The 107468-nt window shown below is 45.5% G+C and overlaps 6 protein-coding genes across 7 annotated transcripts; 3 read left to right on the top strand and 3 right to left on the bottom strand.

Annotated features, from left to right (window-relative positions):
* Nucleotides 1-28427: 28427 nt before the first annotated feature.
* On the bottom strand, nt 28428-33705 carry otud6b (OTU deubiquitinase 6B). Of its 2 annotated transcripts, XM_018727089.1 has the most exons (8): nt 33484-33555; nt 33028-33145; nt 32581-32732; nt 30532-30636; nt 29882-30194; nt 29508-29569; nt 29128-29234; nt 28655-28846 (listed from the first exon to the last, which is right to left on the bottom strand). In XM_018727089.1, the coding sequence occupies exons 3-8, from the start codon at nt 32668-32670 to the stop codon at nt 28762-28764; spliced, it is 762 nt and encodes a 253-aa protein (XP_018582605.1). In that variant the 5' UTR covers nt 32671-32732; nt 33028-33145; nt 33484-33555; the 3' UTR covers nt 28655-28761. The 2 variants fall into 2 exon arrangements, with proteins under 2 accessions (XP_018582604.1, XP_018582605.1); XM_018727088.1 differs by lacking the exon at nt 33028-33145 and having other exon boundaries at nt 28428-28846; nt 33484-33705.
* A 2827-nt stretch (nt 33706-36532) lies between these two features.
* On the top strand, nt 36533-51915 carry pip4p2 (phosphatidylinositol-4,5-bisphosphate 4-phosphatase 2). The gene is made up of 7 exons (XM_018727065.2): nt 36533-36793; nt 45407-45555; nt 47055-47161; nt 48058-48181; nt 48546-48598; nt 50647-50737; nt 51181-51915. Exons 1-7 carry the CDS (start codon nt 36688-36690, stop codon nt 51322-51324), a joined length of 774 nt encoding a protein of 257 aa, XP_018582581.1. The 5' UTR covers nt 36533-36687; the 3' UTR covers nt 51325-51915.
* A 3117-nt stretch (nt 51916-55032) lies between these two features.
* Nucleotides 55033-85837, bottom strand: necab1 (N-terminal EF-hand calcium binding protein 1). The gene is made up of 13 exons (XM_018727131.2): nt 85599-85837; nt 82807-82831; nt 80548-80656; nt 74752-74777; nt 74438-74535; nt 68089-68225; nt 62754-62875; nt 61786-61862; nt 61448-61501; nt 59762-59874; nt 57589-57666; nt 57376-57467; nt 55033-56157 (listed from the first exon to the last, which is right to left on the bottom strand). The coding sequence occupies exons 1-13, from the start codon at nt 85665-85667 to the stop codon at nt 56129-56131; spliced, it is 1029 nt and encodes a 342-aa protein (XP_018582647.1). The 5' UTR covers nt 85668-85837; the 3' UTR covers nt 55033-56128.
* Nucleotides 85838-89867: 4030 nt separating this feature from the next.
* Nucleotides 89868-97674, top strand: tmem64 (transmembrane protein 64). Its single transcript, XM_029248078.1, has 3 exons — nt 89868-90826; nt 94429-94584; nt 95197-97674. Exons 1-3 carry the CDS (start codon nt 90107-90109, stop codon nt 95380-95382), a joined length of 1062 nt encoding a protein of 353 aa, XP_029103911.1. The 5' UTR covers nt 89868-90106; the 3' UTR covers nt 95383-97674.
* A 1410-nt stretch (nt 97675-99084) lies between these two features.
* tdp2b (tyrosyl-DNA phosphodiesterase 2b) lies at nt 99085-104016 on the bottom strand. The gene is made up of 7 exons (XM_018727139.2): nt 103788-104016; nt 102180-102298; nt 101585-101770; nt 101410-101501; nt 101204-101322; nt 100882-101052; nt 99085-99917 (listed from the first exon to the last, which is right to left on the bottom strand). The coding sequence occupies exons 1-7, from the start codon at nt 103920-103922 to the stop codon at nt 99636-99638; spliced, it is 1104 nt and encodes a 367-aa protein (XP_018582655.1). The 5' UTR covers nt 103923-104016; the 3' UTR covers nt 99085-99635.
* A 237-nt stretch (nt 104017-104253) lies between these two features.
* Nucleotides 104254-106583, top strand: acot13 (acyl-CoA thioesterase 13). The gene is made up of 3 exons (XM_018727141.2): nt 104254-104680; nt 104923-105107; nt 105229-106583. Exons 1-3 carry the CDS (start codon nt 104597-104599, stop codon nt 105383-105385), a joined length of 426 nt encoding a protein of 141 aa, XP_018582657.1. The 5' UTR covers nt 104254-104596; the 3' UTR covers nt 105386-106583.
* Nucleotides 106584-107468: the final 885 nt, after the last annotated feature.

Below are 107468 nucleotides of genomic sequence, written 5' to 3'. Positions count from 1 at the left end.
CGCCCGGTTATAGAGAAAAATTTATGAGTTTTTTGTTCTTGTGTTTTTTTTGAAGAGAATTGGAAAACCTGCACCTCCAGGACCAGGAGTATATGAATACTTAGTATAGCAGTACAGTACTTTATTCTTACCTTAAGCCTCACAGGTGAGTTGCTATCATGTATAGATCCGTACCCTACTATATACAATATAAATGGGAAATTTAAATTAAAGGCTTATGTTTTCTCAGATGATTTTATGTTTTAATACATTTATTCATTTACCTGACGCTTTTCTCCAAAGCAACTTACAATGTTAGTCTACCTACAATAAAACCTGCAACCTTATGGTCAAAAGGCAACAGCTCTAACGCCTACATTACCAGCTGTAAATATTTAGGGATTTCATACTTTATTTAAATCTGTATGTTTTATCAACAAAAAATTGATTCATACAGTATCATAATATATTAATATCACATTTATTCATTCAGCTGACACTTATCTCCAAAGCAATTTCCAGTAAAGCTTCTTACAATTATTAATTTATTTTCATGTCCAGTTCTCCTTCCAAGAGATGGCATCAAGAAAAGCCCCATAATGTTGATTAAAAGACAGGTAAACAAAGGGGGTGGGAGGCATGGGGGCATGGGGACACTGGGGCACAGTGGCACAGTGGGTTGGACCGGGACCTGCTCTCCGGTGGGCTTGGGGTTCAAGTCCCGCTTGGGGTGCCTTGTGACAGATTGGCGTTCTGTCCTGGTTGTGTTCCCCTCTCCCCTGTGTTGCTGGGTTAGACTCTGGCTCCCTGTGACCCTGTAGGGGACAAGTGGCTTCAGATATGTGTGTGTCTGTAAACAAAGGGGGTAATAGCAGCTGTCACACATACACATCAATCAATAATTCAGGGCCATGTTCAAACATGCAGTTGGGTAATTTTTTTACTGCTTCAATTCACGGTAAGTAGGCATCTCAAACTGCTATGCTACTGTTCTCTGTTTGCTGGAACTACAGCGGCTTTTCACAACTGAGTGATAAAATGTGAACTTTAAAGTGCATAGGTGAATTTAAATTACAAAGGAATAACCAACTAGCAAGTGCCTATAGTAAATACAGGTAGGTTGTCATCAGTTGTTATATTGATATTGTACAATTAATAGATACAGCATTAATAAACAAATGGAGAGTGGAAATTCAGCAAATGGAGCTGTAATTGTGAAGGATCCACTAGCTCATATTCTCACACTGAGTGAAGGTCAGGAGTCACATGGCAACTGTCTCAATGAACCAGCTGAAAAATGTGCTTTACAACACGGTTTGCTCCAGGGGCTTCAAAGCATTTCAAATGAGCGAACACATCTAGCGTCAATCCAGAGCCATTGATGTCAGCTCCCTTGAATAGCGTGGTATTGCTTTTAAATAGACACAAGGAAGAATCAAGCACTTAACTTTCCAGAAAATTAGTTTGCTTTCACCTTCAGCCTGTTTTACATCAGAAAGCCTTTGGAGCTCCTGTGTAACCAGACAGGGGAGGCCACAGCAATTGCTGGGCCCAATTGGGACCATTTTGGTGGGGACCCTTGGATTAGAGATCATTTCACTTTATGAGTAATGAACACTAATATGATACATAAAGCAATATCTATTTTTAAATTTTAGCTATATGAAGATGCAGAGGAAAGAACAACCAAGGTCCATAAAGATTAATTCCAATAAATATACATTTTAATTTTTCAGACTTAATGAGTCAGGTTCATGTAAAAACGTTATTCCAAAACTCTAGAAACAGGTGTCAGACTATCCTGTAGCAGTTCTTACAATTTAATCCTCTTCATCCGTAGTATTGGTGTCTTTTAGCTTTGGCTTGGTAGTCGATCAAAACAGTCCATCTTTGCTAGAATTTTCAGATTTAAATTCTTTCTAAGATGAAAGTAATCGACTAATTGCAACAAAACCATGAGCTGTACTGAAAACATCAATAAATTGATCAGTCTGTTCTTACCCTATGATCATTCTTTTGCCTGCCGGCTAAATACATGGACATTGATCATTTTTCCACTAGTGTTAGTCTAGTGTTAATACAGTATGCGCTTCAGTCTCATTAACTAGGTGGTACCGATTTCAAAATTTCTTTAAAAGGTTGACATTGATTGTTCTTGCCTCTGCATCGTCATATTTATAAAAAGAAAATAATATTTCTGCACTCCACCCTACCGCTAGCCTCCTCTGTAGGGCCTTTCTTATTTTTCAAAAAGCTTGATGGCAGTTCTAAAGTGGGGTCCACTCTGGGCGCGGGGGTCCCAGATAGGTTCAATTGGCCTATGGCTGATTCTGCAACCAAGCAGACATTATTTTGCAAGGCGCCATCAAAATTTAAGGCCATGATGTGAACATGGCCCTCAGTTATTGATCTACGTGTAGGTGTGACAGATGCACTTACCCCCTTTCTATACCTGTCTTTTAATCAACATTATGGGGCTTTTCTTGATGCCGTCTCTTGGAACGAGAACTGGACATGAACAAATTTCAGTCCTATTGCCATCAGTGTGAAGTTTATGTTGCTTTGTGCTCGGGGAATTCTATGTAAAATCAATGTCTTTCTTATTTCTTTCTTACTCTTACTTCTCCAAGCACCACACTCACAACCCTGGAGGGGCAAAAGCAGCACAAATCTCCATCAACGTGCGTTCTGTGAGCCACCTGCGTATTTCCACTCTACAGGCTGCAGGTTTCATGGGGGGACCTAACAAACGTGGGGAAGAGAACTAGTTACCCAATTCAACCTGGCTGGCTGTAGGTGCCACCGTGAGGAAAAAAGAGGGTATAAACCCCAGCAACCTTACTTACCCCAGGTAAACTTGTGTCCCCTAGGGCTCTTCACCATAAACTCTGTGGTATTGTGGGGATTCAAAACTCAGATTTAAATATAATCCTACATCTGATGCCCCACAGGGTAAGACCTTATTTTCCATAACCTTAACCACTTTGTGCCAGTTGTTTTGGTTCTACATTTCAGATCATTTTTTGAATATATGGACTATGTGGATTGTACAGTATGGATTTTCATCCCTTTATGATATTCCATTTCGGTGAAATAGCAAAATATCTTTTCTTGAGGCAAGGAGAAGCAAATTTTTGATACCTTTGAGAAATGGCTGGTAATGAGCAGTTCAGAGACACGCTGAGATCACAGTAGCGGACGTGTTACTTTTTTATAATAGTATTTTTCTGTAACATGAAGACATTTATATTTATTGATTTAGCTGACATTTTTCTCCAAAGTAACTTGCAATGTCAAGCTACCTATAATTATTTACCCATTTATACAGCTGGGTATTATTTCTGGAGCAAATCAGGGTACGTTGTTCAACTGGCTGAACAACTTTGATATAACAGGAATGGACTTGGATTTTGTTCAGTCTGGACAGCATTAAACTGTGTAATTTGCCAAAGACTGTATAATTCATTTCTACACAGCCTGCATTAGGGCTTAATTTGGCACTGATGGTCCATGGAGGGCTTGCAAGTTTAATACTTGATTGTTTTGAAATCGCCGAGGGACCATATGCGTTGTTATATTTAGTATTGTTTTCTTATCGGGAATCAGGAAGCAGACGGCAGCTGACTGCCACCTCCACCCCTGACATGTCCCGTGAACTCTAGCCTCGGGTCTCCAAATGTTGCCTTTCCTTTTAGAGAGACGAAGGTTAACGCAAACTCCCATGGAAAAAATCTGGTGATTTTTGTTGTTTTTTTTTTTTATTTAATAACAAATGGTTATTTTTATTGGCAGCTCCCGGTTCCTTAAGTCACGATGCGAGGTTATCTGGGCACTCTGGGTAGTAACAGGGAGCGCTCATGGCGGACCTGGATATCATGAAGGCCTTCAGCTAACACCACAAATTAATGTCTCTAGTGTCCGGAACAATCTTCGAGAAAATTAGATCAAGATAATCTTCATTAAATCAGAATTTGAGCGTAAATTTAATTTAAACATTGGCACACACTGTGGATGAGCTTTATATATGACCACAAATTTTATCAGAAGGGTTTGACTTTCTTATATATTGGGAGCTACATGTCATCTCCAATGAGTCTTCCCACTCATCTCTGTTCCTACTGGTTATCCCTCCGTAACCAACACCACAGCTGCCAAATCACACCTCTACTTTACTATTTTTTGCTTGTTTTCATTAGTTGCAGAAATGCTCAGAGATTTTACTCCAGGTCGAGCATCACTGAAAGAACACCGAAGTTCCTCCACAGCTTTGTAGTCAGATGAACACATCAGTCCTTAAAACGTGCCCAAAATGTGCAAAGCCACATCTGATGAGAAGCCACTGTGGTCATCATGCCGAAAACAAGCGAGCGGAGCGCCGAAGAAACGAACGTGTCCCTCCAGCTCGCATCATTTTTCAACATCAGACACTACTTTTTGGATAATGTGCTTGTTGCTGTATTACTGATCTTCAGATGGTAAAAGCTTCTAAGGCTCTGTCACCCATTAAGCAATTTCAACACTGAGAGCAGAATCTACAGTAAATATCTGAAAGGGGCATCAAGCCCATCGTGTGTCTCACCAGTACAGAAGGGCACAGCAGTTATACTGTTGGGTGACAGCATATTATTTGATCTGTTATGAGTAACAACATTTTCAGAGGTCAGGGAGGGGGATTTTCATTGTAGAGATGTCTGATATGAAGAACCCGAACACCTACGTGGGACCATAATTATAGCTTTATAACTAAATGTTCTTTAGATATTGTGTAAATTATGCTGCTGATGATACATTATTAAAACCCTAGGAAATTCAAAGCGCTGTGCTTACGTATCTCCAGTTCCCATACCCTAGTTGGGGTAGGGAAGGGCCCGGTGTAGAAGAACGTTCAACGTGGTTCGGATTCCTCGCAGAGCCCACCGGTGAATCGATGTTGCCGTCGGTCCTCATAAACACTCATCTGAAAAAAGAGTCACGTCTCCGCCGTTTCTCACTGTGTTCCACATCATGAGTGGACTCCTTCATCTGCATGAGAAGATGCCAGAATATAACCGGCAGGCTTTCTGTGTATACAGTTCCGAAGGTTGCGAAACGTTTCTCAAGACACGCCAGGTCACCGCAGCGTCCTCTTAAGCGTGAAAGTGTGACGTAAACATTTAGTCATAACTCCTCTCGAGGCCTGATTTCGCTACGACTTTTTGGCGATCGCTTTTTCACAGCTGCAAATGCTCTGTCGTGCAAAAAAAAAAAAAACAACATCAATTACCTCTCGCTGGCAAGTAGGCCAAACGGGTCTTGCTGAGATGCAGGGAGTAGGAAACGGGTTGTGTCGGGCAACCAGGTGCGGCTATTACAGTAGTCTGGGTCCTTTGAAATGTATTCCACACAACGTATGATTGGAGGCAGCGAGTGTAACCCTCATTAAGCAGCAGTTTATAGCAATTAACGTCGTCTCGAAGCCCACCCCCATCCGTTCATTCATCTAACCAACATCACCGGCCTGGGATGCACTGTGCTGTGTCACCTTTCATAACATGGTTCTGTTATTTATGGTCACCCCAGCTTATTACTGGCTTTTGCATCTTGTGTGAACCAGACTTGTGAAGCGCTGCTGTGCTCTCAACCCACCGCAGTGTTGTGGGCTCAAGCTCATCCCAGGAGCCGCTGCCTCTCTGGGCCCCTCGAGCGTCCGCGTGGCCTCCGTCGCCGCAGCTGCGGCCCGAACGCAGCCCTTTGGATTTATGACTCTCCATTACCGCTCCATGAAGCGCGAGTCCAGCCGGCCCCCGGCCTCGTGTGAACACACCAGTCATGTTCGCAGCCCTTGAGCCCACAGAGGCTCCCACCCCGCAAAGGTTCCCTCAACACCCTCCAAAGGAACAAACCGGCACATAAATGTATGCTATATTGCATCACCGTGTTGTATTTTCCTGACATAAGACAATTAGTCATTTCTCATTCCGTGTTTTGGTTCGTCCTGATTGCTCAGCGCCTGCAATGCTTGGCACTCCGGTGATTCATGTTTGAGGGCTCCGGGGTCATTAAAAATGACAATTTGTGCACAATAAAGAAAAAAAAGGGCAAAAAAAAAAAAAAGACCAGCTGAGCTCTGAGGTTGGGAATTGTGTTCGGTTCAGCTGCCAGCATACGGCTCATTTTCCGTGAAGCATCCGAGATCTGGCTACAGCTGTGCGTTTGAGGTAGACAGAGCTTCATGAGCTTACTGGACATCGTGAAATAGCAAGGTGCAGGCTATACATTACAATAAGATCAGATCATTAATAGCCTACAAATAAGGAACTAGGCTGCGCATTGTGTAATTTGGGGAAGTGGAGGCAATATTACGGCTATTAAAGGGCAATAAAAATGTCAGATAAAAACATTGATGTAGTAACTATGATGAAGGTCCCGTGTATTGTAAGCATTTGTCATTACGGTGGTCATTTGCTTTGTGTTTCTTCGTAAGACGGCCCCCTTCTATTTAACGTTAGTTGAATCTTATCATTGGCGATATTACAGCGCATCCTCACACTGACGCTGCACATCTGGGGATGAACCCTGTTTTACGGCCATATATTAAACACCTTTATGCACAGCACAAAACCTCAACGGGATCTGAAAAGACTTTGCGCGACGAAACGGACGCTAGCAGACTGCGTTCACGGTGCAATTTACAAACACTGACACGACCCATCAGTGTTGTTGTTCTCCCCAACAGAAAACCCACATGTGTGCCGACTGATAAATCATTTCCGAAGAGAAGATCCTCTGCAGCCTGTGCCCCCAGCACCTTCTCACACCTGCTGCTCTGCACCATGCGCAGAGTGCCAGCCAGCTGCACCACTTAGGCCAAAAATTCTATTTTTTCCATTTTTGGTTACCATGGAAATGTTTATAAAAATTATGTGTGTTAGTGAAAGAAACCTCAGTTACATGTCGCTGAAATAGCCTGATTCACTGGGGGAACTCGGTTGAGCTAAGACATGTATTCTGTTATGTTTCTGGACATTCTCGACAATGAGATTTTCGGTATCCAGTTCCACATGAATATTTCCCATCGAAGACATTGTGTTAAAAAATGTTTTTTAGTCTAGGCCTGGTTAGTGCCCAACAAGGCTTTTGTATGTGGAATTAGCGCTCATCACTTCATCATGGTTTTTAATGTAGCCTCTCCTTGTCGTTGGGGCTCCGGGCTGGACCTGGGTTTGAATCCGGCTCTGTCTGTGCGGAATTTTCATGTTCTCTCCATGTTTGTAGCTGTGTCCCCTGGATGAGCAAGTTTCCTCTTATAGTCAAGTTCATGTGAATTGGTAGCTTGGGTCACCTCCTGTGCCTCCAGGATAGAGTCTGGCCCACCGCAAAACCTGTATTGATTGGTGAACTCATACTGATAAATATGTTATAATGATAAAAGTGATGCGCTAAAGTCAGGTCCGATTGCAAGTAGTCCAGGAATCATTTAGTAGCTGCAGTATCCAGTTACACAAGGGCAAAAAATGTGTCATAGACCCGACTACAATAAATAAAGAAAAGTTCCGAAAGCACGACAGGTAATCCAAAAAATAGTTACCTAAAATGTATGTTTGCTTCCCTCTCCACTTATCCTGCCATCTTCAGTTGAAGCAAAAAATAACAAGAGGCAGTTCCCAGAGGATTTTTAGCTGTTTCCATGTCACTGTAGTTTTATGTTGGCTGTGCAGTTCCATACCAACCTGTTCTTGAAGAAATAGCTAATAAGAAGAAATATGACAAACTGAGATTTTCAGCATGCACTATGTAGCACTTCAGGTAAGTCCATGTCACACACTGCGATAAATTGTTTTACTGAAGTACTGCAAATAAACACTCACTCCTTTAAGTTATTTTAGTTATTAAAAAAGAACAGTTATAGCACTGATCAGCATTAAAAGTGTCTTAGGCTGATGGTAGTAAATAAATTCTATATACAAGGCTACATAGGCCATAGCAACTGATGTGCTTTACATGGTCCACTTGAAAGAAGTTAAGCGATTCATGGAGAATTACATTTTTAAAATAACTCGGCAGCCAGTTCAATTATGACACGTCGCGCTGTTTCCTTTCAGCCTGCAGACGTGACGAGTCCAACGAGTTCCTCATTCACGGGCAACTTTTGCGGCCCTCTCTCAATACCCTTTACATGAAAGGGAGGCCATTAAGAGGCAGATTTCTGCACAGATGAGATGTGCCGACATTTCGACAGCCATTTAAATAAACCTTTCAAGGCTTTCCATTGACTTCAGAAATATGAAAAAATAAATCTGACATTGCCTCGCTCGCCATGTTAATAGCAATAGTAAAAACATTCCAAATGGACCTTGAGAGAGAAAAAGAAAGCCCCCCCCCCCATCCCCCACAGGTGGCTTTCGCTCTGAGAAACATTAGAAAAAAAAAAAAAATCTCTGCTGTGGACGAGCCATTAAAAGAGACGCCATATATTTAAAGTGTCATTTAATCCTCCTGTGCTCTCCATTTTAGATTTTACCTAATACTTGAAATGTTAATGCGTTTCCCTCCGAGCTGGCTCTAGCTGGTGAGCGTGCGGCCGGCCGTGAACGCGCCCCACCCTGCTGCTCGCGCCCCGACTGGAGTGGTTGGCAGGTGTGGCGTGGATGCAACGTCTCATTCAGGTGCCCCAGAACACAACGTCATTAACACCAGATTATTTCGCACTTGAACCCCCGTCGAAAAATACAGATCTTCATCTTCAGAACACCTGACAAAGGCCCCGATCGCAACCTTGAGAGCCCTGTTCCAGCAGTACCCATTGTCCGGCACTTGTCCGCCTTATCTGCGCGTATTACCGCCACCGACCTGATAAACCGCGGATGAGTCGGGGAGCTCTGATATTCTCTGCCATTCTCCTTCGAAGTTCATTGTCATTTTTTTTCTTTTCCTCTCTTTTTTTTTTTTTTTTTATCAGCCAGCAGAAATAGACAGGGGCTGAATTAAACAGGGTCCGGGGAGCTGCACTACGGCGATAACAATACAAATGGATTTCCTCAAACAGAGAAAAAACAGCTGTCTCCATTATTTGAATGCTTCACCTTTCCCCGCTCCATTAATTGGCTCTTTGATCACAGGCAGAGGTGGAGAGCGCCTGATAAGGGACGGGTTATTAGTAAAGTAGCCCCGAGGACCGGGACCGCGGGCCGCCGCTCGCTGCGCGAGATGAGATAAACCCGTAATGCCCGGGCGCGCGCAACTGCGGGTGAGTGATAGGGCCCCGCGCTTCCCCTCTGGATGGCTCGCGACAAGGCGCACAGTAATACGCCAATGCTATGATAGCTTATGCGGGATATAAATTCACCTTGCAGGGACAGAGAGTGGGATAAAACTGCATAAAGAGTTCTCTTTAAATGGTTTACATATTTTTCCTCCCTCTCTCCGTTCCATTCCCGCCAAATCAAAACCGTGTCACCGAATTTCCCCGCGCTTTTCAGCAAGGCCAACGCGCGGCTAGCTAGCATCACTGCGGGCGCTCGGGAAACCGGGAGCTGTAACGCATTCCCTCCGAGATATTAATGAGAACATCCCTTTGATGTGCCATAAAGCTGCGTCTGAGGAATTAAATCAGATCGAATCTAAGCCTGTTTATTTTCTGTGTCCGTGGACGAGGCGTTGAGTGATTTGTAATAGCTCGCTGGAAATCTTGAGGAACCTGCTATCTTGTAATCCGTTTTGCGCTGAGGAAAAGGACCAGAGGGGACAAGGCCGTATTGGTGTGTTGTTAATGTAGTAGAAAGAGGTACTATGGAGAAAACAGTTAATATTAAATTAGGAACACAAGGTTATCTTTCCCCAGCACATGCTTCTGTGCCCCGGGCTTGGGTAATCTGTTAATAGCATTCAGCTAAAATGACATTATTAAGGAACTGGGGCTCGGCGCCTTTCACGAGCCGAGCGGTACGGAAAGCCGGTTCGTCGTCACCCTCGCGGTGCCGCTCAGAATACGCACGGAGACAAAGCGGGGATGCGCTTCTTTCGCGGTCAGGGATCGAGCGCGTGGGGCGAAGGCCTCGGCTGCTTGTTAGCAACCGGTCGCCGCGGCTCGCAGTAAAGCGTGCCGAGACTAGCGCCCCGGTTCGACAGGCCCCGTAGACAGCCGCGTGTTCCTTGGGCTTTGCTGGGGAGAAACGTGTAATCGAGCGCAGCTGTTCGGAGCAGCAGAATTACCGCTTGTGCTCAAGTAGGCCATGACCGAGTACAGCTAAGCCTATTGTAAACTGCAGCGAAAATCGTACGCTGCCTCGTCATGCTTCCGTTTAATACAGAACATGTGTATTATCAGAAAGATATTTCTGTTTTTCACGGAGAGACTGAGAGTGACTAAATGAAGTTCACAGGACTCCCTGATTATTTATGCTTCTTTTCTGATCCACGCGGTTAGCGGCTTGCAAACGCATCTTGCGGCTTTTGTTTGCACTCCTGGCCATTTTGAAAATAATACTTTGAATCAAAACATTTCAACTGCTTCCCCTTCTGCGGGTATTAATTTAACTTACGATACGACATAAAAGGCTTAGGTGGTCAGGTGTTACGTGTCACGAGGGTCCATTTAAAAAGGTGTACTTGCCCTGCAGTTTTCCAAGGCTCATGTTAAAAATTAGAAGACAAAATCCACATCAGTGCACTGATTTGCAGATATACTGTATGCATATATATATATATTTCTTTCTCCATCATTCTAGAGCTTAATGTCATATCCTGGATTTTTGGAAACCAGGTTTAGCAGAACATAATCTTAAATTCTACTTAATGTATCTTAGTGATACACATCTTGCCCTAAAGTGTGTTATCGCCCTTTTCAGTTGTCACCTTCTTCTGAATTTTGCTTTTTCACTTTCCCAGTGGAATCCTGCACAGTAAGCAGCAAACTTGTGGTGTTTAAGCTATTAACACTAAACTGTAAGGAAAAAGAACAAGCTGAGAAGAGTAATTTTCTTTAAATGGCTCAAGATGAATGATTTTTAATCCTTATTTATCGTCGATGCCGTACAAGCTGCCATACAGCATGATTTTGTTTTATGGCAACATTTGATACTTTCCTGCATGGTACCTGTTAAAGTTAAAGACTGAAAGAGTATAAGCCTAAAAACTACAAAGGAAGTCCTGAATGTCATCTTAGCTCCGCCATGAAATGTCTGAGAGAAGGTTGCAGCTTTACAGTAAGAGCTGTAAGAGGATGTATGACGCAGGCTTAAGCAAGCACCTCTACTGAAGTCATCCTGTCGAACGTGAGCCCTCCCATGTGACGGGCTTCTGGAACGTTGAGCTGGAAGGGAGCATCCCAAGCTGGAAGAGAGCATCCCAAGCCAGGATGATTGATGGATCACCAAGGCTAAGGACTGAGAGGGGCTCCCAACACCCGCTGCGTGTTTAGGCGATGATTGATGCATTTCGGGGCTTTCCTCCAGCATCCCTCCCACCAGCATGGACCCTCGGCCCTGCTGACTCATGTGGAAAGGTACACAGAGGCTCCTCGGCCTTTCGTTTCCCGCACCCGGCGGTCTTGGCCTCAGGCGCCTATTTCTTCTCAAAGTGAATCATGAAATGATCCACAGGACTCACACGTTGTGTATATGCAGATGCTGCCCAGTTCTCCTAATTTATATTCTTATGTGTTTGTCTCGCTGGTTATTTTGTTTTAATAAAAACATGGCACGTACACTTTTGCCTTCTTTGTAAATACAGCTTAATGAAGAAATTCAAACCAGATACTACTTAGCCACCCCTGGTCCAGAGGACAGGGCTTTTGAATACGTTCTGCTGCATGGTCTCTGAAAGTGTTACCTCTTAGGGTTTCATTGGCTTCAAAGATCTTTGCCTCTACTCTTCGGGTTACTAGATGATGGTAACCTTTGTTCCTGGAAACTCTTTGGTGTTAAATCCTTATTAAACACCATTTAGCTGAACCTCGTCACATTACTTGTTTGTCATCATTTGTGTGATCACATGCTACAGTTACCCTGTGAGACGCTAGATGAGAAGGACAACGATGGAGTACAGCTATTAGAGTAAGTGGTTGCATAGTGGTTAGAGCTGCTGCCTTTGGACCCGAAGGTTGCAGGTTCCATTCTAAACCAGCTGTAGTACCTTTGAGGAAGATCTTCTTCTTATGCCAGCTGTATAAAGGGGTAAAATAATTGTAAGTACCTTAACATTGTAAGTCGCTATGAGAACAGCATCAGCTAAATGAACAAATGTAAACGTTCATTTACTGTCATACTACAGTGGTTTGGTAGTAAAGAAGTGTTGAAAACAGTGTGTTTCCCCAGACCAGCTGCCTGCCGTTGCGCTCTGGTGCATTTAGTGTGGAAAGTGCTTCCGCCCACCAGGAGACCATGACTCACCCCAGAGGAGCACAAGCTCTCCGTCATGCGGTGACACACGGCTTCGCGGTCTGACCGCAGGTGGACTGATGACTGCCGTGACTCTGGCACACATAGAGGAGCCTATTTCCCTGCAGCACGCCATCAAAGCAAGCGCCTGCGGCCGCCGTTCCGTTCCCCGAGCATTCAGTCCCAGTGCAACAGAAACGAAAGTCAAGCTGCGAGGTCCTTTCTTCGCCACTGACACACATGGTCCATTTTCCCGATCCCGCTCTCTTGCACACATGCTGACTTACTTCAGAGCACGTGCAGCACTTTGCAGCATCTGAGTTCTCAGATGTGCACCGGGAGATGCGTGCAAACCAGCCTCTGCTTGAGAGGAAGTGTGTGAGAAATGCGGCATTCAGGCACTGTGATGCGCCTTTCATTCTATCAAACAAATAATCCGGTGCGGGTATATATCAGCAGGGGCTCTTCTTGGACTTGGCACAGCGAGGAGTGGGGGATGTGCTGGGGAACGGGATGGAGGGATGGGACAGGGGATGGGGGAGGAGCAGGGGTCTGGGAGCAGAGGAGCCCAGGAGGTGAATAAGTGTAGCTGATGGAGAAAGGAGTGACGGGACACACCTGAGCCACTGTGTGTGATTAATGCGGGAGGCAGGACGCGCTGATGTTAAGTACCCAGAGTTCCTGCGCAATTTATAGCTCCTGGCACGCGCCTCCCCGGTCTTCCCCAGCTGTTCCGCACCTGGACGCCCGCCCAGGAGAGAGGCGTGCCATCCATCTCATGGAAGGGGCGTCTTGCCGGGAGTGCGGGGGGTGCACTTGAGAGGGGAGGGGTTCGGCCTGGCAGGTGTTGCTTGGCAGCGAGGAGATGGCCCCGAAAGCGCAGTCCCGCGGGGATCCGAAGTAGGTCCGGAGCCTTTCACCTCAAACAGAGATGATGTGCATACGTGCTCACCTCCATTTGATTCCTCTTCATCTCCATTCAGCTGCATCTTGGTCCATGGCTGATTTGCAGGGTACCAATTAAGTTAGACCAAACCAAAACGTGCTGCGGCTCGCCGCCGAAGTTCTTTCACTTTGAAAAAGAAATGTTTCATTATGCTTGACAGTATCATTTTTAAGGCGGTTACCAATACTTTGCGATACTGAAGTTTTACTTCTCACCATATGTACAGATTATTAATTTTTCTGTGTTTTTTTCTAAACACCAGAAGTGAGGTTTAAAGGAGGGAAATGGATTAGCAGAGGTAGAAAGGGTATCGCACCCAACAGAGCTGGGTTACAGTTAGCGACAGGTACATCTAATGTTGACCCAAAGGGATCCAGGGAATCACTCTTAGTTATCATTAGGGTTGCGGCTAACGGCCACTAACCGTGTAGTCGGGGTAAATGGGTGGTAAAGGAGTGCAGTTCACCGTGGACTGAAAAACAGGGCAAAGACAGGATGAAAGACAATTAATACTCAACTTTAATGAGCCATTATGATGCAAAATTGTACATCGTACAGTACGTACAGTATGTACAGCCTATTATTATTATTATTATTATTATTATCATTATTATTATTACTGTTGTTGTTGTGAATCATTTGCAGGAGATCGACCGCTGTTTCCAGACCCATGCTTCATAAAACTGTATTATTTTTTCAATCACAGTTATTCATTCTATTTATTACGTGTTGAAGTCAGAGAGTAGAACAGCTTCACATTCCGAGTCTCACTGAGAGGAGCAGGCAGTTTGTCAGACGTGAGCTTTTTTCAGCAAGAAAAATTCTGTGCGCAGGCTACTGCTCAGAATGTCTTATTTTTGCTCCGGAAGTTTAATTTCACTTTTGTCGATTTTTTTCCCCGTATCTTAATGAAATATGGCTGCGCTGCGGGCCGTCCCTGGGCTTATTAAGCGAGCCCAGCCCACTTGAGAAGCACTGAGGCGTGGCAAGATGGACGAGGCCTGTCAAAGCGTGAGCGAGAGGCAGCCGGCCGGGGCGGCAGGATAATCCACTCCTTTGGAAGCGTGTGAGGGGGCTCCGTGGATTACGCACCTTGCGCTGAGGGACTCCCCGGAGGCTCCGGTCCTCATGTAACACCTCCATCGAAAAATATTCAATTTCGACACCTGCACATAATTTTGCCCCATTAAGTCAATGCAATCAAATCGTGGAGCAGAGTTGCAAGTGGGTTGCATTGCACACGGAACACGCTGTCAGTGTGAACCCCGCATCCTACACACTCTCTCACACACACACACACACACACCAGTATGTTTACCTTGATTACCTGGGGCTTAGTGGAAGCCCTCTGAAATCAGTTCAGCGGCACTTTTTTACCCCAGAAAAACTCTTTGACTATCCATCTGGTCTCTAACAAAACCGTAATGTACACGTTTCATTTAATGCTTTTCATTTAATTATTTTTCAGGAAAAAACAATAAAAATGGTCTTACGCGTTCCTTGTATGTGTTTCTTACACGTGTTCCTTCTGCAACGAGGCTACAGTGACCAAGCCGTCAGTTTGCATTGAGGCACTTGGTTTTTAAATATATGAAGAGTAAAAGAGTTTTTTTTTTCTTGCATTGCATTGCAGGATTTTAGTTTTTCCTGCGATACTGAAGGTGAGTGCAGCGAGGTGTCGGAAGCAGGCTCTTGGAAGGAACCGGGCCGAGGGTGGTTCTGGGCGCCCTGCTGGCCGACTCTGAGGGAGGATACCGCGGGGCAACGGAGGAAGGGGTTTCCCTGCAATGATTCGTCCTCCGCCGCGCAACACGGCTAATAAACTCACGACCAACGCTTTGCTTCCACCCTCGAGCCCAGCTGGACGTGGAGAACAGTGAACTCCAGCTTTCATGGGACAGGCCAGGGCGTTTTTCCCTCGGTGTCTCTCCGAAGCCTCGCTTTGATTTGCCACCGATGCGAGCAGAAGTGCCTCCTCAAACAGACTTGCTCCTCCGAGCAATAAGAACAATGCATGAGAAGAGAGCAATTTTTAGCTTTTAAATGAAAAATCAGTTTAGCGGGTCATTTTAGCGGTCTCCTTAAGGGTGACGCTTTTTGCCATTGTTTAGCAACAGAACATCTGGTGCATTCACTGGAGGATGCTGGCGGTTCACTATTATCTGGTGAATTTGTCTGTTTGGTTATAAAAAATATTTTGAACTAATCCTCTTAGGTTTTTATTTCCCGAAGGCTGCGTGCGCTGCGATTGCGAGAGGGAGCTGAGAGCTGGACTTCGTTAAGACGTAGGCTGACGGCTCGAGACATTTCCAGGGCAGCAGGCACCCACGTCCAGCCTATCTGCCTCTTACATACACGCCTCCTCCATTTAAAACAAATGTTTGACCAAGAGGCGCTCCTGGTATCGTCCAGCTCCGCGAAGGACCTGACACATTCGATATGATGGATGGGCCAGTTGCGTCATATTAACGCTGACTAAATATGAATTACAGATGAGCGCCGTCTCAGCGTGCTACAGTAACGATGATTTATATCCTGTCCACCATGGAAAGGAGATGCCAGTGCGGTTGCTGGTGCGTGCAGGGATGGCCTACCAATGGCTGGAACACGGGACAGAATATGGGGCTCACCTCTGCGGGAGGCGGGGTACGGAACACCGCGCTGAGCTCGAACCCGCGCACAGGGGCAGCAGCCCTCGTGGGAGCAACGCCAAAGCCATTCCGCGTGGAAGAGCCGAGAATCATTTCTGCTTCCATCCCCACAATCGATAACCTTCTCCGTGCTTTCTCCATGCTGAGAGTGACGCAAGTGCACTTTCCGATTTATTTTGTGCATAGGCAAATATACGTACAAAATGTCGTTTCACCATAGCTGTGTGCGCAAGGGAAAATTCACAAATAGCTTTCAATAAGAGGGAAAATAATCTATTTATTTACTATAACGAATGTATCATTTCATGGTCACTGGTGTAATGATTTAGTCATATTTTGATCATATGCATCACGAGCAGCTTTATGAAATCTGAAAAGCTGTGATGGGAACTGCTCAGTTGTTAGAACCGACACACACACACACACACACCGACACACACACACACACAAACACGAACAATAGATAAGGGCGGCGGCACTCTCTCCCGCTCTCTCTCGTTCTGCCCGTTCTGGTAAACAGGTGGACAGGATGTCCGCAGCCCCACCGGCTTTTCCGACATCTGGTCAGCACGGCTTCTCGGGAAATCTTTCCAGGCGGCTCACCTGGGTCACTTTGGGTCCTCCTGCAATATGCCTTCTACTATCAATTATAGAACATTATTCACTTGAGGTGGGTTTGTTTATTTCCTTGGCAGGGAGGACACCTGGAACATGTTTGTCACCTTTTTTGTTTGCCCCTGTGATCGCCTTGCATTCTGGGAACGGCCATCTGGTGTCAACTAATCTCGCTCGGAAGGACAGTATACATTATGCATTATGTAAATGCGAGCTACCTGGTTTCCAAACGCTTGTTTTCCTGCCACACACAAAGTACGGCGAATGGCCTCCCCGTTCCAGCCGACAGGACTGAATAATGGCGAACACGGGACAGCCGTCCCACGTGTTGGCGAACGCACCGCCATCCTTCCCCTTTTAATAAGGTTTATTAAGCCAGACAGGGCCAACTTAAGTTTATCTGAAAGCACTGTGCAAAAAATGTGAGCTTTTTTATAGCAACAGGTGAGGAAAGCTCGTCGCATAGTTCATCCCCAGCTTTTCCCACTCACGCAAGAGAGAAGTGGTGTTTCGGTACCGCGGTATCTCTGCCGGATCTTCAGGCCGTGCAGTTCTTGCTCAGGCGCTAAGTTATTCGATTCAATTCAACTTACTTTCATAGAGCACTCTTCGCACACAAAGCGGGGGGTTTGGCCTGTAGCTACTCTCCGCCGCGTCTGGGGTTCGAGTCCCACTTGAGGTGCCTTGTGGCGGACTGGCGTCCTGTCCCGGGTGTGTCCCCTCCAGCCTCGTACCCTGTGTTGCCGGGTTAGGCTCTGCTTCGCCGTGAACCCGCTGGCCACAGAGCGCTGATTAGGAGACGGAACACAAATAAAAGGTTGGCTGTACATTAAACTACTACAGTAACTATGCAGCTATTAAAGCCAAATAAATACATTTTTAAAAAAATAAAGAAGTGACTCATTTCCACAGTAAAATTCTCTCATGGGATTTTATGACTGCTCGACCTTCGTTACATTTACTTCCAAAAGTGTGTGAATTCCCCAGTCTGCAGACTCGCTGTCCTTCTCATGGGCTGAGATGCAACAGCACACCTTCCTCTTCATTTTCAGCCACCCCAAGAGGCTGAGGCTGCTGAGATGGCCCAAAAGTATGAACAACCCAAGAGGGCACTATAGCTCACCAGTGAAGATGACCAGTTTGGATGATGAGTGGCGATGCCCACCCTGGCCTGCCGTGCTTCACTGACATTTACGCCATACACATCGCGACTGCTATTGATCATCGACTTCATGTGAACCGATACCAAAAGTAACTGAGTCTTAAACGAGCATTTTTCCCCATTTAGCTGATGTTTTCCTCCAAAGCAAGTGACCGTAATCTACGGATGAGCTGAGAAATTTCTACTAGAGCAGTTCTGGGTAAGTAACTTTGGACTCACCGGTTGGGAATTAAACCTGCACCCTCTGAGTTCTACGTGACCCCCTTTAATCCGCAAACAAGCCGCTTAGTCCTTCTTCAAGTGTTTCTTCAAATGACTCAAAGGAAAGGAAAGGAAAGGAAAGGAAAGGAAAGGAAAGGAAAGGTCATTCCGTTTGACTTTCTTCTTTTCCCCCTTACCTCGCAGTACATGAAGACTTCCACCGCACTACTTCAGTCTCCCGCAAGACAAATAGTGCTCTTCACGTTGGACGCTTTTACAAGCCGCATTAATATTGATGGCCTTCGACTTAAAACCGGTCCCCCGTCTCCTGTCCCGTAATGTCTCATTAGCGCTACTGGCTGGCTGGCCGTCTGCGGACTCATTCCTGCAGAAACATCAGCCAGAAGGTGGGCAAATGCGGCGAGTAAAGAGAGCGAAGCACCTTTCATGTCATCAACGCGGTACCTTTTCAGACGACTCACCTTTGTTTTCATAACTGAACTGTGCGCTGGTCATTGGGACAAGAATCAATGGCATCATCCCAGGGGTACAAGGGAGCACTTCCAAACACACCGTTCAGATCAATTCAATTACAGCCCCTGTATTTACAGCGCAGGACTCAGGAGAAACGTTGTAGAGGTAATGAAAGTGCCGAGGAACTCCAACACCTCGGTACAAAGTGTGGTAATGAGCTCCAAACACTGTCGCGTGCAGAGACTCGCAGCTCACGAGGCTCGAGGATTTCATTAAGCTTTGTGCCGATGCCTGTAAATGTGTTACCGTTAAATGGACTTGTTCTCACACCGGGTAAGTTACCGCGTGCCGGGCAGCGGCTCGACTGTCAATTAGCCATCAGCTGCTGTTTCCTTTGAAAGTCAGAAAATACCGTGGTTTGCAGGCGTCACTTTTTGGATCCGCTGTTGCAGCTTAAACAGTTTTCGGGTAAATTAAGCTCCGGCGGCTCTTTGCGATCGCGATTTTGATGTCCTTTTTTTGGGGGCATCCAGTCGTTTGTAGCGTTAGTGTGGATCTCCCTGTGACAGGGAGCCAGCTTTTGAAAAATTATTTTCCTCCCTTTTGAAAGACCAGCCAGATCATAACACCTTTCATTCTGCGAGGTCAAAATTTGTAAAGTAATATGCTGCAGCGACATCGCAAACGACACAGCGCCTCTTAGTTCCTTTATTTCTTCTCAGGTGAGATCAGTAAGAGAGGAAAACATGAAGAATGGGGCAAAAATCCTGCAACTGCCAGATGAAGAAAAGGCTAAGACTGCCATTCATTTTATCATTGGTCCTTTCATCAATTTAAGATGAATTTAAGATTACAGGAAGCATTTCTGAAGCCCTTTCGCCGTTTGTTTTTAATTCAAGCTGCAGCTACGTCGCCAGTTCCGTGGTGTTCTTCACGGCCCTGAGAGGAAAGCACACAAGGGCAGAAGAGCTGGCGGAAGTGGCCGGTTCCCAAATATTGACCTTGTGCATTAAGACGATGGCAGCGGACGGATTCGCACAGCTTGTGAGCATCGGTGCATCGGTGCGGAGGGGCCGGACGCCACGCCGGTATGGAACGCCCCCGGAGGGTCACCATAAGGCCCTCGCCGGTCCTGAGCGGGTGCTGTGGGTACGAGGTGTGGGGATGGCCGGTGACAATAACGTGATCATTCTTCAAGGACGTCCCCCGCACCGCAGGACAGATGTTGGGCCAACGGGGGCAGGTCGCTGCAGGCACTCCCTGCCCCAGAAAAGCCTCTGTCCAGATGCTGCTACCTGGAAGGCGCGGCACAACAGCTGTCTCCCAATCCCAGCATCCTCTGCTGAGTGTTCCCTGCTTAAGTATAGAAACTCCGAAGCATCACGGCGACCGCTAAGTCCGGCACGTACATCTTCTATCACGTGTTCCTTACAGCGTGCGCCATGCGTATGATATCCTTGAGGTTGCAAATAGGGGCATTATAATTATGCGAATAATTCGCTAATCATGCAAAGAATAGGAATGAGAAACAGGATCCAAAAAAGTTGGAATCTATTAAAAAATGATTAAGAGGGATACCCATTTTCTAGAATGATACTACTCACTGGCTGCTTCAGCAATAAAAAAAAAATTGTAAAACACTATAGCTGCTTTACAGCAGCTATTTTGCAATAAACTGACAACTTGTTTCAAACACGTCATTTTGAGCAGGTTTTCTGGTTTTGCCGCATCTATGTGCCTTCATTATATTTCCGGCTCACACCTCTGCAGTTCTGCTGCTGACATTTAGGGAGCACGACTTTGTTTCGTGTGGTAATAATTATCTTCTTTAATCCCCCCATTAACATGGAAAAGCATGTTTCCGAAGATGCTCCGTCCCCCTCGCCTTGCGCTCACTCCTTTGCGTCGGTTTCTCACGCTGCCGTATGTTGCGGTGCAGGGGATTCTGGGAGTTACATCTCTAACCCCCCGTATTGTTTAAACGCGTCGATCAGCTACCCTCAAACCTGAGATACTCTGGACAGCCTGGATTCACTAAACACCGTAGATGAACCCTGTGTTTGAAAATCTTATGCTTTTGCTCATTAACTTTTCGAGTGTCTCAGCTCCACACACAAAACACCTTTGTGTCACCGGCCGCCCGTGCCGGTCGATCACCACGCGGGGCCGTGGATGGAGCGCTGCTCCTGGGCCAGGGTGGCCGCTTAAAGACCATTTCGGTCAAAGAGCCAAACTTGCGTCGCAGAAGCTAACCTCCTCCGGTTGCCGCTCCGGTGCAGATCGCTGTTCAACATTTCACCCCCGGACTATTCCAAGAACACGCCGGGCGAACCATAAATTACTTCTTGCGGCGGGGCTATTTTTATCTGACGGGTCAAGGCCGCTTCTCAATCCCGTCTCGTTAGAAATTCAGAATTTAAAATAGAGCGTAGATGGGAAGTCATACATTGTGGCTCCTTCTTCCCCTCCTCCACGAGTTCATTTTTCACCACAAAGTATCTTGTCCTGAGGATATGTTTATTACCCCCCGTGGGAGGTTCCCTGTTATTACGGAAGGCAAGGGAACTTTTTGGAGCACATTACACAAGATTAAAGCTTTCGCGTCCTTTGATGTTTGGGCTTCTGCACTGTTGTCTCCCACTAACAATGTGGGTGTTTTGCTGCTCGAAACAGAAATGACCCAAAACTGCCAAACCGTATCCTTTATGTCGTCTGCAGCGATAAGATATCGTCGAATAGAGACTTCCTCCGTGCGCCAACCGAAGGGCCTCGGTCGTCGGGTATTGTCATCTTCATCGCCGTGAATATGGATGAGCATGTGATTCGTTCATTGGAAACAGTTTTAAATTGCCCGTCCCTTTGGCCTCGCTCTCAGCGCTTGTCTTGATTGCGCGGATTGTTGAAGAGAATCCTAAAAGTGTCCTGGACACATCTGCAGGTGCGTTCTGCGCGATTCTTCGACGTCTCATCTAAAAAGCATCCGTAAATAAGCCCATTGTTTTACTTTGTGCTGCTCGCAGGTGTATGAAAGCCTTGGGCGATATCTAACCCAGTTAGTGCCGTGATTTTTACTAAGCTCCTTAAGACGGTTTGAGATAGGGCCGTGACTTTTGGTGACTGGGTAAGCCTAAAACAAGGCAACTACAAAATAACAAACTGATTATAATAGCCAGTACTGTCTATAATAATAATAGTCATAAAAATAATAAACAGTTTTTCTGTTAGCTTTCCAGATACACTCCTGTTTAAAATATCTGTAAGAAGCTATACATTCCATCATGAAACAGTTGGGTATTTGGACATGTATTGTCTTCCCTTTTCCACCATGGCACAGCATGCAGGTGTGAAACAGAGCCACACTGCCCCCTAGTGGGGCTGAACAGAAATACACTGCCCCCTAGCAGCCAATAAGAGAGCCACACTGCCCCCTAGCAGCCAATAAGAGAGCCACACTACCCCTAGTGGTCAATAAGAGAGCCACACTGCCCCTAGTGGCCATTGAGAGAGCCACACTGCCACCTTGCGGCGGGCTGGTTTCCAGAGCCGCTCCTGCAATCAACATGCTGTCAAGGCCTTCGGTCCCCTGCAGACTCACGCTGGGACATCCTTCACTCAGCCGAAGACGCGAGACAATAGATTGCGCTGATTGGAGTGCACTCCATGGGGATTGACTGCACTTCGCCGCTCGCCTTCGAGACGCTTCCCTCTCTGCCGCGAGCCTCTAATAAAGCGCTAAATAATGTTTATTTTATGGTCCTGCTCCTCTGGGCTGCAGACCACACTTACATGCCCGCTCTGGCTGGTATCAGAGCGTAGAGGAGGAGGAAGATTCCTAAGGAAGTTTCGTTCACACTTGGGAGATTCGGGTGTCCGGCCGCGGGGAACGGGTCTCGTTGCAGTGGTCCTCTGTGGTGAAACACATCACATCCGGCTCCAGCCTTCATACGTTGTTTGCTCACACACACACACACGTGCATTCATTTCATAAACCCATTTTAGTACTTTAAATATAATGCAATGCAGCAAAACAACGTGCATTTGAGAAACGGTTCCGTTGGGCAACATTTTTCCATCTTTTCAAGATGCATTTTGTCATTTTGCCACAGAACATCACAACTGTTTAACATTTTTATCATTTTACTTCATTATCATTACTAGCGACGAATAGTAATGATTTACTATATCACTACTATTTACTCTTTATTGTTTATCTGTTGTGTTACATATATATTATTCAATAGGTCTTTTATTGAATCGCCCCATTATTTTATTTGCATTATTTTATTTCCATGTATTGAGTATATTACTGTGAGCAGCATGCTGTAGAAAGTTCTAGAAGGCAAGTGCCTCTGTAACTTGGTGATTTTGCACACAAGCAGAGACTGAAAGACCTTGTGTGTTAAAAGACAGAGTGGAGAAACACATCAGCGTCAGCGCGGTCGCACCTGTGATGGAAAACACCTGGTGACTTTCTGCAAAAAACACTAACAAACCATCCCCAGCATGTAAAGATGAGTTTTATTATTAGTCCATAGAGAATATTCAGGACCGCAACCACAGATGGACCTTCATTATCATAACCAATGAAACACAACAAAAAATATAGTAATAGATTTTCACAGACTGATTTGTTCCATATTTTTATTCCACACGAACGAGTACCGTGGTGAATGGAGGGTGGCGAAAGGAGCAGATTTATTCAGAGAAAACTTCTATATTTTAGAGGAAGGTTCCAGAATCAGGGGTCCCAATGAAACAATAAAAGATGCAAATTTGATTTGAATCAAGGTGGATTTTTGTTGATGGATCGCGTAAATTTGCCGCCGTCTCTCAGTCCAGCACATGTGAGTTTGCGTTCAGCTACTTCATCATTCGCCCTTTTCCCCGTGAGGCTGCGATGAAAGAGCTCCTCCATAGGCAATATTCTGTCTCAGTAATTACACCGGAGCAGCCGTGCTCATTTGCATTCCACATGCATGCTGGGAATTTACAGAGGCTCGCACTTCTTCCGTACCATGGTCTTTCAGGAGGGATGCCGTCACGGAATCCACAAAGAGAGCAAGCCGGGGCCTTCTGTTGCGTTGCCTTCATCCGAGCATCTGAGAACAGGTCTGAAACACTCACACCGAGCACATTTATTCATTTAGCTGATGCTTTTCTCCAAAGCAACACACGATGTGGGCATGGGGTGGTGCAGTGGGTTTGTCTGGGTCCTGCTCTCTGGTGGGTCTGGGGTTCAAGTCCTGCTTGCGGTACCTTGCAATGGACTGACATCCTGTCCTGGGTGTGTCCCCTTCCTCTCCAGCCTTATGCCCTGTGTTGCTGGGTCAGGCTCTGGCTCCCCACGACCCTGTATAGGATAAGCAGTTTCAGATGATGTGTGTGACTCACAGTGCTGAGGCACTTACACTGATTTATTCATTTTTATAACTGGGCATCCTTTAGGATAAGTACCTTGATCAAGGGTACTGCAGCAGGAGGTGGGATTTAAACCTGCAACCTGTGAGTTGAAAGGTAGCAGCTGTAACCGCTATGCCCCCTGCTGTCCTACTTTCAAACCACCTTCTACAACAGTTGGACAGTGCAGTTCAGCACAAATCACAGGACAATGGTTTTTTGCCTCGGGAGCGCTCCTGTCCTCAGGCTGCGGCTCTGCCGTGCCGGAAAGCTGAAGACACGGATGCGCACGGATCCGTCACGTGATGATAAAACCGTCTGTGACGTGATGAGAATCACCCGCATTTCTGCTCTCAGCGGTGGCGCTGGGACGACCGAGCAAAATTTCCACGAGCATCATCTTAGGCTCTTTAATGCCTTTTAAAATGATTAATCATTTTATTGTGACTTCCTTCTTGTCCCTTGATTTTCAAAAAGATTCTGTTACAGCAATGAGAACCCGTGGTGCTGTAGGGTTACAACTAAAATTTTAAACATTTTTATGGAATTGAAAGCAAAACATCAGCTCATCTAGTCTTCATCCTCATCGTCACTTCTTGCTGAGGCATCATTTTCATCCATTTTTACCAACCGGTTCTCCTGATCAGGGTCGTGAGGGTTCAGAGCCTATTCTAGAATCGCTGGCCACAAGGCTGGGGGTTGCACCCTGGACGGGACACCAGTCCATCGCAGCATTACCACACACACACAACCACTCATCCATTCACACACTACAGACAATTTAGAGTCACCAATCCACCTGACCTGTACGTTTTCAAACTGTGGGAGGAAACCAGAGCACCTGGAGGAAAGCCACACAGACATGCAAGCTCCACGCAGACTGAGCCAGATTCGACCCGATGCCCAGGTGTTGTGGAACTTTGACAAACACCTGAACGAATGTAGCGGTACTGAGAAACACGTGCCTGGACACCATAACTTCACCCACGCATTTTGGATTGAGGAGTCCAACTTCCACATAAATGATTTCAGTTGTTAAAGGTTAAATTGTTCATCTGAAGAAAGTTCATCTACAGTCAGTTTTCTAGGCTTAGTTTGAGGGTTTGTTGTGATTTCACCACAGCAGAAATTAAATACTATGGTTTCGGTTGCACAGGCTCAGGTGTAACATGCAGTAAGTCAGTGTAGTGCCACAAAACACAGTAAATAAATATGCTTCACACATGAGCATAGACATGCACTACGAATATTGCAGATGCACAATACAAATACACATTCATGGCAATAATAGAGGTAAGACTACACAACACCTGCCAGTGGTCGTTGAGCTCCGGAGCAGCGTGTGAGCCCTGCGGTCGATCCAGACCCAACGTGAGGAACCCCGAGAGCAAAGTGTCCATCAATGGAGTCTGAAACCCCCGGGAGACCTTGTGTGACACGAGCACAGGAGCTCCTCCGACGCCCGAAACGTCTCACGTGTTGGAGGAATTTGGTTTCCTTCGGAACGAGGAAAATACTTTAATTCCCAAATTACACTTGATGATGAAATACGCTCCTGATACGATCGGCAGAACGCGGCAATCTCCAGCAGAGCGTGATGCCATTATCAGGAGAAGATGAGCAAATCTGGAACTGTTTTCCAGCAAGACACATGGATGGGACCCTTTCTGGGGTCTCCTCGTTCCTTTTCGTTGGTGGCTGTATGTGTCCTATTTTCACTTGCATTTCGAATTGGCGATGGTGGGGCCGATGGTATGGAGAGCACGCTGCGACGGCAGCGAGCACCACACGGATCTCCAGCCTGTTACTGAATATCGGCGCCAGGAGGGGTTCGGAGAGCCACAGTTATTAGTTTAATAGTATGTTCTCGGGACCGTACCCAGTCAAGTGCTTGCACTCGTACAATTAACTGCTCAGCAGAGCTGCTGGGGTTAGAACCGGTGCCACCCTGCGGGTTATGAACCCAGCACCACAGCCCTTCTGCAGATGGGTGCTGGTTCCACTGGACACCATTCGCTGTTGCCATTCGTTTCCTGAGTGCATTTTAGCAGCACTTCTGGACTGATTGAAACAAAATGTCACAATTACGCCCTGTGGCTCAGCCTTTAATTATTCATCAATTAAGAGTTTTTTTTCTTTTGTTTTTTTTTTTTTCCCCAAACTGATTTTTCATTCAGTTTGCAGAGATGCATGGTCCCCCTGCTGTTAACCAGTCCAATGTCATTAGTTTCTGGGAATGCAATTAAACCTGATGCATAATTCATCAACCCCAACTCAGTAGATGCTGCAATGAGCTCTTGAGCACTGGATGGGAAATTAATTCTGGGAAATTAACTTTTTTTTTTTTTCCTGGGGATGAACAGATGCCGCTGGACACCACGGAAAAATAAAACGTGGAATTTCTGTTGTCTTTTATAATGGACCGCGCTGTCCGGTGTGTCTTTACTGGGTTCCATAATGCACAGACCTTACAGCGAATAGGTGGAAAAATAATTTTCACTCTTTCTATTTCTTGCTCCGAATTCAGCTTTATTTACTTGAGAACAAGAGAAGCCAAGGGAAAAATGGAAAATTTTGAAGATGGTGCAGCAGGAAAGCACTCAGAAGAGTCATGAAATAATGGTCCTGTGCAGCACCACAGCATTTTAAGAGATGAAGATGCTGCGTTCTGCGATGCTCTGTTTCCCAGTCCCGTTCTGCCAGGAGCGGCGGCGCTGTGCTGCCACCTGGTGGACGAGTTCAGGTACAACACGCTGAGGAATGGAAGGCCAAAGGAAAAGAGAGAAAAATTCAACACACTGACCAGAGCTCCACGTGTCCTCGTGTCCTCTCCGGTGGGTGTTCTGGAAAGGAAAATGTTGGATAGCTCTTGCCGCACGTGCCACCTTCTCATTTTCATGACCTGAAATGAGAAAGCTGTTCACGCTGGAAAGAGGGGGGGGCGGTGGTGCAGTGGCGCAGCGGGTTTGGCCAGGACCTGCTCTCTTGGTGGGTCTGGGGTTCGAGTCCTGCTAGGGTTGCCTTGCGATGGACTGGCGTCCCATCCTGGGTGTGTCCCCTGCACCCTCTGTTGCCGGGTTAGGCTTCGGGACAAGCGGTTTGATACTCTGTGTGTGTGTGTGTGTTCACTTTGGATCACTTTCCAGCTTTGCCTCTGATGGCGGCGCAGTATAAAATTACCCCCTTTTTTCAATGCATCTCAGATCATGATGAGCATCGCCGCCTTTTTAATTTTGACCTCTCCCTTCGCGCCTAAAGTCAGACACAGGAGTGTGTATTTACATTTATCCGTTTATTACAAGCTTTTCTGCAAATCAACGAGCAACGATTATTAACTAATATCTGGCCGGTACCTCTGTCCAGTTTGATTGGCACACTGCCGCAAACTCCCAACAACCTTTCACCCATTTAGACAGAAGAGCATGTAACACACACACACACACACTCATTATTAATAATTTCAAGTAACCAATTCACCTGAAAACTGACTGTGGACTGTGAAAGGAAACCAGAGCACTCGGAGGAATCCCACATAAATATGCAAAGGACACACAGACTGAGTCGGGTATGAACCCATGTCCAAACGGACACCTCAGGTGCTGTGACGCACCAGCAGCACCTCCTGGGCCACCCCACCTCAACGTCAAATCAAAGAGTCAATAAAGATGTCTCACGCACACGCAAACGCGCACGCACACGCCTACACTCGTTTACCATGCTGGTAAACATGACACCCTAACACAAACACCTAGTTGCCATGATTCCCGTATTTAAGCTGCAGGAGCAAAGACCAGGCCAGCCCGAGAGTTCCAGAAAGACGACAGAATCCAGAAGTCCCGAGTCAGCGTCCTCTTGTCCCTCTTGCGAACAACATCCGATCTGCCAAGGCGTGACTCACTCTTGTCAGTTCTGCACCAACACATTTGTATGTGCGTGTGTTTATACATGCGTTAATAACCTTGCAGGGATATAGTAAACAGAAAAAAATTGACCTTATGGGGACATCCTCTCAGATTAAACTTAGTCAAATTTTTACCAGGTTCAAAAAAACTAGTTAAAAATGCAAAATTGTTCCACAATGTTCGAATCTGAATTCCTGACTTTACTAAGCTTGAACGAAAACACCAGCTAATACAAATAATTGCAGGTACAAAATGAATATATAACAAGAGAAAATGTATAGTACTTTTCCTTCTGCTGGTTTCTCCTCAGTGTGGTTTGGAAATTAAGCTTTCTTAATGATCCGAGACCATTTAAAAAAAGCGTGCTCTCTTGGAGAATATTATTGCTAAAGTTCAGTTCTCTAAGCTGTCAAATGTAAGCATGAATTGAACATTAATTATGACTGATGAATTAATAAACATGGCTTCTTATGTAATACATTCTCATAACCTCTCATAGAGCAGAGCAATCTGGAACTGAAACATTTAAATCTGTGCAATGAGGTCCAAACTTTACCGTGTCCTAGTGAGAAAGACCAGATGTTTTTATGTTCTGTTATGCCTCGTTTTATAACATTCTTCCACAATTAGAGGAATTTCACGAATCCAGGATTAACATGTGGATGGGGAAAGATGACATCACACACAAATCCACAGCCGAGGGGTTTTGTCCTTCTCCGAATCATGTTAAGCACAACTCCAAGATCCAACTTTTCGTTTACTTTAATTGTAATGCTGACAACACATTTTGGCGTTTGCCTTCAATAGTCTTACATTACCAAACCGTGACCCTGAATTGTGTATACTTTCTAAACTACTAGACTGTCCACCTTCAAGAACTGATGCATATAAACAGTTACATTTTTTGGGCCAAAAACCTTAACATTTTTTTGTCACTTAAAATGCAATTGCACATAAAATGTATTCCAGCTGTCAGTTCAGAGCCATGTGCTGTTCCTCCCATCGCAGCTTTGTCCAAGAGCTTTCCTTTAATACGCCAGGAGTGAAGCACATGATCCATGGTGGAACCCATCTCTTTTCAACCCTCCTCTTCGCCAGGGGTCTCCTTCAGAAGTTCCACCGAGTTGTAATGCTCTCCCAGCCCGTAAGCATGTCGCATATAGCTGAAACACACACAACATTCAAGCTTCACTACCAAATCGAGGCAAAGTTCACAGCTCCATTCAAGCAGCACTGACTGTGGCTGCGGCTGCTTTCCATTTCAGCACTGAACTGAACAGCGAAATGATTCATGCATTGATTTGAGGAGAACCCTGGACATGACCACGAGACGACAGTGGCGCCCGGGCCCTTGCTACACAACTCCAATAGTGTCATTTGTACTTGTACGTTAGAAATTAGCACATGACAGGACTATTATTTGCCTGATGTAAACTCTACTTACACAAGAGTGACTGGTGTCGTGTTGAACTCTTCCCCAATCACAATAGTGGGAGAGTCTGCTTGAATAACCTCTATTGGAGTTTGAAGGACTTGTGTCAGAGCTCGCAGCTGTCATCAAGCAATGAGAATTGTCATTAGCACACAGTGGAAGACACCGCTCTGAATACGAAATGCAAATTACTCCTTTATGCAGGCTGACACATAAAGCTATTATTAAAACGCTATCTGTAAAAAGGCTTTTTTTCATTCCTCTCTTTTTAGCACCTCTCTCTGGAAGAGTTCTCTGAATAACTTACTAAAGTATTTCTACCTTATGAAACATTCAGTATTCTGGCAGTTTTTTTCTTCATTCTCAGCTCGAGAAAGAGTAGGCCTCCATACCTCCAGCTGTCCGCCCCAGGCTGCCGTATCTGCAACTTCGTTGCAATACTTCTCAAACTCATCTGTGAACACACAGTTCTACTGTCAATATCAAGAAAACAAACAAAAAAAAAAAAAAAAAAAAACTTCTCATTATTGTATTGTGCATGGAGGACAGCTCTTAATAAATGGATAATGACTACATTGTGAAAATGTTAACAACAACAACGAGCAGATGCGTCCCCCTAATGAGGTGTTGTGAAAAACTGCATCATTGAGGAGTGATGCTTATTCTAAGCTCTGAACACTTTTATTGCAACTGTCAGAATTACACAACTTATCCTGCCACAAATACCAACTGCTAATGAGAAAAAAGAGCTGAAAAACTGTTTTACCGGCCGTGTACATGTTGCCTGTGTTGGAGTTGATGAGGAAAGGGAGAAAGTCATCAGCATGGTTTCTCATGTGCTGGGCGGTCCGAGTACGGAGCTCTGCCACGCCGAGGCTTAACCCGCGCGACCCTAGCTGGTCCTCCACAGCACGATATAGGCAGTGTCCATCCGATGGGATCTCCCGAATCTGCAGCTGCCTCTCGGCCAACAGTCGCGACAGCTTCTGGCCCTCCAGGTGCCGCGATCCAGTCAGGTTCTCAAGCTCTGCCTCCGCGATCCTGATTTCCCTCTCCTTCTCCAGAGCAGCCTTTTTATCCTGGCAGAGATTGTAAATGTGAGGAGTACACACATATTCATCCAGTTTTACTTGTGGCCAGTTGCCCAGTTTTCGGTCTCCCTGATGTGTACGCTGAGACACCTTCTTCGTTTCACACTACTAGCATCAAGCAGTGTCAGACATTTAGGAAAGAGTGCTATTTGTGCAACTCCATCCCCTGGGATTCCTTGGCAGATGGCAGGTGTGGCAGTGCAGATTCACACCTGGATTCCCACCATAGACTGGGGGATGTGTGTACACACACACACACACACACACACACACACACATCACAGGGTAGGATGGAAATGAGTCTACAAAGCGGTTTGTTTCTCACCCGCCTCTTCTGGGCCTTGGAGGTTCTTGGAGGACCTTGCTTGGTAACTTTGCCTTCTTCACCTTCTAAAGCTAAGGTCTCAACTCCATTGGCAAGAATGTCAGCCTGGAAATATTCAGAAAAAATTTGTTCACATGTACAAGAAATACAAGCAATTCTAACAGACCCTTCCCACGGGTAACAGGGTTTCATACAACAAAAAACTGCTACAACAGCTTATGTGGCACGTGACAGATGTGGCAGGTGCCTGATTCTTCATGAAAGAAGATACAGAGAGACAGGATCTCAGAAACCAACTGGACTTTATTCAAAAACTTGTTAAGCTGGAAAAGGCTGTCGTGTGCCACAAAATACCATTTTTTTCAGACAACAGATTTATTACAAGCCAGATTTATTTATTACAGATTTATTATCTCAGAATAAATCTATTACAAGAGTTATACGAGCCAGTTCCACCAGACTGTGCAACAGCTCTTTCTTTCAAGCTGTCAGGATCCTGGACTAACTTCTGAACTCTGACCTGGGCACCCACACCCTCCATCCGGAATGACACAAGCCACTTTAACACGGTCTGCAGAGAATGTCCTGTTATGCCACTGACAGTTTCTGCTGAAACCTCACTTAAATTGGTGTCCATCCCAAGTATAGCTGCTGTATTTCTTTAATACATTCTACATCGACCTACATTACATCACACTACCCGTCTTTCCCAAACAATTACTGAAGAAAACAAAAAAAAATCACTTTTTTGCACTACCACTTTTAAATCTGTTTACATTTCTATTTATTGAACCAACCACACCACTGCACTATATCCCATAGTGTTTTTAGTTTAGTACTTGGTTATTTTAAATTCTTGTAGTAGTAATAGTATATGTTGTCTTCTATGTTCACACCGTGGTCCAGGAGAAACTTTTTATGTCCTAAACATATTGTGGGATTGACAACAAAGTTGACTTTGACTTATTATTAAGTACAACGGCATTTTTCTTCCCGGTAATGCGATAATTTTACATCCAGATGAGGCATTTTATTTACTGCCTACTGTATGTTTTACTCTGCATGGCATGCAGACAACATGGTTCTTCCATAACAAAATCAACTACTGCATATACCGCCTACTTCTCGTCAAACTGACAGCCAATCACATGATTTTTGGTAGAACCACCTCAAAGTTTTTAGTGTATGACAAACCTCACACTAGCACGAACAAACATTTTTGAAAAGTATATACTATTTTATTTTTTTCAGAAATACGGAGCGAGTACGCTAATTCAAACCATGCCAACACAAGGGATCACACACAACGGAGAAGGTGGAAAAGAAACAAACACTTTGTGAACAAGCTGTAGATAATCATATGGCTTCTTCATCCACCAGTTTTCAGTTATCAGTGAAGTGCTGCCTCTCTCTTACCCTGCACCTCCACGTAATACACCTGGTTGAGACAATACTGTTGCTTTTCAGCTTGCGCACATTACAGCAGCTGTGTACAGAACTGATGATGAGTCCCTTGTCCGTTCTAACTGTTACATTCAATTTATAAATTCTGAGTAAGGAACCAACTTTTGGTCCTAATTAAGTTCATAACTGAGGGAGCAACTGTATTGTAAAATATGCTGGTATTATTTTTGTCATGCGTAAAATAACTTGTTTTGGTTCATTTTTAACAACGATAAAGCAAACGCCTAATAACAGGGTTTATCCCAGTGGGTAATTTCATGGTACCAATTAACCCTTTTGGGAGAGGGATGGGTGCATTTCTTAAGAAAAACGAGGACAAAACACAAAGCTTTTCTGATGCAAATCCGAGAGTGATGCAGTCAGGCTAAGTATTTTATCTGAAATGTGCTATTAAAAGAAGATGTCAACAGAAACCCCAGCTTGTAACACTCAAGTACACATTGAGAACAAATATATCCAGAGTCATCAAGTTCTCCAGTGCTTAATTTCACTGGGAACTCATTTCAATCTTCTAAAAAGCACACTTGTAAGCAGTCGGGTTGAGTTAAAAATTAAACAACGCGAAGAAGCAGCATTCCCTCAAACCTGATCTCCAGCGACCGAACTCTTCAGTTGTTTTCGTTCCTCCTCGTGTTTCTGGTTAAGTTCTGCTTCCAGCTTCGCGACGTCTTCCATCAGCTGCTTTCTTCTTTTTTTGTCATTCTTTGGTACAGCATTTTTCAGGCTCTGAATTTTGGCTGGAAGGAAATACCTTCTACATGTACATTTATGCATTTAACAGACGCAAGTTTTCTGCCACGACATGTCACATGCATCTCAGAGCACGATGCTTTACATGGACAGAAGGAGAGATCTGGATGAGGACACCTGATTGAGTTAACTTGACATGAGATGAGTGTAAAATCATCATGTAGTTAAAACACATATTTATATTACACTTATTCAAATGAAGCTTTTTTCCAAAACGATTTACGCACTGTATATAACTTATACAGCTGGGTGGTAATTCTATTAATGGAGAAATTTAAGTACCTCAGGCTGGGGATCGAATCGTTGAATCGCACCTGCAACCTCCTCCTGGGTTCAAGCCAGGCACTAACTCAAAGTTTCAAAGCACCACGCTTGACGCTACCAACTCCCTTACCCACAACTGCAGAGAAAAGGAAGTCTATGATTTCGATTTGCTGCTGAGCTGTCAGAGGATTTGTCTTAAACAGCACAGCTGAGGCGCCGTCGACGTCGTGAGCTAATGACTCGTTACTTAGCTCACGACGTTACACGAGTGAGTTAGCTACCCACATAGCCAACAACTGTTAGCTACCTCGACTAAGGGTTATTTACCCCCTGTAAATTCTTCACACACAGTCAGTATCTGACTAGTTTATCCAGTCAAAGCGCACAACATGAATGAGCATTTTGAATTCCACGCAAACTGCTCACCAGTGACTGTCAATGAGCTTAGCTACACGCTAACACACACCAACTCACCCTGAAGGTCCTTCTTCTCTTTTCGTTGCTGCTTAACTAACAACTCCTCCGGGATCTCCGCCTCCTCCATGTCGCCGGAAGTTTAACTGTTTAAGAAAAACGGCAGTAATTTAAAAAAGAAAAAAAAAAGAAAAAACGACGTGTTTACATGCTGCACACGACCGGCTAACGCGACCACGGCACACGTCGCGCGCGACGGGCAGGACGTAGCGCGACCTTCCTCATTTCCGGTGCGTTCGTGTGGTCCGCCTCCCACGTGACCGAGTTCGCTCATGGTGTTGGTCCCGTGCGCTGGATTCGGCTGGGCCTGTAGTTTTGGAGGAATTACGTAAAGGGGGGGGGACTTTATGTTTATGTTTTTGTTTCTTATCTGATGTATTTGTTTTTCTTGCCTTATGTCTGTGTTAAAGCGCTCTGTGTCACTGCGTGAGAAGAGCGCTTTACAAAAATAAATTAAATTAAATTAAATTAAATTAAATTGAATTGAATTGAATTGAATTGAATTGAATTGGGGGGGCGGGGGCGCGGGGGCGCGGTGGCGCAGTGGGTTGGGCCGCAGTCCTGCTCTCCGGTGGGTCGGGGGTTCAAGTCCCGCTTGGGGTGCCTTGCGGCGGACTGGCGTCCCGTCCTGGGTGTGTCCCCCTCCCCCTCCAGCCTTACGCCCTGTGTTACCGGGTTGGCTCCGGTTCCCCGTGACCCCATATGGGACAAGCGGTTCTGAAAATGTGTGTGTGTGTGTGTGTGAATTGGGGGGGGCGCAGTGGCGCAGTGGGTTGGACCGGGTCCTGCTCTCCAGTGGGTCTGGGGTTCGAGTCCCGCTTGGGGTGCCTTGCAACGGACTGGCGTCCTGTCCTGGGTGTGTCCCCTCCCCCTCTGACCTTATGCCCTGTGTTACCAGGTTAGGCTCCGGTTCCCCGTGACCCCGTATGGGACAAGTGGTTCTGAAAATGTGTGTGTGTGTGTGTGTGTGTGTGTGTGTGTGTGTGTGTGTGTGTGTGTGTGTGTGTGTGTGTGTGTGAATTGAATTGGGGTTGTGCAGTGGGTTGGACCGGGTCCTGCTCTCCAGTGGGTCTGGGGTTCAAGTCCCACTTGGGGTGCCTTGCAATAGACTGGCGTCCCGTCCTGGGTGTGTCCCCTCCCCCTCTGGCCTTACGCCCTGTGTTGCCGGGTAGGCTCCGGTCCCTGCAACCCCATATGGGACAAGCGGGTCAGAAAGTGTGTTTGTGTGTGAATTGGGGGGGGGATGCGGTGGCGCAGTGGGTTGGATCACAGTCTTGCTCTCCGGTGGGTCTGGGGTTTGAGTCCCGCTTGGGGTGCCTTACGACGGACTGGCGTCCCGTCCTGGGTGTGTCCCCCTCCCCCTCCAGCCTTACACCCTGTGTTACCGGGTAGGCTCCGGTTCCCCGCGACCCCGTATGGGACAAGTGGTTCAGAAAATGTGTGTGTGTGAATTGAATATATTTGAAAAAAGTATTGACAGATGAATTGCTCACACTTCCATTAACATACACAGTTATTGACCGAGAGTCAGGTCCAAACTCCGAAAGCTGCAGCTTTTCTGGTTCTGCTGGCATGCCATGAGCTTCTTATATTTCTACTGCTCAAGTTTTCTTTCATGCAATCATGTGATGAAAGCATAAAAATAATTCTGATTGCCCCTCCGCGACAATAATACAGAAAGGACTCTTTTCTACTAGATAGGCTCCATGTGTCAGTGGGCACTCCTCACATGTTTGCAGGGGCTAATCGAAGGAACCATCAGTGACCTTTTCACATACAAGGGCAGAATATTCAAATGAGAGAAGGTGAAAATGTGTTTGGATATCGTGTGCTTAAACTGGGAAGGTGCTGATTTACAAACATCATAAAAGCCATATAGAGCGATGCATAAACTGTGCCTTCCCTGGGGCAATTTTTATTATTTAATTTATTGCACAGAATAATGCTGCTACATTTGAGCTCTACATCTGCAATCATAAGAATCAATATGAGACTTATCACATTGTTTCATAACTTGAGGAAAAATTACTGTCCACATATTGGGAAATGCATGTCAGGAGAAAATTACATTGGATGGCTTTTACTTCTGATGATATAGCATTGTAATGATTTTGGCCAAGTTTTAGTATTAGATTTTTGAAGAAGGGAGAAAGTCATTGTTTAGTCAGAAGGATACAGTAAGAGTCCCACCACTAAAATAATGAAATATACCATTATTAACAACTTTAAAGTGGTTATGGATTTTCTTTAGTTTAAAAAAAATGAGAAAGATTGATATTTGAAATATACATTGAATATTCTTTCTGAAATTGTCCATTTTAACTGATTTTGTCATCACTGCATCTAAAAATGAGCTGTCCTCCAGTGCAATTACCTTCACAATAATTGAAGTTCGTGTCCACATATCTATCTGAAATGACTGTTTCACCTGGATAGTTACAGTAAATAGTTAAAAGAGTTATTTTTAAAATAACTAATTTGTCATGTAGACTCTGATGTAAGAACTGATTTGGTGAGGCTGGGGCCTGAGGAAATCCAATGTTAAAATATTATAGGGCCTTTGAGTTTCTTTCTGTCCCAAAAATTCTTTGTGGGGTACCCAGGCCAGGGCTCTAGACTAAAGCTATTTTATAAGGCTGGTTTCGTGCACATAACTCATTTTTACAGCTATAGCAATCATATCAATTAACCATGACCAAAGATTGAGTGTTCTGTGTAAAATTTTGAAATATTTTTATTTGCACGATCTAACGCTTATGAATATGAGATCATCTCGGCGGGCAGCAGCTGGATGGCCTGGTCAGCCTGGGGTTGCTGATATGGAACCTGAAGGTTTGGGGTTCGAATTTCACTCCTGCTGTCCTGCCCTCTCATCTAGGTTCGTACCCTGAATTGTTACAGTAACAATATCATGTTGTACACAGGGGTACATTACTGTAAAGAATATAAGACGCTTTTTTTAAACGTCGACTTAGACAAGGTAGACAAGGTGTCAGCGGCAGCGCCAAGAACAATAACCGCGATCGCCGGACAGTGACGCAGGAGAGCGGGCGACCCGACCCCGCGTGACGCAGCTCGTTGGCCCCGCCCACATCAGGCTGCGCCGCTCGGTACCGGCGGAGCGTTTCTCTCCGTGCTCCTCTCCTGCGGAAGGAGTTCCCTTCGCAGCGCCGTCCGTTGCCGCCGCAGATCGCCGCTGCAGATATGGCCTCCGACGGCATGGACGAGAGATCCCCGCTACTGTCGGCGCCCAACTCGGGCAACGTGACCCCCACGGCTCCCCCGTACCTACAGGAGAGAAGCCCGAGAGGTCGGTGCGCCGGACGACGTTACGTGCTGATTCATTTGGGCGTTGCGTGATCACGGTGCTGTGTGTGTGCGTGCGGGGCTGCGTGCGGGGCTGCGTGCGGGGCTGCGTGCGGGGCTGCGTGCGGGGCAGGCGATGTGCCGACAAGGGCATCTGCAGAGCCGGCCTGCTGCTGGCTCGTGTCGTGGGAGGGAAAAGAAAACCCCCGTGAATATTGTAATGGTGATGATAATAAGCCCCTGGGCAGTGCCGCACGCACGGGGCCTTCGCGCGCCTCTCCGCGGCATGTTGCAGGTGGGGGAAGAGAGTTATTGTGTGGAGGTGCGCTGCGCATCCGCGACGCGTTCGCGGAGCGGCTCGCGCGCGGTGCTCACATCCCCACGCCACGCCACGCCACGGCCGCGGATCTATTGTGTCGCCGGCGCCGAGGATCCCCCTACGAGATGTGGTTATTTACGAAAAAAATTTCCTCGAAGGGAAGCGCAGAAGAAAATCGCAGTGCTTTTCTCTGTTCACTTAGTTTCTCGCGTGTTTACTGCCCGACGCTGCTGTTTTCCTGCATTAATTTTCCACACATATTTATTACAATGCAGAGAGGCATGATCATGTCCAGCCTGGCTGTGCAAACACAATTTTCACTTCAACGTTTGTGCTCTCATCATGGTCACCTCGTTCATTTTTAGCACAATGAATGAATGACACGGGTATTATGCTAAAAACTTCACTGGCAAAACCATCAGGATTAGGATATTTTTTCATATTATGATTATTGTGTCTGGGCTCCAAGATTAATAGGAGGGGGCCCCTCTTGCGTTAATTGATTACATTGTATAATGGCACATGATTTTAGGAAGGACGGGTTTGTTCTGTGTGCTGTGTTCCATCTCAAGTATATTGTTGGAATGTCTTCTTCCATTGCCTTTGTTGACTTTATTTGCCTTTTTTCAGCTTGACCTTCACTGTAGTCTTTCTGACACCATTCACTGCATCTTAATTTATAGATGTAGCTTCTAAAGGACTCTTCTCTCAATGACTTCTGCTTGTTTTTTCCCCCGAACCAGTGAAATCGGAATCTCTCTGTCCCATTATCCTTAGCGATACGAAGCATTGTTATTGATTTAACAAGCGTACAAATCAATGAGGCCAGTACTCGGGCTGGGGGACTCGGGCACATTTGGAACGTGTTTTATAGCCCACGTAATAAGGCCAAAGAAGAGCTCATATTTTTAATTTACCAGTTGAGTGCAACAGGGCTGTTCCGTTCGTGTTCCGGAAAGGCCAAGCGCATCAGATTTTCCGGCTTTGCTCGCATCACCCAGAGCTTAGAATACGAGCGAAATGGTTGCAGTCGAGACGCCGGTGAGTTGGGTTTAGAGCCCGGCTAGAACAATAGCCACCTGGTGTTCGGGGCTGTGTGTCAAAAGGCCTCTGCGGTAAAGACCCGAGGGAGTACCGCAGCTGTGGAGAAGACGTTTATGAAATCCTTACACGAGCAGCGTTATTCGGTCTGAATGCACTGCTGGCTTCTGTTTGCTTTCTCATAATTCAACACTACAGATGGTGGCGGATAAAATTAATGGAAAGGAAGCGTGGTGAAAATGATGTGCACTCCTCACTGTACGGGACAGGGGAGTACGCTGGACCTCGGGAAGAGGCTGGTGCATCAAGTCTTCCCAAACCAACGGTATTCATGAAGACGGCAAATTATCTTTGGCTTTTTAGTTTTACTTTCTCAGGCAACGAGCTCAGACTCCCGTCGGCTTCAAGTCCAAACTGGGTCGTGGGCCCGACCGCACAAACAAAGCACAAAGACAGGAAAAAGCAGCAGGCCTCTGTGGGCACTCGTTTCTCACAGCTCCTACGGCCAGATCAAATCGTCCGACAGGAACCGAGGCAGAAAAGCACACAAAAAACCATTTTCAAGACCATCGGGTATTATAAACGTGAATCATTTTTCCAGCAGGTAGGGAAGCTGCAGGGCGTGGAGTGAAAAAAGTGGATTCTGTCCTCAAGCGCAAGATCAGTCTAATTCTTAAGACCTCTTGAGTGACTAAACCACTTCAGCCAAATATCCTGCTGCAAAAATGGTTGTTACTTCCGCTACTTTTGGATAGCGTTCCCGGTTAATCTGGCCTATTTCTAGCCAACAGAATATTTTTATCGCAGATCATAGGCAGGTGGTTGACCGTAGTCTTGTAACTGGGTGACTGCTGAATAAAGTCCCATAAAGAGCCTTGACTTGGCAACTCAAGGTTCTCTGAACCCTAAGAAATGATCCAAAAACAGAAAAGAAACGCAAATCCTAATACCCCTGTGTGTGGAACCCTAAGGGATGAAGGCGTCGTTTTCCACCCAAGCCAGAAATTCTGGACTTTGAGCTTAGGGTCATAGGCTATAAAATGCTCCTTCATTTGGACAGGATCGGACCAGATATCGATAATCGGTTTAGAGTTCAGCTTTACGGACGGGACCATTTTCGCCCTGTAAGGTTGGCTTCTGAAGAATGTGAAAGGCTTTTAATCCTCGGTCACCCTGGTCACTGGGGGGGTCATTCCTTGGGGACTGCAAAGACAAACGTAACTTGTAATTGCCCTGACAATTGTGTGTTTTGATAAAAATCTGAGATTGACCTCTCAGGCAAGTAAAACATTATCTGAAAAACAAAAGCGGTGGTAAAACAACACTGTAATCTCGATTTTACCATTTCTATTGTAATGATGATCCTATGAGTTATACATTAATTACAATGAGATGCTAAACAATTGTTTCCTAAAAGGTAAATCGATCAACACCGCAGCTCGTTAGTAAGACGAACAATACCAGGGCCTGGGTAACTGCCAGTCTTTTGTGTGACTTGTTATTGTGAAATTATCACTTTTATTCTAAGGAAGTAATTATTTTCCACGTTTGTAAATCGAGCAGGAATATGTTACTTTTCCAGAATTTTCAATGCTTCGCTTCTTGTGCACAACCCTTCAGTTCCCTGACTCGTGTGGAAACCGTGAACCCACGTTGACATACGCAGTACCGGTCAAAAGTGAGTTTACTTGTTGGAAAGTGGCCATTTTCACGACACATTCGGTTCAAGAGTTCGACCAAGAAATGAGCTCAGATGTCAGCTGCCAGCGATGTAGGACACCTTACGGCTGCTTTGCTCTTACTCGTCTATCGATTTCATCCCGTGGAAGAATGTCCCGCGTGTACTCAAACTTTTGACTTAGATTGTAACACAGCATGCATCCCCCAGTGTCGTTTTGTTTACTACCATGTTGCCATGACTCTGTAGTCTATAGGCTGCTGGCTGCAAAAAGACGAAAGACCTTAATCTTCTCCGAATCTGATGCGGTTTCACAAACTGGTCCTTCTGTTTCCCTGACATTTTCCCCCTCTTCAATACTTTGCTTGTCCCAGAAAGCAAGCATCTCTACATATCCTTCGCTTGAAAATACAGTTTTAATATAAACCAACCGCGATTACAGTACTGACACTCGTACAATGAATAGGGCTATAACTAGGCGAGTTATGGCAAACACTTCAAATTTCCTGTCAATAATTCAACAAAGATTAGATGTGACAGGCAAAACTAACACTAGATAAGATTAATTTCTGTGTGTTTTTAAAGCCAGTTTAGCCATACTCATGTATTCATACTCAGCAAATAGAAAGGATAAATGACAAGGATTTTTAGGCAGCTATATTTGAATAAGCAATGAAATAGGCAAACTGAGTAAACTGAGCCTGGTTCTGTATGCCAGAGAATGAATTAATTTTATTTACAGTTGTAGAATGCCAAGAATGATCCGAAAATGCATTTTTTCACAGTGAATTGAATGAAAAGGCAATGTTTTTTAGTTTAAAATGACAGATTTGTAAATGTGAAAGTTTTCCTAGCTTTGTTGTACTTTGCTTTTTGTATTTAATTTCGTAATGTTCATGTGAATTCCTGTGATTCCCCCCCCAAATAGACCTGTAATAAAGAACACAAGCTTTGGAAATTTAACAGAAACTATAGCCACTTTAATAATGGATATGTGTGTGTATCTATACAGGCCTGGGAGTTGCCGTTCTGGGATTTCTGTTTGTAGAAAATACTTTCTAGCTGTGTTTTGGCAACTTTGCTTTTTCATCCCCATACTGCTTTTAATGATGCCGATTGAATGCATTAAATTTAATTCTTTACATGCTGGTTTGCGTGAGGCTGAATTTGACCACATTACTCAAACTGCAGAGCTTCCCGTGTAACTGCTATAATGTTGGTTCATAACTTTGACGTGTGTCGATTTGAATTTAGTTTATGTAACTTTTTTTTTATTTCAGTGACCCAAAAGCTTATAGGCTACTTTTTATTTCTAAACGAAGAGAATAGTTGAAGTTGGTGACATTTCTTCAGAACTACTGTCAACAAAACTGGTATGAAGTTTTTGTTGGGTTTAGCACGATCCAGTTAAATGTTATTAAATAAAGAAAATGTTTCATTAGCCTGGATGGGATTACCAAAAAAAGTATTTTTATGAGGTCTCACCCTCAGACATTCTTCTAGCAACAAAGAATAGCTGGAGAGCAGAAACACACCATTTTAGCTTGTTTCTGAAACTTACTGATCTTACAAGCAACATAAATGCACTCATTTGTCACACAGTGGGGTAAATTTCTATTGTCAGGGGATCATATTAGATAATAGGCAAAAATGCTGCTGTACTGAATAATCAGCCTGTTGTATGAAAAAGGGGGAACATATTTCCATAAGACATTGTTTTTTTTGTTTGAACGGGACCCCATTCTATGAATGTATATATCCTCAGCTGTATATCACTTTGGAGAGAAGCATTTTCTAAATGAATAAATATAATATAAACATAATTGGCTCAGTTCGGAATAGCTGATAGGAAACATCAGTTTCTGTTGGTTTTAACAACTTGAATTAAACACTAACTTTAAAGTGGATTGAAAATATTTTGTACCATAATCCACTCAGTCTTCATCCTCTCTAATTCTCTCGTAGCTGATACTTTTTCCATTAATTCTTCTCATTTTTGGGTCCCGTGTGACCGTTACGTATACTGCTTTTGTGTGACACGCCGAAGAATACCGCCAAAAGTTGGACTCTGCATACTAGGTTACTTCTTGTGTTCAAAACCGTTATATCCTGTGAAATCCTTCCTAGACATTTTTTATTGTTAATCAGTGTTTGTTTTAGTAGGAACAGGTGTGTGTATGTGTATTATGTACACGTACGTTGGGTGCATAGAGTCAGGTTTGAATACATGTGATATAAAGGGTACACACACTCTTGGTGGACAGGTAATGTGGCCTCACGCACTAGCAGAGACGGCTCGTTCTCCCTCGTGGCCCCATAATGTCAGTGCACGAGCAAAGCCGTGCAGCATGATTTGAAAGGGAAAAAGGCCTCGGCGAAGGCGTTCTCCACTCGAGCGTGACCGTTGCGTCCCCCCTCCCTATAAGTAACTTGAATCGGTTTCTCGTCTTCAGGCAACTGCACTCTAGTAGCGTGTTAAAGGAACACGGCGGTCGCTCCCAGGCCATGCGCATCCTTTACATTAAAATATGTGCTGCTATCAGTACCTTCGCTTTATACTGAAGCTGAACGGAAATGGCAGGTTTCACAGGTTGATTTTTCACTTTGACCTCAACGCAGTAGACTGGTGTTCAAGTTATGCTTTCTGTTGCATGTGGTTATTTTTTCCCCACAGTTTATCACGTAGATGTTTCTGGAAGAAGTGAAGGTATTGTCATCTATAGGGGTTGGGCTTCCATGCAATTTGCAATTTATTCGTTTTGTTCGGTAACATCACCAGAATTTAAAACCCCGAACTTTGCTTTTTTTAGGTTTTCCGTTTCAGTTAGAGAGTGAACAAATTGCACCAGATTCTTGATTTGAAGGTCAGATTAGATGGAATATAGACAGGTGCACATTACTGGCCCTAAAACCATTTTCCTTCTATAGCCACCTTTTTTTTTTTTTTTAAATAATGGATAATTTTATGATTTTCAGTACCACTGTGATTGTAAAGCTCCTAAATTATCCTAACATGGTGAAATGACCACGCCCTCAATACAGGTATCCCTCGTGATACTGAGCTGTAGTAAGGGCTATAAGAAAATATTGATTCCATTGTATTCAATCACCTCTGCTAGCTGCTGATTGGTTGACTGCTGATTGATTGCTAAATGAACACTCCGTTGCACTCAGTATTTCCACAGCCTGTTGCTCTCCAAGTCATCAGAACTGCTCCTCGCTGCTCCCTCCTTACCTGGGGGTCAGTGAAGAAAGAGGAGTCGGCAACCTGGGTACCACACTCACATCTGCGGGAACCACATGACATTTATGCTTTGTGCTCTCCTTGCCATGGAGCTCACAAGGAGATCCACCTCAAACCCGGGTCACGTGGCTAAAGATGGCTGAGGAAAATGCATAAGTGCACACTCTTATACTGTCTTCATAGATGTGCTGGGCTTCAAAGACCAAACCGTTTTTGTCTGGCACCTATAACTGCATTGGGAATACACCCATTCCTTGATTTGTGAACATTCAAGTTATGAATTTTCTCGTTTGCACCCCACAGAGTGTACACCTGCAAATCTCATTTACGTCAATATTTTTGCAGATACGAGCATTTCTGTACCCGTATGAGCAGACTCTTTCGGTCAGGCTGCTCCTTCGAATTGGCATCTTGCGGTCGGAAATTTGCACAAACGCCGTATTAGTTTGTACGTTCCCTCAAGGTGACTGCTGGTGCACTGTGTTGCCATTATTTACTATTAAAAATCAAAGTAATTTGAATTGTTCGCCAGGGTAGTCACCTTCTTGCCTCTCTGTCTTTAACGAGTTAACATGATTGTTTATTATGGTTTGGATACACATGGCCTAACAAACAGCTCTCCAGGAATGAGCTAGGTTTGTAAACCGAGGAACAGGTTTGCCTCCTTTTTTTGACAGCAGTGGTTTGTCTTGGAACCACCCTTTTCTTGACGGTTGCTTAATGTTCCTCCATAGTCATGGTTATGGGCTGGATCAGCACCAGAGTTTGGATGAGGTGTCTTCCCTCAGGTCATAAGAAACCCAGGGCTGGTACATTGTGCTACACGAGTGTCTTTGATGCCACTTTGCTGGAAAGGAAATTAGAGCAAATAACTACTGCAGTCATAACAGAGGCAATTAGTCCCCCGTAAATAATAGCTGGAAATGGAACCTCCAGTCTGGCACCAGTTACTGTGGTTAAGGTGTAATTTAGACCTCAGCAGGCACTGCGCCTCCACATGGGAGTAGGATTACTTTGACCTGGGATGCCAAAACTGCGGTCTTGAAATGGGAGGCATCAAAAAAAAAAAATTAAGCACAGTGCCTGCTTAAATACCATATAAGACTGATGCATTCTGGGGAAAAAATTCCTGTCCAGGGGCAGTCTGCAGTCAGGGATAAGGAGCCCTGGTTTTGCCGGAGACGTTTTTGCTTTTGTTGTGTTTTCTCTGTCGAGCTGCAGAAGAGTTTGCCTCCTCCCAAGAGGCCCGAGGACACGTCTCTGCGTTTCGTTCTCTTGGATTACACGTTCAGCAAACCGCTGGATTCCATTTCCACTGGAATTCCCAGAGCATTTGCTTAGAATCATATTGGTTGCTTTGTGAGAGAGTGTGTGTGTGTGTGTTGGGGAGGGGTCACCAGTTTGACAGGCTGCTGTATACTGTTGTTTTTCTGTAAATGGCCTCTCATGAATGCACATGCTTAGCTACTTAATAATGGAATGAATAAATCCAATTCAAGTGTGTATGTTTATAAAGGACACAGTCAGTGTCAAATGTGTGACTTGGTGTCTTAGAGCAAGTTTTAACTGAGGTTAGTTCTCCTGAGGGGTGCAAGTGAAATCACTGTGATTTTCATTTTCACTTTATACACCTTAGTGTTGTATGAACAAATCCAAAAATGCCTCTCATTCACCTGGGGACAGTAACCCCCTTAGGGAACGTGGTTTTATTTCATGCTGAATATGAAAACTGTGTTATGCTTTGTCAGAATTACAGAAAGAACCTGTAAAGAAATACACACACACACACACACACACACACTTACACTTGTCCCGAGTGGGGTCGCAGCGAGCCGGAGCCTAACCCGGCAATACAGGGCACAAGGCTGGAAGGGAAGGGGACGCACCCAGGACAGGACGCCAGTCCACCACAAGGCACCTCGAGCGGGTTCAAACCCGAGTCCCACCAGAGACCAGGCACAGGCCAAACCCGCTGCGCCACCGTGCCCCCCTTGTAAAGAAATAGTAGCTGTTAATTCCACCTAATGCGGTAAACTTAGCAATGTACAATAATACACGTACAGCTCTTCTGTCGAGTCTTTCGATTCCCCCGGTGTGTCCCAAGGCTCCAAGTAAGACAGTTGTGGTCTGTACCACTTTGATTTTTCTCATTATGTCGAAGACAGAATAAAGGCACGAGGTGGTAGTTAAGGCAGATGCAGTACCAGGGCTCTTTCCTGGGAAATGGCGGCGAACACTTTGACCGCTCAGAGAGCCTCCTGTCCCCGAAAGGTGTCCATTCTGTGTGCGAATGATGACGAGTCCTGATCAGTGTTCCTGTCTTCCGATCCCGCAGCGGAGCTCCCGCCACCCTACACGGCCATCGCAAGCCCCGACGCCGGCGGGGTTCCTGTCATCAACTGTCGCGTGTGCCAGTCGCTCATCAACCTGGATGGCAAACTCCATCAGCATGTGGTCAAGTGCACTGTCTGTAACGAGGCCACGGTACACACCCGCTCACACCCCCCCAACCGAACTGCCACACACACAGCGCTCACTCTCCGCTCCTTTCTGCTCATTTATAGCAGTGGTTCCCAAACATTTTCAGTGATGACTCTGAATAAAATTCCAATTGTGTTTATTCATATAGTATTACTTTAATAATGACAAATGTATATGATTTTCAGAGTTTTTAATTGGACAAAACTAATTTACATGACAATGGGTTTGGGTTTGGACTAAAGGTTTTATTACACAAATATTTTATCAGTGCTTACTGTGGTACTGCTTCATTTGGAGGGTAAGCTCCCCTACGTTTGCTAAAATTACAGCTCCGTTTATAAAATTGCATTCAGATGAGTATTATTTTACAACAGGTTCTCTGCCGATTTGCTTGACACACAAGTATTAGATGTAAGCAGACTAGAACATTATTATATTAATTGTATGTGAATGCTGTGTTGTCCACAACTATTCTGCTTTAAATTGCATTTCAAGAGTAATTTATAATATTGCGAGTGAAGTAAACCCCTTATAATGCTATAATGCTTATTTCTTGGGGACCGTCCCTCACGACCCCCATTTGGGCTTGGACCATGGGTGTGGGAACCACTGATTTAGTCTGCTGCCAACTTTCTATCTTCATTTCTGCTGCTGATTTGTTTACACTTTGCTCACCCATTCATAAGGACATGAGACCTGCTGAGAACCCCGACAGTTAATAAATCGCTGCCCCAACCTCATGCTGGAACAGTGGACAAAACATGGAGAGGGCATGTGATCGTGTCATGAGAGTCACGCCGGGGAGGGGGTACTGCCTCTGGAGACAAAAGTCTACTGTGTCCCACACAGAATGTGTCCACAGCTTGATTTCGGCATTTTGATTGTCTCCACTCGTCAATTTGCTTGTTGGACATTCGAACATACTAGGCTATATTTCACATCATGAAATTCCTCTCAGAGAACCACTGATCCCATCACCATCTTCATGTCCACTGATCCAGCACTAGTTTTAAGTGTCGTGTTTCCTCCTGGTACAGCATTTGGGAACATGCACGCACACGTTACACAATGAATCGCTGCTCCTGTCTCTATGTCGTTGTCAGAATGTTCGACGTGCTCTTGACACTTAAGCCCCGTTTGAGAGGATCAGATATTTTGTTGATTCATGTGGCTTGACCTCACTAGCACCATGTGTATATAATAGCGTTATTATTCATTGTCTCGCTGCCGTAAGTAGGCATATTGTTTGATCACGGCTCGTGGCCATGACTAGGCAAGTGTAGGCTGCAGGGAGAGTGGCAGGGTCCCCAAGCCCTCGGGTGTTCTCCTCAACACCGTCAGTGCCAGTCCAGGGGTAGGTTTTTATGGGTTTTACCCTAACCTCTAAACCTAACACTGTCCCTAACTCCTAATCTCCAACCCCAAAGCTACCACTTAACCCTAAATAGATTTGTGGACCCCTGTCCATTGACACATCAATAACGTGATGTTTCCCTCCCCAGCCAATCAAAAACCCGCCAAATGGAAAGAAGTACGTGAGGTGTCCGTGTAATTGCCTGCTAATCTGTAAGGACACGTCTCGGAGGATAGGGTGCCCGCGGCCCAACTGGTAAGTGGGTGGGCCAAGGTGGGGAGGGAGGTTCTGGGGCTGCTTTTCGCTTTTAATTAAAAGTCCAGTAAATGTGAGCTGAACAGACGACTGTCTTAAGAGTGTCAAGTAAGGTTACTAGGGATTGTCATAAAAGGGAAAAGAAAATGTTTCTTTCTCACACCAGTACAGTGTACAATGGTGCAGCAGGTGGCACAGTGGTTAGTCACTGCTTCATAGTCAAAGGTTTCAGGTCCAAATTCCACCTCCTGCTGTTGTACCCTTCATTAAGGTGGTAGTCCTGAATTGACACAGTAAAAATTACCCAGCTATATAAATGGTTAAATCTTGACTTATCATTTAATTCCTTTTGGCAAACAGTGTCAGCTAAATAAATAAATGTCAGTAATAATATCTCTTCTAAGAGCATGGTAGTCAAACTAACCCAGCCCTCTCACCACATATGGAGGAGTTTGGCTGTTATATATGATGGCTGTGTGGTGACTCTCTCAACACCCAAAATCCAACATGTTTTTGGTTTGGAATTAAACAAATATGATGTAGGCGTGCACAAATTGGTTGAAAGTCACTGCAGTTTGGCATGTTACACTGGGGAGGGGCTGTTTTCTGCTTTCCCGCTATGTACGATTTTTGATGTAGATTCTTTGGTTTGATGAATTCAGCTGACTTAGCTAGAGGGAAATATTTACAGCTGGACATTTGCCTGTTTATCGTGAGCAGCACTATGGCTCAGCAGGTAGCACTGGTGCCTCACAATGCCCACACTGTGCATTTGGATGTTTATAATATGACAATAATAATTGTCTGCAACTCATTGAATAAAAGTGTCTGCTAAATAAATGTGAAAATGTATTGTGAATGTCGTGAGAGCGCTGTGCCTGCGCTCCCTCCCGCAGCAGACGCATCATCAACCTGAGCCCGGTGATGGTCATCCCAGAGGAGCAGCCCGCACAGCCGGCCTTGCCCGTGCAGCCCGAGGGCATGCGTGTGGTGTGCGGCCACTGCGGGAACACGTTTCTGGTATGTGCTGAGCCTTTAGAGTGCATGTTTGTGTCTGCCTCTGTGTGTGTGTGTGTGTGTGTGTGTGTGTGTGTGTGTGTGTGTGTGTGTGTGTGTGTCTTTGTGTTGCTGCTCCAGGCTTCAGGAGGCACCTGTGCGGTAGACTGGTGATGGGAGGTGGACCCCATAGTGCTGTGTTTGTGCCTCGACCCCCCTGCCTGTCGCTGTTCTATGAGCTCAGCCTTTACGACCACCATGCTTGGTGTTGTGTGTTTTTAAGTCGCTTTGGAGAAATGTATAATGCAGATGTGTTTTATGGGAGAGTAACACACACATCAGGTGAGTATTACTCACGAACCCCATCTCTACCTCTTTGTACTTCTAGTGGATGGAGCTCCGATTCAACACACTGGCAAAGTGCCCACACTGCAAAAAGATGTAAGTTTCTGGTGTTCTGTAATTTATTTAAACTTTTTTTTTTGGGGGGGGTTGGGTTGGGTGAATTGTCATCAATGAGGTAAATGCAGAATGTAAGAAGTTACCCAGTGTGCCCTGAACCTGCTTTCACTTACATATTTGGGAGTTTGGGACTGTGGTCATTAATCTTAGCCCATGTGATGGGTATTATGACAAGGTGGGGGGCTGGAGGGGGGAGGAGGGTGTCAGACTTGAATGTGTGTTTCATCCAAAGTTTTCAGAGCAAACAAACAGTGAGGTGAATCAGAGCCCAGGAAGGGTAAGGTCTCAGGCCCCGGGGCAATAAACCTAGTTGGGCCTGACGTCGAGGCCCCTGGCTGACTCCCCTGCATATGCAATTTGTGTGTGTGAGTGAGTGAGAGCAAGAGAGAGAGATTCTAGCAGCAGTTGAAACCTCACATCTAGGTTTATCTGGGTTAAAGCGTTCTGATCTAAGCGTCTCTGGTTTGAAATGCCTTCTGGCTGCTTAGCAGTAAGGTAAAGCCTGTGGGCATTTTTGGCCCAGTTTGTTTATTTTTTTTTCTCTCCCCATTTCTGTGTACAAAAGTGCTGGCCACACTATCATTTACAGCGTGTTCATACTTCTGCATAAGGCTGGAATCAGCTGATCGATATATGAATGGAATAGGAAGGACGAGACAGACTGGTTAAAAACCAGGAAAAAGCACAGTCACCGTAAAATACCCAGCTGAATGTGATATTTTTGCAAGTCACTCTGCGAGGAAGAGGGAAAATCCTAATGGTGAAATTAATATGTAAAAGAGAAATTTTTGTATGTACCAAAGTTAATTCACATACACTGTTGAGGAACCAACTTACGAACGTGATTGGGACTCGAGGTGTGTTCGTAACTTGATTTGTTCATAAATCCAAAGTTAATTTCACCACTAATTCACATATATAAGTGAAAACTTTAAAATACAGATATTCCTCCATTTATATGTGGACATCAACTGGCACAGTGGTTAGAGTTGCTGCATTGCACTTAGAGGACCCAGGTTGAAATCCCACTACTTTTGTAGTACCCTGGAGTAAAAATGATTCAGCTAAATATATGCATATATTGGAAGCCGCTTTTGGAGAAAAGTGTCAGCTGAATGAACTAATAACTAACATTTTCAGCTTTTTTTCTTTAACCAGCTGAGTTGCTCCGTTCCACAGGGCTCTTTCCCCATCCAGTCACATGCCAGCCATGTGAGCTGGGGAATGGGGGGCGGCGGCAATGGTCAGTCAGTTGGACTCAGCTGGGGGCCGGGGCAGTCATGTGGTTCCACGCCATCCCTGAGACGTGCAGGAGGGATCTGGCATGGGGCAGCAAGCCGAGTAAAGGGTTGTGTGTTACGGATAGCGGGCAGCGTAACCAGTGAGGATGGGGCTTTCAATAAGAGTTTTAGTTCAACAGCCCGCTTTATGCTCCTTTACCGTTTTAGTGCCTGTTGCTGCTGTCCACTACAACTTCCAATTAGTTTCTATTTTTTTAACCATCTACTGTACTTTAAACTCCTGGACTTTGGTTTCATGGTAAATTCTTAGGCCTTTGAAACTGGAATATATTAGAGAACACAACTGGCTAAGGAAACTCATTTTGGCACAGCAGGCAGCAATGGTACCTCACAGTGACAGGGCTGTAGGTACAGATGTAGGTTCGAATCGAGCGCAGTCTCTGTGCAGTTTGCATGTTCTCCCTGTGTTCTTGTGGGTTTCCTCCCACAATCCAAAGATGCGTTTAAGCTGAACTGGTGCCTCTAAATTGTAGTGTATAGTGTGAGTGCGCGAGTGTGTGTTACACTGCTCTGCTCTACAAATGGAGGAATAACTGTATGTAGCTTAGAGCACAAACCTGAGTTTGTAGCATTGGAGGAAAGTGTCAGCTAAATGAAAATCTGTCAATGTATAAATGTAAAACTAAACATGGACCATACCACTAGAGCTGCTGCTGCCCACAGGGCACAGATGTTGGGGGGTTCGCTGTGGGGCTGTCCCTCTCTGATCGCATCCCTCTTCCCCAGATCGTCCGTCGGCAGTGCTCTCCCGCGAAGGCGCTGCTGTGCCTACATCACGGTGGGGATGATCTGCATCTTCATCGGTGTCGGCTTAACCGTAAGTAGTGGTACCACACATCTTCAACGGCATCGGGGTTAGCTGCGGATGGAAGTCATGCATGTCCTAAGTTGAGGACCGTCTGTGGTAGTGTATGTATTACTACTATTTCTACCACAGCCGGTAGCGTAATGCTTTGGATCCAAAGGTTGCAGGTTCAGTCCCCACCTCCAGCTGTAGTACCCAAGGTACTTACCCTAAATTGCTCCAGTAAAACTACCCACTAACTGTCAGTCGCTTTGGATTTACAGTTTATTCATTGATGCTCAGCTAAATAATAAGGGCCAACTGAACTGAACCCAACAGAAGTGCCAAGAAGAAAAGTTCTGAAAATATAACAGTATGGTGTTTAAGTGCTGCCCACATTTAAGTTAGAAATCCGGACCCCCGAGTGACCGCGTCCCCACCGGCGTCCTGACTCGGTCTCCGTTTCTCTCCACAAGGTGGGCACGCAGGAGTTCGCCAGACGTTACCATGCCACCTACGTCTCCTGGGCCTTCGCCTACCTCCTGGGCCTCATCTGCCTGGTGCGGGCCTGCTACTGGGGCGCCATCAAAGTCAGCTACCCGGAAAACAGCTTCGCGTAGGCGCCTCGGACAGGAAGTGCCCGCTCGCGCACGCTCCCCCCCCCGGCCACTTCGGTTACTTTACGGTCCCAGCAAAAGCGACTCCAGTCCGGGTCATTGTGGTCGCGCTCTAATCGCCAGCGGCTCTAAACATCGGGCCGCGTCGTCTACTGTACGTGACTTGTTCCGTGTATTTGTTAATTTGGTGGATGGAGTCTTTTGACCAAACGGTCTTTCTGTATTATCTAAGCTGCAAATGAATAACGTACTTAAAATTAGTCTTAATAATTATTAAACGTTGACGATTCGATTCATATAGTTAGCTGCTACTAGCGCACCTGTTGGACACGGGCTGCGGACACTTACACACAGGTTTTAGGTACCGCGTTTTGATACCAACTTGACCAAAAGAGGTTGTCTTTTAAGAGCAGTTGCCCGTTGCACTACACAGTTTTATGCAATTTATTCTGTTCTGTTGCTGCTAGAAATCGATCCAGCCGCGCGACCACCGGCTGAGGCGGTTCGCCCGTCGCGTGCCGCCGGACGCCGCGCGCGCATCGTTTCCCCCGTTTTTATTCTCGATCTCATCGCTCCGAGCTTCTTACGTTGCTGCCGGGTCCGTTTTGTGCCATCAAGCATCATCATCACCAGGAGCTCTCGGCCTTGTGTCCCCCATTCCGTCTCGTCCTTACAGGTCCCGTTGCGTTGGTTTCCAGCAATAAATTAATAAATCCGTGTTTCTTGTTGCTGCTATAGTTTAGAGAAGTACGCGTGCATCGTACTTAAGTTTTATTTGCATCGATTTAACATGGACAGTTTTAGCAGACATCAGAATTCACTCTTTGCATGATTATTTTATTATTTTTCACACAGGTGTTTGTTGTGTCTCCCCCCCCCTGCTGTGAAAAGGTCCTGTATGTATGTAAATCCTCCCCGCTTAAGGCTCGATTCCTGGGTTGCTGAACACTCCGTTACCGTAGTTTGTCGAGTAAATGGGCACAATGAATCTTGTTCCGAATGTGGAGAAGCAGAAGCTCTTTGTACATAACACAACGAAACAGTAGTTTGAGTTGGAATATGGCGTGGGTGTTTTTAAAAAGGATAATTTATCAATAAAAGCCCTTAAAACGTGATCTGAACTCCGTGTGTTTCCTGGTGTTTCTTATGGAGGTGACAGGTCTTACTGCTTCTGTATTCTGTTCATCTTGCCTTCATCATAATGACCCAGTGGAGAATGTGGTGTATGTACACAGAGCACTGAATGGCATCGCCTAAACAGGAGCTGCTGCATTAGCAGTTGTAGGGTCGCGGTGGTCCGGAGCCTGTCCTGCAAACATTGGGCATGAGGTAGGGTACACCCTGGAGACAATGCCAGTTCATCACAAGGCAATCACATTATGGGCAATTCAGTCACCAGTTCACCTGAAACAGGTCCTTGGACTGTGGGAGGAAACCAGAGCAAACTCCACATAGGCTGAGCTGGATTCAGACTAACATCCAAATCAATAGGCCAGGAGATGAGACACCAGCGCTACCACTATGCCACTGTACCGCCCTGTTGTCAACTCTATTGCAATTAAAAACGATACAGAGCCAAAACTCTGTTCCAGGTACATTGGTGTCCTCTGGGAGAATGAAGCACAGAAGTACAGAATCATATTTGGATAATTTATAAGGCACAATAACAGCTGAGCAAGCGGGAAATCTCTGCATGCAATAAAATTGTTTCCTGCAATTTTTGCATTTTATTGCTCGATAGTATGCTAGTTATATATTATAGATGTATATATCTGTACGTTCATCTGAACTGTTTTTAGAGTTCAAGCTGTTTGAAATTAAAATGATTTAAAACTATCATCATTTTGACCCTAACTCAACTGTATGAATGAGGTATTTTTGGCTGTGTGTGTGTTCAGAGGAGTTTGAGTATGTCCATATGTTCTCTGATGGATTTACCTTGGAATAGAGCCCCTCTGGAATCTCTCCAACACGCTGGCTAAATGAAAATCAACAGATAAATGGTAAAAATGCAGTAAATTAAGATAGGCCTTGTGTTCCTACAGATATCCTGAAATCTTTCATTTTCATATTTGTGAGGACTATTGCCTCACTCTTTGGCTCCGTTTCATGTTTTTTGTTTATGGTTCCTCAGTTTTTAATCAGTAACTATGAGGTTGATAATCCCCAGTATTTTGACGCACCTGTAAAAACATGGATTCAAAGGATAAATTACAATTTACGCATCACATACGGATATGTTACACCGAATTCTCTAATCTCTGTATTTCTTTCTACTCTCTTCTTTCTTTGCATATGTGGTGCAGGTGAATTTATCACTCAGTTTATCCCAGGTGCGAGTGGACGTGTCTGAAGGAGGGTCCTTCGATGCACTGGTCATTCAGAGTGTATATTGTCTCATGCCCTGTGCTCCCCAGCATTGCCTGTGAATGAGATCTTTTGTTAAAACAATAAAATGTATATGTATAATATGTAGTTACATACTATATATAAAACAATGACAGCTTTGGTGAGTTGGATGTTACACTTTGAGTGTCCACTAGATGGCAGTGACATGTAAAAGTTGGATGTCCTCATCTGGAATGAATGGAGTCCCTCACAGATTTCTTGGACATCTCTATCAGCATCCTGTGCATGTAACCACCGCACACATCTCCAGCTGAACCCTTCGGTCTTTAACTGTAAAAAAGCGTGCGCAGAACGCAGTTCTTTCAGCTGCCGGGAGCCGCAGTTGAAGCGGAGAAGGCCAGAGGGCACAGACGGATGAAATCCTCTGTAGTTCACTCTTCTGCAGATATGCTGTGGTTAAGGAGCTCGGGTATTTTGTGGCCAGCAGGGTGTAGGTTCAAATCTTGTGACAGAAGGTAATGCAGTGCCCTTGAGGAAGGTAGGGGCACGTTCTGTGGAAATCCTTCGTACCGGATGGGTGATCGCTTCAGAAAAAATATTACCCAAGAAATATCAGCCTCCCCCAAAAACATGGAAAAAAATGAAACGCTCAGGTTTCCGGTTCCTCCTTATCTCCAAAAAAGCATACTGGTACGATCACTGACGCTGTCGGTCAACCCGTGGTGGCAAACATATTTCACCATGTTTATTGCGATATAACCCTTCTGCCATGCTTCTCATTAGGAAAGTAAGCATTCACATATAAAATCATCGTAACCCAAGTGAGATCAAGTTTTACAAACACATGGATTTCTTCTGTATGTAGGACACATGAGGAGCTTAAGACCTTCTCATTTCAAAGTAGTATTGATGGTTTTAGCGCAGGCACTATATCGATTTGTAGAATTTCAATTACAGGCGTCGAATATGGTGCTTCTTCATATTGGCAATATACAGTGTTTTCATATGCAGATTATGGGAATTTGTAAATCTCACCAATAGCACTCAATAATTTGACCATTTATTTCAGTATATCAGAGTGTTTACATTTTATGTGTAGGTTATATGATACAAACAGTAAATCAGTTTTGATACCTAACTTTGATTGATGGTGATGGTTGTGCCAATATGCATTTTGGGTATAAAAAGTGACCTGGAAACGTGAGTATTTTTATCTCTGAAGTTTCCCTGGGAACTGATACTTCTCGGAGAACATGTGTTCAAAGCGATCAGCGGGCGGCTGTTCGGTGTGTCACTATCCCGTATTTCAGAGCCGTCCAGCAATGTGACTGCAGCTCGTCAACAGGCTGGGATGGAATCACGTTCAGTGAAGTAAAACGGCAAAATTGACGACAGAAAAAAATATTTATTTGTGACAGATGGATGTCTACAGAAGGGCTGGTCGAGACCGTTCCTGGAAACCCGCCTGGATCCACCGCGCCGACTGAGAGCAGCGAACGATTAACACGTTACACATGATCCAGTCTCTTGCTGGATATGAATGAGATGATGGGTGACTGAACACACCGCAGATTTAGTGTGATTTACACACCTGGTTGGACCAGGTTCTCCAGAACTGGATCTGGAGGAGCCTGATCTGCGGACCGAGAAGACCGAGGATGCACTAGTCACTAGTGCGGCGGTTCTGATGACCGTCCGTTATTCTGATTTTCTTCCCGTCGACCCTCAACGCGCAGCTTGTCTGAGCTGTAGGTACAGTAAATGCTGTCCCAGATGTGTCACCAACCCACTGAGCCTTAAGAGTTGCTACAAAAAAAAAAAAAAAATCCCTAAACTTGCCCGTCTGTGCGCCTCTCACAAACCAATGCACTCGACAAAAAGAGAAGAAACTGATGCTTGCAACTAATTTTTATCTGTCCAAACACATCACATTGAACTCATAGCTGCGAGAAGCTGTCAAATCGCTCGCTGTTCAGTCAAAAACACGGCTCTGCGTAAAGGGCCGAGAGCTCGTCCCCGGAACCAGCGTCGGAGAGGCGTTCCCGGGAAGCACGGCGAATGCTCCTTTATTCACGAAACGTCCATCCGTTCATTTAAAAGCAGGTTTTTTTTTTTTTTTTTGTTTTTTAACAAACACAACTACAGCCACGCGCAAGGAACGAAACACGGAAACGCACACGGCACGTGGTACACGGGTGTCGGAGCGGGTCGCTCGCCGAAGGACCGCTGACCGCGGTTGGCCGAAATGCCACCGCTCGAGCCGCTTTGCGTGGACGGTTTACAACGAGTTGTGCGCACTATCAAACGTACAGTATGTGGACACAGGTGCGATATATAATTCATTGTGTTTCACAGTACACGTCAACACGAGAGCTGCTGGGAGGGGTCGGTTGCTCCTGACGGACGCTACAGCTACCACTACGTACGTGTGGGCCTCCGTGAGCCCTGACACCTCCGGTTAGTTATTGTTCAGAACCCACCACGAGGCTGGAAAGAGAGAGAAAAAACATGAAGTCAAGTCACTGATCCGAAATGTATCTAAATATATCTTCATCTCTCCTTACGTACCGTCTCGCTATAAAGGCAGAACGAACTTACGGTATATCAATATATTGAGACAGCTGGTAGCGTAGTGGTTAGAGCTGCTGCCTTTGGATCCAAAGGTTGTGGGTTTTAATCCCACCTTCAGCTCGAGCGCCCTTGAGCAAGGTATTTACCCTAAATCGCACCAGTAAATTTACCCAGCTGCATAAATGAGTGAATAATTGTAGGTCGATTGACATTGTTGAGTTGCTTTAGAGAAAAGTGTCAGATACATGAGTAACTGTAGCCTCAATAGAACATACTGTACATAAAAACATAGGTGTGATAGCAGAGTAATGCTCAGCCGAGCCTAATTCCTCCCCCGGCGTGTGTCCGTAGCGCCACTGAGAACTATTGCTATGATTTGTGGTGTACCGCGGTACAGGGCAGGTTTTTGTGCTCCTCGTGAAAACAATATCCCAGCGAACATCCATTCTTTTGTAGAGTTAGTGCCGTTTCCAGTGCTGAAGTATTTTTAATTATGCACACAAGCAGACACAATGTCTACAACCGCTTATCCCGAGCGCGAGGCCAGAGAGGGAGGGGACGCACCCAGGACGGGATGCCGGTCCATCACAATGCACCCCAAGCGCGACTCGAACCCTAGACCCGCCAGAGAGCGGGACTCGGCCAAACCTGCCGCACCCCAGCACCCCCCCCCCCCCATTTAATTATTTAATTAATAAATGTTCATTCTTATTAAAAGAATTTTACATTGTGTGCGTGTGTTGGAGGTATTTTTAAAAGCTACTCTCCAGAGTACACACACACACACCGTCTGAAGCCGCTTGTCCCGTACGGGGTCGCGGGGAGCCGGAGCCTGGCCTGGCGGCGCAGGGCGGGGGGCTGGAGGGGGAGGGGACACACCCAGGACGGGACGCCAGTCCATAGCAAGGCACCCCAAGCGGGACTCGAACCCCAGACCGACCGGAGAGCAGGACCCGGTCCAACCCACTGCACCACCGCACCCCCCTCCTCCAAAGTACACAAGTGCACAAATATTTTTCACACTATAGTCACGTGTGCACGCTCGCATTTTTGTGTGATCGCATGTCATTTTAGTAGCCGTCAGCGTTTTTCCCATAATATAAAGACGGTTTCAGTCATCGTGGAGCACTGTACCTGGAACCAGCATTGTAGTCATGATCTCAGGAGTCTCCAGGAAGTCCACATTGCACCTCTGGAAGGTCTTACTGTAGTTGGTCTGAAGGTGACTGCAAGCACATAAATAAGAGTCCTAGTTAAAAAACTCTTCCCCTTCTCACATTTGGCAAAAAAAAAAAAAAGAAAAAAAAAAGGATCAGGCGACATTCGAATGTGCAAACGTCTTCTTACTTCTTCCACATGTTGCTGTGCTCCCAGAACTCGTACACCATGAAGCGGGACTCGTTGGAGAGCTTCTGCACCGCGATACTGCCAAGAGTCGGACAGCACACGGTCAAACCAGCAGATTTACAGCGTTTACTTGGCTCTGCTTAATTGCCTCCTTTCACTATCAATAAAAATGTGCTGTTGTGATGTTCGATATGGAAACAATGAGTCACCAGGTGCTTTTCTGTTATGTATCTCAGAACGTGTTGCAGTTCGGGCAGTTTTGTGGACCACGTCCGAGTCACCCTGTTTTGGTCCAATTACTTACCCCAATTACACTGGAGAGGAGGCGTTTTCTCATATTACCGAATAGCAAAACGAAAAAGACAGCATCACTCCGATGGAGCCACTTTTAGAAGGCTGAGTCAGAGCCGCCCGGGGGTACGAGCGGCGGCGCGAGTCGATGCGGCGCGCGGCCGATCGTCGGCACCCGCAACAGCCAATCAGCTGGAAGGTGTCAGTCAAATAAGTGTGACACCGAAGCTGAAGGTGAGCTGTGAAACACCCCTAAGCTTCTTGTGTGTGTGTGTGTGTGTGTGTATAGGGTTAGAAAGGTTCTGCATGCAGCTCATCCCTTTAGTCACTGGCCTTAAATGTCACACATGGATTCAGGGCCTGTGAAGGTCTTTGTGCAGAAGTGAGCTGCAAGTTTGCAGAGTAAAATCTTAACTATTAGAATAGACTTGAAGACATACTGGGCAGCAGCTGGTTAGGTGTTTAAGCCCCTGGACCTGATTCCAAAACACAACTGTGTCAGTTCATGGTGAAGATGACCTCCCACTAGATGTAGCACTGAAGAGCACAGATTGTCTGCCCGTCCAAACACACACATCCTCTAGGATCAAATCCCAGGCGAAGCAACGTTGGTGTACCGCGGTGGAGCTAAGGTACACTGGCTCCTTGCATTATGAATATAAATTACAAACTGTCAAAGATATTAACACTTTGCAGATTTTTAAAAATGATCATTAATTGCATTCTTTACTCATCCATTTCCTCACATTTGTGTCTATTGAGGGGTCAGAAGTGACCCATAATTATGTATCCAGCCATTAGCCGGCAGCAAAACACTCCAAAACAGAGCACGAGTGTAGAACCGCCTTCCTCCGACTCACTTCTGCAGTGTTTACCGCTTGTTTCTTAAGCCTGTTAGTGCTAAGACATTAAAAAGGAGTTTGAGAAGATTATGTATTTATACGTATTTTTAATATTTTATTAGCTGTTTGAAAATAGTTTTCATTTTAATGCGGTTCTAACTTTATAAATATATTAACATAAAAGCCTGAGTTTTCTTGCATGTTTTAGCTTTATCTGAGATTTTCACAGAATGAACCCTAGAAATAAACCAAAGGGTATCTGTGTTATTACCCCTTTGATTGTGTAGATAATCAGGAAAACTGAAAGTGGCCAGAAGCCACCAAAAATGTTTATGGGATAATTCAGAATTGGCTAAGTGGCTAGGGAAATGTCAGATTTATTGTTAGTAACGTTAAATGAATTATTAGCATTGTCTGAAATTAATGAAAATGTCAGATTGTTTCATTCGCTATAGCTTTATCTGAGGATTTAGCTTTCAAGTGATTTACGGTGATTTTACCCATTCGTACGGCTAAGTAATTTTTACTGTATCAGTTCTGGGCGAGTACCTTGCAGAACGTGAGATGTGAACAGAGTGCGACCCAGCAGCTCTAAGCACTACGCTACCCGGCATCCATGTAAAAACTGCGGGATATTTGTATTTTTAAGCTTTGGCTCATTGCAAATCAGCGATAAAATGAGGAACAAGGGTACCTGAGTTAACTTTGTTAAAAACCAAGACTTAAAACGGGCAAAATGGAAGTTGCCTTGGATCAGTGGCTGAGAAACTGAATAGCTGCCTCGCTCTGTCTGAGGGAACCTTCGGCGGGGTCTGATCCTTCAAAACAGGACACGGATACACCCCAACATGGCATAAACCCTCCACCACGACCCTCAACAGCAGGCTCCGGGAGTACTCGAGGCTCCGCACTGATCTTCAGTGTGTAGCGCCAGCAGGAACAGCCCTGGATCTCTATGTCCCTCCCTCTGAGCTCAGTCGCGATCTCGGGCAACGAGACAGAATGGCGAGCGCGCGTGTCCTCAAGCGCGGCGCACTCACTGCAGGCAGCCCGTCTGAGCGCTGGCGCACTCGATGTACTGCCTGAGCGCCAACCGGAAGTCCTCCAGCTCCTCCTCCAGCACAGACAGCTGCCGCTGGACAATCAGGATGTGCTGTGGGGAGAAGGACAATTCGCGGTGAAGCGCTTCCGCACCGGGCCTTCAGTCATCCTCCAGGAGGGCTGTCGGTTGGACGGCGTCCCCCTGGTTCCCAGCGCTCAGAGAGCGGTGTTGGATACTGTCCAAGAGCAAACTGCTTTTAAACAATAGAGCAGCGAGGTTCGCTTTCCAGCGCGGTGGCGCAGCGGGTTGGCCTGGGTTCTGCTGTCTGGTGGGTCTGGGGTTCGAGTCCCGCTTGGGGTGCCTTGCGACGGACCGGCGTCCCGTCCTGGGTGCGTCCCCTCCCCCTCCGGCCTTACGCCCTGTGTTGCCGGGTTAGGCTCTGGCTCCCCACGACCCCGTATGGGACAAGCGGTTTCAGATAGTGTGTGCGTGTGTATGTGTGGGTTCGTTTTCCAAATGATCCCTCAGTCAAGTGTTACGTAACACGTCATGAGTCACTGTAAAAAACAGCTCTGACAAGGACGACAAAAAGGATCCGTGGTCCCGCATATGTAGGTGGCATCAGTCGAGTCGTCTGCCGCGCTCAGATAAATTTGAGGATCCGTGAACAGCAACCGCTAGGGTTATGGTTGCGCCACGTACCTTAAGTACCCCGACGCAGATCCGAGAATTCTGCTCCGGCCGCGCAGGCGACCGCGTCCAAGGCCACGCTTTGAGCAATTAATTTGGAACATAACAATAGACCGTGTTTGAGACTGTTGCTGGGGGGTGCAGGATGACCGGCTGCGGCGAGAGAGGTCAATGAGAAGTGAAGACTCAGCCTCCGAGGTCATCTGTGACCTCTCCGCAAGCCGGACCCCCGTGCCTTCGCCGACGGCCTTGCTCTGCGGACAGCGGAACCGCTTCGACCACCTTTCCGTTTCTCTCGGTCGGGAAAAAAATCGTGAGGACTCACACATACGTATGTGTAATGCGCATTTTACCGCAGTAAAGAGACTGCATACGTGAGGGTGTACAGTGGTATCGCAGTAAACGGGCTGCGTACACAATGAGCGCACCGTATGAGCATTTGTGATGTGGCACAGCGTCTTCGGGCTCTCGATTGAAAGCGGTGCCTCACCGTCCGGGGATAAATGGAAAGCAGCGATGTGTTTTACGTGGTCGCGGCGCCCCAGTGTTTCCCATGACACGTTTTCTCTCAGCGCGATTTTTAACTCGCTGCTGCAGCAGCCTGTGTTTGTCCGCTGTTTGCTTCACTGATGTGTCTGGGAATTTCGTTTCCTAATGCAAGGCGCTGCTTATTCGTGACATATTATGATGTCAGGCCTCAAGAGATACAAGTGTCCTGATCTATGTCTTTGTACGGGGGCATGGTGGTGCAGTGGGTTTGACTGGGTCCTGCTCTCTGGTGGGTCCAGGGTTCGAGCCCTACTTGGGGTGCCTCGCGATGGACTGGCGTCCCGTCCCGGGTGTGTCCCCTCCCCCTCCAGCCCTGTGTTGCCAGGTTAGGCTCCGGTTTGCCGCGACCCCGCTTGGGACAAGTGGTTTCGGTCAATGTGTGTGTGTGTGTCCGTCCTTGTTCTGCAAATTCAGCGTGTACATTGAGTATTGCTGGACGAGTTACCGATTTGGAGGTCCCTTCCAAGACTTCCTCTTCAACGGGTTCAAGCCGCAGCTCCTGCGATCAAAAAGCCCCCTTTTAAAGTCCATTAAAAATTTTAAAAACCCATTTTACCAATATCAATGCTATATATGAGAAAAAGAAGAAAGCATCCTATTTTACAGTTAATTTTGCCTGCAAGACATTGGTTAAGTATCTGGAAAATAATTCTTGTAAATACCTCCTAATTCATCGATGGAGTAAATATAAATACGGTATGGCAAAGTAAAGCTATGGATGTTCATCAGAATGAAGGTATCTGTAATTCCTGTAAATACTGCAGAGAGCATAAATCTTGGTACCTTCTTCTCCAAGCGGTCGATGAGTTTCTGGAGTCTGTTGATCTGAGTCACCCACTGGTTGTCCTCTTCATAAAGACCTGCCAAGGTGTGTGTGTGTGTGTGTGTACATCACAACATAAGAATTGTTTCTGCCTGGTCCCTCCTCACTAACTAACGCAGCCTGACTTCAGTCAGAGTACCACGCTTTGGGGGGGGGGGGTGATGCAGGGTCGCCGCTCACAACCCCCTCCAAACACTCCGCCGAGCTCTGATTTCAGACAGTTGGCACCCGGTGCTACTTTACAACATGGAACAGCATCACACACCAAATATAAATTTCATATGGGAGGATACAGCAGCAACAATGATGTATTACCGGTACAGAACTGTAAAGTTAGGTAAAAAGTGGATAATGAGTATATTTGTTGGTTCAAGTCAAAACTACATCATGGACAACATATTCACACCTCTGTTCCTTTTATGTTAACTTGCATTAATAGATAAATTAGTAATAATAGCATATAAGAAATTAATAGTGTTTTAATTTTTTTAAAAAGTGTGTATGCATATACATATATATAATACACACACACACACATTTTCAGAACCGCTTGTCCCATACGGGGTCACGGGGAACCGGAGCCTACCCGGGAACACAGGGGCGTAAGGCCAGAGGGGGAGGGAACACACCCAGGACGGGACGCCAGTCCATCGCAAGGCACCCCAAGCGGGACTTGAACCCCAGACCTACCGGACAGCAGGACTGTGGTCCAACCCACTGCGCCACCGCACCCCCCATATATATAATATATTCTTTTTATTCAAATCAACAGCTATTTCACCCATACAGTTTAGATATCCATATTACACAGTTATACCATTCAGCACGAATTATGGGATGCATAAGTACACACACATTTGCAGATGGGGGTCATGCAGCACATGGGCCGCCTCCATTCTGAGGACAGGGGAAGGCTGTGAATCAGTACCTGAACTGACGATGCTGAGAAGCGGGTTGTTGGGAGACAAGCTGTTATTCCTCTGAAGCCTTCTGTTCGACCGCCGTCCCGACCACTGAATGGACAGCACCTCTGGCTTCACTGGGCCCTGTCTGAAGAGGAAATCCACAGAACAATTCGGGCTGAGGGAAGCGCCTTCCACTCCTACCTACCTCAAGATGCTGGCAGGGACACAATCTACCACCCCGACCCTACCCCCCCATCAGAGTGCTCGACCCATCGGGAAGCTTTACCTTAAGATGTGAAGTTTGGTGTCCTATGAATCAGGGCTGGATTATTACCACTGCCATGTTACATTACATTTGTTTATTTAGCAGATGCTTTTTTGTCCGACGCAACTTCCAGTGAACTCTGTAGTGTTATCAGCCTACACACCTTATTCACCGTGGTGACTTACACTGCCACATACACTACTTACACTGGTCACTCCTCCGTACATCAGTGGAACACACTCTCACCTTCTGTCACTCACACACTATGGGTGAACCTGAACAGCATGTCTTTGGAGTGTGGGAGGAAACCAGAGCACCCAGAGGAAACCCACACAGATAGGGGAAGAACATGCAAAGTCCACACAGACTGAGCGGGGACAGAACCCATGTTCTCTCACACCACCCAGGCGCTGTGAGACAGCAGTGCTACTTGCTGCGCCACCATGCCGCCTATGTTGACTTAATTTCGGTGATAATACATGTAATACGATGCTCACGCTGCCATGCTCGTGCTCTCCTGTTTACTCTGGAGCAGGTGCGAGCAACGGAAGCACAACGGAGCCAGGCCGTTTCAGAGTAACCATCTCAGGCTTCACAGGGAAGCCTCCAGGTGTAAACCGCATGCCGCTCGACCAAAAAGTAACTGCGTCGGGTTCCCGCTTTTGCAGGCCGGCAGATGCCACCCGGTGCAGGACGACGACACACTTAGTGCCGTGCGATAAATCCGAGGCACGCTGATGTGAACCGTAATACGACGTGAACACTCGAGAAGATTCGAAAGCCTTATTTGAGGACGCTTTCCCGGCATAAAGGATGCCTGCGATCACTCTACCGCTTGTTTCTTTCTTCCCTGCTCCTTGTTCAGAATCAATAATGAGTCTGGGTGCGTAAAGCAAGTGTTTACCAACTATAAGCGGGCTGGGTGTCAGCAGCCCATCGAGACTTCTCCGCAGCGCTGCTTCAATAAGCGGAGCCTGGAGGAGAGGCTTTTTTTTTTTCCCCCCGTCGCTGTGGTCGCGGTGTCATCCGTGACCCCGCACATATGGGGACGTGTTGCGATCATCGCGCAAGGCTGCGTCGAACCTCCTTAAAGGAGCCAGACCTTCCCGGAGCGGAAGCCCCGATGAGGGCGACAGTGATGCGGGGTGGCACGCGGACGTCCTTGGGCCTCATACGCACGACTGTTCCACGCGCCTGAGCACCAGTGAGTAAAATCACAAGTGATGTCTGCCTATGGCACCAGCTCCTCTGTCAGGAGCTATTAATGTACAGGCAAGACAAGTTAACAATGGCTGGACACCGAAAGGTTCAAATTGCTATTTGGAGCTTTTCATATGTGATATGATACTTCTGTATTACGTGCACACATAGCAGCGTGTCAGTTTTTCACCTTTTGTTATTTTGCACGCAGCGTCTACCTCTTTGTCTGTCTGATCGCAGACTGTATAAAAAGCGTGTGCTACATGAATAAAATATCGTTTTTAATTGTTTCGAGATCGTGCGGCTGCCGCCGCACAGTGCCTGAGATGTTCTGGCATAGGTTCTAATCCAGCTCAGTCCGTGTGGAGTCTGCATGTTCTCCCTGTGTCCGCATGGGATTCCTCCGGGTGCTCTGGTTTCCAACCACAGGCCAAAGACACGCAGTTCAGATAAACTGGCGATGATGCCATAGCTTTTGTGTGTGTTTTGCTACTCTGGCATGGACTGGCGTCGCGTGCGGAGTGTGCTTTCCCGCAGCCTCGAGCTCAGTGATTGCAGGATAGGCTCCACACCACCGTGACCCTGATCAGGATAAGCAGTTAGTTAAAATTGATGGATGGCTGGATGTTTCAAGATTGCTGCGATTTTTAGTCCTGTCCCTAATTGTGGAAAGCTTTTTGAAACAAACAGACACGGCAAAAAATCCAAATGAACTGGATTACATTTATTCATTTAGCTGACAATCCTTTCCAAATCAGCTTAAATTGTTAATCAACGTAGAATTATTTACCCATTTATAGAGCTGGGTAATTTTACTGTAGCAGTTAGGGGTAAGTACTTTCCTCAAGAGTATCGTGGCAGTAGGTGAGATTCGAACCTGTGACCTTTGGATCTGAGGTTCTATCCGGTTTAATCTGCTACGATCACACATTGATCAGGCATAAATTACTGTTAAACTGTACAGTCAGCTGAGACGGCACTTTTGCAACAGCCGTCTCATAAGTAAGAGTCACCCGAGGGACATCGCTGGCTCGGAAAACCAGTTTCTCCAGTTTCTCGGGAGAAGACAGCCGTAGCACGCGTTGCGTTCCAGCTGCTGTATCGGAACTTCAGCGATGAGCACCGGCAGCATCCACGCCGACTTCTCTTACACAGCGTGCACCATAACAGCAGTTTATCATTAAAGCGGCATTTTCATAGAAATACATCTTTCGATGAGGCTGCCCCCCTGCAGAGCCGGGCCCTCATCTTTCATCCTGCTGTTTCATGAGCCTTCAGAGAGACCCACATCAGACAGAATACAAAATGCGCTACGTCGTTTTCAATTTGTCTTCGACGCCGGTGACTTGAAGCACGAGCAGCAGGCGCCGCGTGAAAAGACGAGCGGGGAAAAGACGGAAATAACAACGCAAATGTTTTCACCCTGAATTTGGGAAACTTTACGCTGCGCTTAATGATGCGATTGCCCTGGTCTCGGACCTCTGCGAGGGAGCCGCGGAACAGCCCTCCCGCTCCATGTTCTCACCGTTCCCACCGTTGAGGGATGTTCTCGGTGTATTATTTCCCCAGAAATAAATTATATTACACAAACCCCTCGTTCGAAATCCAGCGCACCCGGAGACAACCCGCAGAGCGCGGAGGCAAATTCGACGTTACGAAGAGGTGGTGAGGTGCTGGGGGAGATGCACGGGGAAAGCAGCAAAGGGCGGTGAGGGTGACGCCATCGTCTGCGCTGAAACAATGAGTCACGCCTGAGCTGCTGGCGAATGCGGTCATCTTGCTAACGGAAGAAGAGCCCAAACCTCTCTGCGAATGACAACCAGCATTTGACTATGAGTGCACAAGAAACTCTTGGCAGAGGAAAAAAAAATGAAGCCAAATCATCCCGAAAGGCGGGGGGCGCGGTGGCGCAGTGGGTTGGACCGGGTCCTGCTCTCCGGGGGGTCTGGGGTTCGAGTCCCGCTTGGGGTGCCTTGCGGCGGACTGGCGTCCCGTCCTGGGTGTGTCCCCTCCCCCTCCGGCCTTATGCCCTGTGTTGCCAGGTTAGGCTCTGGCTCCCAGCGACCCTGTATGGGACAAGTGGTTCAGACAATGTGTGTGTGTGTGCGTGTGTGTGTGTAATTGATTTATTTAGTGTACACCTAAGTAAAGAGAGGAGCTCTAGAAGGACTGCGCAGCTTAGCCGTAGTCGCCACTCTGCCCCATTGACAGTCTGGTTCCAGGTCAAGTAGGTATTTGAGTCTGAGTTTGAGCAGAGCTGTCTTGCCCGGCCGCCGCGTGTCAGGTTTCACGTCGCCCCCGAGCGCTCGATCGAACTAATTGTCTCGGTAACCGGCCTAATTCCGCCGCGTCTCTCTGTGCACGGACCGTTAGTGGTTTAGAAAGCGCCAGAACGCCGGCACACACCGTTACGAGCACTGAATGGCCCCGAATGTGACGGTGAGCCTTTGCACTGGGTCACTGGGCAACGTTTAAACACCGAGAAACAATGTGCCGTTTCTGCATACGCTTTATCCTGACGTGTCCCGCCGCAACATTTCCTTTCTGAACGGGTCTTCTCCCCGACGTCCGTTCCGAACGCGAAACGGGAGACGATTCTCTGGCATAAGAAGAGGGATAGGGAGCAAACGCGAGAGCTTCTCTTTGAAGAATGCAATGCACTCCTTCGCAGAGCAGCGCTCCAGCGTCGCACGCGTCGTCCCGTCCGAAGGAGAAGGAGGGACGCTCGGCAGGCGCGAAGTCGTCCGGTGCCGCCCTTCACCCCCTTGTGCTGCCGGGCAGGCGCCCTTCCGGGTCCTCACGTGAAGACGGCTCTATTCGGCATTCGGCACGTAGATCCGTGCGGCTCGGTACGGCTTCCGCTCACATCTCCTTCCTCACACGTGTGGCGAGTCACAGCAGGGCGCTGCCTCTTCCTGACAGCACACCCGAAAGTGGTTCTGGAAAAGCATCGTGTTCCAACCACAGGTGGTCCTCAGCTTACAGAGGGGACCTATTCCAGTGACCTCGTCGTAAGTCAGTTCTCTCGTAAGTCGAAAACCCCCTCACAGTGTAATATATGAGCCATAAGGATATATAAACGGTTAACATGTAGGAATGCTAGGCTTTGCGATGGACTAGCGTCCCATCTAGGGTGTACTCCCCCTCAGCCGTGTGCCCAGTGATCCTGGGATAGGCTCCGGACCACCATAAGTGGTTCATGGAAATGGATGGATGGATGGATGGATGGGTGGATGGAATGCAAGGTTGCATAACAGGGTTTTCCTATATATTTTTCTCTAATTTTACACATTATTGATGTTATAGTACCACTATAGCATAATAATAATAATAATATAATGTAAATACAGTACAGTATTATATTTTCATGCAGCACTTTCAATTCTACATCTATAGTCTTCGCCTTTTTCTTTTCAACACTATCAGAACGCTCGCTTTTTCACTCGCTAGGCATTTTTAATATGAAAGCGACTCGAAGGAAATCACAGACGCAATAAAAACAAAACAAAGAAAACAAAATCACAGCTAGGCATCCAAACACTGGCTGGGACACAAACAAAAACAGAGGGCTCCAATAACTGGACTTCAGTGGCTTTTTTTTTTTTTTTTAAAAAAAAAAAAAGAAAAAATCATACCCTATTATTCCAGTGTTAAAACCATCAACGGCAGACAAATTAAACTTGTGTGTCTAAGGCATGCTGTAATATTCAACAGTGAATATATATGAGCTCATATGTTGCGCTCTGGCTGTGGAGGAAGGGGGACCTAAATCCGGTTAAGCTCGCTCTTATTCGGACACAACATTCCTTTAACAGACATACACTCACAAAGCCTGGATGAGCTTCCATGCACGCTGACAAAACGGAGGTTCTGGTTCCATACGGGACACTCGCCTTTCCTGACGCGTCTGCTCCGCCGTGGTCTCCATGGCGCACTCCAGAGAGCTCTGCAGAGACTGCAGCTGGTTGGTGGTCTCCTTCAACAGGAAGCGCGTCACAAACTGCTCCAGGTGGGTGGACTCCAGGTACTCCTGCGCACGAGACAACGAGCAGCATGGGAGCCTAGACCACAGACGCGATGAGCTGCAGAGGAAGACCACGGCACACAGTGCGTCCAGCTCATGCTGCGATGAGAGGGAAATTTTCACTTGCCGTTAGACTTCGGACTCCGTGTTTTGTTTTACATCAGCCCACACACCTTATTCACCGCGGTGACTTACACTGCTAGATACACTACTTACAACGGGTCACTCATCCATACATCAGTGGGACACACTCTCCCTGTGACACTCACACAGTATGGGGGAACCTGAACAGTATGTCTCTGGAGTGTGGGAGGAAACCAGAGCACCCAAGGAAACCCACGCAGTCACAGGGGAGAACATGAACATGCGAACTCCACACAGGCCGAGCGGGGATCGAACCCACGTCCTCTCGCACCACCCAGGCGCTGTGAGACAGCAGCGCGGCCCGCTGCGCCAATGTGCCGTTTTAATGCTGCAAATCAGAATGAGTTATTCAAGTAATCATTGCACAAGGTAAACTTCTGTAAAACTACAGTACTAGAATTTGGACAGCGGTTCATGATCTAAATTCAGGCATGTGTACCAAATGAGGGTGCCTGCATTTTATTACAGTGTGGTTTGTCTTGATAGGGTTTCCATGGTGAGGAATGAGCAGTGTGCAGATTTGCAGCTTCATGATGCTTATCAGATTTCAGGGCACGGAACTAATTATATTCTTAAGGAGTAAGTGGGGGAACCGACACCATGGTGCTCATGAATGCAGATCTCCCACAGGTGTCCTCAGCGCAGGAACAATGGCAGCGTAACATCGCACCCCCCCCCCCCATCCGCTCACTGGGGATTCAACCAAACTCTTTTTCTTACCTTCCAAACAAGCCGAGCACACTTGCGGTTTTTATACAAATTTACTGCTTCCTGCAGAGATTAGGCAGGTGTGGGTGAGTAAGAAGTAAAAAGGCTTTTCTTTTCAACCCACAGGGTCTGGAAGGAACATAAACGGAAATAAACAAAATACCAATATGTGGTTCATACCGCTAACAGTAATCAAAAAACATTTTAACCAACCAACATAATGTTCCTTCATTGATAATAACAGCCATATACTGTATATATAATATTACCAGAATAATGTTCTCTTCAACATCTTTTTCATGCAACCAGAAGCCTGGTAATATAATATAATATAATATAATATAATGTAATATGGGGGCGCAGTGGTACAGCAGGTTTGGCTGGGGCCTGCTCTCTGGTGGGTCTGGGGTTCGAGTCCCGCTTTGGGTGCCTTGCGACGGACTGGCGTCCCGTCCTGGGTGTGTCCCCTCCCCCCCCCCAGCCTCACGCCCTGTGTTGCCGGGTTAGGATCCGGTTCGCCGCGACCCCGCTCGGGACAAGCGGTTTCAGACATTGTGTGTGATAATATAATGTTTTCAATGCAGCACGAGAAGAGCAAAACCCAGTGCCAGGACCTCCTTACCATTATCGCTCTGTCGTTAATTTGTTAACGACAGCTTTTACCCCCTGCTAAGTAAAGTACCTTCTCACAGGTACAGCCGCAGTGTGTCTCAAGGGATTAGATCCTACCACATTCTGGACATGAGTTAGCAGAGCACTGTGCCGCCTGCGTCCCCTGCTCTCCCTTACAACTGCATTCTAAGGGAATAAAACTCGGAAAAGTGCATCAAGGCCATAGAAACACCGTCCCACCGAGGGTTTGAACACACCACCAGCTGAGCCGTGTTCAGCGGTTCTCTTTTGTTGCCCCCCTGCCACCCTGTCTAAATGGCAGTGCTGACATTTGCAGTGGCTGGACAGCAGGTGGGCTGGAGGGAGGGGGGTATGCGGGGAAGGGTCGGACGGCCCCTCGTGCCTCCGCTGCAGCAGACCCTCCCACGCACAGGCTGTGGACCCCGGCACCTTGACACCCCCCCCCCCGGGGATCCTATGCTCCGGAGCTCCCGCCTGCCTGGTGACTCACTCCCGGGTCATGTCACGGCGCACCTGCTCGAAAACTTAACAAGAAAAACTGGCAGAACTCAATTTTCTATCATAATTCTCTCCCTGGGAGATATGACTAATTTCTGGGCTGACGGAGGCTTATCTTGCAGAACACCTGACCATAGGAGGAATATTAAAATAAATCTTCGGGATAAAAGTTGTTTTAATGGTATTTCTGGTCTTGATATTACTTTATTATAATGTAATATAGCCACACCCTGAGATACGTCCATTTGGATTATAAGAACCGGACTATATAAGCACTTTTATTCAAAGCCCTTACTTGAGCTTACAAGGCATTTCTTCATATTTACAAGAACTGAATTTGGATTTTGTACACCACCCAACAGCTCAGCGGGCGAGACCAGTATCACAATGTGATCTTCTTCTCCATTATACTACACTGATCTGTTTGCTAGTTTCTTCTGGTATAATCGCAGTGATCATGGACCCTATTTGGACTGTCCAAATGATGTCAATTTGTTCACTTGAGTGTCAATTCATTTGCATTGTTTTCACTGAGGGTTGGACCGGGTCCTGCTCTCCGGTGGGTCTGGGGTTCGAGTCCCGCTTGGGGTGCCTTGCGACGGACTGGCGTCCCGTCCTGGGCGAGTCCCCTCCCCCTCCGACCTTACGCCCTGTGTTGCTGGGTAGGCTCCTGCGACCCCGTATGGGACAAGTGGTTCAGAAAGTGTGTGTGTGTGTGTGTGTTACAGCAGTTGTGGCTGCTTTTTGGTGATATTTTAGCCAAAACGGATGTGTTTTGACACTCATTCGACGCTCAGGGATGCATAAAATGTTTACCATTGAAAATAATGGTAGTTTTGTATATCATACCTTTATGAGAATTCACCTTACAAAGGGGTTTTCAGCAAGATTACCTTCATACCTTCAAGTGTACTGAAATACTATTACTTTTTTTCCAGTGATCTGTAAGTATGTGTGTATCAGTCCATCTGCTGGTCCCTGTTGAATCACCAACAATTTGACCCTGACCCCTGGAAACCAGAATAGCCGGCTGATGCCCGAATTCAGTCGCCCGTATTCAGACTGATCACCACGACGTTTCTGCATCGAGCTCTTTCTGTGCTGCGGGACCGTCCGTTCCCTCAGCTCTTGCTTTTATAGGAAACGCTCTTTCCTGGAAGCATAGCCGCTGAGGACCACCGGGCAGGAAAAATGATTTGTCCCTCTCGGAGTGTCGAGCACCTCCCGAATCGCAGTCGGAGCGTATTAACCTCCGATCCAAACTCAAGTGGCACAGCGAACATCAGCCCAAACAGAAACCTGCCGAAGTCTAAACACTCCTCTGTCAGAGCATGTGGAAAATGGGACCAAATAATCGACTGCAAAGTAATATATTACAGCATTAAATTATTATTAACCTACAATTAGCTCAAAGCTTCAAGGGCTGGGACGAGAAGAGATACCCTGTTCACAAGTGAGTAACAGTCCCTTTGTCTTGACAGACCTGCACTCTATAGGTAGCGCTGATGCCTCACGACGCTCGGGCCGTGTTCAGATGTGGGTTCGAACCTGCCTCGGTCTGCATGGAGTCTGCATCTCCTCCTCGAGCTTACGTGCCTTTCGTCCAGGTGCTCTGGTTGCCTCCACTAGTCTGCAGATATGTTTCATGTGAACCGGTAAAGTGTGTGTGTGTGTGTGTGTGTGTGTGTGTTACATTGCTTTGGGGTGTCATTGGGTGAATGGCCGTAGGGAGTTAAGCGTTGTGTATCTAAACATTGTAAGTCACCTTGGATAAAGCTGTGAGCCAAAGACTAGGCGATGATTGTACGTCATTTTCCAGAAAAGCTCCACTAAATGAATAACTGTAAATGTAAATGCTTCATGAGGAACTGGGAGACTCAAGTCATAGAGGATCACACCGTGCTTCCTCCCTTGCCATCTGGAGACTCGGAGCACAAGTGGAATTGGCAATCGGTCCGACCACATCTGACCTCACTTCCAGCACCGGCTACGAGGCATTCTTGTGCACGGCTGTGAGAGAGGCACTCGCTTCCATCGCCTTTGTCAAACTCAACAACCAACAGTAGAGTTTCCTGAGATGAAATAAAGGCTGGGCTAGCGAGCCATCTCTACAGCTACCGTCGAACCCAACGCAGCTGTGCAGCGATTGCACAAAACCCTCAGGCACAATTCAAAAGCCAGCGTTAAGCCAAGAGTATCAGGATCTTTTTTCGGCACAATCTGCGAGCGGTTTCTCCTCCAGGCGAGAAGAGACCTGGCCAGCGTTGACGGCTGATCGTGCAAACAAGCTGCAAAGAGTCGCAAAGGCATCCAGAGAGATGCCAAAGATGCCTCCAATGGTTGGATCCAGGAAATGTAGTATTTCCCACACAAATAACCCAAGGTTTAATCACTAAATGTAGCTCCCAGCTTACCATTCATACACACTTATAACTGTAGAAATGAACATTAAAACCATGTACCTCATCATCCAGTGATCTATTATGTAAAATATGTGTATCTCCTTCAAGGCATGCCTGAATGCTTGGACATGGGACAGCTGGTGGCATAGTGGTAAGCATTGCTGCCTTTAGCACCAAAGGTTGCTGGTTCAATTCCCACCTCTGCTTGTAGTACCCTCGAGCAAGGCACACACACATAATGTCTACAACCCCTTGTCCCGAGTGAAATCGCGGCAAACTGGAGCCTAATCTGCCAATACAGGGTGCAAGGCTGAAGGGGGAGGGGATGCACCCGGGCCGGGATGCCAGTCCGCCGCAAGACCTGAACCCGAGACCCACCGCAGGGCCTGGCCAAACCCGCTGTGCCACTACACCCCTCTCCTTTTGAGCAAGGTACTTATACTAAAATTGCTCAAGTAAAATTACCCAGCTGTATAAATGGGTAAATAACTGTAAATACCTTAACACCGAACGTTGCTTTGAAGAAAAGCATCAGCTAAAAGTAAATGCTTGAACAGATTTAAAAAAAATAAAGCACACCTCGAGAGGACACCCTCAAAGAACACTGGCAACGCGAGAACGAAAATTAAGTGACTGAATAGTGGCGGTACCGCTAAGCAGCGGAGCTTTAAAACTGCACTTGCGCCTGCAACAGACGTGCGTCCTTTTCGAAGCCATAAAAAAGCGTGAGGTGGCAGGTAAAATATAGAGTCCACCCACGAGGTTTGATTGACATCACCTCGACCACATTAAAGTGCCAGTGTGGTAAGACGCTTGATGTACGGCAAAGACTCTCAGGATGTTTTATTAGGGAAATATTGCCTGCGCAATAACCCAGGACAGCTGCAACACATCACATCGGCTATTGTCAAACAGCTTTCTCGTCTTCGCGCACATAATGGGATCAAGACGAGCCGACCGGGCTGAAAGGTCACCGCGCTGCCACTGTGTGGTTTCAGACACACCCCGCCGAGAGGCAAAACAGGTTTATCTGTCCTGAGACGGCCTATATTTCATTTCCAAGGGCTCCCCGATGTCGCGTAATGGCCTTTGTAACTCATTTGTGTGACCGCACGCCTTACGCTCACACCGGGGACGTGCAGTTAGAAGCAATGCAGCAGATCGGGAAACTAGCCATCAAGTTCGAAGGAAGCAAAGAACGATTATGCCTCATGCTCCGTGCCTGAAAGATGTTTCCGGAGAAGTGCGTGACATGAAATGTCACTCCCCGGTGAGCCAGTGTTTTAATGGGCATCAGCAGCGTCACCTGCATCATGCACACATACAGACATCAAAACCCACAAGCACACACTCACACACACACACAGGTTTCCTTTATATATTTACATCAGACATGACATTCAGTTCAACTGGTTAAACTGCCTAATCATCTGAGTCAAATGACCTCTCTGATTAATAAAGAAATACAGCGTTAATCCTGCAGCCGGCTGATTAAATCTCAGCACGCCACTCATAAACCATTCATCAGTATGGCTTAAATCAGAAGAAAACATTTTAAATGGTGTGATATTTTAAGTTTTAGAATACATGAGACACTTGGGATACGCAGAGAGATTCAGCACATTTTCCTGGAAAAGTACAGAAATTGTAAACCTGAGATCTTACAGAAACTTCCAATAATGGCAGGTAATAATAAAAATTCATCATTGCTGACATGACAAGTGGAGCTTACTTGCTGTTCATTCTCACACACACACACACACACACACACACACACACAGAATCCCTCGCACCCAAAGGCAGAGCAGAGGAGCACAGAGGTGAAAAGCCTACCTTTTTGGTCTTGTCCATGGCCTTCAGTATCGAGATGTTCAGATCCTCCAAGGCTGCCAGGACATTCTCATATTCGCCAAGGTGCTGAGAAAAATACTCTTAAAAACAAAGAAAATAAACATTTTTGTTAGGAAATAACATTCATTCATTCATTAATACCTGAAATAATGATAATCACATGTTGAAATCAGCTCCACGTAGCACTGGCATTTAAACTGACTGCGAAACTCGCAACAGAGGGGCTTTCAACGGAGTAACAGGGCTTACAGTTACATCACATGTCCCAACATTCATTCTGTAAAGTTTTCACTTACCACACAGCTCATCTGTGTCCAAATTGCTGCAGAATAAAAAGGAGAAAAATGTCAAATGCATGTTCTAAGCAGGACGCGAAAAAAAGCCCTACAACAAGTTATACAATTAAAATGTTAACCTACATATCTCAAATTTGCTTGTTTGCCTGAAGGTTGAAAATAGAAATTAAGTGGAAAAAGCTTTTAACGTTAGGGTATTGGAGCCCTAAAATTCCAGGAAGACGTGGCAAGAAGTAGGTTCTGCTACCGTGCAGAATGTGCTGGAAGTAGGGTTTCAGGTGGGACAGATGACTGACCGACTAACCGACTCACTCACTCACAACCTGACCTACTGACAGACTTTCCTTTGTAACCTGTACATCACGCCACAAAAGTGTCCCTCATGTGAGGGAAGCAGCAGGCAGCGTCGTGCTCAAAGACCGGGACTTGTAACCTAAAGACTGCTGGTTCGATCTCCCCTCCCCAGTACTGTTATAAGACCCTTGAGCGAGGTAGACAGACTGAACAGCTCCAGTAAAAACACTCTACCGTATAAATGCGTCAGATACTGCAAGCTGCTTTCGATAAACGCAGACAATGAATCGCAGTGATACCAGAAGCAACGGCTACAGCGAAATAGTGGGAAATGTCCGAGCTGAAATCAGTTCAAGGACACGTGTAACGAAAGGGTTCGTTGAGTTCTTTCAGGATGCTGTTCCCGGATGGCATGGTTGCACTTCTGGTTGCGCCGGTCCGTCACGGCTCCCCTTGAAATGTTCCAGATTTCTCTTAATTGCCTACAGTTTGTGTATGTGAGCGTGAACGATGTGTGCGATTGCCCTACGACAGACTGGAATCTTGCTGAGCGTGTACCCTTACTCGCAGGATAGACTCCGGATAACTGTAACCCTGCATTTTGACAATGGAAGGGTTCTGTTGTTCTTTTATTACTGTATTTTTTAAATGCTGAAATGTACTATAAATTTCTTTGCTTTAGAGTTTCAACGTGTGTATCTTTGTTCTTTATTGTAAAGCATTTTGATAGACTGTTAAGTGCACTATATAAATATTACAATGGTTATTTATACGTGCACTACGTAAAAAGGCAGCTGTCAATATAATCATTCATAACGCTCATCACCCTGCACTGCTGAGTCATTCGTACTGTATGAAATTTATTAATGAAACCACACGGAGTCAATCTTAATGATACTTGTTTTCACATTAATTATAAGCTTTTCATGACTTAAACTTTTCAACTGATAGGAAAGGCGTTCCTTTGCCTTTTTCCACTTATTTTAGTACTCTCTTTAAAAACTTTATGGCTTAAAGGCTCATTACTATAATACATTATGATTTTACATTATGACAAAAAATTACATGATTTCTGTGAGACGTTTACAAGCCAACACATGACTACGACACAACAGAGGTACACGAAAGAAGCGACACTGCGTGTGGGAGCTGCTCGCTTTGTGCTGTGCTCAGCGTCACCAATATGTGCTCATAAGATTATCTCCTGTCAGTTAATAGGTTGCTATTCAAATTTTACGGTACAAATTACATTTGATCAAGTCCGAATTCTCGTAGATGGGCAGTTACGTGAGAGAACCCTGTATTTCAATCAAATAATTGCCAGAATTCTTCTTTCAACAAGACAAGATCTAGCAAAATTAGACTTTTTCAGCTTCCCTGTTACGCATTCAGGATAGTGCTTACACCTTTACTCACACACAAGCAATATTTTAAGCAGCGTTATGCCTTTCTAAAAATAATAATTTTCCAACGTGTGACTCATGGCTGTAAACCGAATGCTTCAGCTGCATGCAGTTTTATAGTTATGGGGTATCACAATGATATGTATTTTTCTATATACTGTGAGCTTGTTAGCGGTAGAACCAGGGTGAGACTGGACATGATGGACAGCTCCTCAGCGGCCCGTGACAAAACATGCTCTAGGTAGTGACCTATATAATGAAGCGGCTGGTCTGAAGACAAGAGAGCACTGGAAGGACGGAGAAGTTTGACAAGAAAAAGGGTAAGAAGTAGGTTCTTCTAGAGAAGTATGAGGTTTTCAAGTTCTGTTTGGTTTTGAATGGTTTTTGGTTTCCCTCTACTTTATGTCGAGGTGTTAAAGAGTCAATGTTAAAGAGTCAGAGTCAACATTTTTTTTTGGAAATGAAAAAACCTGCTTTTGAAACCCCTGTTTTGCCGTGCCCCTATGTGGTCACCTCCAACTACTTATGGCCCCAGCACTAAATTCCCTGCAGGTGTGACCATTGTGTATAATGAAAAGCAAATCAATGCTGGATGCAGATTATGACCTGCCTCATGGGTCCTCCAGTCACAGCTATCACTTTAGTAGCTATCGCACCTACAAGGGTTCCTCCTGCTCAGCCATGTAAGGACAATGACAGGGAATGAACAGAAATATGATCCATTTTTTCCTTCGTCAACGGTCATTATTAATGTTGTCCTAAGAGTTGAGACGCAGCATAAGCTTACAGAAATACAAGTACACAAGCAATCCTATCTGGTGTTTCTAAAACCTACGCCTTAGTGTTTCAAGAAGACACCGAGCCCTTCAACTACACATAGAGGAAAACTACTGCAACATTACTTATCTTTAATAGATGGAAATGATTTTATACATAGCCGCAAACCATTTCTACAGCCGTTCCAAATTAGTAAGATTCCATATTTCACTGGCACCAATCTTTATTAAGTGCATTTTATCAAGAGCAGAAGGTATAGGATGGCATTGATTGCTATGTCTGTTTGAATTCAGAATTCAGCGTGCCAGTAGCACAGAAGATAAGGATTATCTTGAGATACAGCCCTGTGATGTTCAGCTGTGAAGCCAGACCCTATCTTCAATTTTTTTGTCGTAAGACAGGTTAAGGACACTTGCCCAAAGACGGGGAAAAATCACTCAGGGCAAAAGGCCCCTCGAGAAACAATTATGTGAATGAGCATAATTAAAACATTTTGAAATATTCGGAACAATCAGTTTCTTCAGGACAAAACGGGGAAAATGAAGAATATATGTATATGTCTCTGATGTATACATGATCTCAGGCACAGCAAGGAGTCTGTGGTTGCTAAAATTTTTCATGACTGTACAAATGGCATGGGTGTTAAACGGCTTGCAGAAATTCTGCATTTTGGACATTTGACACATGTGACAAAAACTATTTTTAACATAAAGAATTGTCCAGCAGCGCTCAGAGTATAGAAGTAATGAGAGGCTATTATTAGACGTCACAGCTACATGAGAAACACATGAATATCAAAATCAGACTACAAAAGGGCCAAGTATCTTCTGGGAGAGATGCTGCCATGGAAACCAGCATGACTTGAGTGACTTGGAATCATCAGACAGCAAGAAGGGAAGTTAGAGTGGGATATTCACCTCATCAGTATGAGGACCGTGCTAAGTGCACGCACCATTGTCTGAACGCACTGGAGCCAGTTGTTCGTCTATTTCCGCAAAAATTCCACACATCAGCTCAGAATTTGAGGCGGAACAACATATTGCCTTCACGGGGCTAATTATCCGGTTGGCGACATGAATATATCCGCATTGTCTTCAAAAATTGAATTTGCATGAAGGATGGAAGCTCATAGGCAGAAACCGTTTTACCTACGGTAGAGCTCAGCTAACACAAGTCACGCTTTCCGAAATCAGTGTTATTAGACTTTTAGCTTCCTCTATGCAGCAGTATTTTACCTATAATTTTACGATAATTTTATCTCCGATGATAATCGATAAAACAGAAGCCAGAAATTCAGCATTCAAAGCTTTAACTCATCCGGCATATACAACACACCCAAAATTCACACAACAATGTAAAGTGTTGTTTAATGTAATAAATATTATTAAATTTATATAATGCAAAAGAAGGGGGTGCAGTGGCACAGCGGGTTTGGACAGGTCCTGCTCTCTGGTGGGTCTGGGGTTCGAGTCCCGCTTGGGGTGCCTTGTGACAGACTGGAGTCCCGTCCTGGGTGTGTCCCCTCCCCCTCCAGCCTTGCACCTTGTGCTGCTGGGTTAGGCTCTGGTTCACTGGGACCCCGCTTGGGACAAGCGGTTTGGGTCAATGTGTGTGTATAATGCAAAAGATGAACACATGAAATAGTTGATGTAATATCAAAATATATTTCTTGGATTTAAAAACGTTTTTTGGTATATACAGGTCTTATTTGGAGTTAGGGATCACAGTAGATATTCTGCTCCTACACAGGGGCTTTTTTTATCAGCTGTCCCATTGCATACTGCAAAAAACACAAGCTTTTGCTTCTCATTGTGAAAAAATGAGTTCGCCACACAATGTAATATAAAGGAGTAGTAATGAAACACAAAGAGTACAGTATGTATCATAGACCCATTCCTATGGGTGTTGCTAAGAATTAATGCAAATTAAATTAATTTCCTCTTCAACGAGCAAAAAACAAGATCATTACTGAACAATAGTTTTTAAATAATACCCTCTGCCTGCCACATGAGAGTGCGCCAACATCACTTTCTGAGATTTTTGTGCATTATAAAGATTGTGGTTCTTAGGCACATCTCCTCTGAGCCTTCCACTTACTTGAGAACGGCACATCTATCTGCTCCCGGTTGCGTGCACCAAACAGACCCCTCGACACCCCCGTACACACCTCCACAGCCGTCCTGATAAAGCTGACGATGTTGATGGGCTGGCAGCCCGCCGTGCCGCAGGGCACATCCCAGCGGCGGAGTCTGCTGTCATGACATTGTGTACGAGAGAGGCCCGCGACGCGAACGCCGGCTCCAAACGCAAAGCCGCCAGGCGCCAAGGCAAACGGTGCCGCTTGTCTGAACGAGCTCGAGTTCTGCCTCGAGCCGCACACTGATCAAAGGGCAAAGTGGGGGAAGAAGCTTGCAGAAAATCAATGCCATGGATCCGACTAAATGAATATTAATGAGCATGTTCCTAAAAATGAATAAGAGGGCTGGGACCCTTAACCAAGCAAAATCCAGCAAGTCAACGACAAAGTCTCCTTTCAGTGTTCAGTGAGCTACTGTGGTTCAAGAGTCGGTGCAGCTGTACTGCGAAACCTACTGCAAGGAATGAGAATTCTCCCATGAGAAGGCGAGGACTTGCATAAATCAGAAAACTGAAGGCAGTTATGAAGAACGAAGCCAAACGTAGAACCATGGGGAGCAGACTTTGACCAGAACACCAGACACCCCACCATTTAACCAAGTTATTTAGTGGTTAAACAGCAGGAAGGTAACTGCTGCTTCTAGTGGAATGAAGGAAAAATGATCCGTCACCCTAATTTTGAAAACTTGCAAACCCTTCCATCAGATGAATTAAGAATAAAAATCTAGGACGTTTTTTCGAAGAACACAAGGCCATCATATCACCTTGACACCTAACACAGTCTGTTGTGAGTTTATTATGAGACCATACTTTGTCCACAGCGCTGTACCCTTTTTTTCGTCTTGTTTCTTTGCAGTATGGGTTAGGGTGGCAAGGGTTAAAGAAAAAATGTGGTTTGTTATCCATAATAAAACACAAAAAAGCATCCAAGAAGGGTAACCGCTGTTGTACTATTGGAGTGAAGTGTGCGCTGATCAAAAAATTACCATACCTGTTGACCTCCAGACTGGTCTAGAAGGACTTCCTGCACTACACTGAAGTCCGCAGTAGGCCGGGCCTATTCCAAACATTTTGACGCACATCCCAACAAGTAATGCACCAAAAGAAGAGGGGTCCAGCACCTTGAGGTTAAGGAGCAAGTTAGAGACAGAGTGAGGAGAATAGCAGACAAGTGAACTGCTCTTACTCTGTGTTGTGCGTGTCGATGGTGTGGAAGAGCTCCTTCAGGTCATCTCCTGTGAGGACTCCGTCGGAGAAGTAGGCCTTGAACTCGTCAAAGGACAGCTTCCCATCGTCTGTGAAGAGCCCACACCGTCAGCGCCCTCGCTAGCCACGAGAATACACCAACCACCTCCAGGGAGCAGTGTTAGAAACGCTCTCATTGCTGGGGTCACCAATGAGATGAGAACATCCGTCAATAATGACAACGGCAATGAATGAAGGGACAGCAGCAGGTGAGACATCTTTCAGAGCACAACTTCTCAGCCTTCATCCCCATGCATCCTTCTGCAGACTCGTTTTTGTTCCAGGTAATGTCTTAATTATATTTCCGTCGGCGGTTCACTGAAAGCACGGGACTCAATTATTGTGAAGACGAAACAGTCAAGATGATTTTCTCTTCAAACGAACAGTATATTATTGCAATAGGATTTCGTTCTTTCCGGTTGATTTCAGTTTTTCAAAAGATTACGTAAGCCTTCTGTATCGTTATTTGCCAGGCAACAAACAAGTTATTGCAATTTAATATTTATCATATAGCTTTTCTTAAGTTTAGCAAAAAATCTTGCCATATTTAATAAAGCACTAGGACACATGTAAGGCATTTCTTAGACCACCACAAATTCAAATTGAGTTATTAAAAAAAAAAAAAAAAAATCCCCTGTAAAGATGTTCAATTTAATGTGGTTCAGACCATCAAATTCGTTCGGTCGACTCCGTCAGTCACAATTTGTTTCGTCCACAGCAAAAATCCACACACGCAGGAAGGACGCCAAACAGCTGGGGGGGGTCAGTGCCTTAGAAAATGGACATTGAGCTGCACTCAGACACTCCACATGGTACCACGTCAACAACCAACCTCACACACCATTCTGGTCATCAGGCCAACATTTGTTTTTGCAACCTTTTATTCGCGGAACAGAAATTAATGTGATATTTCGGGAAGGTTAGATGCCGCGGTTCAGGCTCATGTTTATGCATGTGCGGTGTCCGTGTGCCGACCGAGCCGCGCTGTCCTGCTGTCATGTCGGACCCTTGGGGCTGTCGAGAGGTGACATCAGTAAGTCCGGGTGAGTCACACAAGAGGTTCGGAGTGTGACCGCAATGGGGAAAAAAATAATTTGGCTAGGAGAAAAAATTACTGACATCAAAAGATGTTTTAATCAAAGCAAAAGCCTTAAAAATTGAGGTCTTCATGCTTGATAGCTGTCACTGTGTGTTGTAGGCATTGTACTGCATTGTACTGTGTCTGTTTCTCTCAGCAGCACATTTGATTATGGTGTTTAGCTTAGTTATCATGCAATGGTGGTATAATGGACCGCTATTCATCTGAAAACCACACACAAGCCAAACTCCCAAAAGAACAGCCCTGCGCTGATGGTCCTTTCAGCCGATTCACCGCAGGATCTTCAAGGTAAAAGAGCCCTCGTATAAATGAGGGGCCGGATGAGTCACTGCAAACATGCGAGGACCTCCAGAGGCAGGACCTCCCGTGGACCGCGTTGTTCATCGTTACCACATTCTCCACCGAGGGGGACCGCACTTCCGATGCAGGAGCGGAAAAGTGGCGTCAGGTGCTGGGATGCTGGAGAGGGCCGCTGTTGGGATGCTCTCTAAACCTCGCGACAACACATCGGCTCTCACTCATACTTGGTTCTGCCGCTCATTTTAAGCGCACGAGCTTCTCCGGGACACCTTAAAATGTACCGTTATGCAAGTAATAAAATGAATAAGCAAAGAAACGTAATTAATACATTCACCTCCCTGCACTACAGACAAATCCAAAGGACCGCGTGGATTTTCTTCTGATTATGCTACTGAGTGGCCTACAAACCAACAAAAGCCACATAATCAGAAATCAGACCTACTTGTTGCAATGTTGACCGGAATATCAATGAAGGATTCGGCAAGATGCTCGGTCGCGCGTCGTTGCGTAATTGCAGTCTGCTCATAATTTTCGTTTATTTAATGTAAATCTGCCTTCTTTTAAGCCTGTGCCATCTGCCTCCAAGTGCTACAATATGAATTGTTTATCATTAGAGAGAAAGGGTAAAGTCTGTCCAGGGTTTCCATGACAACTGAGCAACTGTGTTCATTAGTTTAAAATCCAAATGGAATTTCATTAAGAAATTACATCAGTAAACAGTGGCACTGAAAGAGAGAACAGCGAGAGCACTCAGGATAGCAGTTCAATATTAGCACGGAATCGCAACGGCAAAATCCTTACCATTTTTATCTGCTCTTCTTAAAATCTGAAACAAGAAAGCAGAGGAGAGCTGTCATGAAATTTTCAGACTTCATTTTCATCTTCAAAGAATTTTTTTTAAAAAATATGTTTTTTTGATTATGCTCAATGGCGCTGCTCAGCTGAATAATTTATGTCTGAAAACGGTGGAGATAAAAGAGAAAATGATGACCATATCAGCTTTGAAATCCCAATCCAGCAGCTGTCTCCTGTGTGACGCCCCAGAAAGGGGATTGATCCCGTTGCGAGAATGGACGCTGTGCATTATTCTGGTGGACAATACTGAGGTTAGTTCCCTAAAAGCTAAACGTTAGAATTAACATATGGTCAAACCCGAGGAAAAGGGAGAATACATTAAGAGCAAACATATTACTAATAATATTACCTCATTTTTTCACCCAAGATAGCTATTATTGCTATTGCTGAGATGTACGTCTCTTTGGACAAAAGCATCTGCTAAATGAGTAAAAGTAAACGTAATGTATTATCGCTCTTAAAAATCAGAACAGTCTGTACTATAACTTTATACTTATGGATTTTGTGTAAACTCAGGATTTCCACATCTGATTCCACAAAACTAATGATGCCAAAATTTTTAGCAGTATTTGCAATGGTGTAGATCCCATCCTAGGCCCACGCCGCCCATATCTAAGCATTTCTGTTGCAGGGATTTAACACAGTTAGTATCCCAGTGTATCAATGCATTTATTTTTGGAGTTTCGGTAAAAAAGCACAGACGCGTTCAGATACGTTTGTTTTTTACCAATGTGCTTTTCCACCTTGTCAAGGTTGCTTCTTTCTCCACCAGAATCAGTAACCTTAACCAGGACACCAGGGGAATGGGTTCTCAAGGCTTATAGTGGGGCTGCTTGTTTTGTATGAGTACTCTGTTTTTCACCCTGCACACAGACATCGGGCTCCAGATGTCATTGCCTGCTGTAGTAATCCCTCACCACATCCATTATTTTACATGGTAATTTTGCTCTGATGTGGCTTTTTACTTCTACTAACACAGGAAAATGTACTGCAGACAGAGCCCTACATTTTACCGACACACACACACACACACACACACACACACACACACTTAGCAGCATCTGCTGCAAAAAAGCAGTAGGTAAAAGAGGTAATCTTGTCCATTAAAAAGTGCCACGCAAGTCCATCCAAGCCACAACCCAGTATTATAACTGTCATAACATATCTGGGTTCTGCTAATGTCTGGTTCTGATGTTAATATAAACAGTTCTCTGTTACAACAGCCTGTTACTGTGACATATGCACGGCACCGCTGAATGTTAACCATCTCCTATTGCATTTAACAATATGCCAACAGTAACTCTCTAAACCAAAAGCAACTGATATATAATTTGAGTTTCTTTTTTCTGTCATTCATTAGTAAACAGAGAAGATTTTTTTTTTTTTTTTAAAAGGCAGAATTCAAAACTGCAATTTTTCTTTAAAATAGCATTATTTCTGTTCATTGCATTTTAGATAAAGAAGACATTTCTTTGTAAACTAACATAGCTGCCCGAATAACAGATAGACACTGCAGTTTTTATCACGCGTTCAAAACATCTGCATCCTAAGGTTAATCCCCACAACAATTACCTTCCTACAACATCTCACATGGAGGAAAAGCAGAACAGATCCACGCCACAGCATTCACTTATCCCTAAAGGCTTAGGGTATTATAATAATTCATAACAATATAAGGTGCAATATCTTTGCTAGTATATTGTCCCTACAATATCAGCTGTTAATATTCGCACAGAGAAAAATTACACAAAGGCACTAATTCACTTATGCCCTGTGTGTGCAAAGCTCACAGCAGGTGACGTTGCTGTACAGCTATTTAACAAAGATTAAGTCCTCTCATGCTGCATTAAATGATCCGGTTAACGAATTAACTCTTGTTATTCAGTCATTTCTATTTGACTCTGCTTTTTTTTTTCTTCAATGGATCTCCACAGGACAAGACAGGAGGGATGTTTACAAACATTTTTGGATATAATTTCGAGACAAGCTGAGACAGGCGATGAGCCGGAGAGGAACGAAAGGTCAGCGTTGCCACAAAAGCGGGGAGCGCTCCTGCGGGGAGGAGGATGGAGGATGGAGGAGGATGGAGGAGCTCCGCTCCGATCCGCCTTTTCTCCTCTTGCCTTTTTCATCTCTGTCATCACCTGCTCATCATACGCGATGCGGGATGCGTGATCCGTCTGTCCTGCTCCCTGCTCTCAATATCAGTTAAACACACACACACACCAGCCAGGTCAGTGGAAAACACTGCGCTGAGTGTCACTTCTTGTGATCTGAAAAGCACGGAACCCACAGGAATACAATCATGCTGCATGCATCGATTTTTAAGAGCAGTACATGCCACGCGAGATCATGTGGGAATTACACACACACACACACACACACACACACAGTGTGGGGAAAATCGACACGTAGCGCCAGCGCGGATCTGTTGCGCTCGCTCTCGCCACGCAGTCACTGACTGACAGGTGTATAGTAGTGTACAAACGCGCGCGGCATGTTTACGCACTACTTGCGCGTGTGCGACATGTGACTGCGCTCAGTCTGGAGGCACTGTCGCGCTGAAGTACGAAACGCTTGCGGAACTTGGCGGAAAGTGACAATATTTATTAATGAATATTCCCTGCAGGCGAGCGCCGGCTGTGTGTTGTAAACAACCGAACCGGCGGTCATTAATTAGAGGCAGCGAGCGGCGCGTGTCCGCAGGGCGCGAGGTCCGAGGACCGGGCTGTACTTACATCCAGGAATATGGACATGCCCTTCTTCAGCTCGAGCGGCTCTCGCTGCGCTTCCCCTTCGCGCTCCATGTCCAACCGGCCCGCAGCCCGAGCGCAACTACAGCAGCAGCAGCAGCAGCAGCAGCGGCGGCGGCAGAAACAGCGAGTGACTCGCGCAGGTCCGCGCGCGCGTCACCGTCGTTGGCTACGGGGACGCGCCTCCCGCCAGGTGGGACGTCAGAGAGAGTTCCTGTGTCTACAGCGTGTCCTGGTCGGAACAAATGACAAGGGAGGGGCGGGAGCGGTGGGTATTAAGACAGCCCGCCTAACTGCGCGGTGGGGTGTAGAGCGGCAGCGGGTCCGCTGATTTCGCGTGATCTGCGCGCCTTCTCGGCGGTGACGCGCCGGAGATTCTGGTCCCGCGCTTCACTCTCTTTGACCGGCAGGAAGCTCCCGACCCGCTCGCAACACACAATAACAATTCGCAGTGAATGACGCCCAGGATTTCATCTCTTAGGAGAACCTAACGCAGTCAGTTTGCGCCCTTATTTATTTTTTTTACTTTTTTTACCTTCTTATTAAATCAAGTCGAAGCCGATGTTTCACGTATACTAGTTTTTTTTCTAAGCCCAGCTGAATAGGAGCAATATTTAAACCTCCTATGTGCCCTACTCAGTCTGAAATCCTACAGCATATAATATATTGCCTTTGTGAGTTTCTAATAGGCCCGTATAAATAACTTTATAAAGGCTTCTTTTCTGTAGCAGTGCAAAAAACATACAGTAGAACCATTATGGATATCATGTATCTTCCTGCCCTGCTGCAAATAAGGCTTTAATTGCATTAGAAAGTTAGAACAACCGCACCACCTAGTGGAAAACACAAGATAAAGTCCTAATAAAGTGTGGCAGTAGTCATTCATTTATTATTACAACATAATAGTATATATTATTATCATCATCATCATCATCATTATTATTATTATATAGGGGAGTCATGGTAACTCAGTGAGACCAAGACAGGCTATCAGGCAGCTATGATGTTTATGTCTGTCTGTGTCTGTGTGTGTGTGTGTGGTGCCACCCCTAAGGTGTACACTGTAGAATATTATAATTCACCATCAACACTAACTCAATTGTTATCGGATCTAAAAACAAGTACACCACAATTTCACATATAATATAGACATCTTCAGTGACATTTTTGCTAGAAAAACTTTCAATCAACACTTGGTATCGCAACTCTTGATGCTCTTGGAAACTTGAAACCACTTCTTTTATGGTGGTGCTTAATACCGCAATATTCAAACAATACTCTCCCTAAAAGCTTGTGAGTTATTTAAACATGGTATTCAAAGGGTCCCGCTCCAGAGTCTCACCAGTTAAGGATATGGTTCTAGTCTGCTGCATGTCTCTAGTTTGCATAAACATATACATTTATCTTATGCTTTTCTCCAAAGAAACTTACAGTGTTGAGGTATTTACAATTATTTACCAATTTACACAGCTGGCTAATTTTACTGGAGCAATTTAGGATAAATACCTTTCTCAAAGGTACTACAGCCACAGGTGGAAAGCAAACCTGCAACCTTGGAGTCCAAAGGCAGTAGCTCTAACCACTATGCTACCAGCTGTTATCTACATATTTAGATTTATTTATTTAGCAGACGCTTTTCTCCAAAGCGACTTCCAATGAACTCTACGTAGTGTTATCAGCCCACACACCTTATTCACGTTGGTGACTTACACTGCTAGATACACTACTTACTGTACACTGGGTCACTCATCCATACATCAGTGGAACACACTCACTCTGTCATTTACACACTGTGGGTAAACCTGAACAGCATGTCTTTATACTGTGGGAGGAAACCAGAGCACCCAGCAGGAGCCCACACAGACACAGGGAGAACATGCAAACTCCACAAAGACTGAGCAGGGATCAAACCCATGTCCTCTCACACCACCGCTGTGAGACAGCAGTGCTACTCGCTGTGCCACCGTGCTGCTGTGTACACTGTGCTACATATACATATGTTGTGTAATGTAATGTACATACACATGTTTAAAGATACAAAATTATATGTCGTCACTGGTCCCACTGTAATACCCTTGATCAAGGTGTTTAAATGCCAAGCTGTGATAAAAAATGATAGTAATGAAACTTATAACAAACCATGAATTATTTAAGGACAATGCAACATGAAGTATTTGTTCATTTATCTTTGTAAAGACTAAATCTGGTCATCATTCTACATTCCATTGTTTATATTTATTTATCTTAGGTTTTCCAGACACAAAGGACACAGTGCTTCACCGTCAGCTGCTTGTAGCTGTTTTAAAAAACTAAAAAAATAACATCTAGACTAATGTTTGTGTGTTTCTCTTTTGATGAAAAAGTGACAATAAAAATGTTAAGATAATTGCTTTTAAGATCAATCACATTAATTGTGTGGAGTAACAGGCCATGGTAAAGAACTGTTTGTGAAATGTTAATACCCACTGGTGAGATCTTAGCAGGGTTTTCACCAATATTCATCATGCCAAGATGTATTTATGGGTTTGAAGGTGATCAATATGTAAAAACAACACCTTCCATATGTAGAGAGTTAAGTGAGCAATGGCTTACCATTTTGAATGTGCTCTTAGCGATCTTCACCTACATGCCTACACGTCGCTTTGAAAGTGAGTTTATAGCATAAAAACCAACTGATTATTCTGAGAACGGGATTCCAGCCCCCATCTACAGGGGGCCATGGATTAACAATGCATCCATAGCCATAAGACTATTCAGCTTTGAACTGCTTCCTCACATTTTAAAGGTGCACTTTGGATCCTGTACATATTTTCCCTATTAATTCCTCTCACAATATGTTATTGCCACATTCAAGGCAAAATTCAGTCCACATCCTGCTGTGGATCACCACAAGGTTAATGTCTGTGACCCTTGCCAGCCATGCTAAAAAACTGGATGTGAACATACTTAAGCGTCCATGGTTCGCACAGCATATTTATAGTACAATCAGAGGTATTTAATTTGGTAATGCTTATTTTAGCCGTGTAATAACTTGTCAGGTGTTGGGCTTGCTGAAAAATATGAGGTATGTGAAGATGTTACACAATAAAATGGGGGGACATGAGGCTTCCCTGGACACTGGGATACAAGGGAGGTTGGGGGTGTATTTCAGTGTGAACTGCACCTGTGTTCCTGGGAAAGACATTAAACATCGATGCCTCTGGATGCGTACGACTGTTTTTTTTTTTTTTTTTAAATTGTAAGTACAGATTTTAAAAGATTAGAACATTCAAAAGTTGAGAATTTCCTTATTTTACTGCTTTATGTTTTTTAAACCAACACCGACACACTGCGACGCGTCAGCAATAATAACTCAGAAGAAAAAAACTTGAGTAGAGAAAAAAAAAAAAGTCTTAATAATAATTAACATTTCATTCACTCCATTTTCATTTGCCAATACGGACATCAAGCGCTTGTGTTACTACCCAGCACAGGTATTTGCACCGCCGTGCGTGATGTTTCTAGTCTCGCGATACTTGGAGAGAGCGCCGCTCACGTGGACAGCTCCGGAATTCTGGGAAAATAAATAGTGTTGTGGAAAACGAATACGTCTCCAGCCGTTTACCGTTGCGGGCAAAGGTGAAAATAGGGTACGGCTGTCGAGCACCAGATGAGCGACGGGTCTTTGCGCTCCCTGCACCGACGGACGAACGGAGCGGCGGCAGCAGCCCGACAGCTCAGCAACACAAGCGACGCCTTGGAACCATGTCCGAACGGGAAAAAAGGACGGAGTGAGTGCAGCCGCTCAATTCTAACAGCAGTAGAGCACCGCCCGGAGCGGAGGGGGAAAGTTAGAGCTCCGGGCGCTCGGCACACTCTGAGAGACTCTCTGCTGGCTAGCTGAGCTCATTGCTCCGGCTATCCCCCACTTACTGTTCCCCGAGCCCCAAGGCAAGGGGGGCCCTTCAGCCTGGGGACTAACGCCGCGTTTCCAGTCGAGACGAAAAGTGTGCCGCGGGGTGTTCTGCGGAGTATGGCGTTTGTGAGGGCGGAGAAGCAGGAGCCAGGAAATGCGCGCCGGCGCTCCGCGGACTGTTGCCACTCTACACTGCTGGTGTACCCAGATAAACAGCGCGATGGAGACTGAGGAGTGGAGCGACTGACCGACCGACCCACCCACCGGACCGCTCTCTCCCTCCTTACTTACCGCCGTCTGCGAACTCCTTCCTTGTTTGGGTTTTTTTTTTTTTTTTTCTTTTCCTTCTTTCAGTCACAGTGCCCGAGAAAAATGACATTTTTCGACTTTATGATCGGACTTCCCTCCGGAATGGTGTGATAGATAAAAGAGCCGAAGTGACTCCGCCGCTCGCCTTGCTGTGTTGGGTTCCCACCCGGCCGGGATGGTCCCCTGACTCGGGCGGCGGACTGAGCCGTGTGCCGAGGCGCTGCTGCTGGAGGGGAGGCAGAGCACTCTGAGCAGCAGGCGGCTCTCCCGGACTTCCTCTCGGGGAACCATGTGGAGCCAGGGCTCGGCGGCGCTGCAGCTCCTGGCCAAAGTGGCAAAGCACGCCGCGGGTCGGGGACACATCCAGCTGAGCCGCTGGCTGCAGAGGGCGGCCCCGACCCCGGAGCCGGTGGCCGACTGCGACAAGATGTCCGACGTGCTCATATGCAGCGCCGCGCCGGGGAAGCCGGAGGGCGAGCTGGAGGGCGAGGCGTGCGGGGACGCGCCGGCCTCCTCCGCGGTCTCCTTCCTGGGCGACGCCAGGCACCCGTGCTGCGTGGCCACCTGTTGCTTCAAAAGCGCCGTGCTGCTGTGCATCCTGAGCGCCGTGTGCTTCTCCTCCGTGGCCTTCGTGCGCCAGTACCTGAAGGACCTGCTCGTGTGGGTAGAGGGTCTGGACAGCGTGGCGGGCGCGCTGCTCTTCATCGTGGGCCTCATCGCCGTCTCCTTCCCCTGCGGCTGGGGCTACATCGTGCTGAACGTGGCCGCCGGCTACCTGTACGGCTTCGTGTTCGGCATGGGGCTCGTGATGGTGGGCGTGCTCATCGGCACCTTCATCGCGCACGTGGTGTGCAAGTGGCTGCTCACCGACTGGGTTCTCACGAGGGTGGGCAGCAGCGAGCAGCTGAGCGCCGTCATCCGGGTGGTGGAGGGCGGCAGCGGACTCAAAATCGTGGCCTTAGCGAGACTCACACCCATCCCGTTCGGGCTGCAGAACGCCGTGTTTTCGGTGAGTGAGCGAGCGAGCGGAACGTCCCTTCCCTTCCTTTCTCTTCTTGTTCTTCTCGGTCGCTGCGTTGAAACCCGCATCCGTCCGCTGTGAGCGCGGAGCGTAAAGCGCGAAGAAGTCGACCTGAAAACGAGTCGCAATGATTCATGACAGCCCTCATTATTGCCTTGCCTTCCACTGACACCTTGTCCAGTCACTTGATGTCGATCGACTTTGTAATGATTCGCTCATCTATATATACAGCAGAGTATTTTTTTTTAATAATGCTTGATCAAGGGTACCACAGAGGGGATTCGAACCAACTACCTTGTGCTGCCACAGAGTAACTGCTTCGTCCAAGACGCTGCCTGCTGCTGCTGTCCGTACTCACTCATTCTCCTAAGTTATCTCAACCTCACAGGTATTTTGTGAAACTAGTAATGATTATACAGTTTTTTTTTTGACACTTTTCATGAACACCTGGTGCTTTTGCTTTCTTTACATTTATTCATTCAGCTGACACTTTTCTAACTGTCTTAAAATATTAAGTGACTGACAGTGATTTACTCATTTATACAGCTGGGTCTTTTTTTACTGCAGCAATTCAGAGTAAGTAGCTTGATCAAGGGTTACTCTAGCAGGAGGTAGGATTCAAACCTGAGTCCAGACAGCAGCTGTAGCCACTACACTACTTGCTGCTCTTTTACAGTATTACTTTGTGTTATTTATCTAACAAGCTGGGATCTGAAACCAATGTTAGATTATACACGTTAGTTATTTTTTACTTCACGAATAATTTGTGAGAACACCAGAGACATGATTCAGTAGTTATTATATCATTAGTTAAATGATAGACTTTAGAGGACTGCTTCTAAGAAAAATCTTCAGTCAGTTAACATGTGATTCACGGTATATGTTGGCCATTAGCTGAACTATTAATGCTGACATTTCAGTTTCACAAAGGAATCATTTTCCATTTCTTAAAGAAATTTTTGTGGGTTATTTAAGTTGCCTATTTTGCGATTATTTCCCAACATTATTTCTTCCCTACTGGCTGCCACCTCTGTTTTCTGTAACTTGTTCCGGTGTGATGAGTCAAAACCAGTTGGCTTGCAGTGTAGGTCATAGTGATGTGTAAACTGAACTGTTTTATGTATTATTGACTTTTATTTATGAACTGAATCTATTTATTTTGGCTAATTGAGTGCATTCTTTTACTCAGTGAAAACCTGTTCCTTAAGACTTGGAGCCTGAGGATTATGAGCAATGTAAACGGTGATGGTGCAGTACTGTTGTGTTGGAAGGGTACCAGTTTTATTTTTCCTCAGTGACACATCCCTGCAGTGGCTTGAGCTCCTCATGTTGCAGACGCTCAGATGGCCAGAGTCACAAAGACGGGTTGCAGTGGACTTGCTGATGCAGCACTGGCTGAACGGAGGAGTCCCACTATCTAGCTCATTGCCCTCACCTGTACAGCATAGTCCTTGCGCTGATGTTTTGTCTGCTGTAAAGCATGATACGCTCTGCCTTGCTCCCAGCTCTCCTGTTCTTGCTTTTGTTCACCAGCTTTCAGGTAGTGGCACTGGTTCTGTATTACATGTCACGTTAATTTGATGAATGCACATGAGTTTGTTCTGCAAATGGAAATATCCTCGCGTGTGCGAGGGCACGCACCCCCCAGCATAGTGAGAGACCGGTGCTCTTGGCTACATTTGCCATGATGACACATCATTACTTTGAAGGAGACAGACTGCCTGAACTACGCCCTTGACAGCAGAAATCATCACACGTGGCTTGAAACACGCTCTGCTCTTTGCCAAAGCTCTTTAACCTCCACAAGAAGAAAAGACAGAGTTGAATAAAGCATTGTTAGATTCCAGTCCTGACAGGTTATGATTTGTTGCTGTAATTTCTTTGTTACCGTGAGGCTGCTTGCATAGCGCTGCTTTTCACCGGATGTTCCATCACCTTGAAAATGCCTTTAAAGCTTCAGTTATTTTCCTTCTGCAACTGGGAATGTTTAACTTAGAAGCACAGTACTGGAGTCCTTTAGTGGATTTCCTGGCAGCATGGGAAAAATGTTCCGTTTGCACTTTTGTTGGCTTGCCAAGAAGGTAAACAAGTGTGAAAGTTTGTCTCAGTTATGAAGCTGCTGTTCCTTGCTGTTTTTTTTGGATGGGGGGGTAATTGATGTAAGCAACCGATCCCTCACTGGTGACACAACGCATTTATTTCCCCCTCTGCCAAAAGTACTTTCAAATGAACACAAATGTCTTTCATATATTTCCACTTAAGTCTACTCTTCTGTCCAAATGATACTAACCCTTTTGACCCCCTTTCTTTTTGCAAACATAATCCATACAGTCCAAGGGTACGATGCATTCCGTGTCTAATAGACGTCTCGGTTCCATCGCAGGCTGTCCGTAAGCACATTTTTCCATGAGTGACAGCACTTCGGACTCTATGCTGATGTTGAAAGCGCAGCATTAATGGGGGTAACCCGAAACGCTAGGAGTGCAATGCTGGCAAAATTTTTTTTTTTTTTTTTTTTTTTTTTTGCATCTGCTGCTAGCCGCTGGATTCTCTGTTTGAAACCATACTACGGAAAGTCATACTTTCATGCATATTTTGGTTTAAACTTTTGTAACCTTTGCTTGTGTCCCTTTTTTTTCCCCCCTCTCCTCCCAGTTAAATTTTCAAACACTGAGTAAATGAATCCAGCAAAATGTCATACTGGTTATTGAATGAAGTTAAGAGCAAAGTGTGGGAACAGCTTCCCAAAAAGAGGTTTACATGTTAAAACTGCTCAGTTGAATGTCTGTTTTTAAGTAGGTCCTTGTTTAGCTGGAATAAAAATATAATTTCTCCCGGAATAATCCCACTGGGGCAGGTTAAAGGTATCTATACTAAAACTTCGCATTCAGATATCAGCCCTTTTTGTGTTCCACATGTACCATGATATTATGTAGTTTATTTGGTCCAGGGTTAGCAAATAAGTGAATCGCGATGCTTCCGGTAAGGACTATCGGACTCCCATTACGTGTAGTGAGTATGGTAAACCAAGAATACCCTTTCAAGTATGGGAACTTTATTTGTAGAATACGGGCTCACAGATAACACAGGTAGAACACTTTGAGGAGTCTTTGTGTCCCTTAGGAATGCTACTTGGTGGGGAAATGGTGCAGGTAAACTACATGCTCTGCTTTTCTTGTTTCACTGGTCCTAGATAACATCTTTATCCTTCTCTTGAGTGTTTCTAATAGGAAGAACCATGCACACAAGCTAAACACAAAGGTATTAATCACCCTGTAGGGTGTTTCCTTTGTGATTTCCATTAGCTCATAGTTCTTTAGTAGCTCTTCACGTCACTGGCACCTTCCGAAGTTCGTCTCATAGCTTGATAGTGCCCATAGTTACAGCATGTGTGTGAGTTAAAACTCCTGGGTTCAACATCAGAATCCTCCTCATGGCCAATGCAGCAATCCAGCGTAGCGGAAGAAAAACGGCAAGTCTGCTTCCATACCACTGTCTCCCTAAGCTGCCCATCCAGTGTTGCACTCGGTGTGACCACAGGAGAGGGAGAGACTTCCTGCCTGAATTGTTTCTATTGCTTTGCCACGCAGATCACAGATGTGTCCTTGCCAAATTACCTAGTGGCTTCCTCCGTCGGCCTGCTTCCAACGCAGCTCCTGAACTCGTACCTTGGGACCACGCTCAGAACGATGGAGGACGTCATCGCAGAGCAGAGTGTCAGCGGCTACTTTGTGTTCAGCCTACAGGTGCGTGGGCGCTGCACTCTGTCCTGTCCTTTACGCAACACGGGTTCCACGCTGCCGGGTCAAAAGATCATAGTAGATAGTCTTTGTCATGGAGCCATTTCAGGGTAGAGAGCTTTTCCCTCGACCAGTTATGGACAGCAAATCTTGCTTGCTTGTTCAAGTGCATGGGTTTCACAACATAGTCGGGTTGTCCTGCTGAAGAGAATCTTCGCACTTAGTCAAGCTGGCACCTGTACAAGTTGTGACCTCCAGGTTATGAAACGAAATCAATGTGTTTAGGTTAAATGGGATCAAAGGCTGCTCTGGTAGCAGTGTTTTGTTTAAACGTGAAAAAAGCGACTGCTGCCTGGTGGTAACGCAGTCTACTGAATGTTGGGTCACAATTTTTAATGTCATTTGTGCTCCTTTTTGAGCAGAACAGCACGTTGGTATCTTTGTTCCAACCACAGCATTGTCCTGTGGATGTATGCTATAAATATGAGCCAAAAGTCCCTTAATGTGGTAGTATTTTGCAGCTTAGATAATTTGGCATGTCCAGTGTCCTTTTTGTTATGCATTATACATTAGCACAGAGTGTGCTAATATTTTCCCATCCATCTTCATTCCCTCCAGATCGTCATCAGCATCGGCCTGATGTTCTACGTCGTCCACCGAGCTCAAGTGGAGCTCAATGCCGCTATTGCAGCCTGTCAGATGGAGCTCAAGACGTCCTACATGAATGGTAGCACGTCAAGCCACGGCAGCTCCATGTACTGCAGCAAGCGGACAGTGGCGGGAAGCGGGATCAACGTGGTTTAGACCCAGCATGCCAAAAAAAAAAAAAAACCTTGCATTGCAGATCTCGCCCACACACTGTTCTGAACTTAATGCCAAGAGTAAAGACACACCGAACGGATGAATGTCGGACAGTGTGGTTGAGCCAATGGGTGAATGCATTTGCAGTTCTTTCAGCACATGGCAGGGGGTTGGGCTGCGCTATTTATAATTCATGACACACCCACTGAGCAAAAGTTGGCAATCAGGTAAGTCATTTAAGTTCAGGTGGCCCCAAGCAGTAATGTTGGCACTTTGGGGAGCATGTGCAGCTAACTACACATTAGTCAATGTTTAACATGGTTTTATGGTACATTTAATGTGGGTTTTTATTGGTGTGCATTTTTTTTTTTGTTAATGTATGAGTTTCCAATTTTCTCAATCTTAGCTCACAGTGGTTTTACAGGGTGAATTTGATGGTTACCAACATGCCTGGTGCTGGAATGATTCTTTAACCCCCACAATGTCAGCAACTTTTAGTTCTAACAGACTGCATAAGAAGTAAGCATAATTGAAAGGGTGTTTGTTTCTCTTTAGGTAACAATTGTTTTGCCAAGTGATGGTTCATATCATGAATGCGGTACAGTCAGCAGCACAACAGGTTTTCCCTCCATGATGATGTCTCCTAGAAACATGCTCACCTGTAGCTTGTTCAGCAGCTTGGAAGAAACCAGAATATGAAAATACCAAGTGGAGAATTTAGAGTGTATTGTAGACAACCTGGAGTTCAGCATGTTTAATTTTTAACACAAGGGAGATCATTTTTAAACTGTTAAAGCATATATCCACATATAGTAACCTGTTTGTTTTTAATTTGACTTGTGTGGGTTTTTTCTTTTTTTAAATGTTTTTTTTTTTTTTCCTTTGGGGCCTACATACAGATATTTTTCAGAGTTATTTAGACTTTCAGCATTAATTAGGTCAAGTGCAGTAGTCCAAAAACTGAGTGAAAGATGTTTGCTTCACATGCACACTGCTGGGACAGACTGCATTGTGACGACGTGTTAGGATCCATCTTTTACAGTGATTCCATACCACGCACCATGGACACCAAGGGGAAATAGGGGATGGAGGGTGCAATACTTTGTGCCAAATGCATATCAATTACTCTTAAGATTTTTGTTCCGATTAACTTAACCACGGTACATTTTGGTTGTCCGCATCTGTGGTGCGGTCATGAATAGTTTGAACACATATTTACTGCTTATGTAAAGAAGCTGCTTGTAGAAACCAATGCTAGCTGAGACTTGCTTTTGACTGAAGTCCGTGTGTAGAGTGGATGTTTGCTTTTATTACGTGCTTTTTCTATTCATGGTGAACTGACCTTTAGATACCTGATTACATGCTATCATGGGGCACTTACAAGTATCCCAAAAGTGGAAGATTTAAACAATATTAAGTCCTCTGACAGTATTTGTCAACACCAAAACCTCCACTGATCGGTTGTTGTGCAATGTTTATGAAGAGAATATCAAGTTTTAATTTTAAAGAGTGAGGTTTGGAACACAAGCCCAGCATTTAATGCTTATTTCTGAATATGTTTCAGTGCACAATGGATTGTTGTTTATCATACAACATCAGAACCTGTGTGTTTTAAATGTAGCAATAATTTTTGAGTAAATGGAGCTTAAAACACATGGATATTTATGCATCTAACATTCCCCAGCTTGTTCTATATTATTGTCCTGCCTTTAACCTCAAGCTGCCTATGAAATGTTGGGAGTATGTGTGGAAAAGCCACGTGGAACTTAAGGACTGGTGTAGAAAATAGTTACATTTTAATAATACAAAATGAGGGCATTTCCAAGCCCTAACAAGTCTCATGCAAAAAATGTATTTAAGGATGGACCATACAATTTTGTTGCTTTAAAAACATACACATTAAAGCAGGAGATCTGCAAACTGCAGATTTCATCAAAGCCCTTGTGCTCTGTTTAAAGGCTCTACTTACCATAGATATAGTTATGCAAAGGTGGAATTCTGTTTTAATTTTTCAAAAATTGGGTGTCCTTCACAGATTCTGATTGGCACTCGACACTCAAAATGACACATCTGAGCATGGATACCAGATTAGTAATGTACACTATGCGTAATCAGGATCTGTGAAACACCAGCTGGAAAAAGTGCATTATATATGCTGTATTTTGTAATACAGAAGTTTACAGTGTGTAAATGAATATTTATCGCTGTAAGACGCTTGTTCAGTGTTATTTATGAAATGTCTTAAATGTTTAATTCTGGGATGCAAAATCAGTAGAATAAAGATTCGGAAATTAATTATGGTATTCTAGTTTACACCGCTAAAATGCTCAAGCTTGTAATTGGCTCAATTCATACATGAGGAAGAATGACAAAGTGTATTCCACTTATAGCAGAAGCTGGCAGTATGCATACCTCCTCACATGGCTGTTTCTACTATTCAAAGTTTTCACGGCGATACTCTGATTTGGGACCTGTCTTCCCTAAGCGCCCACCCACCCACGCAGGCAGGTGTACAATAAAGCCGAAGCACAGGAAGGACGCTGCTCCCAGCTGGAGCACTCAAACTCAGCCTTGGGATTCTGGTACTAAGCCAGCCAATCCTTGAGTCTGGAGCACAAGGCCAGCAATGTGAAGATAACCACAGGAGACATCAGCTAAAATGATCATTGGCCAAAAGGTGTGGATCATACACCACAGCCAAGTGTTCCAGCTGCATCCGCTGTAAGATTTAAGATTCACACATGCAAGTTAAAGTGCAAATGAACAGATTATCAGGATATCTTTAAACTACAGTACACAACTGATAAAAATGCACTTCCATCTCAAATGTTCTGGTGCCATGAGACTTTTTAGAATGACCTTTTGCAAGTTATTTGGCATCTGTGCCTCAAGGCTTAGTGAAGTCCCTAAAGCAATTTTAAAGAATGTGGCTTTGAAAATCAAATTTCTGTACTGCTCCAAACAGGGACAGTGTTTGAACGTGCAGCTTTCTTACCTAAATTCTACTGCACACAAATATTTCCACAAGACACACGAGGACCAACTCATTGCTCCGTCACCATTTTGTAAGGAGAAAAATGTGAATTCTGACATTTGCTCTATGTCCTGCAGACTTGGCTTTTGTAACAAAGATACTGTACAATGTCATCTTCACTTCTGCATTCTTTCTAGCAATAGCTCACGTTCTGTACAGAACAGAAAAAAAGTACAGCCACACCTTCCACACTTCTGCTAATTAAGCACTTGCATTAGTGCTCCATGATACCTATAGGATAATTCGCTATACCTCAACCAGACCGCTACATTTCTCCACCTCTGGCTGCTTAGTGGTCCCACACACAAGAGGTCCAAAATCAGAAGCTCAAAGATTCTCTGTTATGGATATGATGGGGTGGAACAATCTCCCTCTCACTCATAACTGCTGAAACCCCTCAGCATGCAAGAAGACTCCAAAAACACATCTCAATTAGACCCACTGCTCTCTGGATCTTTTATGTACTTCATAAATTTGCACTAAATTATCTGTCATTTACCTTTGTACTCCCTACCAATGCAATATAGTATCAGAAAAACTGAGTACTTACAGCTGCAGCCATGCAATTCCCAAGCTCTCTGTCTTTTGGCAAAATGCACTTTTGTCTGCTAAATAAATAAATTTAAATATAAGAACAAGTAGCTTACATAATAGAACAAAATAAGGCTTTAATAGACATGTGGTCTGTCCCTTCCAAGAACAGACCAACACAACATGCACAAAATGCAGTACAGTAAAAATTACAATTGTAGATGTTAATATAGTAATAAATGAAATGTATTTCCAGCTAATTTTACTATACTTTAATTTCCATCAAAGTCTGGGAAAGCTAATTAAAACAAGTATAAACCAAGCATACTTGTAACGAAAACATTTCCACATATCCGATACTTACTTTAACACAGCAGTGAACGTGCTAAAAGGCCTCCTCGGGCTCAACTAAAAACATGTACAGCGGTCTTGCACACAGGAGGGATAGGAAATTATTAGCCAGAAACAGTCAGAAGCTGAACTGAATGAATCCCTGCGTTTGGAATCCACATGTCACCTGCAGAATGACCCAGAGGAGCTGGATTCCATTTCCAGCCCACAGTTCCTAGTTATGTAGTAATCAATTATTAGACTAAATTAGTATAATAATTTACTGTACTCTTGAGAAGACACTCATCTAACCAAAGTGTTGCATGGCACGAGCCCAGAAGGGGGAGCCCATCTGGGAACCTCAGGAGCCTGTGGTGAACGTGCAGTAGATGCCCCAGTGGTCACTGGTATATCTGCCGCAGTCTAGCTTCTCCATTCCGATCAGGGTCATGTGCTCCGCGACCACCCGAGGTCCTTGCCTGGCCGGGCGCAGGTAAACACGGTCGAAGCGACACCTGCTCACGTACGGCACACACTTGTTGCTGTTTGCCTTGGTGTCCCAGGTGTAGCGGCAGTGCTCCTGCTTGCCCAGGTGCTCCCACACATCACATGCTCCATCTGGCAGACCCCCCACCTTGGAAACCTGCACACACAGGACAGAGAACAGGTTAAAAATAAGTATGACGCATCAAAAAAGAAGGAAAACATTACACTGACCCCTCAACTTCAACAAGAAGTAAGTTCCTAACTCGATTTGTTCGCAAATCCAAAGTTGCAATCAATAAAAGCTTAATAACGCAGGTGTTGCTCTATTTATTTACTAATTACGTTTTGTAAAAATCTATGTTAAAGGAAGTACATAAAAATATCCTGTAAGGCATCAAACTTAAAACTGATTTCATTTTGCTGAAGAAAAATCCACTATTTCCACAACCTGCTGAGTCCAACAGTCAACCGATTCATACCATAAGTACATACAAAGTCAGCCTCTGGCCACTTTCAATTTTCTCATCTACACCATAAAAGCATAATAATACCGATGTCCCTGTTTTTATTTACGAGTTAAGTTCCATTAAGGCCTCAGCTAAAGCTAAAACACGCAGAATATTCTGTAAGACTATTCTCTAACTTTGAACTACATTAAAACAGATAAAAATAAAAACACCCTCTTTCCAAAAACCCAAAGTGTTTCAATGGATTTGTTCTACAAACACATGCAACATTCCTAGCTATGATCAGACACAGATGTGACAGGAACTAAGGCACTCCCACCATCCTGTTCTGTCTGTGTTTTTCTGCAAAATAATGACAAGAAGCTGAAACAAAGGACGGATTTTAGAAAACAGCAAGGTGAAGGAAATAGAATAAAAATCAATCCGGAAGAAGATGTTCATATCTTGAAAAATCAGGCCAGCAAACCTAATTTTGGTTGTGTGTGTCTCATTATAGGATGAATTAAAGCCTTGAATAAAACTATCAGCTGCATAAATTCACTTCATGAAAAAAACCCTCCAAAACACAGTGGAGTAAACTCACATAATCCCTTCCTGCTAAACAGTAATCGACTGCAAATAACAGAAGGAACGCCGCACTGAGTCAGCGCTCACCTCAGGGTCCCTCAGGTTGGTGTCTCCCCCAAACAGAATAGTGACATTATCAGGGGCCTCCTTCATCCTCTTGAACACCTCACTCAGCTGATTCATTCGCTCCTGGGCCTGCTCTTTACAGCTCTCCAAGTGGGAGGTCATCAGGCAAACATCCCAGTCCAAGAACTTCACCTAGGTGAGGGGCAGGAGAGAGGGCACTTTGACCAGGAAGCATTAAAAACGTAAACCACTTTACTTAGAAGTGTGCATTCCAGTGGGCACCAAGGGAACCTCGATACTTTGCACTAAACAACTTTATTTCTTGTTTACAAGCAAAAACAACCTCCGCTACTAGTAGATTCCTCAGCATCTGCGTTGTTGGAAAAGGGACAATCTCACTTTTCAGAAGTTTGACTCGAGACTTCTTCAGCATTATGCCAGTGAAGTAACCATCTTCATTTCCTGCGAGACCAGAGCACATTGAAAACATCTGGACATCTGCAAAGGGTATTATTTAATATTATTTTTTAAATATATTTATAATCTAACCTTCAATGATAATATAGCTAACAGCACGTTTCTTCAAATATTTAACGTAGGGTGGAATGAGTTCCTGCAAAAACACAACGTCCGGTGTGTACCTAAAAACAAAAATGAGATAAGCAGTCCCGAATTTCTGGTCCGGATTCACGTTCATTCTCAGTCACACGTCTGCGTCACTCACAGGACTAAGTATGAGCAGAGGCCTCTGGCACGCTCTGCCAGGTTGTCCGTATCCAGGCCGTCTACATTCCAGGTGATGAGGGACAGCTTGCAATCCTCTTGCGCTGTCGAGTCGCGCTGCGCAGCACTGTCCACCACATCAGCAGTCGTGCTTGAACAAACCGCATCATCCCCTGTCAAGTCTATGCTAAAGATGTAAGAAACAAGAGGAGCACACAATAAATACATCCACATTACTGTTTAAGAACAGAAATCACATATGTGGATTCTCTTATGATATGGATTTCATTAAATATTTATCCTTTACTAACATAAATAAAACAAGAACAGAGTTTTGCTATTTGAACTCACAAAACAACGAGCCATCGGTGCTTGGTATTTAGTTGTCCAGTTACAGCAGGACATTTTCAAGTGTGGATGTTATGCTTCGTAAAACATGTGCCCAGTACCAGCAGTGACGGCGACCGCAGCAAAGACACGATTAAGGGCCCCATTTGAAAGAGTAAAATTCCCTACTGACTGTGACACAGTACGTGCATAATGAAGTGGTGAGAAGCTGTGACAACGTGAGTCGCATTTGCGCATCATGCCGTTACCATTCGACGGACTGAAGGCCTTTGCTTTCAGCTGTAGGACTGACCGGCCTCTCCGGTGAACTTTGAGCTTCGTCGAAAGCGGCCTTCATATCTTCGTCGAAAAACGAGTTCAAGGCTCTCTGGGAGGAGGACAGCATGGAACCGTGTGAAACTCATCTGCGGCAAGTCACCTCCAACCTTACTGCTAACCCTGACAACCCCCCATCCCATAAGGCTGACAGCTGGCCCTGAAAGCAACCTATCAAATGGAACAACAGGCTGCAAGTGCAGCCAGTCCTCAGTACAAGTCCCCAGTGCTCCAATGACCCTGGCGTCATACAGTTATACATATTTACCGGGCACCGTACTCTTCTCAGTCTACACCTCTTACCTTGGCCCTGTCGTCGCCTCCCATGGATTCACCTACCGCTGCTACACTGATGATATCCAGTCCAAGGGTCTTAAAACTCCCCTGTTCTGGACTCACTTCACCCATGAGCTCTTAAGTTCATGTAATGTGTAAATGTTCACGCCATATAACTTTTCAGATCGTACCTGTTAAACAGACAAACCTTCACACAGCTACTTCTGTAATGCAAATTTTTATTTTTTAAATAATTAGGGATGTGATCAGGAATCATGGGCATTCGGATAAAGTTTTATGCAGCTATTCGTGCGATGAACATTGGTTCATGTGGTGGAAAGTAACTAACTGAACTTTAGAATGATGCGTCTGCATCCGAGTCTCTCTTTCTGCTAATCTAATGCACACACTGTAATTTCTATGAGATGTACGTCACTTTGGAGAAAAGTGTCTGCTACATGAAAAAATGTAAATATACATACGTGTGTGTTAGTGTGTGGGGGGAGCGCGGTGGCGCAGTGGGTTGGACCAGGTCCTGCTCTCCGGTGGGTCTGGGGTTCGAGTCCTGCTTGGGGTGCCTTGTGATGGACTGGCGTCCCATCCTGGGTGTGTCCCCTCCCCCTCCAGCCTCACGCCCTGCGTTGCCGGGTTAGGCGCCGGCTCCCCGTGACCCCATATGGGATGAGCGGTTCAGATGGTGTGTGTGTGTGATGGTCCTAGTGGTTCAAACTGTTTGTGTCTTTAGCTTGGACTTGGTTATTGCTTTCTGTGTTCGGGGGGGGGGGGGGGGGGGGGTAAAAAGAGCAACAAATCCTCCCACACTTGTTCCCAGCCTGGTCACTCCGTGCACCTGACACACTCCATTGTGCAAAGTGAACACGGTCACAAACTGGTCATAGACTCATACATCATGAAACATATGACTGTGACAACTGAGGAAAATAAAATATGACAACTACCAGCGACTGGAGACAACGGTGCTGTGTTTCACGACACGCCTGTGCAGTGACAGGAGAAGAACAGTTTTGTGCTATGGGAATAAAACTAGTCGTTTTTTTTTTCCTAATGATTCGCTTAACATGTTTCAGAGCTCAGAGAAAAAGCCGCACTAGTTACTCCGGTTGCCGAACACCCTAGCAGCACTGAGAAGAGCGGCTCTTGCTGTCACCATGGAGCGTGTTATATGGTAAATGTGTCGATTGCACACATAGAGATGCTTAAATACACACACTGACTGACAGAGCTGACGGCTGTTGTTCACACACCTCCATGTGCCAGTCGTTGCGCGACAGGTAGTGCTGCGATACCCCGCGCTCCGCGCCGCTGACGGCCGAGAACTCGTCACACAGGCTGCTCCTGAGCGCCTCCAGCCCGGCGTCTGACTCCGGCCCCCCGTCCATGTTCACTTCAGAGAAAACACTCCCATTGAGCCGCTAACACAGCTTTGCAGAAAACAACAACAACAGAGTGACAGTGAGCCGTTGAGTTGCGGTGCTGCTGTGCACCCCTTATTACATTCCGGGTCGATGTGGGACAAATATCAAAGAATACACAGAACTATTCAGGGTACAAAACGGCATGTACATCTATATTTAAGTGAGAAAACTAGCTTATTATGTGATGCTTTTTGTTACAGATTTACGCTCTTTGTCTGCTTACAGTGGTGGTAACTGGAGTATTTTCAACGCGGAACTAATTAGAAATGACCCATTTGAAGTGGGGGCTGTGTTCGAAGGCGTACCCTGTTTGAACGCTGACTTCTGGTGCCGAAGTCCAATTTCACAGCTCTTACTAATGAACTTGAATAGAGCGCGTGCCGAGGGCGTGCAGCTACTTCCTGCCAGTGCGATCCAGCTTTGAGCGAGCGGGTTAAAATGTAATGAAGCGCTGCGGCCTGCGCGCTTTCGCGGGTTGCGTTTCAGTCACGTGACGCCGTGCAGTCGGGAGAGAAGCGTCCTCCTGGCGGGGCAACTGCAGCTGCGCATCTCGGTGCTCGTCTCGGCATACCTTTCCTCGCACGGAGCTCAGAATAATCCAGTTTGTTTGGCATTGAGGTTTCACCGCTGTCGTCACCATGGCGTCGCTCTCGTTAAATTCTTTAAAACAAGGCCTCCGCGCCATGGTGGAGAGCCCTGGCTTTGACCGAGTTCTGAGGAAGGTAATGCAAGAAGAAGTGGTTTGAGGAGATTCATCTCACATTGTCGTTTTCTTTTCAGACAAAAGTGTTCCGTTAGCCGCCTGTAAACTTTTAATGATGTCAAACTGTTTTGCGGAGTAGAAGCTCGGTGCGCGGGGTCGCTGACCTTGTGGAGGCCCGAGTGTCCTCTGCGCGCGCAGCAGCTTTGCTCTGCTCTCCCTGACCCCCTCTCTCTCTGTGTGTGTGTCCGGTCCCCCCCCAAGGTGAACATCGTGTCCGCGAGCCCAGGTAAGGTGGTATGTGAGATGAAGGTGGAGGAGGAGCACCTGAACCGCATGGGCACCCTGCACGGCGGCATGACGGCCACAATAGTGGACGTCATCTCCACGACTGCGCTCCTGTACACGGAGCGGGGGGTTCCGGGGGTCAGCGTGGACATGAACATCACGTACGTGTCGGTCCACGTGACTACCACTCCTTTTTTTTAAAAAAATTCATCACTTCATGATTCGTGACTGTAAGTGGAATTTGCAGAAGAGAAACATGTTCGGTTCAATTGTCTTTATCAGGTACATGAATGCAGCCAAGCTAGGAGAAGACTTGCTCATTACAGCCCAAGTGCTAAAGCAAGGGCGGACGATGGCGTTCGCGACCGTAGATCTTGCAAGCAAGGCGACCGGAAAACTCATTGCACAAGGAAGACATACAAAGCACTTGGGTGGTTAAATCTGAGTGATTTAATTGCATGGAGATCCTGCAAACAATTGGTAAAAAGATGCTTACAGATAGTACATGTGCCATTTCAGTGAATTGTAAAATGTTATCTTTAAATAAACCCTGTTAGTGTGAAAGTTGCTCAACCATTTTTCCAAAAACAAAGGATAAAACCAAGAATGGGTTTAAGTGCAGACACAAGTTACAGTATTTGTGTACTTTTTCAGTCAGTTCTATAAATGTTGTGTAGGCACAGCAACATTTACAGAATGTACAACTCCAGAATGGATTTCTTTTTGTGGTATATCAAGTTTTCAGCTTGGCTCCATATGCAAACCCTGTATTTGCACAAGCTTATTTATCGGCATGTTTAGTAAGTTGGCACCTTAGAACTCCCAATTCCTTTTTGCCATATACTGTTGTCTTCTTGATCCAGCCTGAGGTCCAGGCCAGCATCTACTTTTGGAACAAAGTTCAAGATTAAAAACTACCATTCCCCGCATATCATCAGTGGAAGATACGCCCACTCCACATTATTTTTCTATCCAGTGGCGGGACTGAATTCCACAACTCCCATCAACCAAGAGCTAATACAGTCGGTATGAGTGCAACAGCTCACTTTATTATTCATCATGTGATGAAATCTGCAGTTTTGTGTAAAGTGAAAGTAAGCCGTTGATGGACCATGGCTATAGAGGGTAGAGTCACTTGTCTCCACTTGGTGTAGTCTGTGCAAATGACATGTATTCACTTTTGGGTTTACTTAAGCAAATGTTATATAATAGGAAAAGTAAAGGTTGTAAGGATGAGTTTGTAGTTGACAGACACAAAAGTCCAAGTCAAACTCTTTTCCTCCTTAATCAGGAAGTGGAGTCACAGTGACTACCCAAGAGAACCAGATAAAAATCCAACAGAGGGGAAAAAAAAATGTACAGGAACTGATAGTAATTTCAGTAATTACTAGTGAAGTGATAGAACTTAGTAATTTCAAAAGGAAAGATTAAGTGTTCTGGGTACAGAGTTGTTAAAAGGCATACATGGAGCTGGGCCATTCACAAGGTCTAGAGGTCCTAATATGGCATGTAAGGGCAAAGTGCCTATAATGTGGCCCTTCTCAGCAAGACACTCCCATTTTGAGGGTACGTATTTCTATTCTTTCAGAGAAATTTGTTTCTTGAGCTCCCCCCTCCCTTTTTTTTAAAAAAAAAAAAAAAAAAGTCTAGAGCTTTCCTACCTAAAATTGTTCCTATATTTAAACATAAAAAAGGCATTTACAGTAAGTGAACTGGTCAACAGGACAGCTTAGAGCAATTGCAGTGCTCCAAATTACTCAGTATATTAAGGGTAACAGATCTGAGCCCAGACTAAAATTCAAAGTGCCATAGGGTTATTTTAGCAAGGTAATCCTACCAGATCACAATGAAAGTTAGGTCTATTAAAAGACTTCCTACTCCTCATAGCTCTACTTCCAGATATATTAAACCAAATATACTTGTCTAATCAGGGTAGATCAATACTGCTTGGATACTTTGGTTTCCCAAAAGGAGTGGATGCAGTGGTGGAGCAGCCTTGGCCGAGTCCCACCCTCTGGCGGGTGTAGGGCTCGAGTCCTACTTACGGTCCTTTGTGACGAACTGGCATCCTAACCTGAGTGTGTCCCCCTCCCCCTCCAGCCTTGCACCCTGTTTTGCTGGGTTATGCTCTGGTTCGCCTCGGGACAAGTGGCTTCAGACTGTGTGTGTGTGTGTGTGTGTGTGTGTGTGTGTTAGGGAGGACAATCTGATGGGAACTAGGGGTCAAAAAAAGAAGCACTCTAGAGCAAAATATTCCTATCTCTCTTTACAGTTATTTATTTAGCAGACACTTTTCTCCAAAGCGACATACATCTCAGAGAAATAAAGTTTGTCCATTACATTAGGAGAAAGAGACATACTTGCAGACGTGATTCTTAAGTAAACTTAGTTTATTTCCATTTTATGCAGAGATGTTCATCGCACAACTAGGTGCATAAAACTCAGAATAGATTACTACTGATTACCTTCCTACAATTTTTTTAAGGTACAATACAGGAGTAGCGGCTGTGTAAAGGCTTATC

Source organism: Scleropages formosus, chromosome 23, assembly GCF_900964775.1.
Source record: "Scleropages formosus chromosome 23, fSclFor1.1, whole genome shotgun sequence".
In the NCBI taxonomy this organism is placed as follows: domain Eukaryota; kingdom Metazoa; phylum Chordata; class Actinopteri; order Osteoglossiformes; family Osteoglossidae; genus Scleropages; species Scleropages formosus.
The sequence above is the reverse complement of the archived record's forward strand: the minus strand, read 5'-3'. Positions and strand labels throughout refer to the sequence as shown.

Excerpts from the sequence above, each read along its gene's own strand:
- otud6b (XM_018727088.1), bottom strand. The coding sequence starts at position 33,553 with ATGGAGGAGGCGGAGATCCCGGAGGAGTTGTTAGTTAAGCAGCAACGA. Across the intron at positions 30,195-30,531 it reads CCAAGGCCCAGAAGAGGCGG|GATAAAAAGGCTGCTCTGGA; the intron begins GTGAGAAACAAA and ends AATCTCTGCCAG. Across the intron at positions 29,570-29,881 it reads AGGCAACATGTACACGGCCG|ATGAGTTTGAGAAGTATTGC; the intron begins GTAAAACAGTTT and ends GTGTGTTCACAG.
- pip4p2 (XM_018727065.2), top strand. The coding sequence starts at position 36,688 with ATGGCCTCCGACGGCATGGACGAGAGATCCCCGCTACTGTCGGCGCCC. Across the intron at positions 48,182-48,545 it reads ACTGCGGGAACACGTTTCTG|TGGATGGAGCTCCGATTCAA; the intron begins GTATGTGCTGAG and ends TTGTACTTCTAG. Across the intron at positions 48,599-50,646 it reads TGCCCACACTGCAAAAAGAT|ATCGTCCGTCGGCAGTGCTC; the intron begins GTAAGTTTCTGG and ends CCTCTTCCCCAG.
- necab1 (XM_018727131.2), bottom strand. The coding sequence starts at position 85,667 with ATGGAGCGCGAAGGGGAAGCGCAGCGAGAGCCGCTCGAGCTGAAGAAG. Across the intron at positions 74,778-80,547 it reads ATCGACACGCACAACACAGA|CAATTTGGACACAGATGAGC; the intron begins GTAAGAGCAGTT and ends TTTATTCTGCAG. Across the intron at positions 59,875-61,447 it reads TGGAAGGGACCTCCAAATCG|CACATCCTGATTGTCCAGCG; the intron begins GTAACTCGTCCA and ends TTCTCCCCACAG.
- tmem64 (XM_029248078.1), top strand. The coding sequence starts at position 90,107 with ATGTGGAGCCAGGGCTCGGCGGCGCTGCAGCTCCTGGCCAAAGTGGCA. Across the intron at positions 90,827-94,428 it reads TGCAGAACGCCGTGTTTTCG|ATCACAGATGTGTCCTTGCC; the intron begins GTGAGTGAGCGA and ends TTTGCCACGCAG. Across the intron at positions 94,585-95,196 it reads ACTTTGTGTTCAGCCTACAG|ATCGTCATCAGCATCGGCCT; the intron begins GTGCGTGGGCGC and ends CATTCCCTCCAG.
- tdp2b (XM_018727139.2), bottom strand. The coding sequence starts at position 103,922 with ATGGACGGGGGGCCGGAGTCAGACGCCGGGCTGGAGGCGCTCAGGAGC. Across the intron at positions 101,323-101,409 it reads TAGCTATATTATCATTGAAG|GAAATGAAGATGGTTACTTC; the intron begins GTTAGATTATAA and ends CTGGTCTCGCAG. Across the intron at positions 101,053-101,203 it reads GGAATCTACTAGTAGCGGAG|GTGAAGTTCTTGGACTGGGA; the intron begins GTTGTTTTTGCT and ends CCCCTCACCTAG.
- acot13 (XM_018727141.2), top strand. The coding sequence starts at position 104,597 with ATGGCGTCGCTCTCGTTAAATTCTTTAAAACAAGGCCTCCGCGCCATG. Across the intron at positions 104,681-104,922 it reads TTGACCGAGTTCTGAGGAAG|GTGAACATCGTGTCCGCGAG; the intron begins GTAATGCAAGAA and ends TCCCCCCCCAAG. Across the intron at positions 105,108-105,228 it reads AGCGTGGACATGAACATCAC|GTACATGAATGCAGCCAAGC; the intron begins GTACGTGTCGGT and ends TGTCTTTATCAG.